This window comes from Giraffa tippelskirchi, chromosome 12, assembly GCF_054371585.1.
Source record: "Giraffa tippelskirchi isolate mGirTip1 chromosome 12, T2T-mGirTip1v1.2.pri, whole genome shotgun sequence".
Taxonomy (NCBI): Eukaryota; Metazoa; Chordata; class Mammalia; order Artiodactyla; family Giraffidae; genus Giraffa; species Giraffa tippelskirchi.
Window position 1 is genome coordinate 33,697,453 of NC_137286.1, and position 116,062 is coordinate 33,813,514.

Below are 116,062 nucleotides of genomic sequence, written 5' to 3' on the forward strand. Positions count from 1 at the left end.
GGATGGCATCACCGACCCAATGGACATGAATCTGAGCAAATTCCAGGAGACAGTGAAGGACAGGGAAGCCTGGCGGGCTGCAGCCCATGGGATTGCAAGGAGTCAGACACAACTTAGCGACTGAACAACAGAAACATTGTAGATGCTCAGAAAATGGTAGTTCCCTGGTCCCAGGGGGACAGAAGCTGGAGGCCATTGGCAGCTGCCCACCCCGCTCATGCCCAGGGCCTCCACCTGTGCACAAGGAATCAGAGCTACAAGAGATCATCAGGGGCAACCCTTTGGTACAGAAGAAGGGGAACCGAGGACAAGGGGAGAACTCGCCCAAAGTCAGGAGGCAGTCTATCCCTAGAACCTGGATCCCCCAGACCAGTGCCGCCTCTTCCGGATAAATTCAAGCCGGAAGAGGGAGGTTTGCAAAATGTGACGGCTCTAGGTCCAGGTGGGTAACGCTTTCCCCAAGGACAGCTTTGTGAGGGTGGGGGCTCAGGCCCTTTGAGGAGAGCATAGGGTTTATCTGGAAGGTCAAGGCTTTGCCTCTGCATGAGGTAGGTATAGCTTCTTGCTTGATAGTGCCCACAAAAGCCAGCTCTCCTGTGGGTCAGGAAGGGAAAGAGGTCACAGGGAGGCCCATCCTGGCCCCTGGCCCCCTGAGCCTTTAGCAGCCATGGCTATCAGCCGGGCCACCCTGCCAAATGGTCCTTGATGTTGAGACAGCCACTGTTGTCACTTGCTTTCTCCTGGTCCTGCCTTTCCCTAGGCCTCTCAGCCCCCAGGGTTGGTCCAGTCTCCCCAGCCACCTTCCCGGGAGACCCCTTTTCCATTGCATCCACCTCTTGATGCACTGTAGGCTCAGTGAGACCCTACAGCAAGGAAGTGGTATTCACACCAGGCCTGAATGATCCCAAAGCCCATGTCCTCTCCACCTGGTCTCCCTGCCTCCCAGGTGTCCTTAGGTGCCGCTTCCTGTTGGTGCCACCACTAGGCGTCTTTGCCAGTGACCACTCCGTCCACAGCCTCTTTCAGAGAATGCTCACTGCCCCAAGGGCCTGGCAGGAATTCCCAGCTCCCAGTGGGGTCGGTGATGATAAGACTGAAGATGGGCTCCTAAAGAAGGAGGGCCAGCCTCTGCTGAGACACCCAGAGGTGCTGCCAGCAAGGGAAGCTGCTGTCAGTGAGCTCAGCCTGAGCACCTGCTCTGCAGGAAGTCAAAGAGGACTTTGCTGGAAATCTGCCTTTAATCTTGGCTTCCTGTTTTCTGCCCTGGGGGACCGCCCAGACTTTTGAGTTTCAAACTATTTCACACCAGCTTCTCTAAACTGTCATCTCAAAGTAAAGAGGCTGGGGGAGGGGAGGAGGCAGGGTGGAAGGGGAAGAGGCCCTTCCTTTCCCAGGGGACGCTGGGAGCAGAGCTCATTCTACCCATAAATGTGCTTAAGCTCGGGACTTCTGGTGCCCAACCCAACTTTGCATTGAGCTAGTGTGGTGGCCTTGTGTCATCGAACGCAGCCAGAAATCCTGAGCCCCCTTCCTCACATCCAGGGGTCTCCAGCCTGCCCTCTTTCCTCCATTTTCCCAAGATAGGGACAAGTAGCCCAGCCTGGCAAAGCTGGCACTTGAGCCTACCTGGCAGGGAGGGGGCTCCTTCTAAATTTCCCCCCATCCTAAAACCCGCAGATTCTTCTCTCATGAGCTCCTTCCCTAGAGTCCGCTGAAAGGGAGGCTATCTGGTGCCCCAGGCTTTGGAGGTCCTCAGACTGGAACCCCAGTACTGGGGGTCAGACTCTGGGAAAGTTCTTCAGGGTCGAGCCTCAGTGGCCTTGTTTTTAAAACATGGCTCCAAAAGCCAACTTGACATCTCCCCGTCTCACGGATGTCCTATACTCAGCTTGTCCAAAATATAGCTCCTGAGTGCTACCACGAGTCTGCCCCTCTCCCAGGTCCTCCCTACCTCTCAGCAAAGAGCACCAGCATTTCCCCGTGTTCCAGCTGTACTTGATGATCAGGTCCATTTTCTCCTGGGGCCTCTGCTCCCCTCAGACAGCCCCAACACCAAAACTGCCACGTGGTTCTCCCTTGTCCACTAGGGCCCAGGCCCATCATCAATGGCCACACTATGCAAAGCCTCTGTACTGGTCTCTTAACTTTTGCTTAATCGTGTTACTCCCCTACTTAAAAATCTATCATTGGGTCCACATTGCTCATATAATAAAATCCAAACTCATGTAATAAAACTTCTTCCCCACAACACCCTACCAAATCAGGCCCCTTCCTCTCATACAGCCCTCCCTCACTGGTCTTGTCGTCTTGACCTTCTGGCTGTCCCTTAAGCTGTTGGGTCCTCTATGTCTCTCCATCATCCCTGTGTGTTTCCCCTACCCAAGCTCTCTCCTCCACCAAGCATTCATTGCCCTCAGGCCACAGTGTCAAATTATCCTGCTTATTTATTGATCCCACCAGGCAAGAACCAAGGTGCTCTTCCTCACCCCTTCAACTCCTACATCCAGAAGGGTGCCAAGCACTTAGTAGGTGCTCAGTAATTATTTGAGTGAGGGAATGAATGAACGAATGCTGGTGAACTTGGAAGGGAACTGGCTCTTCCGCCATAGGGATAGCTCTGTGGGGCCTGTGCATGTATTGATTTGCCTCCTGGGCCAGGGTTCAGGGAAGTTAACAAATCTATTTCATTTCTGCTCTGAAGAGGTGGAGCCAGGATGCAGATACAAGTTTATTTGACTCCAAAGTTCACACTCAGGCCACAGCAAACCCATGGGAAGAAGTCAAATGTGTTTCGGGGTAAAGGAAGAGGGACTGGTGACAAAACTGGAATGAGGGATCCTCACAGCCCTTTCCCATTTTGTCAGCTGATTCAGTCGGGTGAGGGGAGATGTCAGGTTGACCCTTCCGAAAGCTTTTGCAGAGCTGCCGAAGTGCTTTCCTTTAGGCTGAGAGGTGGCCCCATCTGGTCCCACTTTATCACTCCATCTTGACCTCAGAGGAAAGAAAGGGAAACCAGCCAAACTGAGTGCCCTCCCCACCTCCCCCACCCCAAGGCCTTTATCTTGCTGAATCTGCACCATCTCTTTTTTTTTTTTCCGCACCATCTCTTGCAAGAGAGGTGCATTTTGAACTTGATCTTACAGAGGAGGAAACTGATCTCAGAGACGTTAAGTAACTAGACCAAGGTCACACAAGTAGGAAGTGGTCCAGCTGAGATTTAACTTTACTGTAAGAACCCCAAATCCATGGATTTTTCCTATTACACCACAGCTGTCTCTAAGACTTACTGGACATCTCCTCAAAGGGCAGTGGTGTGACTACACTTACTTCCCTCCTTGCAGGGCTGGCTTCTTACTGGAAACTGGCCCAGGGGTGCATTGGGTCAGAGGGCCATCCTGTGGTTTGTCTGGGGAGGCACACCCAGCTCAGCTCTTTGTACAACCACACTGTCTTCTCAGCTGGCTTTCCCACAAGACCCTTGACTGTCCCTCTCGCTCCCAAGTCCCTCACTTCTCTTGAATTTCACCTCCTGTATACCTCCTTTCCCCATCATAGAACGACCCTCTCCTCTGCCCATCCAACCCTGAACCTTCCTTCAGGGCCCAGTCCCTAAGAAGTGCCCTGCCTCTCACCTACACTGGAGTCTCTGGTCTCTCCTCCATCCCAACTGCCCCCCCTCACCCCAACTCTACACTCCCCCCTCACACACACACGTGCACACACACACACACACACACACACACACACACACACACTCACTGTCTGCTCCTGAACTCAGAGCCCATCACACCCTGTCCTTCATTAACAATAATATATAGTCAGAAGTGATACCTAGCTAAGGGCTGACTAAGTGCCTGCCACTGCATAGTAAGCACTTTAAGCATATTAATTCATTTCCTCCCCCACGGAACCTCAAGAAGTTGGTGCTATTACTTTCCCCATTTGGTAAACTAGAGCACAGAGAGGTTAAGTAACTTTCCCAGGGTCACATAGTCACTGACAACTTCCTCATTGCCTCCAGGCTGAAAACCAAGTCCAAGAAAGTCCCATAAGGCCTTTTGGATCTCTCTGTTCTCTGTGGCTTGAGGGGACCCCATCTCCCACGACTTTGCAGGACCTACCCTGCAAACTTGCAGCCATACTGAGCCATTTATAGTTCCCAGAGCCATCTGGGGCTTCCCTGGTGGCTCAGACAGTAAAGAATCCGCCTGCAATGCAGGAGACCTGGGTTCCATCCCTGGGTTGGGAAGATGCCCTGGAGGAGGGCACGGCAACCCCTCTCCAGCATTCTTGCCTGGAGAATCCCCATGGACAGAGGAGTCTGGTGGGCTATAGCCCACGGGGTCGCAAAGAGTCGGATAAGACTGAGCACAGCACAGCACAGAGGTGTCAAGTGCTTTCATCTCTCCCGACCTCTGCCCATGCTTATTCCTTCTGCCTGAAGTCCCAGGTCTATCCAGTCTCCCCGTTAGCCCTCCCCTCTTTCCTGCTTCCTGTGGGCCTTGTACACCACTTCTTCACTTTTATCAATTATTTCCTAGCGCTTGTCTGTTGGCCTGTCGGTGCTGGGAACTCCTTGACAGCCACCAAGGGGCTCTGCGGGTAGACTCCAGAACAGGGCCTGTCACATTGGCAGCGCCAGGAAATGCTTGTGAACGGATGAATGCTCCTGCGGGTGAGGCCCCCTGTGCACAAACAGATCAGAGGAGAGGGGCCGAGGCCTGGCCTCCGTAGCTTCTACACCGGGGAAGGCTTGGAGGTTGCGCCAAGGCGGGCTGGCCGGCCCTCCCTGAGGGACCTTCGGGAGCCTCCAATGCGGGCGGGCAGGCGGGGGCAGGGCGCGCGCGCGGACACACCCCCCGCAGTGTCCCCGGCGCCCGGCAGGGGGCGCTGCTCCGTCGGCCCACGCCCCGCCGCGCGCCGGGCCGGCTCCCTCGCGCAGGCGCGGTGCCGCGGGCGGAGGATCCGGGCCGCGCTTCCTCTCGCCAGGCCTGCGAGCTTCCTCCCAGCGGAGCCCAGGGCGAGCCGAGCTTGGCCGCCGCCGCCGCCGCCGTTGCCGAGACCGCCGTCGCCCTCCCGCTCTCGCCCCACCCCGCACCGCGCGCGGAGGTCTTGCTGGGGTGGGGTCCGAGCGCGGCGGTCTCCCGGCCGCGCCGCCGTCGGGGCCAGCCCCCCGGCCAGCGGTCCCTCCCGCCCCAGCCAGCCTGTGGCCGCCGGAGCCTCCGGGGCGTGGAACGCGGGGACCCTCTGCGGCGCCCCGAACCAGCGTCCGGGGCCGCCCCGGGCAGCCGGCGCGACGTCCCCACATCGAACCTCGGTGGCGGCGTTCGGAAGCGGAACTCTGCCGGGGCCGCGCCGGCTACATTGTTTCCTCCCCCCGACTCCCTCCCGCCCCCTCTCCCCCGCCTTTCTTCCCTCCCCGACCCGGGCCGCGCGGCCATCCCCCTGCCTCTGTCTGGCCGTCCCTCCTCCCCCTCCTCTCGCCCCCAGACCTCTTTGTACCTCACCTCCTGGGGACCCCTGCGCCCCTCCCCTCCCCCCTGGCCACATGGACCGTCCGGCAGGCCGCTGATGCTGCCCGCAGCGAGGTGGCCCGGACCGCAGTGCCCCGAGAGAGGTGAGTGCCTGGCGGGCCGGGAGAGGAGGTGGGCGTCCGAGTGCTTCCCGGAGGGAGACGGGCGGAGGTCGCTCGTCCCGCTTCTCTCGCAGCTGCCGTGGCGTCCACACCCATCCCCCACCTCCCTTACCCCCCCCACCTCCTTCCCGGGTTCGAAATCTCCCGGGAGTCACTGTCAGCCGGACTGGGAGGGGAGCGCACGAGGGAGGTACTGCCTTTCCAGCCCCACAGACTTGTCTCAGGCCACCGCGAGTCTGTCTTTCCCCCACCCGCTTCGTGGGTGCTGGCTAGAGCCTGGAGGGAGGGGGTCAGCATGGACCAGGGCCCCCGGAGAATGGGCGGTTTGCCGTTCCCTGCCCCGGGCCTCCCTGCAGGTTCCTTGGCCTGCCTGGTTCTGACCCCTCCCTCATTCCCCCCGCGGAGGCCCTGCCGTCTCCAGGAAGCCCGGGGCCCAGCCACCTTCCTTGAGCCTGCCAGAGGTTGAGCCTGTCACCCTGAGCCTCCCAGAAGACCAGGCCTAAGCCAAGGGACCTCTGACCCTAGGGTGGGGAAACTGGGCAGGGCCTCTGTCCTGGGTGGAGGTGACACTGGGCATTATTAGGACCATGCCCCCACCTGCTGGCAGCCTTGTCTCCCAGCCCGTTCTCCCAGGCTCCTCAGGGCCCAGGCTAGGTGTCAGGAAGGGGCGTGTCCAGCCGTCAGATTCTTGAAGCTTAACTAGGGGTTCCTCTCCCCTCCCATTCTGTAGACCAGGGGACTGAGGCTTAAAGGGAGAAGTTGCTGCCCAGGCCTCTGGTAGAGTTAGGTTGTCTGTCCTTTCATTCCCCCCACTCTGCAGGGCTGGGCTGCTATGGGTAGAGGGAAACGATTCAGGTACCTTTATCCACAAGGGATATAAGCCCCCAGCCTGGCCCATAGGACCTTGTGGGGTGAGCACGTGCTCCCCTGCAGAGGGCTGGAGAGAAGGGAAAGGGCTTCCGGCCCCAGCTCTGCCTCTGTCTGGGCTCAGGCAGCATCAGCCCTACCTATGGGATTTCCCCCTGGTGTCTGAGGCCAGGTCCCACTCATGGGATATGGTGAGTGCGTGGGGGCACCTGTGGGGTGTACCCCTGCTTCTGAGCTCAAGCAGTCCAGTGGGCTCTTCTGACTCAGCCCTCCTGTACACCTCTGGCTCAGCTGGTGACTGGGATCTGGAGGGGGGAGGAGAAAGCCCTGTAGGGACCACGCTACCGCCTTGGCATCAGAGCATTGTCAGAGTGGGGACACCCAGATGGTCTCTTCCAAGCTCCCCACACCCTGATGGTCCCAATGTCTTTCTTGGTAGGAGCCCCAGCAGGAACAGGGCAAAGGTGGCAGGAGGGAGATTGGGAGTGTGGCAGGATCCTCTTGCTCCTAGAGGTGTGGGGTGTCCCCTGGAGGATACGGAGCCGTGTCTGGGGCCCTGGGACCACTGGCAGGTTTGTCCTTCTCAGGCCTCTGCCCTTGATCGTTGTTGTTTCCGGTTGCCCTGACAAGCACAGTGGAGGGTTCACAGATGTGGTGGGTCTGTGAGGCTCCCCTCACCCAGCCCTAACTTCCTTTCCAACTGGAGGGCCTAGGGCTGAAACCTGACCTGGTTGGACGCCTGTGAGCTGTCAGGTGCGGCCCAGGGTCCCAAGGCCCTCGTAGAAAGGGTCTGGCTTCAGGAATCGGGTGTGCAGGGATTCACTGTTTCTCTGGCGAGCTTGGTGTCTTCCTCCCTGCTCTTCTGTCTGCGTTGGACCTGGGACTGAGAAGGACCAGGAGAGGGTCTCCAGCATCGCTGCAGAGGGTACCAGGCCCCTAGGGGTTGAACCATGATGGAACAGACCAGAGTTTGGGCAGAGACAGAGGCCCAGGGCCCACAGTGTGATGTGGCTGCCCCCACAAGCCTGATCGGCCAAGACGGCCAGGGTCCACTTCTGGGCTCCATCTTTGAGGGGTTTGAAGTCTTGGCTTCAAAGAAATACCCCAAAGGTGCTTGATCTGCGAAAGAGAAGGTAGGGAAGGACCCTCGTGTATCTCAGGGGCTGTCTCAAATCAGAAAGGCCATCCCTTGATGTCCTAGACACAGGACCAGAGCTAGGGGACAGGCAGGTCCCCAGGACACAAAGCCCAAGTTCCTTACGAGAAAACTAAGTGTGTAGGTATGTAGTGTTAGGGTGCTTAATTTAGAAAGTAGCAAAACAGCGCTGCAGACCATTTAGAAAACGAAAAACTCACCCACTGTTTCTTCCCCAGTGCAGTGGCTGTTAGTATCTTGGAGCTCCCAGCCAGTCTTTCCCTGATCTTTTTTTCCTTTATCGCTGTTGTCATTTGGGTGTATGTGACTTCACACCTTTTTTCATTTAATACTGTATCTGGGCATTTTCTCATGTTGCTACACAATCTGTAACTTTGCCTCTAAAAAGCTACAGAATATTCCGGACAGCTCTTCCATAGCAGCGGTACTCCAACCCTCTCCCCAGGCTTGTGCACTGTTGTTGCCCGTCTGTCGCTGTTGTAACTGTTGTTACTACAGGCCCCCATAGCAGCCGAGGGTATTGGAGAGAGTAGGCAACTTGGCACCCAGCCAACAAGTGACTCTGGGCCCAGCTGTGCCATTGAGGCCAGGGTAGAGGGACCTTGGGCAGGTCATCCTTTGAGCCAGAGTTCCTTTATATACACAACAGCAATCCCTACTTCAGAGGGGAATGTGCAGACACTGAACAAACTAACCCAGGTACTGGAAAGTGCCTGGCACAGCCCCTGGCGTCCACTAGATGCTCTGTAAGAAGGGTAGGCGTTGTTGAGAGAGTGCCCACAGCCAGCTGCCTCGGCATGTGCAGAAGACACTGGGGCCAGGGTTGGTTGATGGCTCACCTAACTGAGGGTGGTCTCTGCCTGGGGAGCCCTTCTGAAACCCTGTGTTCAGAGACTGCTCTGGCCAGTGTCCTGTCGCCCCTCTCTGCCTTCCTGTTGCCCCTCTGCCTTCTGCCCGCCCCATTGCCATGTGGAAGATGGGCTATGGGTTGGTTTCTGGGGCCTGGCCCTACCCCTTCTCCTTCTGTTCTTCCAGCATCAGAGCTGAATGAATGAGGCCTCTTCTCCAAGAACCTGGCTGCCTCCTGTCCCCCAGCTTCAGCTACTTCCTAGGCCAGCCCCCACGTTTCCCCAGTAGAGACAGGGACCTACTCCCTGGGAAAACTGAGTACTGGGCAAGGAACCCAGGCATCCTGAGCCTCAAGCCAGGGACAGCCATGCCGGCCGCATCCTCCCACCGAGCAGCTGAAGGAGGGAAGGAAGCTGGGGCCAGGGGGCACAGACTCCAGAGCCTCCCAGCTGGGAGTTGAAGGGAACATAGATGGTCCACAGATCACTGGGAAATCTCGTGTGTCAGCAACCCTCTCTCTGACAGGTGCTGCCCAGGTCTAACCTGAGTGTGTACTGCTGTGACATCACCTGCTTCCTCTTGTTCTGCTTCTGTGGAGACCGGAGAACGGGGGTGGGGGTGTGCCTTCCTAGTGCCACCCCAGGGACACTAGGAGGAAACCAGTCTCAGATTGGCACTCCCGGGGCCTATGAGACCATAGCCCCAGATGACCCCAGTATGGCTCAGGACTAACCTAGGCAGAGGGTCCTTCCCGAGGTGGCTCGTTCAATGCAGAGGGCTCCCCGGCGCCTGACCTCGGACTCTAGCCGCCAGACTTTTGCCTTTGGAGTGTCTGCCTCCTGCCTGGTCTTGGTGCAGGGGAAGTGGGCATTACAGCTGCCCTTCTGTCCCACAGCCCGGGCTGGGATGAGGTCACAGGGTGCGGTCCTCTCCAAGATGCTGGCCTGGCTGGGGTGAGCACTTTGGGTGTTTCTCAGTGCCCCCCTTTCTTGGTTGGGGACAGGATGGGTGGAGGAGCAGGCCACCCCTCCATCCCAGGCAGGGAGCACTGCCTCCCCTCCTCCTCTCCTCTGGGTCCCTTCATCCAAGGGCTGGAAATAGAATCCGCTAAGTAATGATTAAAGTCAAATTCAGACCTAAAAATAAAGAGCTGGTGAGGAAGAGCTAGTGTGCTCCCTGCGTGGCTGAGGGGAGAAGCAAGCAGGGCAAGGCTGGCTGCAGAGGGCCAAGCCCTGCTTCCCAGGAGAGGCCAGAGCCCACTGCAGGACCAGGAGTACTCCACTAATTGGGGGAGGGTCCCTGGCTTCAGGCATACTGCAGCCCATACCAGTCAGGGCCAGAGTGGCAGAACCGGGGGTAGAAATCCCATTTTTCCCATGGGCAAACTGAGGCCCAGGAGGGCCAGGTGGTTTGTCCAGTGACTGTCCAGGAGCTCCCTTTGGCCGGCCCCGAGGAGCTGGGGGCCCGGTGCAGCCCAGCTCGCCCTTCTGCCTGCTCAGTTTCTCTTCCTGGTTTTGAGGTCCTGTGATGAACGTGGCTTCTCATCACACACCAGCTCTGAACGCCTCGGTGGGGCTGGGCCTCCAACCGCAGCTTCCCTCCGCCTCCCCCTCCCCTTCCGCGCCCTGGGCCTCCAGACGCAAAAGAGAGGCTGCCTGGCGCACCCCACCCCCCCACCCCCGCCGGTCTACTCTCCACATGATTGGAAGCCGTGCGGGTGGGTGAAGACCTGGGTGTCACCTGACACCTGCACCCCCTGGCTGCTGCTTCTCAGCCCAACCTCTGCTTCTCACCCAGGCCCGGACATCTGCCGGCCCGGCCTGTGCTGCAGGGAGACTAGAGGGGAGAGGGAACCCTCAGAGCCCCCTGCCGACCAGTAGAGGAGGCCAGACTCAGAGAGGAGTCAGCTGAGGGAGGCCTGTGGTTCCAACTTCCTGGCAGGGCTGGTGGGAGCTCAGAAGCTGGGGATCTGCGTAGGCTGGAGCAGCCAGGAGGACTTCCTGGAGAGGCAGGGCCATGAAAATCAAGAAGCATTTGAGAAAGAGGTGGGTGGGGGCAGAGGTCCTTGGCCGGAGCCCTTACTCTGTGGGGCTGCTGACTGCTGTAGCTGCTGTGTGGCCCTGAACAAACTCTTGACCTGTCTCTGCAAGGCAGGGTATGGCACAGATGTAACCCGTGCTTCCCAGAACAGGAGGGCCGGCCAGTCTCCCCTCAGCTGCCCTCCCTCACCTGTCTGTCCAGGACGTCATTGGTCCTGCCCAAGGAGAGGGTGGAGGGTTTGCTGACCAAGTTCAGACAAGCCTGAGCTCAAATCCTCACTCTTCCCCCTTGGAAGCTGGGTGATCATCCTCAGCTGGGCTCCTCCTCTGTCAAACAGATAACAGTAAAACCTCACGGGGGTTTTTTGAGGATGAAGTAACTAAGGCAGGATTGGGTCAGTAGACTCTCGCTCCCGTGCTTTCATTTTTACAGTCCATCCCTTGGGGGAGGGTGTTAGTAACCCTTCTTCTCCCTCCACTGGGTAGCACGGTTGTATGTTCTCTGAGACGGGCAGACCAGAGATGGGAATCTGGGGGTCAAAGTTCTAGACCACTCACTGGCCGCTGGGCCGCAGTCTCCCCACCTATAAGGTGACTTGGGGACTTTGGGTTGAGGGACAAGGACAGTCTGGTTTTCAAGGGTTCCTTGGAGACCAGTGCTGAGAGGCCATATGTAAATGTAGGCAGATGAAGATGCAAAGACCACAGGCTGTGCCGAGGGGTGTGGCGGAACTGAGGCCTGGGTTAGGGCCGTGGGGAGCCCTGGAGTCCCCCCTGCCCAGTGCATGTAGGTAATTAGGCTCCTGAGCGGTAATTAGAAACCTTTCTGGGCCAGGAGTGACAGCCTCCAGCCACAGCAGTGCCTGGGGGAGGAGGCTCCCCATTAGGCTCCTCTCCTCCAGCCCCCACCTCTCCCAAACCGCTAGACGGGATTTCCGGTCCCACTGAGCCACTGAGGTGCAGGAAAAAAGCCTGTGAGTTGCTGGCTGTAGTTTGGTCTTTAACATTTTTCAGCCATTCATCTCACCCCTCTCATTAGGACCGGGGTGCTGAAGGCTGAGGGAGCCCTGGGGTGGGGGGTGGACAGCACACACCAGAGGCAGAGTGAGTGGGACCCTCCTTCCAGTCCTCTCCTGCCCCCCAGGGAGGTTCAGGCCTCTCCAGGGGTCTTGTGCCCAGTTCTGCTGCTGCCCGGCCCTGAGACATTTTGTGTAGTGGGTATGCTGAGGGCTCTGGGACCACCCGTCCGGCTTAGTGGGAACCAGCCCCCACCCCCGCCCTGGTGTGTGGCCAGGGACATCACAGTGCCGCAGCCTGGGTGCCCCTTGCAAAACCAGAGGCGGGGCTGATGGTACAGCTACCAAGCCAGCCCGGCTGCGGGTGGTGCCCCCGCCCTCCTCAGGTGCACTGCCCTTGGGGGGGTGGTGAGCCCAATCAGAAGCAGTGTTGCCTGTGTCTGCCCGATACCTGTCAGCAGCTTCCAGACTGCCTGGGTTCAGAGCCCCTGTAGACCCCACCCTGAGCTTCTTCAGCCTCAGTTAACCCTCTGCGTACCACGGTTTGAAATCCGAATCCTGGCCTGATCTAGCACAGTCGCTTCCACCTGAGATCCTCCCAGTTCCCGCTTCCCCCCACTTCCCCAGTGGCCCCAACCTGTCTCACTGAGGCATCAAGCACACCTGGCCATCACTGACCAACCACCTGGCAGCTAGGAGAGCAGGAGCAGGGCTGGGCACCAGGGAGAGAAGCCAAGTAGCATTCTTGGGGTCCCCAGGGCAGGACCCTCCTGGGCTCTTCCCCCTCCTGTCCATAGTGACCCACCACACGTCGGGCTAGGCACACGGGGAGGCTCTTAAAACAGTGGCTCAAAGAACGAGAGGGCAAGGTGGACCGGCTTGTTGCCTCCAGGGGGCTGCCCCTGCCCTGCAGAGGCTCCAGCTGGTCCTATGGCAGGACCAGAGTCTCTGGGGACTGTGGCCCCCGAGTCCCCCCCCAGGTCTCCTGTGCACTTCCCTTTTCAGTGGGTATTTTTAGCTGGGTGTAAACAGTTACTGAAGGCTCCCACGCCCCACTAGGCAGTGGAGTTTTGGTGAGGGGGGCAGGGCAGGAGCCCTTTGACCTACTCTGGCCCTCAGCACGTGCTTGGCTCCGGGGTCTACAGCTGCCCCAAAGCAGGAAGAGGGCAGTTTCTGGGCTTCCCTCCTCCCTGCCAGCCTGGGCTCCCAAGAAAGCCTGCCTGAGACTATGGCCACTGACCTCAGCGCTTGGGCACAATGCCCGGCCTGTTCCCGGGACCCCAGCACAAGGACTCCTGGGAGCAGGGTTTGGGGCAGGAAGTCGGAGTGAAAGCCCCCTGGCCCCCAGCTCTGTGGGGGTGGGGTGGCAGCTGCTGTCCCTTTGGGGTTAAATATACTCCTGTCGGTTATGGGACCGCAGTGTGGTGCAGCCAGCCTAGCTTCCCCCTGTCATTGGTTGGTTCATTCATTCATTCAGTACTCACTCGCTGACCAGCCGCTCTGGGCCTGGCCCCTGCTAGGACGTGAGTCAGCCCAGCTTTACTCCTGCAGGGCTCCCAGGCCAGGGTCGGGGAGGTTCTCACTGGACCATGAGATGTGAGAGGCTCTGGAGGCCTGGAGCAGCCAGCCGCCACAGCCAAATGACCGTGGAAGACTCCTGGCAGGAGTCTGTTTCAAAAAGTTACTTATTTTCTTACTAATCTTAATTTTTGCTCTTTTTCTTGTTGTTTAATTCACTAAGTCATGTCTGACTCTTTTTCGACCCCATGGACTGTAGTCCGCCAGGCTCCTTTGTCCATGGGATTTAGATTTCCCAGGCAAGAATACTGGAGTGGGTTGCCATTTCCTCAACCAGGGGATCTTCCCGAACCAGGGATTGGACCATATCTCTTGTGTTTCCTGCACTGGCAGGTGGATTCTTTACCACTGAGCCACCTGGGAAACTCAGTCTTAATTTTTAGGGGGGAGGCAATAGATACATGGGCTTCCCTTGTGGCTCAGCTGGTAAAGAATTCGCCTGCAATGCAGGAGACCTGGGTTCGATCCCTGGGTTGGGAAGATCCCCTAGAGAAGGGAAAGGCCACCCACTCCGGTATTCTAGCCTGGGGAATTCTGTGGGCTATATAGTCCATGGGGTCGCAAAGAGTCAGACAGGACAGACTGAGCAACTTTCACTCACTCAATAGATACATGTTGTTAAAAAAACAAAGAACAGAACGGCAGATGTACAAAGAAAAGGAAATTTCCCTGAACTTGATCCCCACTCCTCCTTCCTCCTCCCAGAGATAGAGAACCTCCGTTATCAGCTGCTTTTGTCTTTTAGCGATATTCTGTGCATTTCTGAGGTCAGGGATGAATGGTATGTCCTTTGGAAAAACAAGGATTGTAATATACCATGGATGATGTCCTGCACCTTGCTTTTTTTTTTCCAGTCTTTGAGTTTTTCAGACCTACCAAAAAGCTGGGATAATAGTATAATAAATATATGGGCTTCCCTGGTGGCTCAGATGGAAAAAGAATCTGCCTGCAGTGCAGGAGACCTGGGTTCAGTCCCTGGGTAGGGAAGATCCCCTGGAGGGCATGGCAACCCACTCCAGTTTTCTTGCCTGGAGAATCCCATGGACAAAGCAGCCTGGCAGGCTACAGTCCATGGGGTCACAGAGAATCGGACACAACTGAAGTGACTTAGTATACATGCACAAATACCCATATATACTTGACCCAGACTCACCAGTTTTTAACATTTTGCCACATTTGCTTTACCTCTCTTCTTTTGTGTGCTAGACATATGTGTATACTTTTTTTTTTTTTTGCTGATTTGACTGTGAGTTTGCAGGCATCATACCTTCCTCTTCTAAGTACTTTAGCACAGATCTATTATATAATCACAGCACCATGATTACAGTTAAGCAAATTAACATTAATTCCATCATATTATCTAACGTTTTCATTTCTCGAGGTTGTCCCTAAGTGACCTTTGTAGCTATTTTTTCCCTCTGATCCAGAATCTGATTCAGAATCACTCATTGAGTCTTGCTGTTGTGTGTCTTTTCTTTCTTCTTCAGCTTTATTGAGATATCAGTGTGAAGATTTGGTACACATGTGTATTGTGATGCGATCACCACAATCAGGTTGTCGCCCATAATTACCATTTTGTTGTTGTGTCATGTTTCTTCAGTGTCCTGCTTAATCCAGAACATTCCCCAGCCTGTGCTTGTTTGTTTTGTCTTTTATGACCTTGACTCTGAAGTCAGGCCGGATATTTGGGCTCCCTAATTGGAGTCAGGTTAAGCCGCTCTGTGGGCCCGTCGCACAGAGGATGCTGTGCCCTCCTCAGGGTAGGAGGCAGTCTGTATGCTCCTCTCCTCATTGGTGCTGCTTAATTTGATCCCTTGGTGAACAAGGCATCGGCCACATCTCGCTGTGGTGGAAGTGCTTTTTCCTCTCTCTGGTCAATCTGGAACGTGGTCCTCAGATGCCATGTCACTGTCCTGTACCCCTAGCAACATGTCCTTCGTGACTTGAGCTGGTTATTTGCCATTTCTACTTACTCTGTCATGGGGAGATTTCTGTTTCAACACCTTGAGATCCGTCTTGGCCCCATCCCAGCTGGCCTTTTTCCTTTTGGGGGATATCTGGTCATTTATTTACTTGGTTCCTTATTAGTGGACATAAAATTTGTCTCCCAGCCTCTTGCTACACCAAACAGTGCTGCAGGGACTGTCCTGCTCCATTTTTTTTAGGCACCTGTGTAACCCCAAAGGTTGAGTGGAAGTTCCTTGGGTAGAGAATGGGGAGGGGTGGAGAGGGAATGCCAAGGCAGGGAGGTAGAGTCCTAGGAGCTGCAGGTGATAAAGGGATCTGGCTCACGTGCTGGAGAGCCAGTGAGTCCCAGAAAGCTCAAGGGACTTCCCTAAGGTCACACAGCAAGTTGGAGACAGAGCAGGAACCGGACTGAGAGCCCATGACTCCTAGGACACTGTTCCTGCACTTCTTCCACAAAGCAGCCTGAAACAAGGTTCAGATAACGCCAGCAGGGCCCCTCTGTGCCTGACCAAGGCCGGACTAGAGGCCACAGTTTGTAGCGGCCCCTCCCAGCCGCTGACTCTTGGCCTCTGACCTGGAGGGGGATAGCCCGTCTGGACCCTCAGGGCCCTAAGGACAGGGTCGTCCTGGCCTCGTGACTTCGCCAGGGAGGAGCCATCAGAGAGTATCTGCAGCTCCCGCCAGCAGGATTTCTGTGTAAAGAAAAGCAGGCTTCAGGGCAGCCCTAGAAGCTGCAAGGTTGTCACCAATCCATTGTACAGATGGGAAAACTGAGTCCTGAAGCCGTAGCCAGTAGCTCAAGGGGAAGGCTAGCTCATACCTCTCCTTTCCTGACCTGCCCTCTCCAAACCCAGGCCCTCGAGGAAGCCCCCCGACCTCCCTGGGCTCACCCCTCCCCCTGAGCACTGCTCGCCTCTCCCTCTTCCCTTGCACTCTCTAGGCCAGGGTGGTCCCAGCCTGCCGGCAGCCCTGTGGACACGTGCGGGCACATTAGGGGGATGGGATGGCTTGCTGGCTCAGGCCTGACACCTGTGTGAGGCAGCATGCTCTTGCAGGTGTAGCCTCAGGTAAGGCCACCTGCCTCTTGGCCTAGCTCGGCATCCTCACCTGTAAAATGGGAATAATAATAGCCTTTCTCTCAGTTGTTAGAGGATTTGATGAGCCATAATGTGCCAAAAGGACAGCCTGGCACAGAGTAAGTGCTCAGCCAACATGGCCTATTATTATTTTTATTATTATCCTCAAGTCAGTGGGGAGGTGGCGGCGGCAGCTGCAGGCCGGGGAGAGAGTGTTTGCAAACTGACAGCTGAGAGGGTGACTAACGGCACCTCAGCCTCCGCGCCCTCCGTGAGACGTGGGGATGCAGAGAGCTGGCAGAGCCCCTATGCAGAAGGGCTTGCAGGTTAAGGACCCAGCCAACCACAGAGCGACCCTGATTCAAGTTCCAGACCATCACCCCTAACTAGTGGTGTGACTTAGGACAAGTAGTCGCAACCTCCTGAGCCTTGGTTTCCATTTCTATGAAATGGGGGCAAGAGGAGCTCGTGGCTCCCACAGGTGGTTCTCGGGAGCCCAAAGTTGCTTCCTATACTCATGGTGGCTCCGTCGCGTCAGTGTGTGTGTGTCTAGGGGGATCCAGTCTCCCTGCCCAGATGGCAGAGGCTGCCATGCTGGCCTTGGGACTGGAAGCACTGTGTGTTCCGGGAGGAAGGGAAGCCCTTTAGCCCCAGGGGCAGGGGTTGATGCCAGACACTTGCAAGTCTGGGGGCTCGTTCCACTCCCTCCACAGCCTGCTTGCAGGGTGTCCCTGTCCTGCCTTCGGAGTGTGAGATCCGAGGATCAGAAGGATTGGGTTTCTTGCCCGCTGTGTACTCGTCAGAGCCTGGTCTGCCCGACCCGAGCCCCAGGACTGGGGCCTGGAAGCGGTGGTGGTGGTTCCCCCCAGCTCCTTCTGGTTGCCCAGACCACCCCCACCCCTGCTCAGGCCCCAGGTCCCATGGCCCTCAGAAGCCAAGCTTGTCTCCTCACCTGGCATTTGAAGCCCCACATCCCTGCGGGCCCAGTACTCACTGTCCCCTGCAGCAGACGACGGGGTGCTCAGACCATAGGATCTGTTTCCCACCCTCCCTCACCATGGGCTTCCAGCTGGGGTGCCCCTGCCTTTCCAAGCCCGGCAACCTTCCCAGCTCAGCTCCAGCACTCCCTCCTCCAGGAAGCCCACCTGAGCTCTGCAGTCCTCACTTCCTTCACACCCCTAGGCACTTGCATTTAAAGGTCTTCTTCCACTGCTCATGAATGTCAGCCTGGGAACAAGACAGATGGAGGAGTTTCTCTTCTGACATACCATAGGCATGGGAGAGTCACTGACCCTGTCTAAGCCTCAGATTCCTCATCTGTCAGCAAAGAACAGTAGTCCCATCCCTCTGCTTCCTGAGACAGGTACACGGCAGCTCTGGGCTGTGTGTGGGAAGATGATGGTTGTAGAGGGAGTGCTGAGCTGGGGCCTCAAAGAGTGTATGTGCAGGACGGGGCTGACTTGCTGCTCTGGGGGCATCACGTTGGCTGGGGTAGCTTTCTTGGGGGAGTCCACTGTATTGAAGTCAATGTGTACACCGGAAAGTACCCCAGTGACAGGGTACAGCTCGGTGAATTGCCAGAGGTGAACTTGCCCCCTTCCAGTCAGCTAGCTGCCACCTCCAAGGTCTCCATCCAGCACTGGGAATCCCCCGATTCTGAACCTGATACAAATGGGGTCACATGGCGTGTGTGCTTCCTGCCTGGCGTCTTGGTTAGCCTGATGCTTAGAGACGCATCAGTGTTGGTTCACAGTGGTGGTTTATTCACGTTTGCTGCTGTCCAGTGTTCTGTGAACATACGCTGCTTATCTGTCTCACTCCTGTGAGCATCTGGGCAGTCCCCAGGGTGCACTTTGTTCAGACCGGGCTACCGTGCACTCTCCCGGGCCTGGCTCAGCAACACCTGCCCTGTCATCTCTTGAGTGTGTGCCCGGAAGTGGGGTGGCCAGGCCGTGGAGCTGGCTTACATTTGATTTCAGAGATACTGCTTGGGTGAGTTTTTATAGGTGACAGAACTAAGAGGCCCACAGAGGACAAGTGACTTCCCCAGAATCCCAAGCACCTTTGCCAGGTTCGCAGCCGCCCTCAGTGACCACCCACGGTGGTCCCTCACAGACCACTTAGCTAATATCCCGCCATGGGGCCGGTAGGCGGGTGCTACTCACCCGCAATGATTTGTGGCCTCTGTCGGTCATTCTGTGGGCTCTAAGGCCACAGTGGGCTCAGGGTTGGGGGTCCTCAGCCCTCCTCCCCTGCCCAGTACCCGCAGCCTGCCCAGACTGGAAAGGGCAGCCCTTGCCCCAGACCCCAGCTCCAGAAGCCTCTGGCATCTGTTCACATTGCTGTGGGGAGGGAGCGGGGTCTCAGTGATGGCGGAGCCATCTCTTCTCACAGCTTCCCCTCAGCCCCCCCTTCTCCCCACAGCTCTCATGGTACCAAGTGACAGGTTGGCCTTCCTGTGACACGGGGACGCCATATCTTCTGAGAAGATGTCAGCAATTCAGGTACTACAAGGGTGGGGGGTCTGGTGCAGCAGGGGGTCCCCACGCTACCACGGGGTGCTGAGAGGAGAGAGAATGAGGATGTGGGTCGATTCGCTCCCCTTCTCCCCAGCCCTGGCTCTCAGCAAAGTAGAATTCAGATGCAGTCACTCAATATGGGAGGCCAGGGGGTGAAACTCAGCTGGCAGGCACCCAGCGCTCTCTGGAGGAGGGGCACCTCACCCAGGCTCATGGAGGCCAGGCGAGAGGCTGTGACCTTGCAGGCGTGCAGGCAGGTGGGTGGGGGTTGCCCTGAGCTGCACCCGCCCACCTGTCGCCTGCCCTGCAGGCCGCCTGGCCATCCGGTACAGAATGTATTGCCAAGTACAACTTTCACGGCACTGCTGAGCAAGACCTTCCCTTCTGCAAAGGAGACGTGCTCACCATTGTGGCTGTCACCAAGGTAACCAGGGACCTCACACCCCCACCCACCACCCACCTCTGGGTTTTTGCTCCCCTGCAGGGGTGGGTGAGCCTGAGAAAGTGTCTGGGTTCCCCTCTCCCCAGGACCCCAACTGGTACAAAGCCAAGAACAAGGTGGGCCGTGAGGGCATCATCCCAGCCAACTATGTCCAGAAGCGGGAGGGTGTGAAGGCAGGCACCAAGCTCAGCCTCATGCCGTGAGTACCTCCAAGGAGTGATCAGGAGCTCCACACTGGGAGGGAGGAGGACAGAAGCCCTGAGTCCCCTGGAAGAGAGTCAGGAAAGCAGGGAGGCAAGAGTAAGAGCTAGGATGTCCGTGAGGGCCTCTCCAGACAAAAGGAAGGGCGTGGGTGTGGACCTCAGAGGGGATGAAGGGCGGGAAGCAGAGGATGAGGGCCTCAGTGCCTGTCTGAGCCACGAACCCCGGGGAGGCATCAGCCAGAGGGAGGGCCTTCGGGAAGTGGAGCCCGGCACTGCCCTTGGGCTGCCACGACCCCAGGCCTGGCCTCCCTGCAGCTGGTTCCACGGCAAGATCACGCGGGAACAGGCAGAGCGGCTCCTGTGCCCACCAGAGACGGGCCTGTTCCTGGTGCGGGAGAGCACCAACTACCCCGGGGACTACACGCTATGCGTGAGCTGTGACGGCAAGGTGGAGCACTACCGCATCATGTACCACGCCAGCAAGCTCAGCATCGACGAAGAGGTCTACTTTGAGAACCTCATGCAGCTGGTGGAGGTGAGCAGGGCCTCCTGGGCTGGCTGGGTTCCAGCTGCAGCCCCACCACCACTGGCGGGGTGACCTTGGGCAGGTCCCATGGCCTCGGCGAGCCTGCCTTTCCCCACGCCTCCGTAGAGCCCCTGTCGTGTGCCAGGGTTGATCTCTGACCCCACAGTGCCTCCACACGGAGGTGGCAACCCAGTTCATAGATTAGGAAACAAAAGTTCAGAGCAGTTAAGGGATCTGCTGCTGGTCACACTGTTGTGAATTGGAGGTGCCAGGACTACATCTGAGTCTTCTGATCCCAGAGCTAGCTTTCTTCCAGCCACTCAGAACTGTCTGCCCAACCATGTGTGTATAAGCGTGTCCTCTCGAGCTCTACCTTGGTGGCCCCTGTTTCCAGCAGTTCCCCAGGCCAGTTGTGCCCCAGGCAGCCTTCACGTGCCTCCTGCAGCCACCCTCAGCGCTGTACCCTCGCTGGCCTGACTTGGGGCAGGGGTCCTCTGGCTAGAGGCTGGTATTACACAAAGTCAGGGCTGCTGGTGAGGTTAAGTGATAGCAGCAGCCGGTGTCCATCCAGCACCTGGGGTGTGGGGTGCCATGGGAGACGAACTGTGTGTCTGGGCCTCCCTAACCCTGCTAGAAATGGGGAGCCCTCCCTCCCCAAAGCAACTCTGGACTGGGTGGGACCGGCCTCTGCTGCCCCCTGGTGGTCAGACCAGAGCGGTGCACGGGAGCCACTGGTGGTGCCCAGGGGCGGGTCCTGATGGGCTGCCCTGCACCCTGTAGCACTACACCTCAGATGCAGATGGACTCTGTACTCGCCTCATCAAGCCGAAGGTCATGGAGGGCACCGTGGCTGCCCAGGATGAGTTCTTCCGCAGTGAGTGCCACCCCCACCCCCACCCCTCTCTTGCCCATCCGCCTCCTCCCCCAAGGCTTCCTGGCATGACCCCCATCCCGGAGGCTCTGGAGACCTCCAGGGAACCCCACATGTCATAGTCCAGTCTGCCTCTGATGCGACCCCTGCTCTGACTTAACCCCCGCTCCCTGACCACTGCCTCCTGCCCCTCTATCACCTCCTACCCAGGCGGCTGGGCGCTGAACATGAAGGACCTGAAGCTGCTGCAGACCATAGGGAAGGGGGAGTTTGGAGGTGAGCCAGAGAGGGTGGGAGCCCTGGGAGGGGCAGGTGACTGTGGGGAGTCCAGGGAACAAGCCCCAGCCATCTTCCCCCAGACGTGATGCTGGGTGACTACCGAGGGAACAAAGTTGCTGTCAAGTGCATTAAGAATGATGCCACTGCGCAGGCCTTCCTGGCTGAAGCCTCTGTCATGACGTGAGTTGGGGCAGGGGGTGGGTGGGGTGGTCGCCCCGGAGCCTGGAGGTGATGGGGAGGCTTGGCAGGCTCTGACCACCCCATCCCGCCCCAGGCAACTCCGGCATAGCAACCTGGTACAGCTTCTGGGCGTGATCCTAGAGGAGAAGGGCGGGCTGTACATCGTTACCGAGTACATGGCCAAGGTGTGTGCCTGCCCCAAGCCCCCCGCCATACCCTTGGGCCCCTGTTCCCTTGGTCCCTGCTCTCCAACTGAGCTTTGAAGGGACTGGGGCTTGGCTTTTGTCCTACCTCATCATTTATTCATTGGAGGTGACCAGTGGAATGACCATTCCAGATGACCTTGGAAAAATTGTGTCACCTCTCCAAACCTCAGGTCCTCATCTGTGAAGGGAGTTAGTAACAAAGTTTACCTCAGAGATTTATGAGAATTAAGAAACAATGCATGAAGATTGCTGAGTGCAGTGTCCAGCATGTAGGATCTGATATTCTTTCAGAACTGATGTCCTGACCTTTCCCCTGCCCTTCCCCTCTCCTCACACCTCCCTTGAGTGTTGCCGTTTACCCAGCCCCAAGCCCCCTGAGGTCTGGAGGGCAAGTCTAACCTATGGGGCCTGTCGGTCTGTCTGTCCTGCCCCAGGGGAGTCTAGTGGATTACCTGCGGTCTCGGGGTCGGTCGGTGCTGGGCGGAGACTGTCTCCTCAAGTTCTCACTGTGAGTGAAGCAACCCTGATTGGGGGGTGGGGAACTGCCCTGCTATGGGACCCCTGTCTGAGGGGACGTGTGGGTGGCTCACCCCCAGAGACGTCTGTGAGGCCATGGAATACCTGGAGGGCAACAACTTTGTGCACCGGGACCTGGCTGCCCGCAACGTGCTGGTGTCTGAGGACAACGTGGCCAAGGTCAGCGACTTCGGCCTCACCAAGGAGGCCTCCAGCACTCAGGACACGGGCAAGCTGCCAGTCAAGTGGACAGCCCCCGAGGCCCTAAGAGAGAAGGTGGGTGGGCTTCTCCTCTGGGCCTGAGCAGTGGTGGATGGGCTTCCTGGTCACCCCCACCCCCAGTTCCCAGGATCTGACACTGCCTCTCCCATCCACATGGCAGAAATTCTCCACCAAGTCTGATGTGTGGAGTTTCGGGATCCTTCTCTGGGAAATCTACTCTTTTGGGCGAGTGCCTTATCCAAGAATTGTGAGTGTGGGCGCTGGGCTGAGACTGGGGCTTGGAGAATGGGAGGGTGGCAGGGTGGGGGCTTCACTGGGCCCTGCCTCCCCCATCTGAGGCCTGGAAGCTGCAGACCTGCCCTGGGGTCCTCGCAGGCCGCACCCTGGACCTGGACCTGAAACAGAACTAGGGGTGTCATGGAGAGGAGTGCTAAGTAGGGGTCCCCTTGGGGTCAGGCCTTGCACCGACTCACACCACCCACCTACCCGCAGCCCCTGAAGGACGTCGTCCCGCGGGTGGAGAAGGGCTACAAGATGGATGCCCCCGACGGCTGCCCGCCTGCAGTCTACGAGGTCATGAAGAACTGCTGGCACCTGGATGCCGCCACGCGGCCCTCCTTCCTGCAGCTCCGTGAGCAGCTGGAGCACATCAAGACCCACGAGCTGCACCTGTGACTGCCAGCCTTGCCCAGGCCGAGGGCCTGTGGGGACTGAACCCGGAGAGACTGTGGACCTCGTGCCCCTGCTCGCCGGGCCCAAACCCGAACTGAGCCCAGCAGGAGGCCAGTGGGCCTCTTTCCTGTCCCAGCCCGCGCCCCATCTGGCCCCTGGAGACCCCGCCTAGGCCTGGCACCTTCTTCCATGGACCCACCTGTGGGGCTTTGGGAGCCCTGCCCACGGGCCTGGATGGGAGGAGGCTGAAGAGCCGGGGGCTAGACGCCCTACCATGGTCAGGCTCCCCCTGGCCTCCCATCTCTCGCCTTCTTAGAGTTTTATTCCTTTCCTTTTTTTGAGATTTTTTTTTTCCGTGTGTTTATTTTTTATTATTTTTCAAGATAAGGAGAAAGAAAGTACCCAGCAAATGGGCATTTTACAAGAAGTACGAATCTTATTTTCCTGTCCTGCCCACTAGGGTTGGGGAGACCAGGCCCCTCTCTAGGGACCCATCGCCCCGGCCCTGTTCCCCACCCCGTGTCCCGTGTCCATGTCGCCTCGGTCGCCCCGTGTCTGCGCTTGACCATGTTGCACTGTTTGCATGCGCCCGAGGCAGACGTCTGTCAGGGGCTTGGAGTCCGTGTGCCGCTGCCGCCCACCCACCTGCCTTGTGAGATGGAATCGTAATAAACCACTCCATGAGGACGCCGAGCCTGCCTGTCCCACCCGGCCACCCATCCCCGTGCCATCTTGTCTATCCCCCTGTCTCTCGTGAGTGAGGCTGTGCTTGCCCTGTGAGGGGGGTGGGGTGGGGAGCACTGCGGGGAGATGTAGCCACCGCCTTGTGTCAGCTGCACGAGCGAGTGTCCTGTGTCTGCCGCGAGGGAGTTCTCACCACCCGCCTCCCTCAGCATCCCGCTGCCGGGCAGGCCTGGCCCCGGGCCATCCTGGGCTTGGGTCCCGCCCGCCGGCATCCCAGCTGCCTCTCCTGCTGTGTTGTTCAGGCCCTCAGCACAGGGAGGGCTGGAGCACAGAAGGGGGAGAAAGCCAGGTCTGACCCGCCGGACATGGGCTCCCCTTGGTAGGAGGCAGGATAAACGTCTCGTGCTGATGAGACGTGACCAGGATGGGGAGGCTCTGAGCTGCTGGCCGTTTTCACAGCTCACCCGAGATGGGGCATCGCTGACCCCGCCCCCACGTGTGCCCAGCCCTGCGGGGCACAGATGGGGAAGGCATACTGGCCCTGGATTCCACGGGGCCAGTGGTCAGTGTAGAGCCTATGAGGTTTCACTTCGTTCACTGAGACAGGCAGCTGGTGGAGTGTCCCCTTGTCCTTGGGGCTCTGACCTGTCCTCTCCCAGCCTACAGGACCTGAAATCCAGGCAGTTCTGACTGTACAGGACGCCTCGGGTCTGCTCCTCAGCCCACTGTGATCCGGCCCCATCACCTCCTGCAGCTCAGTGCTGCTGCCTCTTCGCCTCCCCGAGTCTGTTCTCTCTGCACACAGCCAGATGCATTTTGTTAAAACCAGACCATTCATTCAACAACACATACTTGGATCCCTACTGTGTTGTGGGACTAGGGTTCAGCAGTGAGCAAAACAGACTCTGTGGAGTTCACAGTTGGGAAGACAATCACATAGACAAACTGATAAGTGCTATGAAGGAAACGTGTAGCATGGGAATCAGACCTTATGTGTAGATCAGGGAGGGCTTCCCAGAAGAAGCAGCACGTAAGCTGAGATCAGAAGGGTGAATGAGAGGGTAAGGGGGTGGGTAGCAGCATTCCAAGAGGGAGGAGCCAGCAGATTCCCTGCTTCTCAGAAGACACAGGAGAGGGAAACAGTCTGCTGTAGGGGTTAGCTGCAAGGAGGTCACTGGTGACTTTAGCAAGACTCAAAAGTTTGGTGGGGGTGGATTCTGGATAACGATCACAATGGCTAGAGGAGGTGCAAGGACTGCAGGAAGGTAAGACAGTCTGTGGAGGAATCCAGCCGTAATGAAGAAAGGATTTTTAAGGCAGTAGTGGCTTAAGCAAATCTGACTGCCAAAGGGAAGAACATTTACCTCGAGATTGTGTCCATATACTGAGAGGGAGGGGGACAGTAGAGAGGGCAGGGCATGGTAGTGATTCCAAGTGGAAGCTTGCCAAGGGCGAGGTTGGCAGCTGGAATCCAGAGCATGAGGGGCAGTGGGTCTGCGATGGGAGAGGGACCGTCCTGGTGAGAGTCCAAGGAGAGGGTACCATGCAGGGGCACACTGGTAGACGACTAACAGGTCTAGGGCAGGGGTCGGGGGTAGGGGGCTCTGATCTAGAGTGTGCTGGTATCCACTCTGTGCCCAATACCAGTGTGGACTTCATGCTCCCATCTTGACTTCACTGAAAGCAAGGATCTGGGTGCCTATTGATGATCAGCTCTCACTAACTGGTCCAGAAGCCAGCTCAGGTTCAGAAACCTCCAAAGAGGCCTGTGGCCATGGGGTCACAGGAGGGGCCAAGCAGGTGACATAATGGAGAACTGTGACAAGTGTGACAAGAGTGAAGGGGCAAGATCCAGCTGATGGAGCCCTGTGGGAATGCAGGCACAGGGGACAGATATTCTACCTGGTGTGAACCCTTTCCTGCCCCCAGCCCTTCATTACTTCTCCACCCCCTTCACAGTTTTTAATTTCCCCCTTCCTTCTCTCTCATCCTTCACTTGTGCTCTCCTGGCCACTAGCATATCATAGATGAGTGAGATAGGATTTCTCACCCAAGGAGCTCGTGGACCTGGGGAACCTGCTCAGAACTCAGTTTGTTACCCGGAAATCTGGTGGGTGTCGCCACTGCCACCCAGGCCAGGGAGGCAGAGGTCAGAGGGAGCTTCTCAGACAGTGGAGGACCATCCGAGACAGAGAGGGAGGGTGATCCTACTAAAGGAAGGGCACTGCCTGGACAAAGGCAGTGAGGTGAGAGGCAGTTGAGAGGCTTAAGTGTGGCCGGGGCTAAGGGGCCAAGGGATGAGGTTTGGGAGCAAGTGAGGCTAAAGAGAAAGCAGGGCCTAGACCCCACCTGGCTTTGCAGGCCCTGTGAGAAGTTTATGCAAAGATGACCAAGAACAACAGAAGGATTAGGGGCAGAGTTTGGCCAGGTCTGCATTTTAGAGAGATGATTCTGGCTGCAGTCTGGCTAGAGTGAATGGGGACGGGGAAATGGTGGGAAGGCTGACAGGCCAGGCAGGAGGTGACTGATGGAGGCCTGGGCTGAGGGACCTGGTAAGAGGTGGAGAGGAAGATGAACACAGCTGGTGTTTTACTGAGCTGAGTTCTGCCCGTCCTTGTTCTAATGGATGCATTATCTCATCTAACCCTCCAAACGACTCTTGGAGAGAGACACTATTATTATCTCCAGTTTACAGATAAGGTACTTGAGGCTTGGAGAGATTAAAGCATCAGGTAACAGTTTGAGGGTGGCAGGAGCAATTGAAGGGCTTGCTGATGGCTGAGGAGAGGAGGGGGCCGTGGAAGGGCTCTGGGGACACTCCAGTCTCCGACTTGGTAAGGTGGGTGGTGCCACCCATGACACCCCAGCCCTGGAGGAGGATGTGTTGGGGGTTGGAGAAGAGTTTGGTTTGGACTTATGGCCTGGGAGCCTTTGTGACATCTAAGCAGAAAGGTCCCCTCCAGCGTTAAATGTTTATTTGGGCCTGTGACTCCAGGAGAAGCTGGACTAAAAGCAGAGATTTGGGGATCGTGGGCACAGAGATGGTGCTTGAAGCCCTGGGTGTGGACGAGGTTGGCCAGGTAGTATGTGGAGACTTTGGAGAGATGGGAGAGGCCAGGAAGGGACAAGAGTGACCAAGAAGCAGTTCCTGGGGTGGCCGGGGGCAGCAGCGAGGCAGGTGAGCCCTGGGGTGGGGGTTCTCAGCCCAGGGGGAGGGGAGGGGTGTCCACAGCATTTCACGTTGCAGAGACTGTGTTGAGAAGTGTCCACTAGGCACAGAGAACAGGCATCGTCAGGCCTTGTTGGAACAGTTTTCATGGGGCGCGGGGGTGGGGAGGGCAGGAGCTGGAAGGACTTAGGGGGTGGCAAGGAGGCAGGGCTGGAGGGGAGCCCACATTTCCACAGCTCGGCTACGAAAAGGAAGGGGGAGAAGCAAGTGGAGGTGGTTGAGCGCTCAGTGTAGAGAAATGAAGTTCTTCTTTTAGCATGTCCTAAAATTTTCCATTTGCAGCCGTGGTTTTAATTAACTTGTAGAGCTTCAGTATCTTAATTCTACTGGGGGTTTACAAAGTACAGTAAAACTTAAGCTATCCAGAATTCTTGGAGCCACTCTGGAAAACCAAAATTTATTTGGATGAAAATATTTGAGATACAGGATTTTTTTAGCTTTTTTTTTTTTTTAATTCATTTGGCTGCTTCAGGTCTTAGTTGCACCATGTGGAATCTTTCGTTGCAAGATGCAGGCTTCTCCAGGTGTGGCACGTGGGCTTAGCTGCCCTGCAGCATGTGGGATCTTAGTTCTCCGACCAGAGATCGAACCCACGTTCCCTGCATTGCTAGGATTCTTAACCACTGGACCACAAAGGGGAGTCCCAGGATTGCTTATTTTTAAAAAACTTTTTTCATTATAGAAATTATCAAACATATAAAAGTAGAGATTAGAATACAAGGAACCCTCATGTCCCTACTACCCAACTTTAACAGTTATCAACTCAAGGCCAATTCTCTGCCATGCACACCCTGTTCCCCTCCTCCCACCCAAGTTCTAGGAGATTTGGAACAAATCCTAATGTTATATCAATTCATCCATAAAGCTTTAGTATATTTCTCCAAAAGACGTAAGACTTAGAGAAATTCTACCACAATACCATTATTATTCCTAAAAATTCTAACAAGAATCCCTTAATCAAATATCCATTGTTCAAATTTCCCCATCTCATTTTTCCCCTTACAAGGTCCATGCATTGCATTTATTTGCTCTGTCTCTTAAGACTCCCTTTCTATTTTCACATAATTTCTTTATTTTTTTTTTTATTTTCACATAATTTCTTTGTTGAGGAAACCAGGTTGCTCGGAGGCATGAGTGTTTGGGAATATGGGAGAGAGCTGAGAATCAAGGCAGCAAGAGCAGGACAGGAAAGGATGGGATGGATGAGTGATGGCCAGACAGCAGGGACAGCCATCCGTGGGAAGGACCCAGGACAAGGGGGCCCATCCCAGGCACGGAGGAAAGTCAGAGCCGCTGAGGGTGGCTCGTCCCAGTGACCCCCCTGAGGCCCTGCAGCCACTGGGACAGATGGAAGGAGGAAGGATAGCCTGAGCCGAGGAGCAGGGGCAGAGCTCAGGTTGGCAGGAGATCAGGCTGCCTCATCAGGCTGGAGGTAAAGGGTGGGGCTGGGCCTGAGATCAGGCCTGGAAGGAACAGGATGTCTGTGCTGGGGAGGGAGGGAGAGGACGGTGCCAAAAACCCAGGTTCTGGGCCATCCTGGCTCCTCCCCACCTGGCCCTGCCCCAGGAGCCCCTCCCTATCCTCCCAGCTGCAAATCCACCCTGGGGCCCGGATACTAGATCCCCTTCTAGATCCCTTCGCAATGAAGGTGGTCCGTGGCCTGGATCCCTTGCTCTGCCTTCTCCTCCTCATACTCCTGGACCCCCACAGCCCTGAGGGGGGCCACCTACCTCAGCGAAGATTTCAGTACAAGCTCAGCTTCAAAGGACCAAGGCTGGCATTGCCTGGGGCTGGAATACCCTTCTGGAGCCATCACGGAGGTAAAATGTCGGGTGAGGACCAGCCGTGCCCAGTGTTCTTCAGAACACTGGAGGGGCTGACCAGCTCTGGGTGGCCGTGACTTGGTGGGGAGTGGGCCTGCCAGTACAGCCAGTGCCCAAGACAGGGCCAGGCCTGGGACAGACAGTGCTAGGGGCCCCAGGACCCACCCCCCGACCTGTCTCCTGCTTCACCACCACCCCACCCCTACCCATCCACCTTAACTTCTCCTCTCTGCCTCTCCCCTTCTCTGCCCTGGGACTTCGCTCTCCTTCTCTTCTTACCTCTCCTTGGAGAACCCTTCACCACCCTTCCTCATGGACCTGTGCACACACACACACACATGCTAATAGGCTGAGTCTCAGACTCACAGACACAAGGCAGCTTAGATCAGCACAGACTGATTCTCTGGCTCTACACTGTCAGGTTGTGGCTGTCCAGGAGACCTGGGGGGCAGCCTGGAGGGAGGCATCCTCGTGGCCAGCTATTTTGCCAGAGAGGGCCCCAGCCCTGCCCTGCGTGTTTGTTGGGTGGAAGCAAGCACGAGAACATCTTAGCCCATATGTTGTATTCAGGGCCTTCCAAACCCAGACCTACAAAGAATCTGTCTTCTACTCGGTCTTGTTCTAAAAAGATTTTTGAGGACTTATATGGACCTATGCAACTGAGAGGGATTTAAATTAGGAGTGAGCCAGAAGAATGAGACATAGTGTTAGGACTGAGGCATGAAATGAGTCCAAGAACATGGCTTGCTGCCAAAATATATGCTGTGAAGCCTGCCCACTCTTCAGAGTTGAGCCATGAGCCTGGTCTAGAGCCTCCTAGCAGCCAAACCAAAGAGAGAAAGCAGATCCATTGTATATTTCTGTGTCTATGAGGTGTAATTTCTGAAAAACAGCATAATTCCTGAGACCAGAGCAAATATCCCTTTAAGAAGACAGGCCCTCTTAGCAGGGTTTTAGGCCCAGTTCTCCCTCACAAAGATCCAGGAGGTAAACAAAGGAGGAGGCTGTTCTCTATAGCACAGAGCAGGCCCTGCCTCGGGACCAGGATGGTAGGGCCCAGACCACACTCATTGTTCTGGGCCACACCAAGTCTGGGGTGTTCCAGGACATATGGGGGAGCAGAGGCACATTCTTCAAGGTCACTCAGAGATATGCTCACTGTCCATTCACTCATTCATCCTTTTATCCGACTCACCCTTATGTCCTCTGTGCCCCGCCCAGAGACACAGGGCTGAGTCAGTTTCGAGGAGCCAGCAGTCTGCAGTGAGGTCCCCTGAACAATCCAGCGGAGGCCTAGCGCAGAAGTGTGGCAGACATGGGCAACCTCTGCCTCCTGCATGCCCCTTCAGAGGCGGTGGTGGCTCCCAAGGGCTCCAGCCCTCCTGGCCTTGCAGCCTCTGAGCCTCCCTGCCCCCAGCTCTGGCCTCTGCCGAGCAAACAGGCTGGATTAGCAGTCTCCAGGACATGCTGGCAGGGTCTGGGCCCTGGGCCAGGTTCCAGGCTGGCAGGCCGCAGGGGAGTGGAGGCAGCTGGGGCAAGGCCTCTGGTCTCCCTTCTCCATTTCCTGCCAAACCTGCCTCAGTTTCTCACTCCTTCCTTCCCTCTCCCCCCATCCCACCCACATCAGTGGTAATTCTCACACTCACTCCATCCCTCACGGCCAGTTCCCACCTCTGCTTTCCCCACCTTGAGATGCCCCCTAGGTGCCCCCACCAGGAAGGCCCGCCTGTGTCTGGACATACCCATGTGTCCACAGCCTAGAGTCCTGGCCCTCCGCCTGGTTATTCTCTCAGGGTGCTCCCCTGTGTTCGTGGTCTCCAGCCTGTCCTTCCCCTCATAGGCCTCTCTTTCCTCCTCAGAGAAACACAATGCTCCCAGGCTCACTTGCTCAGTCGTGTCCCACTCTTTGCAACCCTGTGGACTGTAGCCCACCAGACTCTTCTCTTCATGGGATTCTCCAGGCAGGAATACTGGAGTGGGTTGCCATTCCCTTTGGACACAAATCTCTCTCATGGTGGAAATGGCCTGTACTTTGGAGTCAGAGGGAGCTGGGTTCCCATTCACTTAGTTCCTTAATTTTTCTGAGCCTCAGCTTCCTCATCTATAAAATGGGGTCTTGGGACTTCCCTGGTGGTCCAGTGGTTAAGTCTCTAAGCTTCCACTGCTGGGGTCATGGGTTCAATCCCTGGTTGGGGAACTAAGATCCCCCATGCCGTGTGGCCAAAAATAGTATAATAAATAATTGAAAGATAAAATGGGGCCTTATAGAAGCAAGCTGCACAGACTTGCAGTGAGTCTTATGTGAGAATGCAGGTAAAGAGCTCCATGTGTGTCTGGAGACTTCGTTGACCCTCCCCCGGCAAAGACTCAATCCTCACTTCTTCGGTGGATTCCACTGTCTGACCAGCTGGCTTATTACCTATTAGCTGTGATGTTCCCTCCTCCCTCCTTCTGGAGCCCAGCCTAGACCAGTGAGAGAGAGTGATGGGGAGCAGGGGCTGGTGGGGCCCAGGCCCTGAGCTGCCCTGGCCCGCAGACGCCATCCCGGGTCTGGAGGAAGTACGGCTGGCCCCATCCATGCGGAACCGGAGTGGCGCCGTGTGGAGTACAACCCCTGTCCTCTTCCCTGCCTGGGAGGTGGAGATACAGATGAGGGTGACCGGGCCGGGGCGCCGGGGAGCCCAGGGCATGGTGAGTGGTCCCCACGAAGGTCTGGCAGAGGGGGTGGGTCAGAGGAGCTGGTGGTGAGCCCAGGGTTCCAGCGTCCTGCAGGGACCCCTGACCTGAGCAGCTGCGGACCCGCAGGCCGTGTGGTACACCCGGGGCAGGGGCCAGGTAGGCCCTGTCCTGGGGGCACCGGACTCAGGGGACGGCATCGGGATCCTCTTCGACTCCTCAGCCCAGGATCCCCAGGTGAGTGGTGGTCTCCTGCCCATCGTCCTGCCCACACCCTTGCCCTCTGCCCTGTGCCCAGGTCTCAGGCTGCTTGTCACCTCCCACACAGAACAGCCCTGCCATCCATGTGCTGGCCAGAGACGGGCACACCCCCTACGAGCCACTTGGGTAAGGGCCCGCCTGGGTTGACCCCTGCCTCATTCCTGGGCTGCAAGGAGCTCGGTGGTTACCCACACAGCCCACTGACAGAGAGCCCCCCTCCTAGGGCGGTGGCCTCCTTGCTGTCCTCTCATCTGAGCTGATGACACTGCCCAGGGCCCCCCTCTCACTAGGCTCCAGCTATGCCTCCTCCAGGGCCTGAGACCAGAGTTTGCTTGCTCTTCTTGGGAATTACTCCACGGAGTCCTCGATTCACTGAATCCAACAGCCCCAGGGCAGCGAGGGTAGTGAAATGACGCAGGGTGAGGCCCTGCTCAGTGTTTGCACTGCCATCATCTCATCTTGACACTCTTGAGAAGTGGGGACTATTAGGCCCCAACTACAAGTGAAGACAGTGAGCCCAGAGAGGAGAAGTGATTTGCCCCAGGTCACACAGCTGTGCCCGAGTTGAGATTTGAGGCCAGACTTGCTGGTGGAAGGTCCACGCCCTTTCCCGCACCAGCTACCTGCCTGCCTGCCAGCACCATCCCTTTCTCTCCGATGACGTGGCTGCCCATCCCTGTGCAGCCAGGATGCCTCCTCAGTAGCTGGGCCAGTTCGTCAGTGTCTCTTAGCAAACATCCCTCTTAGCTCATAACAATTAGAATAATTGCTAACATTTACGACCTGAGCTTACTGTACACCAGGCACTGCGCCAAGCACTTCACGCTCATGGCTTGGTTAACCCTCATAACAATGTTATGAGGTAGTTTCAATTATTATCCTCATTTTAAAGATGGGGGAACTCGGTTTGGAAAGGTGAGGCAACTTGCCCAAGGTCACAGGGGCTCAGAGGGCAAACACACTGCTGGGGCCCTGGAGCCGGCTCCTCCCCTGCTCGGTGCTGCCCCCTCTCGGCTGAAGGCGGTGGTGACGGGCTTTCTGCCATGAGAGCTTCTGCGTCTCCATGAGCCCAGAGACACTCAGGATGTCTCAGCACTCCTAACCCCCTGGGCCAGCTGCTTCACCCCTGTGGGGAGGCCAGCTCGTTATATTGTCCTTGGCTGCGAGGATGGGTCTCGTGTTGTCTGTCCTGCTATGGGCCAAGCGTACCCAGAGGGAAGCCAGTGGGAGACCATGGAAGCAGTGGTGGGCCTGGGGGATTGTAGAAACCCCACTGTTGGTCCAGGCTGGGCCCTAGGGAAGCGTCCCAGGGCGGGCCTCAGCCTCTTCTGTGGATTCCAAGTCCCAGCATTCTGCCAGGCAAGGCTTGCTTTCCCGCTCCTCTCTCTTCTGCTGCAAGAGCAGAATACAGCAGCAGAGGCTGGAGCTAGACCAGTACCAGTAGGGGCGGGTGGCACTGCAGGCCTGGACAGCACGGCCTCTGGGACCACCCCTACTGGTTAGGCCTTGGGTCCTGTGTGGCCTGGCTGGATTCCAAGTGCCCACAGGGATGGAGGCAGCCTGGTGCTGGGCTCCTGCCGCCAGGACTTCCGGAACCGGCCGTACCCCTTCAGAGCACGGATCACCTACTGGGGGCAGTGGCTGCGTGTGAGTCATCCCTCCTGCCTTTGTGGGTGCACGGGGCAGGGAGTGCAGGTTACAGGGCTCAGAGCTTTGTGGATCCCCACGATCCCACAGACACACCTGTGACAGCACACGCGGTCCCTGGCACACACAGGCAACACCCATAGGGATCCCTGCTCTCTACACAGACTCCTAAGTCGCCCCGGCACATGCCTGGGAGAGCTGCCATGAGCCCAGGTGTGCGAGCCCCTCCACGTCACTCTGATTCCAAGCTGCCCGCCCGCCTTCCGGGTCAGGGAGCCAGTGAGTCAGGTGGGGACACTGCCCCTGCTGGGGCTGGGGGAGAGAGGTGGGCTCCCCCGGGGAGGGACTCATGCCCTTTGTGTCCCTCAGGTGTCCTTGAACAGCGGCCTCACTCCCAGCGACCCAGATGAGGTCTGTGTCGATGTGGGGCCCCTGCTTTTGGCCCCTGGAGGTTTCTTTGGGGTCTTGGCAGCCACGAGCATCCTGGCAGGTGAGGGCCTTCTGGGCAGAGGACCGGTGCCCACTGAACACCCCTTCTAAGAAGTGCTAGGGTGGGGCCAGCCAGTTCCTCACTGTGGGACCCAGGAAAGCCACAAACCCTCTCTGAACCTCTGTTACCATCTGGGGAAGGTCGTGTCTGCCTTGCAGAGTTGATGAAAGTCTCAAATGGGGTAAAACACAACTCACTTCCATTTCTGTGTTGGCTCCACAAGGGAGTCCCTCGCTGGGATCTGTGGGGCAAGAGGAAGAGGGTCAGCCACGAGGGACATCTAGGAAATGGAGCAAAAGGATGTGATGTTAACGGAGAGCCTGTGGAGGAACTCAGCTGGAGAGCAGGGTGCAAGCAGAGGTGGCTTCCTGGAATGCCAGGACTTCGGTCTTTAGACCCTAGGCACTGGGGAGCCACGTCAGGTTACTAAGGAGGAGACTGACGTGGTCAGAGTCAGGAGGAGGAGGCAGCCCCTGTGTGGTTCTTCTGCCAGTAGCAGCCAGGCTCCAGGCCTGAGGGTATTGCTTGGCCTGTGGCCCTGGCTCTAGGTCAGGACCGTCCAGTTTTCCCATTCACTGGGGGTCCCCCTCTACCTCCCTGTTGGAGTCAATCCTCACAGCCCACCCGTCTGCTTATCTGATCCTCACAACTTTCCTATGAAGAGAGGCAAGATGAGGGTCAGAGCTGCTCAAAGTCACCCAGATCTCTTGCCTGCCTGGAACATGGTGGAGGCCGGGGGCGAGGGCTGAGGGAGTGAGTTCCCTTCCCTTCCTACCCTGCTTTCTAGATGACCATGACATCCTGTCCTTCCTGACCTTCAGTCTGCATGAGCCGGGTCCAGAGGTAATGCCGAACCTGGGCCTTCCCTGGGGGGAGGGCTGGGGGAGAAGCAGCTCAGGGATCCCTCCCCTCCCCAGATACTCTGCTCATGTCCAGCTGTCAGACCTGTCATTCCAACCCTTATCTCTACCTGCTTGTGGAGCTCTACTCAGGCCAAGCCTTGTGCTGGGAAGTGCTGGGAAGTGCTGGGGGCCAGAGATGATCCAGAGCCAGGCTCTGTCCTCAAGGAGCTGTGGGAGCACTGAGGGGTCCTAACCAGCCAGGGGAGCAGGACGATGGCATGACAAAGATGAGCTTGAAGGAACAGAGGGAGTGGCACAGACAAAGGCCTGAGGGAGCTGCTGGGGTCTGGGCCACGGTGGGAGAGACGAGTGTAAAGATCGGCAGTACAGCAGGGCTGGGAGGACTGGGCCTGCTGGCTGAGCTGAGGGAGAACTAGGTGTGTGTGTGAGTGTGTGTGAGTGTGGTGGAGGTACAGTAGGGCTGGGAGGACTGGGCCTATGCCAGGGTGACTGTTTGGTCAGAGAGGGGGACAGGGCTTGAAGGATGCCCTGTGGGAAGATTACTCTGGCCCTCCTCTGGGTTTGGGGCCTAAGTTTGTGTCTTCTTTCTCCAGCCTCCCTCACAGCCTTTTCTGGAGATGGAGCAGCTCCGCCTGGCGAAGCAGCTGGAAGGGCTGCGGGCAAGGCTGGGCCTGGGCACCAAGGAAGACATGACTCCAAAGCTGAACTATGGAGTCCAGGAAGAGGGTAGGGACCCAGGGAACAGGCAGGTGGGCCAGGGACTCAATTGAGGGTCACAGTATCCTCTTCCCTTCGAACCAAGAGCCCTTTAACCAGCGGGAAGGGGGGCTTCTGAGGGGGCTGTATCTAAGCAGGCTCTGCCCCACCACCTAGACACATCTTTCCAGGGTAGTCTTAGAGGCAGAAGCCACACGTTTCTGCCCCTCCAAGAAGGCTTCAAAAGACAGCCAACAGAATCTGTTGCCCACCCCAGCGGCCCGCATGTCCCCGCTCTGCCCTGATCCGCAGGGGAACAAAGCTTCATCCTGGAGGAGACACTGCACAGACACAGCCAGATCCTGCAGGCCCTCCAGGGTCTCTCCAAGCACTTGGCACAGGCTGAGCGGCAATGGAAGCAGCAACTGGGATCCCCAGGCCAGGTTGGGCCTGAGGGAGGCTGGGTGAGTGGCCCTTTGAATACCCAAGGGTCTGCCTACAGGCCCGGAGAAGCCGAGCTCCATAGGCACCGGATCTGATGGCATCAGTGAGCTCTCTGTCCAGAAAGAGGGGCAAGCATCCTACCCAGGAACTCGTCTCCCCCAAGGTCTGGAGAGATAGGAGTGCGTGTGTGCGTGCCTAGTCGCTTCAGTCGTGTCCGACTCTTTGAGGCCCCATGGACTGTATCCCACCAGGCTCCTCTGTCCATGGGGCAAGAATACTGGAGTGGGTTGCCATGCCCTTTTCTAGATCTTCCCAATCCAGGGATCGAACTCTCCTCTCTTATGTCTTCTGCATTGGCAGGCATGTTGTTTACCACTAGCACCACCTGGGAAGCTCTGGAGGGAAAGGAGGGCAGGGGTGAAATGCTGCAGGTGTCAGGGTGGCGTGGATCTGCCAGCTGGGGGAGTGAGGTGGGGGGCTGGGGGGCTTGGCACAAGCAAAAGCCCACAGAGCCCATGGCTGGGGCTGGGGAAAGGAGTTGCCAGGTATTTAGACGCGGATCTCTAGACAAGTGACAGAAATAGACCGGGTGCTTATTTGCATGTAGCTTCACATGTGATCTGATTCACATACGCTTGCTTAATGCTCAGATGCACCAGAATCCTCGTTTCCCCTCCACTGCCATCCTGGCTTCTCCCCCGGGGAGTCACATCCCATGGCAGACCCAGCCTGGGGCCTGAGAGCTGAGCTCAGTCAAGATGTTAGATGCCGGGCAGAAGGGGCCAGCGGCTCCTGTGAGTTTTGCTGGGCTCTGGCAGCTCGAGGTTTGACTCGTGTCCTCGGGACAGAGCAGCCGAGCCTGGGCTGCTGGAATAGGGCAGAGGGGAGGGACCAGGTCCTCCAAGGCCATGTCTTCCTGATCCTACTGCCAGGCCCAGGACTCCCCCTGCCAGGCTCCACCCACCCCTGAGAGAGGTGGGTGACCTCTCCAGGTCACTGGGCAAGACTGCAGCCCAAGCACTGGGAGTTGACTGGCTGGGACCTGGATGGGGGGGGATGGTGGGGGATGGGGAGGGAGGGGACAAGAGGACTTCTCAGGGAGAAGGGTTTGGGAGGAAGGGAAAATCAGAAGCCCAGATGCAAAGGGTCAGATAAACCTAGTGTATCCAAAATGAGGGCCCAGGTAATGGAGTGAGGCTTCTAGAAGGAAGAGGGCTGCAAATCCCCAGGGAAGGTGAACTCTGAGGAGAGGGGCTGTGCCCTGGGCCCTAGAGAAGAGGCTGGTACTCCTGCAGGACTCAGCCAAGGTCAGTGCCCTACTCCGTGGACAGCAGACTCTGCTCCAAGACCTGCAAGAGATGAGGTAAGGACACCAGGAGAGGAGGATCCTGGGGGGAGAGGAAAGAGGAGTCCCCACCCACCAACTTGCTTCTCTGCCTGAAGAGTCCCCATCAGTCCTTTAATACTTTCCTCATCTCCTGAGCAGCAAGCACAAAGCCTGGAAAACAGGGAGGGACTAGGGGCAGAGTTAGGTTTGTTGAACTGAGCTGAATTTAACTGAATCAAGTTTAAAGTTTTGAAACTACTTGTTTAAACACAACTCCCTTAGACATTCTCACCCCAGGGAGGGTTAGTAAAATCCTTCCTTCAGTGATAGCTTCTGGAAGGAGGGGACATTTTGAGGGGGTTCTTGGAGGGAACACAACCAAAAGCAGGCCCAGTTGGGGGATGGGCAGCCCCTGACTTCATTTTACCCGCCTCTGGCCCCTCAGCATCCCACTCTAGGCCCAGGCCTCTGGAGTTACCCATGGAGCCCTGGGGGCAGGGGGTCACCTTGATGCCATGGGAAGAGGAGAGCTTCAGGCTGTATGTTGTGGCTGCAGCCCAACCCCAGCCCTCCTCCCTTCATCTAGATTCCCCGGGGTTGGGAACACGAGGAGGAAGAGGGTCTAAATCCCTGAGGGCAAGGGACTGAAGACAGAGCTTAAGGACCCTGGGGTTGGGATGGACAGTTTAAGGGAGATGCTTCTCTGAGCTAAAGTGTCTCAAGGAGAAGTTCTCGGTGGCGGGGAAGACCGCAGTCCCCAAAAGGGGCTTTATGGGTGGTGCCTGTTCCTCACCCAGGTGCTGCCTTTGAGGATTATGGGAAATCCATAATTAGGTACTTTGGGTGCAATCAGAAGGGATAATGGGTTCTCTCCCTTGGTTTCCACTCTGTACCAGGGATGCAGCTGCTCACATGGCCTCAAGAGCCCAGGTCTTCTACCTGCCTGTGGGCACCAAGCATCATTTCTCAGAGCTGGCCCAGATCCTGAGCCTCCTGCAGAAGGACCTGAGGGGCCCAGTGGTGAGAGGGACAGGAGCGAGGACCATGGGGTTCAGCCCCTTTCTTCCAGCACTTTCACAGCCCCAGGCCCCTCCTGCCTTTGCCCTTCCCCCCGGGACTCCTGTCAGGCACACCTGTGTCCGTGTCTGTGTGTGCATGTGCACAGGCATGAAGGCACACAGATTGCATCTTCTCTATGCATTTTCTGCTCTCTGGAGAGTCCCACAGACTGTCAGTACCAGCAGGGCCCTGGAGACCACTTGGTCCAACTCCCACAATGACCAGAAGATAAATGGGAATGGGCCGTGCCCAAGATCATTCAAAGCTTAGTGGTGAAGTCCACTCTTTCCTGTGCCCTACCCCATCTTGCTCTTTTCCTTGCCCTCTCCATCACCCTGTCTTTTACTCTCTATTTCTCTCTCTCACTTATCTCTAGAACTTTCGGCCCCCTGAAGATCCCAGGCCCCAGGCCCTCCTGGCTGTTCCCACAAATAGGGACATAGGAGCTGGGGCGGGGAGGCAGCTTTGTACCCTGCCCCCTCTCCAAGTTCCCTGGATGAAAGACAGGGTACCCCACCACTGAGAGAGGGAAACAAAGCCCCACAGTGGTCCAGATTCTAGGTCCCCTCCCTCCTGAGTAAGAAGCTGACCTAAGATCTTAGAACATCTCTTTTCAGAGAGCAGCAGCCAAGGACCCTCGCTCACCTGGCAGGTCCCCAAGGGTTTCCTCGTGCCTGCAGCCTGGCATCTTCCTGTTCTTCCTCCTCATCCAGACTGTAGGCTTCTTCTGCTATGTACACTTCAGGTGGGCGTTCCCATGCACAGGACTTCCCACACCTACCTGGCATCTCTTGGGTCTGGGCCATAGAGATTCAGTTTGAGAGAGGGGATACTAAGGTTCCAGTGGGGAGATCCACATGGTCCACCAGCTGGCAAGGAGCAGTGCCCAAGTTAGGGCTCATTTTTTCCATAGAGATGCTCTACTACCTGCTCAGCTGGCTAGTCCCATCTGAGTCTTCTCCTTACAGAATTCACTCTCTAATGTGAGAAACTGACAAGTAACTAACAGTCACATCCTTTGTGATCAGTGCCATGACAGCAGGAAGCTCAGGGGCTTAAAAAGTGTTGGAAAAAGCACTAGAGCCAGCTTGGGGAGATCAGGGAATCACCTGGAAGGGATATTTGATATGGATCATCAAGGCAACTAGGAGTGTTTCAAGCCCAACAAGATAAGTAAAAGCACTGATGTAGAGGAAACATCATGTGAAAAGATGTGGAAGCATAAAAAATATATATACATATATATATATTGGAGAAAAAGTGGCCAGTTCAGTACTGCTAGAGCAAAATGTTTGTGAAAGTGGGCAAAGAGAATTTAAAAGTTTGGGGACATGTCACAGTTTCTTCTTGATGAATGTTTGTAAACGAGTAAGACATTTAGAGATGTAAGATGTGCTAAGGAGCTCAGAAATGGGGCAGTCCTTGTAGGTGGTATTTCAAGACAAAAGGAATCAGTGTGGGCTGTGATGGTCCTGGAGGAGGAGTGGAGTATGCTGAGTTTTAAAAGCAGAATGGGAGAGGAGACGGTCTGCAGGTGCAGAGAACAGCAAAGGTATGAGGGTGGAAATGATGACAGGCTTATGTTACATAGGAATGCAATGGTAGTCATAAGGCTGGAGCCACCTGGACAGAATTTGAATGCCAGGAAGAAAGTGCGGTACTGATGGAACAGACCAAGGGTGTCATAGAAGTTCTCAGAGCAGGGGGTGCTGTGGTCCAGTGAGTGTAGGGCGGTGAGTGCAGTAAATATAAAGAGCCTGGTCTCAAGAACCCAGAAGGGAGAAGCCCAAGTGACCTTCTTCTCTCCCTGGCAGCAAGCAGAAGCTGGACAAGGGCCTTCAGGACTATTTGTCCACATGCAGCCTTCCTCTGAGTTCTACACCACAAATCCCCAGGGCCCTGGGGGCTTTGCGGAGGCAGCCCTTCTCCCCCAGCATACAGGCGTGACCTACTTTGAAGCCCTGATGAAATGTCCACTTCTCATCACTAGGAAGTCAACATGTATCTGGGGGTGGGGGGCTTGGCCGGTGTCTTCTGCCTCTGGGTACCCAGCTCCTACCCACATCTTAGCTTTTGGGGACATCCACCCTTATTAAAGGCAATTTTCCTCTCCCCATGCTTTGATATGCTCATTTACCGTCTAGCATCACCTTAATCTCTGAAGGCTTCGACTTCTTCCAGATGGTCACTGGGAGTGGGCTCCAAGCAGGCAAGGAGGCCCAGGGCTGGCTTGACTGCCAAAAATCCAGATACCCCATAGGCCTGAACTCGGGACTATGATGGGAGATGGCGTCACAGCTGTGTATAATTCTGTCCCCAAATTCACCCAGAACAAGGAAGGGTGCCTCCAAGTGCCCTTTCTGGTCCAGCCCAGCCAGCATCACCATGAACAACTCCCTCCCTGCTTCCTGTAGCTCCAGGGATCAGCAGGGCAGGCACGTGACCGAGAACTCTGAGAGGCAACCCATGGAGCCATAATTGGGATTCCCCACTCTCTGGTCTCCCTCCCTTTCTCAGCGTCAAGCTCTTTGGGCAGCTGCTGGGGCGGCGGGTTGGAAAGAAGGTTGGGGTAGAGCCCAGGGCTACTCGCACTTCCCATCTGAAATCCTGGTTATCAGCCATCCGGGAGAGAAGCAAGTAGGGGGAGCAGGGTTCTGGGGCGCATAACAGCACAGCTCATTCCCCTGGAGAGCGACCACCCCCCCCCTCCTTAACGGCAGCCCCAATCCGTTGTCAGCAGTGCCCAGCAGAGCTTGGCATGGAAGGAGGCACGTTGGGGAGGCGGGAGTGAGGAGCGGCACGTGGTTCAGTCTGCTCAGCCCCGTGCATGCCCCCCGCCCCCTGTGAGGAGGGGTTTGGGGCTATGGAGGCGGGCCCGGGCAGGGGCGGGCGGTGGGCGGTGCAGAGCGTGGGGCGCCTGCCTGAGGCGGGAGCTGTCCCTGAGACCTAGTGCTGAAGTAGGAGCGGACGTGCCTCGGTGCCCGCCGCGTGGTAACCGGCGTCCGGTGCCCGGGTCAGCGAAGACCATGGCGTTCATGGTGAAGACCATGGTGGGCGGCCAGCTGAAGAATCTCACTGGGAGCCTGGGGGGCGGCGAGGACAAGGGGGACGGGGACAAGTCGGCCGCCGAAGCGCAGGGCATGAGCCGAGAGGAGTATGAGGAGTATCAGAAGCAACTGGTGGAAGAGAAGTGAGTGGCATCCCTTCCTGGCTCCAACGGCCCTCCCCACCCCCCAAGAGCCGCCTGGCCCACCCTTAGGGCAGTCGCAGACCCCGAGCCCCTCCCCTACTTTTCCAGACGAGGTAAGGGCCGGGCGGCGCCCTCTAGGCTGCTCCCAGAGCCACCCCACCTCCAACCTAGAACCCCGCTCCACTTTTACATTCGGGCCCAGAGGGAGTGGGGGCAGGGGCGATAGGGGCCTGAGACGAGGTGGGGGCACGTGCATTTCTGACGAAACAAGTAATCCCTTAATCCGATCTGGTCTCAGCCGTCTGTGTCTTCCAACTGGAGCTCCTCTGAGCCTGAGGCTCCGAGAAAAGCGCTGCAGCTAAGGAAGAATCAGTTATGGAGACAGATCCTGAGATGAGGGCACTCTTGGATATTGAGGCTACGTGTGTGGGATAGAGAGGTACCTGGAGTGGAGTTAGGGGCTCAACTCCACACTAGGCTGCTTGGGTCAGATCCTGGCTTCGCTTCTTTTTGCTGGGTGACCCTAGGCAAGTTACTTAACCTTTCTGTGCCTCAGTTTCTTCTTCTGTAAAATGTGGGTGGTGATAAAACATGCCATATATGTTTGAGGGTTAATACTTACTGCACATAAACCGCTTAGCAAGGCACCTGGCACATGGCAAACCATTAAATGTTAGCTATTATTTCATTTAATCATGATAACAGTTTTGTGAGCTGCAAAATCTTACCCTCATTTTACAAAACAGGAAAGTAAATGACTTACTCAAAGACAAAAAGTGGTAGTGGAGCCAGGATGTGAACCCGTATCTGTCCCAAATACTTTTCCCCACACTGACACAACCTGTCAGAGAAAGAAAAGGCAGACTGAGTCGGATGCCACCTATGTTAGGGTCCAGAGAGCAGACAGAGGTGCCCCATAGCTGCATTGGGCGACGTGTGCGGAGGCAACAAAGGGCATTGTGATACCCGGGAGAGGCAGTGAAGATTAATCTTGGCTGGTCAGAGCACCCAACATACCGGCTCGCGGCCGGCGGGGTGGGAGCCAAGTAAACTTCAGCTAGGACACAGAGACCCTTCCTGCCCCTTCCTCGCAGGCCCCGCCCATTTTCTCAGCCCCGGTGGTGATTCCTCCCCCGGTGCCCCCACAGGATGGAGCGGGAGGCGCAGTTCACGCAGAGGAAGGCAGAGCGGGCCACGCTGCGGAGCCACTTTCGGGACAAGTACCGGCTGCCCAAGGTAAGCCTTAGGACCCTGGGCTGCAAGACACATCTGAGCTGTGGGCTCTGGACTCCTTTGCCCTACTCCTGGCACTGCAACTCTCAGGGAGTGTTTGATTAAATTATTGATTCTCTCACTCCTTCATTCATTCATGGTTAATTAGCGCCTGCCAAAGGCCAGGGCTTGATGCTGAGAGGTAGCCCAGTGCAGATGGGTTTGTGTTTCTGGAGTCAATCCAGGCCCCTTCTCTCCTCCAACCCCCACTCACGAAACCCAGAGTCAGGCCTAGGCAGATAAGAGTTGGAAGGCAGTAGATTCTACCTCAGGGGTAAAATCTCTTGGTGCTTCTGAACACCCAGGGAGGGAGGTGGACAGAGAGAAGGCAGCACTTTCTGTGTGCTTGATCTTCATGCCCTTACCTAACCCTTCAGTAACTCTGCCAGGTAGCTACTACCCACATCTACAGATAAGGAAACTAAGGCTCAGAGGATTAAGGGACTTGGCTATGGCCATACACAGCCAGAGAGTGACAGGAGTGGGAAAAGAGATGAAGCCTGTACCTGCTGAGCCTACACTTGCTCCCAGACCCCTGGTTGCCTTCCAAAGTATGAAGTCTGTCTGCAGAGAGTCAAGTAACCCCTTGATTGCCCAAGCAGCTAGGAGGATGTCTCCTCTAGGCTCTGCAGCATCAGATGACCATGTAAGAGTTCTGCTCCTGTTGCCTAAGGAGGGAACTGAGACACAAGCCACTCCCCCTGCCCAGAAGTAAGCTAGACTCTGAGGAGAAAGGGAAGCACAGGCTACAGTACACCTGAACTTGATCTTCCACTTGGAGGATCAGATATGTGAATGTCATATTCACTCATTCAGTACATGTTAACTGAGGCCCTGGCTGCCTCTGATTTCCCACAGGGTAATAGTCTTTTGAAAATCTCTAAAAGGGAGAGTCAAACTCAGCTAGGAATGGATCATTCCTCAAATGCTTGCACTAAGCATATAAGAGACACAACTCGGCCATCAGAGAACTCTGAGTTCACTAGGAGAGAGAAGACTTGGCTGTAACTGAGTAGGACATAAAGTGGAAAGTCAAAGGGCCCCCAGAGGCACAGGGAAGTGCAATGACAATCAGTAGGTAGGTGCTGTGCAAAGAGGACACAGATGTTGGAATGAGGGACATAGGTTTACATTTAGCTCCCCCATTTCCTAGTGGTGTGACTTTTGGCAAGTTACTAACGTTATCTGAGCCTCAATTTCCTTATTTGTAAAATGGAGAAAATAATACCTACCTCACAGTGTTGTTGTGAGCATTAAAAGCACTCAGCTCAGTGTCAGCCATGTGATAGCTGTTGGATGAATGGAATCCATCACTATGATGGGTAACATTCTTCAGTGTAGTTAATGACAGTCAACACACAACTTAGCTGACTCAGTCTGACTCTGAAGTATTTTTATGTTGTCATTACTCACTGCGCTAGTATCTCTCCTTCAGTATCACAGGGTGAAGTAAGGTGGTGTGAAAGGGCAAGGTCTCCATATCCAAGCATCAAAAGCTTGATCCTGGCGTGGAGAAGGGGGGCTGAGTTCACTGGGACCTGGAGTTGCAGAATCTTGGGGCTGGAACGCAATCCAGGCTCCTCCTTGCCCCTCAACTCTGAGTCCCCACAGACCTCCAACCCCACCACACCCCTTTCCCTCTTCCCTTCAGAATGAGACAGATGAGAGCCAGATCCAGATGGCAGGTGGAGACGTGGAGCTGCCCCGGGAGCTGGCCAAGATGATTGAGGAGGACACAGAGGAGGAGGAGGAGAGGGCCTCGGTCCTTGGGCAGCTGGCCAGCCTCCCTGGCTTGGACCTCGGCTCACTCAAGGACAAGGCCCAGAGCACATTGGGGGACCTCAAGCAATCAGCTGAGAAGTGCCACATCATGTGACTACTTCCCCTGGGGTTACCCATGGGGGTGACCAGAGGGCTGGGCCCACACAAGCACTGAGAGCGTGTCTCAGCTTCCAGGGACCCATATCCCATCTTGGATTTGTCTCCCTGCCCCAGGCCAGCCCCAGGACCCTTCTCATCCAGGGCTCCAGTCTGCCTTCCACTATCGCCCTCTCCACTGGGAGCAAAGTTCCCATTCCTCACACTAGCTCTCAGGACCCACCATCCCTACTCAGCCTGGGAAGGCCTCCCAGGATTGTAGGAATAGACCTGACCCTCTCTGACCACCCCCCCGCCAAGTTCCTGCACACAGGAGAACCCACAGAGGGGCACACAGAGGGACACAGAGGTCCTGGTGTGTGCAGAGGGGTATGTCACAGATGCATCCTGGCACATACAGACACAAACACGGGCCAGCTCCCCTGGGTGCCTAGCTCCTCTAGACACCAACACTCAGACATGCTCAGGGTAGCTTTAAGCAGACACTCACAACAGACAGGAGGCCTGAGTTCAAGTCTCCACATTTATTCTCCTTAAAACCCACCACCCTTTCTGGGCCTCAATTCATCATCTATAAAATTGGAATGGACTGGGTGACTTCTAAGTCTTCCTAGCTTGGCCTCCCTGACCCTTGAGAGTCAGCCCCACACCCCTCCTTGGGTAGAGCAGCAGCTGCAGCCATAGTCTCAAGCGGCTGCCACTGTGGGCTCTGGCTCTTGGAAGCTGAGTGATGCTATGTGAGGGGCTTAGTGCCAAGGATGAAGCTGGCACTGAACAGTAGCCCAGGAGGCTCCAGGCCTTCTCTGGGCCCAGGGCCCAGCCAATTTCTCTTCTGTTCCTGTAGAACTCTCTCTGGATTCCAAAGCTGGATTTCCTTTCAGTTCAGTGAAAAATAAAAATTTCAAATGACTTGCCTATTCTCCTACTTCTTACTGATCTCCAAGAGTCTCGGGCTTCACAGCCCCTAACCTTGCTCTTGGAGGGGTATTCTCTACCTCCCCATCCACAGCTTCATAGGAGTGCCAACTCCTATGAGATACTCAAGCAGTCATCTGGATGGGCTGCACCAGGTAAGGCAGGGCCTCTGGGGCATTACCTGAGCCTACAGGAGGGGCAGAGACTCAACCACAGCTGTCTCTGGCACCTGTGCCTATCCCCTTCTACACCTTGGCCATCAAAGGTGTAACAGAACAAAAGCAGGGCAACTGCCTTCCAGCCCAAGCACTGCTGTGTGACTTTGAGCAGGTCCCTTTCCCTCTCTGAGCCTGTTTCCTACCCCTTGTGATATTAAGAGCCCCCACCCAATAATAACAACACCTGGTTCAAAGGGTGGCCATATTTGTAAAGCCCTTGGCACATGATGGACCATATCAATAAATGGCAACTCATTCTTAAAAAAAAAAAGTGTAGAGTCCAAATCTCATCCTGCTCACCTACGTGTGTGCTCCGGGGGTGGGGGGTATCCAGGAGACCAACCAGGAGGCTCCGCAAGCAGGCCATCTCAGAGGCCTGAGAGGAACAAGTTGCTACAGGCAGATCCTGGTGCCCCCATTTGAACACCAGACTGTAGAGAAGCCAGCCAAGATTTACAGGCAGAAGAGCCATCTTGGGGTTTGGTTTCAAGGGCAAAGCTTCCATTAGGCTGCTTTGTAAAACTAGAACAAGAAACGAAAAGCCTGTGCAGTAGGTAACATAGGGAGGGAGAGGTGGGAGAGAACGAGAGGACGATGAGTTAGGATGGTGGAGGCAGGGAGGAATGCAGGCCCAGGATCTGGGCAGTGATGCTCAGCTGTCATGCTGGGTCTTCCCTCTTGAACACCCCAGAGGAAGGGGCCTGGGCTGCCCCCAAGGGTGTTCATGGGACAAAACCCCCTCCTGACCTTCCTGGAGCTGGAGGAGACCAAGTTCTAGCCCCAGGTTGTGGAGGGTGGGGCAAGGGCCACCTCGGCAGCATCAGCAACAAGGCCCACGTCAGCACTCTGCCCTCCAGGGGCCTTCTGCCTAATGGGACTGGACAGACCCTTTCCCCTCAGTGGTTTGAGGGACCAAAAGTGAAAGAGCAGGGATACGGGCCGTGGGGAGGCTGAGGGGTGAGCACTCACTGAACCCTCACAAAATGGGCTGGCTGGGGCCTGGGGTTAGGGAGTGGGAGGGGGCCGAGCCCCCACTCTCGTTCCTTGCTCACAGCCTGAGAACCTTGAGGGGCCCTGACCTGTCTGCCTGTCCCTGGAATCGAGGTGGAGGGGGCAGTGAAGGCTCTGGGGCTCAGGCAGAGATGGGCAAGGAGGGCGGACTGAGGGGTGCACAGGCTCTGCTCGCCTCCCCTGCCTCATTCTTCCTTCCTCTGCTCTCTGGGCTTCCCTGTCAGCCCATGGCCCTCTCATCTGTATCTCCAACCCTAGGTCTCATTCCTGGCTCACACCCACCCAACACCTACGCCCTCAAGACCTGGCTGAGCTGGAGTCCCCCCTGCATCTGCCCCACTCTCAGCCCTCAGCCCTGCAGTCCACCACTAGACTGCCACTCTCCTCCATCCTGCCTCTACTCCCATTTAGACCACCACTTTCTTGATGATTAGTCCATCCTCCTGGTGTGATGTGAGAGCCACGAAGCCACTTACCACCAAAACTTTCCAGACCCCAGTCCCACTATTAGGGCACCATAGTTCAGAGAAGGCATTTTCTTCTCCTGGCTCCTCCCTCCTGTTCTCTCCTTTCTTCCTTCTCACCCCACAGGCAGTCTGAGGATACAGGACATGTTGACAGGTGATGAGACAGCCCCTCCAACCCCTCTCTTTCAGGAGGAGACAACAGAGATGGCCAGCCTGCCCCCTCTCACTCCCACCGTCAGGTTCTCTGGCCCCAGAAACGGGGACTTCAGGGAGATAAGTGGGCTCAAGTCCCCTTCTGCCTTCACCCCTCCAGACAGCCCAGGCCTGGTTCCCAGAGGGAGGAGGGGTACAGAGAGAAGTGACTTTTCGGAGGCCAGTGAATCTACAGGGAGGAGCTGGAGAGGGTGGTGATGGGTTTGGAGTTGAGAGACTCTTCCCTTCCCCCAATGGCCATATGGTCCCTCCTCCAACACTGGAGGCCCCGGCAGGGGCAGGCAGTGGGACATCTAGGGGATGTCCGTTTGCTGAGCCCGAGCTGCTAGCAGTGCCTACTGACCCAGCTGACTCCTGAGGCTGGGTAGGGGATGGGGAGCCACACGAGGGGAAAGCGAGGGAACCATGGAACCTGCTGCCCTGCCTCCCACCAGGTGCCTGCCAGACATCACTGTTCCCAGAATCCGTGTGAGGCTCTGAGCAAGGAAGCCAGGCTGGGCTGGGTCTGGGGAAGCAGCAACGCTGAGGCTGCCTTGTCTCTAATCAACAAGAACCGTGTCTGTGTCTGTCCGATCATGACTGCAAGTCTGTGTGGGGTCTGCATGGGTATGTGAGCTTGTACATGGATTTCAGTGTTTTTGTGGGTGTCTGTGGCCCATGACCTGTTAGTATGTGTGTGTGGGGGTGGGGGTTTCAAATGGGTGTGAGTTACTCTGGGCAAAGTGCCCCCTTCTTTCACACCCCAGCCTCAGGGTTGGACCATCTCCCTCTCAGGGAGGGCCAAGATGGCAGCTGACCTCTGAGGACAACAGCCCTTCTAGATGACCTCCCTGAGGAACCAAGGTTCTGTGTCCTTCCTCATCCCCAGTTAGTCAGGCAGGCTGGCCACAGAGACACCTGGGTCCCTCAATCTGCTCCAGAGGCCCATCTGCTTCTCCCAGGGCTGGTCCCTTGGGAGACAGAGGGCCCAATGCTGGCTGGGCTTGGGGGACTTAGTGGAGGTGAGAGGACGGCAGGGTGAGCATCCAGATGCTGGGAGGGAGAGGTGGCCTGCCCTGTCTTGGGCACTTTCAAAGTGTTAAAGGTGAGAGATGGAAACTCTCGTTCCTAGGGAAAAAAACTTATTAAAAAAGATTAGCATATTTCCCACAGGCCTCTGTCATTTAAAGAAAGCCCTAGGGAGCCCCACCTCCTCTGGCTGGGCTGCCTCCCTCCTTGGCAGGTGGCTTAGACACATCTAAACGTCTTACCCAGGGAGGGCCCTTCCCCAGGGCCTTCTCCACCAGCCTCAGGCTCCCAGGTCTTTCCTATACCCATTGCCCCCACGGGGGCCCACTCCCCTCCACAATCACATGTAGAATGGTATCAGGCCCCTGTTCTCAGATCGCCAATGCAGACATCACAAATAGAAACTGGGGCCTCCAGGGCCAAACTTTTACCCCATTATCCTTCTATTCGATTAGTCTTTCACAAACCCCATCCTTCCTCATTCCCACTCTCCCTCCCATCCATTCGTCTCAATTTATCCACCCAACTGGATCCATTCATTCTCCTCCTTCCTTCTCATTTTAATCAGTGTCTTTTCTGTCCAGCCCACTCCCAGAAATAATCTGAATGCATTCCTCTCTCTGAAAATAACATTTTTTGAATTCTGTGTGCCAGGTCCCTGTAGTGCCAGGCTCATTTAGTCCTCATAGATTCCCACGGGGCATTTACCTTCATCCTCATTTTACTGAGAAGCTGGGTAATCAATGGGTCCCAAGCTTCAGGGCCACAGAGCAAGGCCAGGATTTTAGCTCTGCTTCCCACCTTCCAGGTCACTGTTCCACACTGCCACCCAATGGTCAGGCTTCTGAACAAGTTAGCCCTTTTAAGGTCTGCATGGAAGGCTGAGCAACGAGGGAACTCTGTCCTTGGTGGCTGCCCAAGGGGGTGAGCTCCCTCTCCCTAAGTCCCCAAAGATGCTCCTGAGTGCTATTTAGACCAAGGTCCACCAGAGGGTGGGGGGAGGGCTGCTGGAAACCACCCCAACTTGGGGGCCCTGGGGAGCATGAGTACAAGACACCCTAGAGGATGCCCTTTCCCTAATCCGGCTCACTGGCCCAGGGTGAGAGGGGGTGGAGGCATCGGGTCCTGCCTGGGAAGAGGAGTGTGCAGCACAGAGGTTGAACAGAATCACTCGTGCCACTGGACCCTCCTCTCCATGCAGACAGGAAGGGCCTTCCCTGGACTCCGAGGCCTGCGCTTGTGGCTCCCCACTGCTCTCCTGGGCGGTGGCAGGACTGGCAGCTCTCCCGAACCCCCCCAGGGCTGAAGGCTGGGGAAAGATGTGGCTTTCACTCCCCACTCCCTGTGACCTCCCCCAGCCTCCTGCAGGGCCACCCAGCTTTTCCTGGGGCCCCTCTAGCCCCAGCCTGTGAACTGGGGCTCTCTCTCCTGTTTTTCCCAGGGAAAGAAAAGAAAAACAAATTCAGAAAATAATTTAATAGAAAAACAATGAATTATATTCTTTACATCCAGTCCCCTATAGGGAAGGCAGACAACTCTTGCCCAAGGAGGCATTTAAGGACAGAAGGATTAGAAATCACTAACACTCTCTTTGATTGTTTAGAAAAGAAAAGCCTAAATAATTCCAGGTAGACATATCTTTCCAGATTAAAGACACTTTGTTCTCCTGGAAGCCCACGTAGGGGCTTGAGGAGAGAGTAACAGTCCCACTGGAGAGATGGGGAGAACCCAGGCTGGGAAAGGGGAAGGAGCTTGCCTGGGGTCACACACTGGAGGAGCAGCCATGTCAGACCCAGGACCAGGTCTCCTGGATCACTGGTTCCCCTGGAGCCTGACAGGCCAGACAGCCCGCATGCTTTCCCGTCCCAGGCCTGGACCAGCTCTGCGGTCAGTACAGGCATTCCTCAGAGGGATGAAGGTGGGAGGCATGAGGATTGAGGACCCCTCCCCCCTTGTGCCCCAAGACCAGGGCAAGAACAAGGCATGAGTTTCTCAAATTTGCCCCATCTCTACCAAAGATACTATTTTCATGCATGAAGGATAATCTTAAAATACCGAGGGTAGGCCAGGGTCAGCTCCCAGGAAGACTGGCTGAGTTCTGCAGGGCTGAGGGCATATGGTGGGATGGGTGGTCCCTGAGGGGTCTTGGAGTACCCTGTTCCAGTGCACAGAGGGAGGTGAGGCTCCTGGGAAAGACAGGGGAGGGCACAGCTTTCTGCTGGCAGGGAGTGAAAAGAGCAGGGGTGCCCTGCAGAGGGCCCTGGCCCTCGTCTCAGAGCAAAACCAGAAATCAGCAGGCGCGGCGCCCAGCAACCACCACCACCAAGTCACGTGACAGAAACCCACCCCAGGCCAAGGCCCCGTGCTCCCAGCACACACTGTGGGCTCTCAGACACTCTAGGGAGTTAAGAGTCTCCCAAGGGGTGCTGGGGATCCTGTGGTGTGAGGGGGTCCAGAATTGCCCATCCAGGAAGCCTGCTCCATAGTGTTGCTGAGGGCCACAGAATTCTGGGGGCCAGCTGGGGTGAGTGTGTCCCCAGTTCCCAGTGATCTGTCTGATCATCCTTCAGGGTCACTGCAGAGTACAAGCTGTGGAGGGGAAGTAGGGAGTGTCAGTCTCGGGTCTCCGGCAAAAGAGGCAGAATCCAGGGCTGCCCCAGTCTTCATCCCTCCTCGGGTGAAGAGTCAGACCCCAGGGCAGGACTCACAGCTACGAACAGACTCCAACAGCCCCTCTTTGTCCAGGGTCTCGGCTTCCCAGTGAGACTCTTTCATCTGCAGAACACAAAGGACAGACTGCGATGGAGAGGCCTTCAGACAGGAACGAGAAGGAGACACAGTGCAGGGAGGGGGGGACAGACAGCCACAGGCAGAGAGGAACAGAACACACATAGCTTTGCCCCAGTGTGGGTCCCCCCGAGCCCACCTTGACCTGCTCCTTCAGGTATTCAGCTCGAGCCATGAGATTCTGAACCTGCCAAGGGAAGACATGCCCAGGGACATGGGGTGAGGATAGGCCTTCAAGTTGAGCTCCTTCTCACTCCTAATGCTCCCCAGGACCCTCTGCCTCATCAGAACAACTTGCCTGAGTCCTTCTCTGCCCCTTCCTCCAGGAAGCCTCCTGACTGCTGTTCAGTTCCCAGACCCTGCCTGTCCCTCTGCCCTGACCCATGCACCTGAGCCCTGATGACGCGCACGGGGGTCACCAACTTAGCAAGTCTGTGAGGTTTGACTCCCAGACCTGGGACACCCTGAGGGAACCCAAGGAGGTCCCCACACATGGAAGCAGGGCAAACGGGGAAGAGGAACCCCACCTCCCCACCCCCGCCAACCCTCCCAACCCCAGTGGGCACCTCAGTGTGAAGCAGCTCCCGCCTCCGGCCTGGGGGCTCCGCTGCAGAGAGAGAGCAGGTGCGTGGTGAGGGCGGGGTGGCCGGGGGCCGGTGGGGAGGGTGGGGCTGGGGCCTCACCTGCCAGCAGCAGCAGCAGCTCCCCCAGACTGTGCTGGTACAGGTCCAGTGCGTCCTGCTCCCCGCCAGCCTCTTCCTCCTGCAGCCACATGGACACTAGGTCGTCTAGGGTCATGACCTGGATTCCTCCTGCCCCGCCCAGACCCGTCCCAGCAGCTCCAAACCTTGGCCATGGCAGCGGAAGCCACTTCCAGGGCAGCCAGGAGGCGCGGCTTGCTCCAGGCCATCTCTGGGATGAGGGGCAAAGGCGCACTGTGAGAGGAGCAGTCTGCTTTCTCATCTCAGGACGCCTACCTCCACCTCCCTCCCCCTTGGGCTGGAGCGAAGTGGCCAGGGAACTGGTGGTCAGCTGAGGTCAGGGCCTACCTCTGAGCAGGTCTCGGGTAGAGGTTCCCTGCTTCAGCAGGGCCCGATTGGTGGAGGAGACGATGGCCTTGAGCTCCTCAGCCCGGGACATATACTGCACTACCTGCTGGAGGGCAAGGGGCTGAGGAAGGGCTGTCCCCCTCTGCCTCCCTCGCCAGCACCCGGCTCCAGGTTCTCCCTCTGGGTCCTTAGTGAATGCCCCAAACTGCAACGTCATGGGCCAACTGAGGCTGGCCTGAACCCCTTCCCGGGGAGGGAGGTTCCTCTAGGACAGCCAGCCCCCAGAGGCCCTGGGACCCCTCCCCATGTCCTCAGGGGACTCTGATCACCTTTGCTTTAATTGCCTCCTTCCGCTGGGCGTCCACTTCGTCTGCAGAAAGTGGGGGTTTAAATGAGGCCTCTGAAGCGAGGAGACCCCTGCCCCACACCAACCCCTCTGGAATCCCCCAAAGCACTGAGTTCCAGATTTCCCCACTGTCTTGTCTCCCACAAAATTCTGGAAAGGGAGCTGCTTCTGGAACCCAGCCACTGCGGCTGTGGCTGGTCCCGCCCTGCCGTACCCGCCTGGCACTCACAGTGCAGGGCGGGCACGAAGAAGTCCAGGGCCTTGCAGTAGAGAGACAAGGCGGCCGCAGCGTCCCCCTCCTGGTCCTTCTTCACAGCCTCCATCACCAGGGCGGTCTGCAGGAGGGCAGATTGGGAGTCATGCCCAGCCCCCACACTCACCGTGAGGGGTCATCCATACTCTGAGCTCACTCTCTGCCTCTTGCTGGGCAGGTCACCTGGTCACCACTGAAAGGGGTCAATGAAACCCCCCACCTGCCCTCAGCCCACCCGTCTCCACTGGCTGCTCACTGCTCGTGCCAGGCTCTCCCCACTGGGCATGTGCTCCAGGTCCACCCAAGGGTGTGCAAAGAAGTCCTGGAAGGAGATGCGGCGGCTGGGGTCCCGCTCCAGGAGCCGCTGCAGCAGATCTCGGCAGTCCTGGGAGACTTGGGGCCGCAGGGGGAGCTGTGGGGTTGGAACAGATCACACTGGGCTCTGGCACCCTGGCCCCCAGTCCCCAGGGCCTGTCAGGACCACCCTGTCCTGGGGGGCCCCCAAGACACACATCTGACAGATGGAGAATATGAGACGAGGAGGAAGAGTGGCAGGTCAGAGTGTGACAGCCAGTGAGAGCCAAGCCTCCTCCCCAGGCTCCTGACTTTGTGGTCCTATGGACTGTAGCCTGCTAGGCTCCTCTGTCCATGGGATTCTCCAGGCAAGAATACTGGAGTGGGTTGCCATGTCCTCCTCCAGGGGATCTTCCCAACACAGGGATGAACACGCATCTCCTGCATCTCCACGCATCTCCTATATCTCCTGCATTGGCAGGCAGATTCTTTATCACTGAGCCACCTGGGAAGCCCTTCTCCCCATGGGGAACCTGTAACAGGCTGTAGGGCAGGCCTTTTGCTCCCCATTATGGTTGTTCTGCGTTTCCGGGACTGAATAGAGCCAACTTTCAGGCTAGAGCGTGCCCAGCTCCACAGTGGTGGCCTGGAGCCCACACCCCAGTCTGTGCAGGTGGCAGTGAGGTCTGCCACCTCAGGGCCCTGACTCCCTCTCCCCTCACAGTTTCGAAGGCCCTGCTAGACCTACCTCAATAACTCGGTTGCTCCGGATCTTCTCTTCCAGCTCTGAGAACGACCTGGAGGCAAAGGGGGGCTGCCCGAAGAGGGCTTCTGTGGAAGGGAGGCAGAGGGCAGGCTGGGAGGGGATAGGGTCAAGCTGGGCCTGGCCCGCTCCTGGAGAAGGATCCCAGACCAGGAGAGTCAGTGTTCTCATTAAAACCCTTCAGGAGTGGCCCAGTGATGCTCTGCCACTGAGGAGAGACAGTGCAGGCCTCCGCGTGGAGGCAGGGGACAGAGCTCTCACCATACAGGATGACCCCCACAGACCAGAGGTCTACACGAGCATCGTATTGCCGCTGACACACCATCTCGGGAGCCATGTAGAGGGGGGAGCCACGAAGCACGTGCTTCTCATCCCAGGGGGACATGTGCTGTGCAAAGCCAAAGTCTGCAGGCAAGAGGCCAGGCAGCAGGCTCAGTTTCTGCTCCTGCTTTACAGACTCCCCCCCACCGGGCTCCAGGGCAGGGCTCCTCCCACCCTCTAGACTCACCAGGATTAACCCCACTTCTCTACTTTGCTCGTGTCGTTTCTCTCACTACAAACCTGGAACACCCTCCTACCTCTTTGAGGGCATATATCCTACCCACCCTGCATAGCCCCCCGCGCACCTTTTCCCAGGAAGCCTACCCTGATCACACCAGCAATGAGGATAAGGGCTCACTAGGGGTTGACCTCTCCCTCACTGTCCCACCCAGCTCAGTGGGCCTCTCTGGCCTCCAGCTTCAAGCCAGTTCTCCTCCAAATTTTATCAGGGGCCACGACCACCCCTTTTCCCACTCCACACTTTCCAACACTGCCCCAGACTGAGTCTATAGTTTGGTGATGGATAAAGAACTAAGTCTGGTCACACTTTGAACCCTGACCCCACCCATGATATCACATCGCTGGAGTCGAGCATGGGTAGCCTGAGAAAGGCCCTACCTTTTGGGGACGGGGCCCGTCCCTGGACGTTCCAGCCTGTCGCTGTCTGATGACTCAACAGAGGGCTCCATGAGAACCAGGGCTGCTGAGCGAACCCAGGCAGAAGGAGGCCTCTGCACACCCACCCTCCAAACCTCTACACTTTCCGTTCCAGACTCACACCTGCCAGTTTAAGGTGGGGCTTCTCCAGGGAGCTCAGCAGAATGTTCTGTGGCTTCAGGTCCAGGTGAGAGATGTTCCGTTCATGTAAGAACTGCAGGGCACTGGCTAGGCAGTAGGAACCGTGCAGAGAGACAGGTCAGAGAAGCCTATCACTCCCATCCCCTCTCTTAATTGCCTGCCTGCCCAACCCCAGTTCTGGCCTGGTCTACCAAATGCTTTTTTTTTGGCCTGTGCTGCATCTCAGTTGTGGCACATAGGATCTAGTTCCAGTGGGATTATTCTCTGACCAGGGATTGAATCTGGGCCCCCTGCGTTGGGAACCAGAGTCTGATCTAACCACTGAACCAGCAGCAAAGTCCCTACCAAATGCTTTACATACAAGCACCAGGCTCCCCCCTCTACTAAGACTTTGCCCCACCCCCACCTCGAGTGACCTCCTTCCTCCCTTGTACCCCTTCACAAGTCTCCCCTCCTCCTAGAAGCCTCCCTAGATGCCCCAGTCCTTTAGGCCCTTGCTCTTCTTGGCAAAACACTCGGGTCTTTGGAATGTTCCACAAGGTCTTTATGTTACTGAATATGTTTCACGTGTGGAAGCTTGTAGTCCCCACAGACGGGACTCCTCTCCATCTCTTTCACAGCATCCTTAAGCCAGGGATGGGCAAAACAAAGGGTGGGCCCTACAAATCCAAGCTGGGATGGCAGGCAACTGCTAAGAATGTCACAGCTTTAAGCCTGGGGCAGGGGTGGGGTGGGAGAGCAGAGATCATGGGAAGGGGCATCAGGGTGGGGTCAGAGGCTTTTACCCAACTGCTGCATGAAGACCCGAGCCACCTTCTCAGGCAGAATCCTGCGGGTGTGGATGAAGCGAGACAGGTCACCTCCTGCACAGAACTCCATGATGAGGTAGATGTTGTCATTGTCCCACTGGGGTTAGAGGCAGAGAGGAGGCTTGAAGAGAGTGGCCCTTCTCAGCCCCCTTTGGTGGTCACCCCATCCCAGGCCCACACCTGGAAGTCTTTCAGCTGCACAATGTGGGGGTGTCGAATGCCCTTGAGGATCTCAATCTCTGTCAGGAGGTTTTCCACGGATGCCTTGTTCAGACTCTTCTTGGCCACACACTTTATGGCTACCACCTCCCGAGTATCCTTCTGTGGGGACAGGAGATTCAAGGGCTCTGCCTTGAGAGGACCAGGAACCATGCATAGCCAGAAGGGCTCTGGTCCCCTCTGCCCTGCTCCTCCTCTCTGGGCCTACTCACTCACACCAGCATCCAGGTTGCCCAGCTGCCCTTTCTCAGGCCAATAAGGCAGCCAGATTCTGGAATCCTGGCTTCCTCACTAGCCTCTCTGCTTCACAATCCCTTTCATTGTATTCTAGAGTGCCCCTGCTAACGCATGTTATTCACTGTTCTAAACTGCCCACTCTGCTTCCTAAGTGGCCTTCTAGAACCCTGCCCCAGACTCCTCCCAGCCCACAGGTATCCTCCCTGTTTGGAGCCTATTCTTCAGCCACTGACACCGAGGCTCCATCGAGGTCTTCACTCGTTTCTCCGCACAACAGCGGTGTATGTTTGTTTTGAAGACCTATCTGTGGCGGCCACCGAACACCTCCTCCACAGAAAGTAGACCTGGCACAGGCCAGGCCGTGGACCCTTAGCTCACGCCGTCTCAACCTCTCCCCGTTTCTCGGCTCGGGCTTGCTCAGTGTCTGGCGGGCACTGGGGCCAGAACCTCAGAAGTTCTCGAACCCCCGATTGCTGCCTCGCACAGAAGCCCCGAGGCGCCCCGCACCCACCTTGGCGTAGGCCTTGTACACCGTAGCATACGTGCCACTGCCCAGGCGCTCGGTGATAATGAAGCCGTCCAGCCGCGGGGGGCCCCAGCTGGACCCCGCCATCCCGACAGCCCGCGCCCGCAGCCGGGCGCTTCCTGGTTCCCGGAGCCGGGTTCCGGCCAGGAGCCGCGAAGGTGAACGCGCGCGCGCGCGCGCGGCGGTAGGCCCGGACTCCCACTGCCCCCAGCGGCACCCGCCGGAAGTACAGCGAGGCAGGCGGGGCGGGGCGCCGGCGCCCACCCTCAAGATCTATTTGGAGATAACTCAGGTCCTCGCGGGCCTAACAGGAGTTAGCAGAGGCCAGCGGACGAGGTCACCCGGGAAATCCCATGCGGGCTGGACAGCATCTTATTAGAGATCGCCCACGTGAATGGGGTAGGAGAGAGAAGCCTCATCTAAGACGGGGATAAGGTGTGTTCAAAGAGGCCCCTCTTCTCCAAGACCAGCAACTGTGAATGTGGAAGTACTGGAACCAGAAAGTACCATGGAAGTGGACAATCTCAGTAAAGGGCTCACCTCCAGGGGTGAGGGACTGAGCCTGCCCAGACCAGTCAGGGAATAGAGTGACTGACCAGACACAGCATCTTCACTGTCTCTTCTCGCCTATGGCTGGCCTGCCTCTGCCCCTACCCTGTGGGCCACTCCCAACTTTGCAAATACAGCAGACTTCAGGACCAGTATTGTCTGAAAATGTCTTTTGTTTTTATTTAAGGACAAAATTGAGACATAACATATACATTTGTACATGGAGAAAAAAATACCAGAAAGGAGTTGACAAAACCTTGGTCACTGCCATCATCATTCAGTGGCTCTGGGACTGTGTCAGCTGGCAGCCTCAGGGCTGCCTCTGGGTAGGCCCCAGGTGCCCGGGGTTGGCCAGCTTTTTGAGAAGTCCCCTCAGTCTACCCACCCACTTCTACCATCTCTGGAGGACAGGATACAGATTTTAACCTTGAACTCCTAAGCACCCATCAGAGTGACACAACTCCTGGGGAAAGAATCTCCAGGACTAGTGGAAGGTGACCTAGACTCTACTTGGGGAGTATGGGAGAACCCTGGGGGATTAGTCTGGAACCCTCAAAAAGGTGGCCTGAAGAATGAAGTTCTGAACGCATTCCCCTTGCCCTCCCTAAGAGTCATACAAGCTAGATACTGCTGATGGTGGGGGGCAGGGATGGGCAAGAGTATGAGGCCAAGCTAAAGGGCAGCTGTCCCTCAGAAAGAGAGGAAATCAAAACAAATAGGGCCAAACAAACCACACCAGGACAATCAGACCCACCCTAATACAAGACTGCCAAAGGCTGGGCAAGACAACTTGGGTCAGTGTCCTCTATCCCTCTCCATCCCCAAATCCCAACCAACCCCATTGCACATTCAGTAAGTCTAAAGAGAGAAGGGCTTAAGAAGGGCCCCAGAAGGCACCGCGTACTGCCCACACCGGGAGGGTGCAGGGGGCCTAAAGGGCTAGGAAACTGTTCGTTAGAAACATGAGGCAGGACAGAGGCTGGAAGCCCCGAGTTCACCCTTAGAGTGATCTGAGGAACAGAGCCCAAACTGCAACTCATCTAAAGGGGAGTCCTTAGGAGGCTCCCAGAGACTGAGCAGGAGGGAAGGGCAGGACTGTGGAAGCCACAGGCTGGGTCCATGAAGCCAGATTCCGGTCAGGCCTGCTGGGGAGGAGTGGAATCTCAGGACTCCAGCAGAAATAAAACTCCAGGTGGTTGGGCCCAGGACCCCAAGTGTGTATGTGTGTGAGTGCATGTGTGTTTCTGTATATGGGAAGAAGAGAACTTCAGTCCCACTGCTTCCAGAGAAACAAAAAATCCTATCAAACCACCACCAGAGAAGAAAAGGCAGCTTTTTTTTTTTTCTCTTGTGTAAAAAAAAGTCCCTGTCCCTCCCTCCCCTTTCCTCAGGTGGAAGGGAGAGCTGGTGCTGAGGGAGGAAGAAGAGCCACCGGCAAGACCCTCCCCAGGTCTGTGCTGGGCATAACCAATGCTTAAGGCACCCATGGAAAGTGCAGCTCAGAAGGCAGGTGAAAGAGAAGGCCAGGGCAGAAGGAGAGTCAGGAGGACTAATTCCCCTGGAATGCTCCTTGGGCAGCAGATGAGGCGGCACTGCGGAAGGTCCTGCTACTGAAGATGCCCTGGGAAAACTCCTCCTGGGCCTGCTGGAAGCTGGCCCCTGTCCTGCGGTACAGGGAGTGAACCTGCAGAAAGAGGCTGTGGTGAGAAAAGTCCACCTGCCTGGGGGCCACCAGCTCGTGGGCCCAAGGCAGCCACAACGAACCCCAGCCTGTCTGACCTCCCACCCAGAGCCTTGGAGGAAGCTGCTGGAGCTCTGAGGACCCAGGAGACGCAACTGCTGTAGTGGTGAACACCCCCCACGGAGAAGGTAGGAGAGAGGTGCCTACCCCAGGGGCTGGGGCTTCCTTGGGTTTGCAGTTGGCCCAGCACCCAGCACTCACCCGCTTCAGGAGGAAGAGCGAGAGCACAGCACAGAGGGTGAAGAAGCCAGCCACCACCATCATGATGATCGACACAGCCAAGTTGTGCTTCATCGTAGACAGGGCTGCAATCCAACCACTGCAAAGGGGGAAGAGGCCGGGGAGAGCACAGTGGGACTGGGCCCCAGAGCTCCCTGTGAGGGGCTCTTCTCCAAGTGGCCACTGTGTGCTCAACACCACCTGGGCATCCCTGGGCAGCACAGAGCCCTGTGGGCCAAAAACCCTGGCCTGTAAGGCCAGGCCTCTGTAAAGGCCATCAGGCCCCATAATGCCCATAGGGAATCTATGGGCCATGTGAGGCCTGGAAGGGAGGATGTGGCTGCTGCTTTCACAGTTAGGAGTAATGCTGGGTAGAGCTCTTTAGGGGGACATGGAAAGCCTAGGGCTGCTCACTGCAGAGGGCCCTCCCTCTGAGAAGGAGGATCACTGGCCAACCCACTTCATTCATCCTCTCACCTCAGCTCCTCCCCCTGCGGCCCAGGGACAGCCTCGCTGCCTCCAGCCAGTCACATCCCCTTCCTGAGCCCCAGTGTTCTCATCTACAAAGGGGACATCCTCACATTTTCTGATATTAAAACTTAATACAAAGCTATAGCTATCAAAAGCTATAGGTACTGGCATCAGGATAGACATATATTATAGATCAATGGAATAGAATTGAGCATCCACAAACAAATCTATATATTTATCATCAACTGATTTTAGACAAGTGTGCCAAAACCACTGAATGTTGAAGAATGGCCTCTTCAACAAATGGTGCAGGACAGCTAGATATTCACATACAAAACAATGAAGGTGACTAACACAATATTGTAAAGCAATTATCCTCCAATTACAAATACATTAAAAAATTAAAAGAAAAAAAAAAAACAATGAAGGTGCACCCTACTTCCACCATATAGAAAAGCTAACTCAAACCCAACAATAAGAACTAAAACTATTAGATCTCATTACAATTAAGAACCTTTGTTCATCAAATGATATTATCAAGAGTGAAAAATAACACACAGAAAGGAGAAAAAATTATATACCTGACAAGCAGCTATGCAGTATCCTGAATATATGAAGAATTCAACAACAGATAATCCAAATACTAAATTAGAAAACAATTTGAATAGACATTTCTCCAAAGAAAATATGCAAGCTCATAAAAGATGGCCAACATCACAATTATTCAGGAAAGAGCAATCAAAATCACGAGTTACCACACTTCTAGATTGGCTATAAAAGAAAAAAGGGGAAAAAAAGAAAGGAAAATAGTAAGTGTTAGGGAGGATGTGGAGGAACTGGAACCCTCATACACTGCTATTGAGAATGTAAAATAGTTTGGCCTGGACTTCCCTGGTGGTCCAGTGGTTAAGAATCCACCTGCCAACCCAGAGGACACAGGTTCAATCCCTGGTCCAGGAAGATTTCACATGCTGCGGAGTAACGAAACCTATGCACCACAACTACTGAAGCCCGAGCGTCCTAGAGCCCATGCTCCACAACAAATAGCCACTGCAATGAGAAGTCCATGCACTGTAACTAGAGAGTAGCCCCAGCTGGCCCAACTAGAGAATGCCCGCAGCAATGAAGACCCAGCACAGCCAAAAATAAATAAATAAAATGGTTCAGCTACTGTGGGACAGTTTGGCAGTTCCTTAATAAATTATATATAGAATTACCATATGACCCAGCAATTCCACCCTCGGATACATACCCTAAAGAACTGAAAGCAGGTACTCAAAAACCTATATGCAAATGTTCATAGCAGCACTATCCACAACAGCAAAAAGGTGGAAACCCAAATGTCTATCAGCTGATGAGTGGATAAACAACATGCAGTATCTCCAAGAACTATGGAATATTATTTAGTCATAAAATATAATGAAGTACTAACATGAACCTTGAAAATATGATGCTACGTGAAAGAAGCCAGGCACCAAAAGCCAAATGTTACGTTCAGTGGTAAACAATCTGCCTGCCAATGCAGGGGACGCAGGTTCAATCCCTGCTCCAGGAAGATTCCACACGCTAAGGAGCAACTAAGCCCGTGTGCGCCACAACGACTGAGACCGTGTTCTAGAGTCTACGTGCCACATCTACTGAAGCCCGTGTGTCCCAGAGCCCATGCTCTGCAATGAGAAGCCACTGCAATAAGCCCACACATGCTGCAACTAGAGAAAAGCCCACGCAGCAATGAAGACCCAGCACAGTCAAAAATAAATAAATAAATAAATAATTTTTTAAAAAAAGCCACATATGATTCCATTAAAATGAAATGTCCAGAATAGGCAAATCCAGAGAAGCAGAAACAGTTTAATGGTTGCTAGGGGCTCAGTGAATGAGGCAATGAAGAGTGACTGCTTAATGGGCATGGAGTTTCCTTACAGTGTGCTACAAATGTCACAGTGTGATACAGAATTAGACAGTGCTTATGTCTGCAGACACTGTGAATGAACTAAATGCCACTGAATTATACAAAGTGGTTTAAGTGGTAAACAAAATGACAGATTTTACGTTATGTGTATTTTATAGTCAGTAACAAAAAAAGGAGGCAGGAGGACATCCACCCCATCGTGGGTGTTCTGAGGTGAGATGAGAAAGACACCGGGAGGCTGGAGGCCTCGGAGCTCAACCAGGCAGACCCAGGCAGGGCACTGAGGGGCGGAGCAGGACCCAGTCCAGGGTGTAAACAGCAGTTATTAATCACAGTCTTTTACCAGGATCTCACTGAGGGTAATGAGTAATGAAACTGGGTCACCAGTTAAAGAGAAAAGGGGCCAGATTAGAAATAGCAAGGCAAGAAGGCAGAGGGGAGGAGGAAGGCAGCATGCAGTGGCTGTGAGGGTGAGGTGAGTCACCCCTCCCTGCCACTCTGGACCTGCCAGCTCCACTGGAGGGCGGGGACCAAAATAGTGCAGCCCTTCCAGGCTCAGGCTTTCAGCCAAGTGCCAGCCTGACCTTTCTGTAATGTTCCCTGTGCACTGGAGCAGAAAGGAAAACATCAGCCATCAGCTTTTCTTTTTGAACCTAATTCTGAGCTGAGAACTGCAGCAGCCAGGGCTCTCAAGGCAGCTGGATACTCAAGGAGAGCAACCCGAAGGAGCCGATCCACGAGGGGCAAGGGCTCCACCTCCTGAGGTGACAGGGCCTCCAGAAAAAGTCACAGTTCACAGTTTGTAAAGGCTAGGACATCCATGGGCAGCCGCCCAAGCCTCGGGGCTTGTCCGGGGCCTGTGGGAGCAGCTGCAGCCTCTAGGAAGGCATGGCAGAAGAAAAGGACGAGGGGGCCCTGCAGTGCAGGACACAGCCCTGGGAGCCTAAGGATTCAGGCCAACTCCATCCACAACACTCCGGAGAGGGGTGCGCAAGGCAGAACAGTGAGTAGCTACCGGGGAAGAAGTGGAAGAAGGCAGACCCCAGCTGACCCACCACCCCTCTCCCAGCCATGGTGGAAGATGGGTCATCGGTGGGGCCTTTCTGGGAGCAGGGGAACAGGGCCTAATCCCCTCTGTGCTGCCCCACGTCTCACCTGTCCCCCAGGCTAGGGATGCCGATCAACTGGATGATGTAGATCCCTATTTGACAGAAAAATACAAAGAAGAACACGAAGAAGCTGAAAGAGTTGTCAGACCTGTGGAGAGAGGGGGAAATGAGAAGTCACACAAGAGCTTCGGGCTCAGTCCTCAGCAGTCTCACTTGCCAGGACACCTTCCTCACTAGGAGCCAGGAGGGAGGGTGCCAGAGGAGACAGGGCTCCAGGGGTCAGCCACACTGTCCATGAGGACAGGGACACACAGACACCCTCATAATCAAAAAGGGCTTGCCTTCCGCTGCCTTCCAATTTAAGGGGTCAATGCTTGATTGCTTAAAGAGCTTATAAATAAAGTTGCTCACCCCAAGGACAATGTAAAAAACCTAACAGTCCATTTCCTGAAGTTATCTCCATTTCATAACAGGCAAGAAAATCTAAGCCTGTTATAAAGATAATAAAACTTTAAGAATCAATCTGTAGGCCTGGGCAGAAGACAAGACATCTAGGGAGTAGGGAACATCAGATAAAACGGGTGTTTTGAGAACTTCCATCCTAGAATACAGTGAGGGTGCAGGTTTTGCCTGCTGAGTACATGGGAGGGTTTGGCCACTGCTCCACCCCCTCTTTCCCAGGACCTGCTGGGCTCCCTGTCTCTCCTCCTTTCTCTCCTCACTCCATGCTGGGCTCAACTAGGAGTTCCTAGTCTCAATTCCAAAAGCCCTAGGGGTCTGTGAAGTGGATTCATTCATGTCCACAGTACTGACTCTAGGGCAACCAGTCAAATACTGGCGCTCATCGAGGCTCAAGGGTTACTGGGGAGGTGGGGGGAGGGGCAGACATGAGCATGGAGGGATAGAGCCATTGAGAGCTTATCTGACTCTTATCAGACTCTGCCTGGCTATCACAGAAGCACAGCCTCTCCCCAGGGGCTAAAATCCCACTGAACCAGACAGACTGGGAGCAGGGGGAAGGCAAGAAAGGCTCTTGATTTCCTCTCTGGGTCTCCTGAGCCTGGTCCAAGGACAGGGCCCAGAGCAGACCTCTGGTACAACAGAAGAGAAAGCAGCTGCTGATCCCTGCCCGCTCTCACTAAGGGTGGGTATGGGAAAGTGAATTTCCCCAACATTCCATTCTGCTCTAAGACTGGGAGGGGGCCCCAGGGCTGATGGGCTTCGGCCTGCTACCCGATGCCAGCCATATACCCACCCCTGCCCAGCCCCACTCACCTGAAAGCCTTATAGATGGGTCGATACCAACAAAGGAAGGCACAGGGGGTGAAGATCACAAGCCACAGGATGGAGAGGCCGAAGTCTACTCCCCTGGAAGTGTCGACTAAGAACCAGGCCAGGCAGGCAAGCAGGTTCAGAAACAGAGTCACTGAATGCACTGGGGAAGGACAGGGGGGAAGAGAGAGAGGCTTGTGCCAAGGCGACCAAAGGCTTCCCCACCGAGACAAACCATCCCCTGAAGAGGAAATGAGGTCTACACTGTGAGAGCAGTTGCAGAAATACTACAGGACCTTGGTCTGTACACAGGCAGGGTGTTCTGAGACCTTAAAACCAGGGAACAAACCAAGTTCCTACGAGAAGATGGGACAGCCTAGGTATCTGAGGCGTGGCAGTGGAGGGGCGGATACAGATACAAGGGCTGAGCTTTGGGGAATGAAGTCTTTCAGCAGGCTCTCCCCTGGTTGTGGACAGCCCCCAGCGGAGCTACAAGAAGTCTTCTCTCCTCACTCCTCATTCCTAGGAACCGAGGGGACCGTGGGGAGGAGAGGCCTTCCCCTAAGGATGGTCATTCAATGCAGGGAGCTCTATAGGAACTCTGAAGCCTCCAGCTAGTCCCACCCTACCTGATATGGGGTCTGGACTGGGCCTTGTGGGGAGGTTCCCAGGATAGGGAGCAGACTGTGGAGGGCCAGTTATGTGGGCAGAAGGCATCCCTCAGCCCAGCCCAGCCCAGCCCAGCCCAGAGAGAGGCTGGAGCCCGCCAGGAGGAGCAACCAGAACATAGCCAGCATGCTCAAGTCACAGCCCACTTCACCCTGAGCTCGAAGGGGCAAAAGCAAGACTCACACATCCAGAGATAGTAGAGCATCTTGCATATCCGCTGGTAGTCGGCAGGGATCTCTGTGGAGAAGTCCTGATAGAAGCAGGGCTTGACAGGGCACCACATAGGCAGGGGCGGCCAGTTGTTCTCTCTCACTGTGTGGGAAGAGGTGAGGAAGTGAGCCCGGCCTTAGTAGCAGTGTGGCGGGGTACAAGTGCTGGCCCAGTCCATGGGCCAAAGCAGGGCTCCCGGGGGGCGCCAGCAGACGGGGCTAGGGGTGTATGGATACGGAGTGGGATGTGGAAAGGGTGACGGGACACAAACACCCCTGAGCTCACTCCAATACAATGAACCCCAGATGCACTGGGAAACAGAGCTCGATGGCCTAAGGGATTCCTTTTATTAACAACCGAGCATAAGCACAAGGGGGCATCATCATGGGTAAGGAATCCTAGGACCAAGGCCCCCACTCTAAGTAAACTCCAGAGCGGGGAAGGAGTGCAGAAATAATCTACATCCATTAGGACCACACGGCAAGTCTCCTGACCTCCACCTTACTTGGCGTTCCCCAGGACAATGCCGTGACAAAGCTCAGCAAAGCTCTGAGGCTGCCCTGGAACAAGCGGGCTCAGGGAAGTCCTAAGTCAGGCAGCACGGCCTCCCCTACCATGTAAGTTGGCCACCGTGTTCTGAAGCTCCCGCTCCTTCCGTTCCAGCTCTGCCGCTTTCCTGTCCAGTTCTTCCTGCTGCCGGAGCAGGCTTGCCTGGGCTGCAGAGGCCACAGCCTGGAGGGTGCAGAGGAGGTGGAGGGCAGCCGGACACAAAAGACAGTGAGACAGTGTCAGTCTGAGCTGAAGCCAGAGAGGCCTTGCCCCACGCAGGGAGGGCCCAGAGGCAGTCCCAGGCCCAGTATGTCATGGGTACCCAAGACCACCATAGAGAGGCCAAGGTGACCTGCCCCCTACCACCTCCACACCACCTCTGGCCCCTTAGCCATCACCAGGCCTCTCCTCTCCCTTGCATCCCTCAGCTTGAGAGAGACGGGAACTATCCCCATATTGGAGTCAGGCAAAGTTCAAAGTGACTTTTGAGGTACAGCAAAGGGAAAAAGACCTCAGAAGAGACCAACCTACAGCCGGAAAGCCAGAGACTCAAGCCTCATTTGAAGAACATGGAGTGTGCGTGCGTGTGTGTGTGTGAAGGGGCAACAGTGCAGACCTGCCAGCAGTGAGAGAGGAAGGGAGATACTTGAGGGCAGCCTTGTGCACCCAGAGCCTCGGGGATCTATATTTAAGCACTCCCCTCCCACCCAGGAGCTGCCCAGAGGTACAAATGAACTGTGACCCAGTACAACCCAGCAGCCCTTTAGGCTTGGCTGTGCTTGGCCTTGCTTTCATGATGTGCAGAGTCCAAGCTTTATCCCACTCCAGGCCGAGCAGGGAAGGTGCTAAGAGACTATACATGAGGCTGAACAGAGCTGGGCTTGGGCGCGGTGTTCCAGCCTAGGGCCCTACTCCCCTTGTTGGGACCCGGTTCCTCCTCTTTAGGGAACAGGTATCAAACTGGTCATCTCATAGAATAACAAGGCAGGCATACCTGTGCATGCACGTGTCAGCACATGCAACACACACACCTTCTCCCTCTCTCTCTAAAAGGAGTTCTCCAAAGAGTTAAGGCTGCCTTCAGAAGGTAAATTTTTTTTTTTGGCGGGGGGTGGGGGTGGGGGGAGTGGGGCGGGGTCGGTGAGGGGTGAGTCTTGGTTCCCAGGCCAGGGATTGAACCCATGCCTCCTACAGTGGAAGTGTGGAGTCTTAACCATTGGACGGCCAGGCAAGTTCCAGGAGGTAAATTTCAGGCAGTGGGGGCAGAAGCAGGACCAGAATTGATCACACTAGACCACACTGGGGTCTCAGCCTCCTCTTCCCAAGTCTGCAACTTCAGTTGAGTAGGCCCAGGTCCCTACAGCCCACCACCCAGCTGGACAGAAGTCACTCTTGCCTCTAAGTCTTGCCTCACCTCCACAGGGTTCTAGGGCCAAGGGTGGGGCCCAGGGGCCCGGGCAGGGGCCACACACTCAGAGGAAGTCCAGTCAGACGACAGGAGCAGCCTGGGGCCCACTGGAGCCCACAGCCCAGCTTGGGTGGGCTCCGGGTACCTTGCCCTCCCTCGTGCTCATCTACTCTTCGCGTACCTTCGGCAGGTTTCGCAGGTAGCTGTCTCTGAGAATACTATCTCCTCCTAGCAGCATCTGCCTCTCTGAGAGCTCGCTCACTGCCAGGAATCTGGTAGGCAGGAACCTGCTGGCCTGTCTAAGCAGGAGCTGCAACACACAACTCCACTGTGGGCCACGCTCACCAGGGGGCCACAAGGAGCGTGGGGTGGGGCTGGGAGGCCTGGAGGGGAGTGCCGGGCACAAAGCACACAGAGCTCAGAGTACTGGTGGAGGGACAGAGGAAAACAGGAAGGCAGGCAGGAATAAATGAGGTTAAAAAAAAAGGGAGAGTGAGCGGGAGAGAGATTCTGGGCCCTGGGGAAGAGAGAACAAACCAAAGGCCCGAGGAGGATCTGGAAGGACACAATAGGGGTAAATGCTCTTCCTGCCACCAAGGAGCCTGGCCTGGTGATTAGAGCTTACTTTGGGTGGTGATCACGGGGTTGGGGGAGAGGATACAGGTTGGTAGAGCAGACCCTCCACCTGCAAGCGACCAGCTCCCAGGAGATGACCCAGAGGGCCCTGGAAGGGGAGCCCGGGATGAAAGCCCTCTGCCCCCTCCTCAATCTCAGGGCTCAGCTACCAGTCTGGCTGTGTCCCTTTCTGGAAAGGAGAGGCCAAAGGGATCTTGTCAACGGTACCTGGGGGGTTGGCTGGGTGGGCTCCACTGAGGGTTGGAGAACCGCCGGCTGCGAGGGCCCAGGCGTGTGTGTGACAGGAACCGTCGTCGCTGCATTTGTCTGCGTAGGGCAGAGCAGGGTGGGGAGGTGAGTGGGCCTCCCCCAGTCGGCCATGTGGGGACAGACCCAGAGCCAGGTGAGTGACGCGCCCTTGCCTGTGAGGGGCGCTCCCTCCGGGCCTGCCTCTGCAGCTTCGTGGCCAACAAGCCTCAGGTTCTGGGCAATGTGAGGCCTAACCCAGGACCCTGGATCCAGACCTTCCCAACACTGCCTGGCCCTCCTCTTCCGGGAGGGGCCCAGATCATGGATCCCGAGGGGAGAATGGATGGGTTCCTCTTCCGTACCCCACCACCCTGAGTTCACATTAGGACTGTCCCTTTGAGGAACAGAACTTCTCTGTCTCTGCCAAGTCTCCTTACCCAGAGACGCCAGCATCACCCAGAGGACCCAGGGACTCAGAAAGAGGGCATGCCCACCAACCTCTGAGAAAGGGTTGAATTCAGCCAGGCCTCCTTGTGGGGCATTGGTCAGCTGGGTCACAGAGGGATCCTGAGAAGGTGAAAAAAGAGTCATCAGGTGCTGGGGAAAAAGGAGAGTCTTGGTAATGGGGAGGGAGATCACCGTCTCTAGGCCCCTCCCGGGGATACTTGGCTGAAGTAAGGCTGTTGACGGCCCTTCCTAGAGTCCTAGAGAGCCTCTCCTGAAGGCTCCTGTGCCAAGCCCCTGCCATACCACAGCTGCAGGCATTTCCCCCTTGCTGGAAAAGGAGGGCTTCAGCCCAGATGACTTGCCAGAAGAGATCCAGAGCAAGGTTTACATTCTGAGGCCCAGGAAAAGACACCACAGGTATTCCCTTTGGTGCCCTTGAGAAATTCAAAATGGTTAGGGAATTTCCTGGTGGACCAATGGCTGGGACTTGGCACTTTCATTGCTGGGGCTATGTTCAATCCCTGGTTGAGGAACTAAGATTCCCTAAGCCATGCAGCGTGGCCCTTCAAACAAGAAAGGAGATTTAAAATGGTTTAGCCTGAAAACTGGTCCAAGCAGTATACAGTTCAGTTCAGTTGCTCAGTCGAGTCCGACTCTTTACGACCCCATGAATCGCAGCACGCCAGGCCTCCCTGTCCAACACCAACTCCCGGAGTTTACCCAAACCCATGTCCACCGAGTCGGTGATGCCATCCAGCCATCTCATCCTCTGTCGTCCCCTTCTCCTCCTGCCCCCAATCCTTCCCAGCATTAGGGTCTTTTCCAGTGAGTCAACTCTTCGCATGAGGTGGCCAAAGTATTGGAGTTTCAGCTTCAACATCAGACCTTCCAATGAACACCCAGGATTGATCTCTTTTAGGATGGATTGATTGGATCTCCTTGCAGTCCAAGGGACTCTCAAGAGTCTTCTCCAACACCACAGTTCAAAAGCATCAATTCTTTGGCGCTCAGCTTTCTTCACCGTCCAACTCTCACATCCATACATGACCACCGGAAAAACCATAGCCTTAACTAGACGGACCTTTGTTGGCAAAGTAATGTCTCTGCTTTTAAATATGCTATCTAGGTTGGTCATAACCTTCCAAGGGGTAAGCATCTTTTAATTTCATGGCTGCAGTATACAGCCTGAAGTAAAACAAAGTGAAAGGATGTGTTAGCAAGTGGGAAAGTCTACCTGCTAGGTTACAGTCTGCTTCTGACTGGACCTGATTGCTATGTGGGACCCAAGTGAACCAGCAGGGTTTTTTTTTGTTTTTTGGGTTTTTTTGCTTAAAAAAAAAACTGTAACACACAGCTTGTGGAATCTTAGATCCTTGACCAGGGATTGAACTCTGGCCCTTGGCAGTGAGAGCACTGAGTCCTAATCACTGAACCATCAGAGAATTCTGGAACCTGTAGGTTTGACTAGAGTGGGGTTGAATATAAATGTCCCCAGCACTTTATCATTTTATGGCTGCTCTTTACTGGTGCTGGCCCCTTGCCAGATTCAGCTCCCTCAGATCACTGTCTCCTAGAAAGGGGAGTCATCTGGGACCCACCAGCCTGCACTGAATGGATCTGGTGTGCCTTGGACACGGACACACACACACACACACACACACACATTGATTGACTGCTTAGAATGAGTTCCTCTAGGATTGCCTTGATTGCCTTTTTTCCTCTAAATTACTTTTTTCTTTAAATTTAACTTTCAGTTTTGAGTCACTTGGTTGACTGTTGAATCAAATGATTCCATGGTTTTACAGGTGGTCTCCCAGAGATGCCAGATGGGATCAGCACAGCCCAGGTGCCAACTGCTAACACCTATAAAATAACCCCCACCTCCTAGAGGAGACTCACTTAAGAGTTCTTTGGACTTCACTCTCAAAAGTAGCCAAAGAATTCAAGTGACAGGTTATCTCAGAAAATCTTCTGCAGTTAGTGAAATTTAGGGTATAACTAAGAACATTCAGAATACCACACACACAGTTTACGTGGGGTGGGCCAGCAGTGATTATAAAATGACAGTAATTAACGTGTACATGCTCTGTTAGGGAAGACTAAGGGGAAACAGGTATTCAGCCTAGAAAAACATTTCTCAGTGGATTTCCTGTGAAGTCAACGTGTCTTGAGTTTAACTCTGTAACAAAATTAAAAATGTTTTTAAAAAATAAAGTAAAATAAACTGGTTTAAAGTATTTACTTTCAGGGAGGGTTTGTTTTTTTGGTGGAGGAAGTGGGTGGGGGAGGGTGGGTAAATAAGGTGGTATGCTGCTGCTGCTGCTGCTAAGTTGCTTCAGTCATGTCCGACTCTGTGCGACCCCACAGATGGCAGCCCACCAGGCTCCCCGGACACTGGGATTCTCCAGGCAAGAACACTGGAGTGGGTTGCCATTGCCTTCTCCAATGCATGAAAGTGAAAAGTGAAAGCGAAGTCGCTCAGTTGTGTCCAACTCCTAGCAACCCCATGAACTGCAGCCTACCAGGCTCCTCCATCCATGGGATTTTCCAGGCAAGAGTACTGGAGTAGGGTGCCATTGTCTTCTCCGAAGGTGGTATGAATGGATACTTTTCACTTTATAACCTTTCTATAGTGTTTTGTTATTTTTATTATTTTACAGAAAGCATTTATTCCTCTCATTTTCTAAAGGACAATTTAAGGTTCTGGAACAAAAACGTGCTGCTGGCTGCCAGTGCTGATTTTATTAAATCATGCACACTTGTGAGGAATACAGATACGAAGAACTCAGCTGAAACGCCAAGAAAATGTTTTGGGATTTTTTTTTTCCTCAAATTCTTTTCAAAAAATGCAAAAATGTCCTCAGAACACAGCCTTTCCCCAAGTTTTCAACCTTCCCTTTCCCAGAGGCCAACCTTTCAGGCTGAGGGCCTCACACAGGGCTCCCTGCCATCCTTTCCATCGGTGCTGGCCTGGGGCCGCGCTGGGCGCCTAACACAGCTCCTGCACACTCTTACTCCCTTCCCCTCCCCATACAGAACAGGTACAGGGCTCAGGTCCAGCCCAACAGAGATGCCTCTGGGAGAAACAGCTGCCCCCAGACTCTGCCAAGGCCCTGTTACAAGGCCTCACTGAGGCTCCTGTCAGCATACCTCACCCCTAGTCCCTCACGGCTCATCCACATGCTCCTGGCCTTCTTTCCCAGCTTCCCCTCCAGCAGCAAGCCTCCACAGATTGGATTCTTAAACACAGTATTCACGGTAGACACTCTCAGAGAGCCAGCCCTCAATTTTCAGACGTAGAAATGGATATTTGCCACCCTGCAGGACTGGCTCCCTTATCTGAACATTTATAGAGCCAAGGGTCAGCGCTAAACATGCCTCTTTCTCTCTTTTCTTTTTTTAAATATTTATTTATTTATTTGGCTGCGCCGGATCTCAGTTGTGGCACGTGGGATCTTTAGTTGCGGCATGTGGGATCTAGTTCCCTGACCAGGGATCGAATCCAGGCTCTCTGCACTGGGAGTGCAGAGTCTTAGCCACTGGACCACCAGGGAAGTCCCTGAATGTGTCTCTTTCACACATTCTGTCATCTTCCCACTGAGGCCATCAGCCCCTTGAGGGCAAGCCTCTGTTTGCAGGGCCCCAGGGCCTGGCCCAGAGCTCGACACACTGCCTCAACCCACTTCCTGTCTCCTCCACACCCCACCCAGTCTCCTCAGGCAATGTGGCCGTGTCCTTTCTGCTGGACACCATCCTTGCCAGGTGGCTCCTGCAATTTGGACAAAATGACAAGGTGAGGCTCGAAAGGCCAGTTGGAGGAACTGGCCTTGAGGTTTTTTGTTGGCTGAACGACTAGCAGATTTCTCCCAGAATTACTGGGCTGGCTTCCTGCAAGAAAGATCTAGGGTTCAGTATCTGTTCCCCTTTCAGACTCCGCAGACATCAAGTCACAGCACAGTAAGTGAGCTGAAGTCACTGAAATCAGATCCACCATCCAAGGGACGGGTTACTCAAGTCTATCACTACGGGACAAAGGCAGAGGGACGGCCCTGGTAGCAGTGTCAGGAGCCAGCATACCCGCCTGGCTGAGGTGTACACCTTTAATAGGCAGCCTCCATACCTGTGAAGAGATGTCATTTTCTTACCAAGAGGATTCTGGGGGGTGGGGGGACTGATCACCCTGTCCAAACTGACCCCTCTTCTTTTCTCAACAGTCTTAAGGACTTGGCCCTGGGCCCCTAATCAGGCTCCCCACAAACAAATCCTGTTTCCTCTAGCGGGCTGTAAACTGCAGTCAGGTGCCTCTGTATCTAGTTCATACTTCTGGCTCCTAGTGCTTGGTGGAGGGCGTGATGCAGGCAGAAAAGCTCAAGGTAATGTCTGGAATAAGGACTGCAGGCTGACGGCCCTTCCCTGCTTTCTCTATGAGGTGCTGTCCAAGTGCCAAGGCACAGAGAACGGGAGGGCCACCTGCATCAGAGCGGCAGCCCCAGGGCCTAGAAGGACTCTGCCTGGGGAAAGGAGCCTGGAACACTCTGGGAGACAGGGGTGCTTTCCACCTGAGGAGACCTAGGCACTTTCTGACAGATGTGTGTGGTTTCAAGAGAAGCTGAGGCCCAGTGAGAGAGCGAGGGAGGAGGGACAGACAAGGGAGCTGATGCGTACAGAGTGTCTACCATGTGCAGGCTCATCACACAGTGATGCTACTGCTAGTCATCCCAGAACTGGCCACTGTGTCACACCACCAGAAAAAAAGGTTCTACCAGCCTTTCTTAACCTGGTTCCTCGAGAGAGTCAAGCCCCACTGCCCCAAGCCATCCACTGTCTGCAATGACCTGCCTTCTTTCCTGTGCATTAGAACAGTCCTAGTGATGTTCCATCCTTGGGAAAATGGAGAAAACAGTAGTTCCAGTCAGTGTCTGTGTTCTGTGGCTCAGCTGAAAAGCCCTGGCTTAGAAAAGCTACAACCCACTTCGTCATTCAACCTTACAACCACCCTGTGAAGGAGGAGTATGAGGATGAAGAAAGGCCCAGCTCAGAGAGTAGAAGTAATTCATCCAAGACCTCAGGGACTGTAGTGGTTGAGCCCAATTTTGAATCCAAGTCTATCTTTCTCCAAAAACACAAGTGGTAAACCTGCGTGGGCAGAGTCTCCCCAAAGCCTGGCTCAGGGGATGACCAACGGAAGGTGCTCAGTCAACATGGGGTTGAGGGGCCAACCAGGACGACTGGGTCTGCTCGGCTGTTTGTTCCTGAACTTCAGAGCAGTCCTTCTGGGAGAACACCCTTGGAAGGACACTGGCAGAGAATCTTGTGAGTAAGGACCACACTGACTGGCCTGAATGAGGACCCTCAGCTTTCCCCTCAAGTCACAAATAAGTCAATGGCAGCAATCTTCCTTCCCACTCACCAAGCATCAGCCAGCTCGTAAGTGGGTCAAGCATTTAAAAGCATGGTGAGAGCTAAGTCTCACCTACCAAGAAGTAAGCTGATACCCTCTCAGTGCCCAAAGGACTCAACCGGCTCATGCCCTTGACTGAGTTTACAACAAGGAGAACGCTCCTGATCTCAGTTCCTTTCATGCAGCGAGCAGTCACACATAGGGTGAGGGACACACCAAGAGGAACAGGGTACAGCTCCTACCCTTCAGGAGACCACAGTCTGGGAGCTGAGACAAGTGCACACAGCACGAGTGACAACAGCAGGGGAGAGGAGGCCGGGCGGGCTCGGAGGATGGCTCGGCTCCAAAGGGAGGGGAGGAAGGCGAGCGCAGGCCCAGCCAAGTAAGCTCAGGCCATACCGCTCTGGGGCAGGGGGCACTTGGTGGAGTTGGGCTGTGAGGGACTGAGAAAACGAGGCAGTACAGCTGGGCTGGAGTTCTGCTGGAAGGGAAGGGCCTTGAAAAACATACTTGTTTTCACCGGTTTGGCAACCCCTTTCCATGCATCTCCCAGGTCTCGGCTGTGCTCGAGTTTACTGCGAATTTTCCTTGCTTTCCCACCCTCCATTCCACCCAGGCTCCCAATGTGAGGTTTATTTCAGGCTTTGAATAAACATGTTAAATAAATACCTCATAGACTAAAAAACAAAAACAAAACTTGGCCACTCTCTCTGAGAGGCAAAGAGTCACCACCTCTTTGGATCATCTGTGAGGTCCTGTTTGCTTTAGTGACAAGGATGTGTGTCACAGAACAAGAAGGAGCGGTCATCCCCAGGTTGGCTGGTTGGGTCCCAGGCGAACAAGGCGCCATGGTTAACCTTGGTTTCTCTGAGCTACAGCCTGAGAAGCCATGCAAAGGAAACATGACAAAAACATGTGAAAATCTGTATCTGCAAAAGTATTCACTACACTGGTATTTACAACAGGGGGGAAAAAAGCAGGGAACAACTTAAATATCCAGCGACAGTGAGCTCAAGTACATTTCGGTGCACATCCCCTCAATGGCCTAGTCAGTAAAAATCACAGTTATGAACACAGGGCAGCAATACAGAAAGCTCGGTTATACGAGTATCAAATGACGATTCTGTCAGAAGTACTCATAACAGAAAACACATCAAACCAACAATGGCTGAAAAACACTGGTAGAAACAGGGATGGTTTATTTTGTTTTCCCAATTTTCTATAATGTGATTATGTTATGTTTATGTTAAACAAATACATACACAGTTCTTTTTTAACAAGAGAGCCTGAGAACCCATCAAATGAGCAAGGTTCACCTTGGGGCCTCCCTCCCTGCCACAGCAGTGATATACAGAGGCTCCCAGAAAACAGAGTCCCAGTCCTTGGCCTGGCGTCGAGGCGCTCCATGACCTGGCACCGGCTTTACTCTAGGCGCAGTCTGTCCTCCATCAAATGGAGCCCCCTGCCCTCTCCTTCCACCTTGGTCTGTCTACTCCCTACACAAACCATTTCACACCAGCGCAGGGTGAGGGCACCAAGAAAAGGCGTTGGTTCCTGCCCTCAAGAAGCAAATAGCACAGAGAACACAACAGAAGCCAGGGCAAGAAGTGACAGCATGTGACCAGTGCTGAACAAGGGCAAGTGCAATGGGCTCGCAGAGGAGGGAGTGAAGAGGCTGCCCGGAGACTCAGGGAAGGCTTCTCTGAGGTGGCAACTGAGCTGGAACTCGAGAGAGGAAAGAAATTAAGCAAGCACTCAAGAGGGAGAGGAGAACAGCATTTGCAAAGACATGGGATCTTTAAAAAGATCTTGCATACATTCAGCGAGAAGGATCAGGAGACTGTAGAGCAAAGCGTATATACAAAGCGAGGAGCACCAGGGACCCAGACTGAAGATGGCTGGGCCAGACTGCAGGCTGTGGCAATGGGGGCAACAAGAGATTGTGCAAAGCTTGTGTGCTTAGTCATATCCAACTCCTTGCGACCCCATGGGCTGGAGCCCACCAGGCTCCTCTGTCCATGTGGGTTGCTATTTCCTTCTCCGAGGGATCTACCCAACCCTGGGATTGAACCTGTATCTCTTGCGTTTCCTAAACTGGCAGGTGGATTTTTACCACTGCGCCACCTGGGAAGCCCTCAGAGATTGTGAACAGTGATCATCTCTGCCAGCAGTGAGGAGAGCGCAATGGTCAGGGAAGGAGGATGGCAGGAAGACTGCCTGGGACACAGAGTCCACATGGGTGATAGTGAGGCCTGAGCTAAGGGATGACACGGGATGGAGAAGAGGGAACGGGCTCCAGAGACCCTCCTAAGGTAGATGCTACAGGCTTGGCCACTCCAAGGGATGGTCAGGGTATCGAGTTACTGCAGGACAAGAACACAGAGGAGGGGAAGAGAAGGGAAGGAGTGGAGTGACTGAGGCTGCCAGCTCGGGGGCCAGCAAACAGTGCCACCACTGAGCAAGACAGGCGGTCATGGGAGAAGAGAAAAAGGATTTTCAGGAGTGGGTGTGTGGGAGCAGGGAGAAGATCTGGGAAGGTACTGATTCACATCAGAGAGATTGATAAAATGCATCTGGGTGGAATGGGTGGAAATGTCCAGGTAAGAGCTGGAAATACTGGTTTGGAGCTCAGGAGAAGGTGAGGGCTAGAGCTCTAGATCTGAGACCACTGGAATGTGGATGCTACTCTGAAGCCATGAAAGTGGGAGGACTTACTCGGAGAGGTACACACTGAGAACAAAGTCAAGGACAGAACTCTAGGACACCCCAAAATGCAGGAGACAGGAAGAGAAAACAGGCAGAAGGAGGTGAGAGTTACCAGTGTAAAGAGGCCAAGGACAGAGAGAACTTCCAGAGAGACTGGTCAGACAAGCTGGTGCACCACAAGCAGCAGACCCATCATGGGCCCACAGATCCCAGAGAGTCCACAAGAGTGAGGCAGTGCCTGGGGGCATGGAGCTGAGAGTGTGCGAAAGTGACTTAAGTTGATGCTCCTTCACCTGGAGTACCCTCTCATACCACTGGCTTTCCGCTCTCAGGACCTCCTACCATAGGACTCTGCTCCATTCTCCCTCAGATCCCTCACAGGCCCTTCTGGCAAGTTTTGACTGCCCTTATCATGCCAGGGCATGTTGTCATGATCAGTGAGCATTTCTTAGCTCTCCTGTCAGATTAGAGGCTCTAGCAGGCCACGTGCCCATGTATCCTGGTCTCCTGCACAGGCCCTTGGAGCAGCAGTGGCTCAGTGATGTGCATGAACGTGTCAGCATCTCATAGGAGCACTGCTGGAAGGGTCACACTTTGTGAATTAATGTGCATGGCACTCTTCTCTGGATCAGCAGCAAGTACCCCTTGTTTGTCCTGGTTAAATATTACCGTTTCTCTGAACCCAGGATTGTCCTACTCCAAGTGGCTCCAAAGAAAACTTAATAGACATGTAGGGTCAAAGTTCAGCTGTATCGTTGGTCAAGGGCTTTCTAACACCCAGAGTACCTCCAGGTACCCAAGACCTGGCAAAAATCCCTCCCCCACCTGGGCAGCTGCCTGGAGTCAGTTAAACTGTATGAACCTTGCCATTTTCAAATTTCTTGAGACAATGCTCCTGTTCCTCAGGAAACTTCTACCAGGTCCAACTAGGGGTTCTGAGAATTCCCAAAGCTACAGTCAAACTGAAGTCCATCCTCTCGGGGAAGTGACAAAGCCCTCAGTGTCTATGCAGGGAACTTCATGTGACTGTTCACGCCCAAATCACGTTTCTGCCACCACTTTCTCCTCCCACAGGAGAGAAATGTCTTAAATCCTTGGGAAGCAGCCATACCACCAAGATTATCTTTTAACTGCAAGGAGACAACGTGTGAAAGTGATATGGTGTGATTTGGCGACTCAGGAACGCTGAAAGGTTTTCTCTGTTTGGAACCACCAACTAGTCCACTCCCAGATCAATGTCGATTGCCTGGGTAACCTAACAGAAACACCAAGCAGCAAAGCAGCCCAGGCATTTGCTGGGGTCCACTGTTTTTCAGTGGATTACTGAAAGAGAAAATGGGGAGGACAATGCCTATCTGGAGCCCTCAACCTCTTCATCACCTGACAGACTGAGAAACTTTGGGGAACAGACATGCTGGAATCAGTAGAAAGCAGGACCTGCATACCCAGATGGTACACAGCAGATGCACCATAATGCACAGAGGGATTAGGGAGTGCCAGGGGAGGTTGGGAAACCAGCCACTCTCGGCTTGCACTTTCCTGCTTCCTCCTAGGAGTTTGGTAAAAAACCTCTGCTGCACTCTTGTGACAACTTTCCACTTAACAGTCTGACTCGGCAGGAAGTTTTCTAATAATCCCACTATAACCGTACACAAGGAGGAGGTCATAAAAGCCCACAGCCACAGTTCAGGTGGGGATGGAATAGAGCGCAGATAAAAAACATGCATAAGGAAGTCAACCTAAAAGCACACCAGGAGCTTCAGGGGATACTGCAAGAGTTAGAAGAAGGATTCCATGGCAGCAAAACTCTGAGAAAGGCTGGATCAAACAAAGTTGAGCAAATATCTTTACTGCAGGATTTCTTGGAGCCTTTAACAAATGAACAAGCCTGGTCAATCTTCAAGAAAATGATTCCTGACTCTATTTGACTACAGAACCCTGAGCACCTTTCAGGACTGGCATTACTCAGAAAACATGCTATATTAAAATATCATCTAGCACAATACAAGAGGTTCCCTGGTGGCTCAGTGGGGAAGAGCCCACCTGCCCGTGCATAGGACAAGGATTCAACCCCTGGATCTGGAAGATACCACATGCCACAAGGCAACCAGGCCCACGTGTCGAGCAACTATTGAGTCTGTGCTCTAGAATCCGTGCTCCTCAACAAGAGAAGCCACCACAATGAAAAGCCCACACACAGCTACAAAGAGTAGCCGACGCACAGCAGTAAAGACCCAGCACAACCAAAAATAAACAAATCTTAAAAAAAAAAAAAAGCACAATACAATCCATATTATTCCAGCCCCACACACTGAAAAACAACAAATAAAGCTCACATAATTTGTTACTTTCACCCTTACCAGTACTCTCATTTTAAGAATGGTAACAGTGGTGATGATGTTACATTCTTTCCTTAGCAGGCCTAAGTAACTGCCAAGGCAGTTTAAAATCTTTAGAACAGCACTATCCAGAGAAGAAGGCCCAGATCTGAGTCCCTTCCTGCTTCAATTAGCTAGTGACTCTGGCATGTCCCATCCTCACTGTGTTCTTGGTTTCTCATCTCTAAACCGAAAGGGTTAGAAGAAATTTCTGAGGATGTTCCCAGCTCTAAAAATCCAACGTGGAACTCTGAACACCAAGTATATTTTCGTAAACCACCATGGAAAGAAGGGGGAAAAAAAAAAAGACTTCTGCAGGCCAGTTAGGTGCGACAGTTTCTGAGTCTATAGCCTCTCCACCTTCTCTCTTCTGAGCTCTGTGCCAACACCCTAAGTAAATGAAGCTGGGCTCACACCCAGCCCCTCAAGGGCTGTGCCTTCCCAGTGTCCTAGCCCTGGCAGTTAGAGAAGCAGAAACCACCATCACAAGGAGAGGGAGGGCAGCTCTCCAGGAAAAGAAGTTTGGGGGCCTCACACCCAAAGCTCCTTCTCCCCACACAGCTGTGCGCCAAGAGGAAAAACCCAGCCCAGAGTCAGCAGGAGCAGAATCGCAGCCAACTGGCTCTCGCCTTCCCCCACAGGCTTCCCCACCAGATGTTACTCTTTACAGGACCACAGCTGGTTCCTGTCCTGCCATATCCTGGGGCTGCCCGATGGACAGACTATCTTGCTTCAATGCAGAAGTTACTTCTACCACAGTTTGCACAATCATTTCTGGAGTTGGAGATGTGGTTTAAGACTTTCAAGCTGCTATTAATACAGGGCAAAATTTAGGCCAATTATCTAGCCCACTGCTAGCACTGAGGACAAGCTCTCTGCATCTTTGGACATCTGACTGCCTCTGTCAGATAGTGGCAGACATTTGATTTGATTCTGACAGTACAAAAAAAGAAAGAAAAAGGCACATCATTACACAGCACACATACCAAAAGGCTTCTAGAGCCTCACGAAAACTCAAATTCCAGTATCATACAGCACTTTTATAACTAAAGCAAAACAGTTCTCTGAAGACAATGGCACAGAAAAAAAAAATGCAAATGTTCTTTCTTTACTCAAATAGAGATTACTGCATTACATAAAAGATAAGGTCCTCCAAACAGTTCTGTCAAGAAGCAGGAAGCTACTAGAGGAATGTTAGGAATTCCCTGATGTTACCAAGCTATCAAAATTTGCCTCCAGGGCTCCCACTGGCTAAGTCACCTTAAAACCAAGACAGAGAGGTAAAATATTCACTCCCCGACATTCATTCTAGTCTCCTTTGTGTTTATTCTGACCCTACAAAGAAAGGATTCAAGGTGGAAAAGCTCATGCTGTGTCCTGCAGGAAGAACCCCCTCCAAGGACTTCCCCTACACCTGCAGGAAACTTTAAAGTTGCCAATGACCAAAATAAAGAACAAGCAGGAAGAGTTCACAGGCCTGGTGACATCCTGACAAAGCAGAAAGCTCGGGGCTCATAAATCACTAGTCAGCACAAGCAAGCTTCCCTAGAGGCTTACACAAAACAAGAGGCACTGGAGCTTTGGAGTTTAAAGGAGTCCCAAACCTCCATCACGGAGAAGAATACCCCTATGCTCTTAGCTCAAAGGAGGGAAGGTCTTGGCTTTTAATAGGAATCTCTTCTTCCTTGGGCAGTTGTTAAAAGGTCAGGCCAGCTCATAGATCAGTGCATCTCATCTACCCTGCCACCACACAAAGGTCCATCGGACCAACATTCCTTGCACTTCAAGTCCCTCAGAGGCTCCTCACTTCTCCTCCCTCTCTACCCTGGGCTCTCTCATCTAGCCAGAGCCCAGTCCAAACTAGATCCATGGCCAAGGTGTAAAATTGTTATCAAGGCCATATTTCAACTTGGGTTACCAGCCTTCCCTTTCTGACAAATCTCAAGGGCTCTCCTATACCTTATAGACTAGTTGGCTGTGTGTGTGTTGCGGGGGATGGTCTTGGGATTTTCTCACATTTCTCCATTCCTCTAGAGTCTTCCACCTCCTGATTATGTTGCTGTCACCCTCTCTCCTCAAGTGACTCAAGGCTAGCGTCTCCCCAAGACTGCGGGATGTGGTAGTCACACTTTCCCCTCAGGTGAAGTCGCTTCTCTCCCTGAAGCTGGGGTCTTCCCGATCCTGTCTGCGCCAGTCCCCTTCCCCAGCGGTATCCAGTTAGAAGTGCTACGTTCCTGGGAGCTAGATAGTCCCACCTTTTCCAGGAGTACACCGCCCCGCCCCCTCCGCTGTTCCACCTGCTGCTAGTCCCGCCCCCCAGGCGCAACGATAGGACACCCTCCGAAGCCCGCTCTCCCATTGGGCAGAGAGCCCGTCCCTCCTACGCCACGTCTCCCGGCTCTGGCGAAAGAGGCCCGGGCGGCGGCCTTTGGGCACTGGACAGAGCTGTAAGATGAGGGCTCTACCTGGAAGGGGTTTACGTCCACTGGGTCCGCGAAGGGGTTGGTGTCGAAGGACGACATGGCGGTCGGGGGCCGACGAGCGAGCTCCGAGAGCGCTTCTGCCTCCGGGTACCCAGACCCAGCAGCGCTTTCCGTGCAGACCCTCCACTTCCGGGAGCGAGGCAGCCGCTCTGGCGCAGGCGCAACGTCCTCCAGAGGGGCGTGGTCGTGTGACATCACAGAAGTCCGCTCCGCCCTCCTGCCCAACCCACTGTGGAGCGGCTGGTGGGTATTTGCTTCCGTCTGCTTATATCCCAGGGACGGCGGAACCTGGTGGGCTGCCGTCTATGGGGTCTCACAGAGTCGGACACGACTGAAGCGACTTAGCAGCAGCAGCAGCTTATTCCCTGTGCCTGTGCTCCAGTGATCGGGGAGGCACCGGGGAACTTGGGAGACGGAGGAGAGGCTGGAGCCTTTCCCAACTGCCTCTCGGTCAGATAGGTTCCAACATTGTGTTAGAAACTCCTCAAAGTAAACTCCCAAAAGCCCGGCTGGAAACTTAACCCCTTCAGCTTTCTTGGATGGCAAGTTTGGGAATACGCCCTGGTTCAGGCAGGGGACAGGAGTTCCAGCCAACGGAGGGGAGTGGGGAGTGGAGTTCCTGACTCAGAGGACTTCGCCAAGCTAGGAAAGGGTTCTGTTGGTAGGGGCCGAGCAGAGAGGATCTTTTCGGAAGAATGGACTGTGCCGCTGTCCCTCGTACTAGCTGAGCCCTGCCTCTCTTAGGCCTTGACCCCCGATGTCAAGTTTTATCGTCTTAGGTGTGAGGATCCCTGAGCTCAGACAGGTTTAGGGCCTGAGCTGGGATTAACCTGGGCATCCAGCATTTATTAAATGAATGAGGGAGTTCAGCAATAGAGCCATCAGTATATGGGAGATGACTGACTCATTCCCCACAAACTCAGGTTATTCATTCATGTCTTTGTACATTTGTGCTGTAACTGAGTCCAGCCACTCCTCCATACCTTACGCTGGAGGAATACAGGACTGCTAACTGGTCTTTCGTTGTTCATATTGTAACCAGAGATCCATTCAAATGGGGCAGAATTACTGCGGAACTTTCTGTTTAAAATCTTTCAGTTATTTTCCATAAAGGTCCATATTCTTAGTTTGACCTCTAAGACTTGTAATATCTGCCCTTCACCTATCCTTCCCATTCCTTCTTGGGCCTTCCCCTCCACTACACCCCACCCTTGAGCATCCCAGCCCTCCTAGTGGCTTTTCAGGTCCTCAAACTTATTTGTTCCTTTGCCTACCTCAGGACCTTTGCGCTGGACTCTCCCTCTTCTTGGTATGCTCTTAGCCCATGCCCTCATCATCGCCTAGTTAACTCCTACTTATTCTTCAAATCCAGCCTTATGGATCTCTTCCTCAGGAGTAGCCACTCTTCATTATAGCTATATCAGCCCCTCCCCCACAACATAAACTCTTCAATTACCCTGTGCCTTTCCTTCATAATACCTATCGCAGATTGTAATTACATAAATGTAAAGATGGTTATTTATGTCTGTTTCTCCCACTAGACTGTTATCTCCACAAGGGCAGGAATAGCATCTGTTTTGCTCACTGTTGTATTTCTGGCACTAAAATAGTACCAAGCAGATACTGCTTGGTATATAATTATTAAAAATTTACTATTTGCCTCATCCACTTTTCTGAGGGTCCAGCTCAACTTTTTTTTTTTCAGGAAACATCCTCAAGTGGAAGAACAGGAGGGATTTATGTTTGTGTCCCCTTAGAAACTTCTTACCCCTAACCCCCCATGCCTACCTCTCTGATCACAGTATAAGCACACTTGTGTTTCATCTTTACTAGTGACACAAAACATTTCTGTGATCAGACATACAGGTTCCCCCCCCCAACACTAATCAATTTTCTGACACCAGTTAGGTGTCATTCAATTCAGTTCTGACACTATCTGGATTTAACATCAGATCCCACAGCTTAAGTAAGCACTCAGTCCCACAAGACTGCCCCCACTTCAGAGACCAATTTCAAATCCCAGGGTGTAATCACTTGTACTTCTGTAAATCAAGGTCCCCATCACCCCCCTCCTTAGTTTCAATAATTTGCTAGAATGGCTTCTAGAACTCAGAGAAACACATTTACTGGCTTATCATAGGTTGGTGCAAAAGTAATTGCCGTTTTGCATTGAACTTTACTGTTTGATATTGGAATACATTCTTAAATAAATGTGCTTATGTTACATCATTTTAGTGTGCTTTTCTCGCTTAATGTTTGTGTGTGTGTGTGTTTTGCTAATGACATTACTTGCTAGGTATTATTATTTTAGACTAGGGAAATGATGTTAGTCAAAAAGCAAATTCAAGCAATTTTCTGATTTGAGTTCAAAATGGGTTGTAAAGCAGCAGTTAAAACTGCAACATCAACAATGCATCTGGCCCAGAAACTGCTAATGAATGTACAGTGCAGTGGTGGTTCAAGAAGTTTTGCAAAGGAGACAAGAGCCTTGAAGATGAGGAGCATAGTGAGCAGTCATTGGAAGTTGACAACAATCAATTGAAAGCAATTGTCAAAGCTCATCTAACTACATGAGAAGTTGCTGAAGAACTCAATGTTGACCATTCTTCAGTCATTTGGCATTTGAAGCAAATTGGAATGGTGAAAAAGCTCGATAAGTAGGTGCCTTGTGAGCTGACCACAAATCAAAAAAATCATCATTTTGAAGTGTTGTCTTCTCCTATTCTATGCAACAAAAACAAACCATTTCTCGACTGTATTGTGACATGACAAAAAGTGGATTTTATGGGACAATTGGCAATGACCAACTCAGTGGTTGGGCCGAGAAGAAGCTCCAAAGCATTTCCCAAAGTCAAATTTGCACCAAAAACAGGTTATGGTCACTAATTAGTGGTCTGCTGCCGATCTGATCCACTACAACTTTCTGAATCCTGGCAAAAACATTACATCTGAGAAGCATGCTCAGCAAATCAATGAGATGCACCAAAAGCTGCAATGCCTGCAGCTGGCATTGGTCAACAGAAAGGGGCCAATTCTTCTCCAGGACAATACCCAACTGCGTGTCGCACAACCAATGTGTCAAAAGTTGAACAAATTGGGCTACGAAGTTTTGCGTCATCTGGTATATTCACCTGACCTCTTGCCAACCGACTACCACTTCAAGCATCTTGACAACTTTTTGCAGGAGAAAATGCTTCCACAAACAGCAGGAGGCAGAAAATGCTTTCCAAGAGTTTGTCGAATCCCAAGGCATGGATTTTTATGCTGCAGTAAACAAACTGGTTCCAAATTGGGAAAGGAGTACATCAAGGCTGTATATTGTCACCCTGCTTAGTTAACTTACATGCAGAGTACATCAAGCAAAATGCCAGGCTGGGTGAAGCACAAGCTGGAATCAAGATTACTGAGAGAAATATCAATAATCTCAGGTATGCAGATGACACCACCCTTACGGCAGAGTGTGAAGAGGAACTAAAGAACCTCTTGCTGAAAGTGAAAGAGGAGAGTGAAAAAGCTGGCTTAAAACTCAGCATTCAAAAAACGAAGATCATGGCATCTGGTCCCGTTACCCCATGGCAAACAGATGGAGAAGCAATGAAAACAGTAACAGACTTTATTTCCTTGGGCTCCAAAATCACAGCAGATGGTGATTGCAGCCATGAAATTAAAAGATGCTTGCTCCTTGGAAGAAAGCTATGGCCAACCTAGACAGCATATTAAAAAGCAGAGACATTACTTTGCCAACAAAGGTCCATCTAGTCAAAGGTATGGTTTTTCCAGTAGTCATGTATGGATGTGAGAGTTGGACTATAAAGAAAGCTGAGCACCAAAGAATTGATGCTTTTGAACTGCAGTGTTGGAAAAGACTGTTGAGAGTCCCTTGGACTGCAAGGAGATCAAACCAGTTGATCCTAAAGGAAATCAGTCCTGAATATTCATTGGAAGGACTGATGCTAAAGCTGAAACTCTAATACTTTGGCCACCTGATGCAAACAACTGACTCATTGGAAAAGACCCTGATCCTGGGAAAGTTTGAAGGCGGGAGGAGAAGGGGACGACAGAGGATGAGATGGTTGGATGGCATCACCAACTTGATGGACGTGAGTTTGAGCAAACTCCGGGAGTTGGTGATGGACAGGGAAGACTGGCATGCTGCCGTCCATGGGATTGCAAAGAGTCAGACACGACTTAGCGACTGAACAACAATGTGATTTAAAGTTCACAGTCTGAAATCAAAATTATATTTACATCAGCCTAATATATAGTAAAGAAAGTGATAAAGAATACAGATGAATGCCTAGTTGAAGAGATACATAAGACAAGGTCTGGGTTCTGCGTACAGGAGCTTCTGTTCTTGTAAAGCTGGGGTTTGTCACCCTTCTGATAAGGCGATGTATTCACCAACACTGAAACTCTCTAAACTAGCAGTTCAGGATTTTTTAAAAAATAATATGACTTAAAATTTTTATTTACTAATTTATTTTGGCTGCACTGAGTCTTTGTTGCTGCACTTGGGCTTTCTCTAGTTGTGGCGAGTGGGGGCTACTCTTCTTTGTGGTGCACAGGCTTCTCTGGCTTCTCTTGTTGTGGAGCATGGGCTTAGCTGTGCTGCAGCGTGTGGAATCCTTCCGGATCAGGGATTGAACCTTTGTCCCCTGCATTGGCAGGCAGATTCTTTACCCTGGATCACTAGGTAAGTTCAGTTCAGGGACTTTCAGTTCAGGGAGGTGTCATCTAGCAGGCATGATCAACTCTTAATTCAATCTCTCCCCTCACTATAAGATGGGAGATGTGGCTGAAGATTCAGAGCTTCTAATTGTGGCTTCATCTTTCTGGAGACCAGCCCCCATCCCAATGCTATCCAGAAGCCCCCCAACAGTTGCCTCATTAGGACAAAAGATGCTCCCATCACCCAGGAAATTTCAAGGGATTTAGGGGTTCTGTGTCAGGAACCAGGGTGAAAGACCAAGTATTAGAACAAAAGATGTTCCAAGTAGTCTCACTGCTTAGGATATTACAAGATTTTAGGAGCTCTGGCCAGGAGGCAATGCTTCTATCACAGTGTGACAGGCAGCATGCAGAGATCTTTGCCATCTGCAGCCTGAGAGGAGAGCAGTGCACACAACATGGGGCTGTCCTGCCACTACCCTGCCTGCCCAGCCTAGGACATTGCTGGACTGCTGAAGAACGGATGAAATTCTATTAAATGTATCACCAATGTGAACCTTGTCCACCCATTTATCTCTGAAGACCGCTGGGTTGTGTATGCTTCCCTGTGGAAGAGACATCAAGCATTTATTCACCCGTTAACTTATTCGACAAGAGAGGAGGTATGCTGCTGCTGCTGCTGCTGCTGCTAAGTCGCTCCAGTCGTGTCCGACTCTGTGCGACCCCATAGACGGCAGCCCACCAGGCTCCACCGTCCCTGGGATTCTCCAGGCAAGAACAGCGGAGTGGGTTGCCATTTCCTTCTCCAATGCACAAAAGTGAAAAGTGAAAGTCAAGTGGCTCAGTCGTGTCTGACTCTTTGTGACCCCATGGACTGCAGCCTACCAGGCTCCTCTGTCCATGGGATTTTCCAGGCAAGAGTACTGGAGTGGGTTGCCATTGCCTTCTCCGGAGAGGAGGTATAGGAGATTGGAACTCTATGCTCTTGAACCCGTTATCTATTGGACACCCATTATTCTTATCTCAAAAAATAGGGCTAATGACAGTACCTATCCCATAGTGTTGCTTCCCTTGCGGCTCAGCTGGTAAAGAATCTGCCTGCAATGTGGGAGACCTGGGTTCGATCCCTGGGTTGGGAAGATCCTGTGGAGAAGGGAAAGGCTACCCACTTCAGTATTCTGGCCTGGAGAATTCCATAGACTGTATAGTCCTCCATGGGGTCGCAAAGAGTCAGACACGACTGAGTGACTTTCACTATCTCATAGGGTTATCTTGAGAATTCTTGAAATGTGTTAGCTTAGTATTTGTGGTTGTGTGCTAAGTCGCTTCAGTTATGTCTGACTCTTTGTGACCCTACAGACTATAACCTGCCAGGCTCCTCTGTCCATGGGACTTTCCAGACAAGAATACTGGAGTGGGTTGTCATGCCCTCCTCCAGGGGATCTTCTCAACCCAGGGATCTTCTCAACCCACATCTCTTATGTCTCCTGCATTGGCAGGCAGGTTCTTCACCACTAGTACCACCTGGGAAGCCCTTTGTATTTAGTACATAACAAACAAATGTTATCTGCTATTACTGCTTGAATGTCAGCTGAGCACTGGCAGAAATGTGAAGCTGAATTAGACATATAGTCTAGCAGGAGAGAGAAGAAAGCAGATTATCACTAGATAATAAAATGTGATCAGTTCTATTAGATCTAGACAAGCAAGAGTTAAGGGTGAAAGGATCTAGGTTCTCCAGACACCCTAGTTTCCCTTCTAGATATATTTTTCTATATATGGGGAGGGTGGGGTGAGGTGTGTGCTCTGTCCCAACAATCTAAGTTCTCCCTTCCCTGTGAAAAATACTGTGAGGAAGAAACTCTAACTTTACTTCAGTGATGGTGGTAGTGGGAGGTGCTCCAAGAAGCCCCTGTGCCCAGACTAATCCCTCATTCTTCCCCGAGAAGGTTCATTTGGCTGGGCGAGTGGGAATGAGAGGAAGAGAGGTATTCAAAGTTAGGAGGTAGGTGAGATGTGCTGCTTGTATGGTTCGTTTTATTATTCCTTAGTGTATCATGAAGCTTTCTTTGAAATGCAGGCAGATTTATCTGAGCCAGGGGACTCTTAGGGAGGTTATTATCAATAGTGAGGCAGAACATTGCAGAGAAAACAGTAGCCTCTCTTTCCCCTGGACCTGTATGGTAGAGGCCAGGGGAATCAGTGGGGTTGGGTGGCAGGGCGAAGAGAAGGCAGAGTCAGGATTACAGGCTCTCACTCCAGGTTCCCTGGTGCTTTAGCTGCTATGTTCCTGGGATGCCCTCTTCCTGGGATGCCCTCTTCCTGGGCTGTTGACTGAGGAGGTCTGCATGTCAGAGCCTTTCTCTGCAGGATACAGCAAGATTACTCCACAGCCAAGGTGCAGCCCAGCCTTTGTCATGTAGGGCTCCTGGTGACTTCCCTTGACTTCTGTGTATGTGGCTTGTGAGCAACTTAGCCTAGAGGAGGAGCTAGGGTTCTGAATTCTGCAGTACTTAGGGTGGAGGGAATCAGAGGAGCACCAAGCACTGACTGCCTTCCGGAATCACATCATCCTATCCAACCCTCCAACAAGGCTTTCAGTCCAGCATTATTATTCCCATTTTACACATGAAGAAACTGAAGCTCAGACAGATTAAGGGCCTTGCATGTGACATTTACCATTATCACCAAGCATCAGTGAGTTCCTGCTTAGATCATAGCAATGCTTTGCTCAAATCTGCTAATGAAAACCTGACATCCTCACAATAGCCTACACAGTACTGCCCACTGCCTTTCCTCTCTTACCACCACACTTCCACCTTTCCTGCTCACTCTGCTCCAGCCAGTCTGGCCTCTTTGCTATTTACTCCGAAAATGGCAGGCACATTTCCACGTTCCCACCTTAGGGCCGCTATATCTTCTGCTCAGAGCATTCTCTCCTCCTCACTTTCAAGTCCACAGTCAATTCTCACCACAGTGAGGCTTATCTAGGCAACCTTTTAAATTCTACTGGCTGCCTTCCGCCTCCACCCACACCCCTTACTTTTTGTAGCACTGACTTTTCAACTTGCTATGTGATTTACTTGTTTATCATACTTGTTTGCTGTCTTCCCTTCACCAGAATGTAAGCTCTACAAAGGCAAAATAGTTCTTATCTTGCTCTTTCATGTGTCTCTAGCCCTCAGAACAGTCAGTGGCATTTATCAGGCTCTCAATAAATATGCTATTGTCCAGGCCTGGCAAGCCTGACTGCCCCAAGCGGGGCACCCAGTACTTTGCAGCCTCCTGCCCCCCAGGCTAGGAACCTAGGGCGCAGGTTACTACTTTGTTCCTGCCTTTGTCTCCACCATGATTTCTGCGAAGCCGCTCCACGTGTCCATCATTTCATGGCAAATAGATGGGGGAAAAGTGGAAACAGTGGCAGATTTTATCTTCTTGGGCTCCAAAATCACTGCAGATGGTGACTGCAGCCATGAAGCTAAAAGACACTTGCTCCTTGGAAGGAAAGCAGTGACGAACCTAGACAGCATTTTAAAAAGCAGAGCATCACTTTGCCTACAAAGGTCCCTATGGTCAAAGCTATGCTTTTTCCAGTAGTCATGTACACATATGAGAGTTGGACTATAAAGAAGGCTGAGCACCGAAGAATTGATGCTTTTGAACTGTGGTTTTGTAGAAGACTCTTGAGAGTCTGTGGGACAGCAATGAGATCAAATCAGTTAATCCTAAAGGAAATCAACCCTGAATATTCATTGAAAGGACTGATGCTGAAGGTGAAATTCCAGTACTTTGGCCACCTGATGCCAAGAGCTGACTCACTGGAAAAGACCCTGATGCTGGGAAAGATTGAGGGCAGAAGAAGAGGGTGACAGAGGATGAGATGGTTGGATGGCATCACTGACTCAAACCAGGAGTTGGTGATGGACAAGGAGGCCTGGAGTTCTGCAGTTCACGCGGTCCCAAAGAGTCTGATAGAACTTAAGAGACTGAAAAAGGACAACAATAAATATGTGTCCGGTGAAGGAACCAGCAAAAAAAATGCTGAGACCTCGGATTGCTGGCTGGAAGGCTCTGTACTGGTGGGGGTTCCTTCTGAGAGTGGGAGTGTGGGAGAGGGATTCAGCCTACCAGCAGCGGCCACATCTGGCACTCAGGCGGCCGAGAAGGCGAGGGAAGAACTACATTTCCCATGAAGCTCTGGGCGCAGAGTGGCCGAGGGTGCTGCCGGGAAAGACATTCGTGCCAGAAGACCGGTCCGAGGCCTCGAGGATGGCCGCTCAGCGAGGTGGGCTGTTGACTGGGGTGCCAGCGAGAGTGGGGAGGGATTGCGTCCGACCCTTCCTGACCTAATACGACAGGTCGAACTCCGCCCCACCCCCTTGGGGCTCTGTGGAAAGATGAATGGGCGCCGGGCAGAGGAGGGGGCACCTGCGACGGGGATTGAGCCCTTATTGCAGCCCTCGAAAGGGGGTTTTGAGGGGAGACGGTTGCGCGTGGGTTACTTCTAGACTGGGTGCAGTGGAATAGGTTCCTCCCACGCCCTCCGCGTCACCGTAACGCAGTTATCTGCCTCAGGTCAGCAGGAGATACTTTCCGTCGTCTTACAGACGGGAACATCGAGGCATGCAGAAGAGAAGGGTCTCAACTCACAACCTACAAGCCCCTTATTTGACTGTATCCCCCAGATAGAACCCTCAGCTCAGGTCTGGTTCCCCCGGGACAGGAGGGTCAGGCCTCAGAAGTGGAGTGGAGGCTAACGCTCTGTCCGTACCCCTCAGTATTCCCACTTTCCTGTGTGGTGCAGCAATATGCCTGGGGAAAGATGGGTTCCAACAGTGAAGTGGCCCGGCTGCTGGCCAGCAGTGACCCACTGGCCCAGATCTCAGAGGACAAACCATATGCAGAGGTGAGACCCCGGCTGTATTTCAGCCTACTTGACCAGCAGGTGGGAGGAAGGGACTCCTCTATCAAAGGGGCTGAGGCAAGTCATGTAAATGTGAGGAGAAGGGGAGACAGCAAAGGGAGAGGAGGCCTTCTTAGGGCTTCAGATCTGTGCAGGTTGATGAACCCAGATGGCAGCACCAAAAGAAGTGAGGTTTTGTCATAATAGACTGGAATTTCCAGTACCCTCCTTCCTTCCCCAAGGAACTCTCAGCACTTACTGAATTTTATTTTATTGAAGTATAGTTGATTTACAATGTTGTGTTAATTTCTTCTGTACAGCAGAGTGACTCAGTTGTGTGTGTGTGTGTGTGTGTGTGAAGTCACTTCAGTTGTGTCTGACTCTGCAACCTTATGAACTGTAGCCTGCTAGGCTCCTCTGTCTGTGGGATTCTCCAGGCAAGAATACTGGAGTGGGTTGCCATTTCCTTCTCTAGGGGATCTTCCTGACCCATATTCTTTTCCATTATGATTTGTCATAGAATACTGAATATAGTTTTCTGTGCTATATAGAGGGGCTTCCTAGATGGTGCCAGTAGTAAATAGCCTGCCTGCCAATGCAGGAGACATAAGAGATGTGGGTTCAATCCCTGGGTCAGTAAGATCCCCTGGAGGAGGGCATGGCAACCCACTCCAGTGTTCTTGCCTGGAAAATCCCGTGGACAGGGAAGCCTGGTGGGCTATAGTCCATAGGGTCACAAAGAGTCTGACACAACTGAAGTGATTTAGCACACACACACGCGCTATACAGTATGACCCTGCTGCTGCTTATTTTATTTTCTATTTTTAGCACTTACTGGATTTTAATTCAGCCCTCCTTGACAATTAAAATTTTTACTTTAACTGACTTTTTAATAACCTAAAATACATAGTTATCCTGCCCATTTAGTAAAGGAAAAGCCAAAACACAGGAAAGCATTAGCTTCTACTTCTGAGATTGGAATAAATGAATGTTAACCCCTCACAGAGCCATTTGAGAGTTAGAGCTTTTCAGTGATCTTGACAGTGTAGGTTTCGTTCTCCTCATTGGACAGATGACAAAACTGAGACCCAGAGACAAGAAATTAAAACTACCCCAAGCTTCCGCAACTGGTTGGAGGCAGAGCCTCAGCTAGAGCTTGGATCTCCTGACTCCTGGTATTCTGTGGTCTGCTGCCCCTGGTATGTCTGTGATGGTATGAACATTTATATCCAGTCCTGAGAGGCCTGTCTCAGGACTTGGCTGCCCTATGGGGAGCACATGGTAATGGAGCAGGGCAGGCCAATGGGTGGTGCCAGGTTCTGCCTTTGTCCTTCCCAAGTTTCCTGTTTTTACAGCTGTGGATGGGGACCCACCCCCGGGGAGATGCCAAGATCCTTGACAACCGCATCTCGCAGAAGACCCTAGGCCAGTGGATTGCTGATAATCAGGACAGCTTGGGTTCGAAAGTCAAGGACACCTTTAATGGCAAGCTGCCCTTCCTCTTCAAAGTGCTTTCAGTTGAAACGGCCCTGTCCATCCAGGCACACCCTAACAAGGTATAGCATTAGAGTAGGGCATGGAGGTCAGGGTAGAGAAGAGCTTAAGAGTCAAGACTCTTTTACTTCTGCTTTTACGCTGCCCATGCCAGGCTTCAGCCCAGAATTAAATCCGAGCCTGACAACTCCCAGTTTAGCTCTGCAAGGCCTATTGCCAGTGACACATGTGGCAACTAAGCCTAAGTGGACAGCTGACCAGCCTGTGCCATGGCAGCTTCTCCAAGCTTGTTCCTGGCTCCCCTCAGCCAACCCCAACCCAGCCAATTCATATCTGCCCTTTTTCCACCTGACTCAGAGTTCACCTTCCAGGGCACAGCAGTTACCCTAGTTATAGCCTTAATTCCACCCCCATGGTCTTTCTGCACAAGCCTTGTGAGTCATAGCTTAAGCATTTGTCTGTCCAAACTTCATGAGCAAAGAAGACCCAGAGAAAAGAGAGAGTTACCCAAAGTTACACAGCTTGTTAGTGTCAGAGCTTGGCTTGGTATTTGGGTCTCCTGGTTTGTAGTCCTCTTAAAAGTCTGCCCCAGCTCTCCCCCAGAGTTGATCCATGTGCCTGCCTTGGGTTGGCTGAACCCTGAGTTTCTGAATTATGCCTTGAGTGGGGCTCAGTGTCAGAGGCAGGAAGCTGACTGGGGAGGGTCAAGAACAAGGGCTGGTAGGGACTGGTGTCCTGCTGGGTGATGGCTGCACCTAACCATCCTCCTCTCCCTTGCCCATTCCACAGGAGCTGGCAGAGAAGCTGCACCTCCAGGCTCCACAGCACTACCCCGATGCCAATCATAAGCCAGAGATGGCCATTGCCCTCACCCCCTTCCAGGGCTTATGCGGCTTCCGGCCAGTTGAGGAAATTGTGACCTTTCTAACAAGTAAGGTTGGGCAAAATGCTAAGAGCCTGCATACTGGGCAACCCAGGGCAGAGTTGGACGCTGAAAACAGAGGCTGAATGTCCCAAGAACTGAAGGGCTAGTTGGCCTCATGAATTTTTAAAAAATGATTTATATATGTATTTGGCTACATCAGGTCTTTATTGTGGCATGCGGGATCGTCACTGCATCAAGCGGGACCTTTCATTACGTGCATGGACTCTCTAGTTTGTGGCATACAGGCTCCAGGGTGCTCAGGCTCAGTAGTTGCAGTGCTCAGGCTTAATTGCTCTGCGGTATGTGGGATCTTGGTTCCCCAACCAGGGATTGAACCCACATCCCCTGCATTGCAAGGCAGATTCTTAACCACTGGACAACCAGGGAAGTCCCATGGCCTCATGAATTCTTGATGTTCCTGAGGGAGGCTCGTGAGACCAGGCTCAGTGTGGTTGCTGAGGGCTGGTCATCAGCAGTAAGTTTTCACTGCAAAACTTACATAGCATTACCTGGTTCCTTGGTTAGGGATGAGATGGAGGGGCCTCCTCTAGCTTTCCAGGTTTGCGGGTTCCATCTTAACCATTCCTGATACGGGTCCTGGCCTGACCTTCCTGCAGAGGTGCCAGAATTCCAGTTTCTAATTGGAGACAATGCAGCAGCACAGCTGAAGCAGAGCCTGAGCCGGGACTCCGAGGCTGTGACTTCTGCTCTTCGGAGCTGTTTCTCCCACCTGATGAAGAGTGAGAAGAAGGTGGTGGTGGAGCAGCTGAACCTGTTGGTGAAGAGGATCTCACAGCAAGGCAGGTGTCTTAGGCCTGAACGCAGTTACCCCTTCCTGGCCCCCTGGCACAGTCGCTAGGCTGTAGGAATAGGGTTCTTAACCCCTTTGCTCAAGTAGAACACCAAAACGGGTCTGACTTAGATGGCCTCTTAGCGACTTAGCATTTCTTTCCCAGTCTTTATGGAACAGGGTCCTGCTGCTTCCTAACTGGTTATCTCCTTTAGATGGGTGGAGACAGGCTGGCCTGGAAAAGTACTAGGATGTCTCTCACCTAGGCATTCTGAGATTTCTCAGCCCTAGAGCTGCTGTCCAAAGGGTTTTTATACTTTGGGGCTGGAGAGCAGGAAGGAGATAAAAGGATCCAAAAGCCTGAAGTCCTGAGCTCTCAATCAGTAGATCTTTCCTTAAATACCTGCTCTGGGCCCAACCTTGTGCTAATAAGGAGAGTTCAGGAAATGACTTTGATGGGTGCGGTTGTGTCAACTTTGGGTTTGAGAGTTAATACAAGCAGTAAAGAGCAAGGCAGAATGGACTCTGCCAGGAGCTTATATGGCACACATGAGGAGGTACAGCTCCTTCTCGCCTCTGCTTTTAGAGACACCCCCCTCTACACACACAGTTAAGGAAACCCAGCTCACCGCCCTCCCCTCCTCCCCGCAATTCCCACCAAGCCTTCCTTCACCACTCTAGCCCAGGCTGAGCTCATTCTCCCCTGGTCAGCCTGGGACACATTTCTGCCCTTGGTTACATCCTGCCTCATGCTATCTGGGGTGACCAGCCACCACTGTTTGCCTGGGACTGATTGTCAGTGTTAAAGGGAAAGGCCTGGACTAACTGGGGCAGTTGGTCACCCCATGGGGAACCCTTGGGTTCTCTCCTGACTAGATTTTAAGCTCCTAGAGCAGTCGTCTCAACCAGGGGGCACTGGCAATGTGGAGGCATCTTTGGTTGTCAAACCTGGGTTTGGGGTGCTAGTGGTGTTTTGTAGGTGGGGGCCAGGGATGCTATTAGACATATTATAGTACATAGGACAGCCCCCGCAACAGAGTTACCTAGCCTCAAATGTCAGTAATGCTGAGGCTGAGCAGCGCTGTCTAAAATGACTATACTCTAGCCCTTTTAGTGCCCGGTAGAGTGGTAGGCATATCAATAGTCAAAATGGGGAAAATGGCATCTGTGTAGGGTGGAAAAGCAAGGAAGGCTGGCCCCCATAGGGTGGGGGATGTGACTAGGAGAACATGCCCACCCGTTCCTGGATTCCTGAACTAAGGTCTTCTCCAGGTCTCTCTCTGGCCAAGGGGTGGGGTGGGGAGCTGTGAATACCCTCAAGGGTTACTAAGTAGGCTTGGGGTGCTCTGTGACCCTCAGTGGCTGCTGGAAACAACATGGAGGACATCTGTGGGGAGCTCCTGCTGCAGTTGCACCAGCAGTACCCAGGTGACATCGGATGCTTTGCCATCTACTTCCTGAACCTGCTCACCCTGAAGCCAGGGGAGGCCATGTTTCTGGAGGCCAACATGCCCCATGCCTACCTGAGAGGAGGTGAGCCGCATTTCAGCAGTGAGCCCCAGGCCCATCCCTTCAGGCCTTGTTTCCCCATCTGGACAGAACAGGAAGTGGTGGTCGAGGAGATTGCCTTTAAAGTCCCATCCATCTCTGAGCTCCCAGGGCTCCTGGGATCAGCAGGGAAGTGACCAGTCGGTGATGAATGCCAGCTTGGTGCTGGACACTGGATCCTCAACACCACTCCTGTGAGCTCAGGACACTCATGTTAAGCCCTGTCAATATGTGTGCCAACCACAATTTGAATCCAAGCCTATATTGGATCAAGGCCATTGTTCTCTCCCCTGCATCACAGTGCCTTTACATGTCTGTTGCATCTACGCAGAGATTTTGTTAAAAAACACATTGCCGCAGAAGGGTGTCACACTTTGACAACTGGCTGTTTATTCACTTGTGGACAGGATTCTTTAGTAGAAGGGGAGAATAAAATGTCTCCAGAGAGTTGGAGCTCCCCCAGGGGTTAACATGACTCTCCTTGAGAGTGGTGGGTGACATCACCTGTTTTTGGTATCTGTTATCTTAGCCCATTCTCACAGAAGATGCTATTCATACAGTTTCATCTAATGCTGTTGGGAGCTCATGGCACTCAGGTTAGAAAGCCCATCCCTAGAGAGCCAAACTCCAAGGCACCCTTAGCACATGCCAACTGTCTGTCCCCAGACTGCGTGGAGTGCATGGCATGCTCAGACAACACGGTGCGTGCTGGCCTGACACCCAAGTTCATCGATGTGCCAACTCTGTGTGAAATGCTCAGCTACACCCCCAGCCCTAGCCAGGACAGGCTCTTCCCTCCAGCACGGAGCCCGGAAGACCCCTACCTCTCTATCTACGATCCCCCTGTGCCAGACTTCACCGTTATGAAAATGGAGGTGAGTGAGGGCTGTGGTGTTTCTTGTGTGGCATGTAGAACCCTGGCAAGGCCACAGCGTGGAGTATAACTGGGGCTGGGTTTCCTTTCTGCCAAGCTCACGTGGTGAGGCAACTGCCACAGGGCCTGCCTGTGCCTCTCTACAGGGACCAAACAGGGAGCTCCGTGCTGATGAAAGCCTGAGCAGCGAGAGAGGAGGCAGCAGAGCTCTCCTTCTCACTGCCCTTGGGGTGGTCCCAGGACCCCTGTGAGCTAACAGCAGCTCAGACCCCGCTCCATCGTGTTGTTTCTTCCTGCCCAGGTACCTGGCTCTGTCACTGAATACAAGGTCTTGGCCCTGGACTCTGCCAGCATCCTCCTGGTGGTGCGGGGGACAGTGACAGCCAGCACCCCCACAGCCCAGGCAACAATCCCCCTGAAACGTGGCGGGGTGCTCTTCATTGGGGCCAATGAGAGTGTCTCACTGAAGCTCACTGTGCCTAAGGACCTGCTGATGTTCCGTGCCTGCTGCCTGCTGTAGAGGCCACAGCCTTCCTGGCTCTCCTCTGCTAGTCATCCTACATCCTGGCCAGCCTCACCTCTGCAGACACAGCCCAGATCCCTTCCCTGCTCTGGGCTCTTTGGGTACACCCTGAAAGACCATGGGAGAAAAGCTTGAAGGTGGTGACTCCTGAGCAGGCCGAGGCTGAACTGTCTTCCTGGTAGGAGGGGCCCATGTGAGGACTAAGAGCTGATACTCCCCTTGGATCTCGCCACACTGGAGCCAGGCTCTCCTCAGTGCTCAAGAAGAGCAGCAGCCCTGTCCCAGCCTATGGCATTAGGCAGGCTGGTGAGATCTAGGATTAGCCCAGCAGCAGTCACGGCAAGATAGGTAATTAATCTGTAAGAATATAGGGTTCGCAGTGCAGAGGGAAGAGGGTAGCCCTGTGGCCTGATGCTGCTCTGTTAAAGCAATTAAAGATCACTTGTGTTGAGGTCTGTGGGCTAAAGAGCACTCAGCCTTTGCCATTCTAGTCCCTGAAGTGGGCTGAAGAAGCCCTCCCTGGATGTTGTCCAGTTTTTGCTTTATTCCAGTTTCAGACAGCTCCCTGAGGTAGGCAGAGGCGTCTATGGGACATGTAGCCCGCTGTAGCCTCAGCAGCAGAGCCTGCAGGCAGGCCTCAGCCCCTCTAGTCCTGCAGACAGTGGAAAGTGTGTCTAAAGAAAGGAACTGTCAGTGCAGGATTGTTCTCTCCTATGTTTTAGTTGGCTTTAGGGCAGGGGTCGGGCTCTGGGAGTTGGTGATGGACAGGGAACCCTGGTGTGCAGCAGTCCATGGGGTCGCAGAGTCAGACACAACTGAGTGACTGAACTGAACTGAGGGCAGGGGCTGGGCTTCTCTGGTAGCTCAGCTGGTAAAGAATCTACCTATAATGCAGGAGACCCTGGTTTGATTCCTGGATTGGGAAGATCCCCTGAAGAAGGGATAGGCTACCCACTCCGGTATTCTTGGGCTTCCCTGGTGGCTCAGACAGTGAAGACTCCACCTGCGATGTGGGAGACCTGGGTTCAATCCCTGGGTTGGCCACAGCTCTTGGAGGAGGGCATGACAACCCACTCCAGTATTGCCTGGAGAATCCCCATGGATAGAGGTATCTGGCACGCTGCAGTCCATGGGGTCGCAAAGAGTCAGACATGAGTGAGCGACTAAGCACAGCATAGGGCAGGGGTCATCCACTAAGATCAGCAGGCTGGATCTGGCCACGCCCTTTCTTTGCATACTATTCAGCTGCTTTCAGGCTACAATGGCAAAGCTGAGTCGGTGCACCAGACTGTATGGCCTGCAAAGCCAAAAGTACTCCCTGGCCCTTCACAGAGAAAGATTGTCAACCACTTCTTTAGAGCACATTCAGTCACTGTGGAAGTGGGGACTGAAGGACAGGACAATCCAGCTTGTGTTGTGAAGAGAAACCTAGTTCCTTTTTTCCTTTGATGGCAGGAAGAACCTACACGGGCATCTATTCTCCCTGTGCTTACCCTCTAGAGGTGGGACACCCTCTGCAGGAGGTTGTATATCTCTGTGTTTTGGCACTGTGGTTTCTGACTGGCAGTCTTAGCTCCTGTCACCCCAGACTAAGAAGACACCCAGGCTAGTGGCTCCTTCCTGTGGTAAGGGATTAGTCTCACACAAAAGGATCTTTCTGGGCCACTGCCCACATTAGACCTGTACAATGGAATTCCAGGAAACTACCTACAAAAAATTTTAGCCAATCTGTTTTGGGGTTTTTTTGCCTCCAGTAAATTTTCTTTAGCTGAAAAAAATCAAACAAAAATACCTCCCATAAACTGAAAACAAAAAAAACCTGAGAAGGGTCTGCCAAAGGGAACTCATTCTAAAGAGAAGTGATATGCAAAGGCCTGTTCTGTCCATGCTTCTCTGGTGGCTCAGTGATAAAGAATGCACCTGCCAATGCAGGAGACATGGGTTTGATCCCTGGGTTGGGAAGATCCACTGGAGAAGGAAATGGCAAACCACTCCAGTGTTCTTGCCTGGGATATTCCATGGACAGAGCAGCCTGGTGGGCTACAGTCCATGGGGGTCACAAAACAGACATGACTTAGCGACTAAACGATTCCATCCATGGTCTCCAATGAGGACTGAAAATGGCACCCATTGAGAACAGGAGAAAGGAGGGGTGGCCCTTGGCAGAATGGTCACAGTTAGGGCTGTTAGGCTACTTCTTCATTTCAGAATTCAGAAGGGGCAATGACCATGGTCTAGGCTTTTCTTAAAAATCCTGTTGCAACACAGAGACAGCTCAATAGCATGACTGTATTTATTTCTACAAACTTACAAAGCTGTAGAAGCCTAAGCCAAGAGTTTGTAAACACCATACAGTACCACTCCCATCCATGAGGTAAGCCGTCTCCCCAGAGTGCTGTCACCTGCACAACACATCAGCACTCTTTTATTATTAAGGCAGTTTGGTTCTAGACACCTTGGTGCTTTTATTGGTGACTTTCTAGCCCATGGCTTCCTTAGCCCCAAGCAATTGACTGTTTCTACCCTCCCTTGCTATATGATGTTCCTGCAACTTTTTCTACAAAGGTAATGCCTCCCACACAGGGTCAACCAGCCCTGAAACATTCCAGGGGGAGATGTAGCCAAATACACCAGTGTGGCTTTATAACAACAGCCACTGGAGGGCCTTGGTATTGGGGGCCAACTGCCATCCTCACCCCCAGCAGCTGTCAAACACTTTGTCCCAACGAAATGAAGCAAGACGCTGGACAAGTTCCCAAGTTGGGACCACACCTCAATCCTGACTACCCAACCCCTGTCCACTCCCATTCAGTTCCATCTGGTTTTAGGTAAGGCAAAAAAAAAAAAAAAGGAACCACTGAAAAATTCCACAGAGAGGCTTGGTACAGCAAGAGATGCAATCTAGTAGGGGTCACAGGGGAGATTATGCCTGTCCTTGCTATGTTCAAACTGGGGGCCGACTGTAAAGCCCAATCCTGAGTATCCACTGTGGTCAGAGGAATCTGGATGCAACAGAAGGGCTCTCACTAGGGTGGAGGGAGGCCCTCTGCAATGGCAAGATTATCTCCTTAGGTTGGGGTGGGGGGGATAGCTGGGGAGCTTTCACAGGTCCCTCCTCCTCATCCTGTCAGCCTATGTCAGGGCCCACACAGCTGTGCAATATACACCTCACCCATTGCTGCTCCTCAAGTGTAAAATGTTAAACAAATGAGGGAATTCCCTAGTAGTCCAGTGGTTAGGATTCTGAACTTCCACTTCAAGGGCCTGAGTTCCACCCCTCCCTGGTTGGGGCACTAAGATCTCACAAACCAAAAAAAAATAATCCAAATGGGAAGGCACCTAACTGCTCCTGCAGCTCCCTCTGCTGGTAACCAAAAACTGCAGGCTTCTGTGGCAAGCTCCAGAACTTTCACTCAACCTCACTCAACCTTAGATCAAAGACTAGATGAAGATACTAGCTAAGACGAAGGTGAAGAACGGCAACCAAGGGAAGAAATTTTGTCTACCCGGTAGAGCAGTTTTTCTCTAACTAGGGGTGGACCGACCAAGTTACTAAGCTCACGCAGACATGTGGACCAGTTGGGAATGCTCAGCTTCCAAGGATTCTGGAAGCTTTGATCAGGCTGTGCCATCAAGCCACCTGTCGTACTCTCTGCCACAGTCATACAAGAACAATCGGCAAACATGTAACCCATCTTGGAGCTTGGAAGAGAAGAGAATATGGAATTTCCTGAACTGAACTGGCCCCAAATAGTTAAATTCTTTTTCACAGACTCCCAGCTGCAAGCCATAAAGTGCTATTTTCTGTCTCCATGCAACACCAGCCAGCACAGCCTGGGCACAAAAGCTCCCTTTTTCCCTCCACAGAGCATCATGACAAATACCAATCAAGACATCTGCAAGTTTCTCTCTTGGCCAATTTTGTCACTCAGCATAAGAAACAGAATTCCTATGTTCCTGCCCTTATTAAAGCAGTTTCTCCAAATGCTACTCCAACAGCAGAGGAGAACTGCAGAACTCCACCTGTCACCCTATGAGCCAGATGGGGGCCTCTGGCCTAAGAAGCACCAGGTTTAGGGTAACTGCAGTCACTGCCTTTCCTAGAGGGTCAGTGTCTCCAGTGATCCTGGGGTTGACAGCAGTGGGTTCCCACTGCACTCTGTGACTGACGCAGGGTCAATAGGACTCTGCAGGCATGGTGAGCAGGACCTGTCCTAGAGGGTTATGTCTACTGGAGGCTACAGGACGAAGAGGCCCCAAGACAGCACCAGCAGCAGGAGCACGTTGAGGTCATAGGCTTGGGGGGAATTAGGTCCAAGTCCTCATCATCTGGAATCTCATCCAAGTGATACCCATCCTGGAGCAGCTGCCGGCTCACATCCTGGTTCACCTGCTAAGAGGAGGAGAGGAGAGAACTATAAGCCAGGCCACAAGGCAGAAATAACTGCTGCCACAAAAGCAGACCCACATTTCCTCACTGGAGCTTCCTGTCCATTTCCCTCCTGTCTGTGCGCCACCCTCAGGCCAGGCCTGCACATCCCTGGACTACAGGAAGAAGTGCTACCTTTTCCTACCTGTGTCTCACCCAGCAGGGGGTGGGGGACATCCAGGGACCTGAGCCAGGACTGTCTGGGCTGTACTGTCACATGCCCCCAGGGAAGCTGCCCTCACTAAAGGATCCCGAGGCAGGTGATACAAATATGAGATTCGAGATTATGTCTGAAAGTCAAGCCCTAACCATTACCACTGTGAACCCAGACTGGTTCCTATGAAGGCTGAAGACTATGGAACAATGGTACCAGAACAATGGGGTAGAAGGGTGGAGGAAAATGGGTTAGAGTAGAATAGGGTGGGGAACAGCTTCTTCTGCACTGCCAGTGTTACTCTTTGATGCCAAAAGAGCTTATTCCTTGCAGAGTAGAACCTGTCAGCCTGGCTTCACCAGTTCCACTGAGCAGAAGGCAAATGAGACTGGGGAGTGTAGGACTTCTCTGGCTCTTGGCTTATTTTTCTTTTCTTTGTTCTAACAAAGATATTCAAGGAGGATACAGTTTGCAAACTGTATTCTCTGGCAGAAACTTAGGGGGTGGCCAAGGGTTTCCAGGAGCGTGAGAAAGAAATACCAGTGGTATACAGTCAGGTCCCCAGCACTTCACCTCTGTCAAAAGCAGTAAGCCACAGATGCCAGAACCTTCGGTCTCTATTTTAGTCTGGGACAGTCACTTTGGAAACATGTCCAAAAGGCCAGCCCAGGAGTATCTATCTCAGTCACAGTTCCCACAGATGGAACAAAGGAGGAACAGAATTTGTCTGGCCTGGAAGTAAGCAAGCTTGAAGGATGGAAACGGGAGGGACAGGAATGCTGATCTCAGGTAAAAGATGATCAAAAGAAGGCAGAGTAGAATTACTCTGTCACTGGAGACAGGACTAAGACCACTAAGTCCAAGCTGCAGGAGACTTTTCCAATTAACAAGGAAGACTTCTCTATGAACTACCTGAATTGTGTGTGTTACAGGAGAAGACAGGCAGCAAGGTTTCTTGGAGGTAGTGAGTACTCAATTACAAGAAGCATTCAAATAAGCATTTAACTGGGATTTATCGAGAGGATTCCTTTTCTAAGTGGTGGCCTGGAGTAGAAGACTTGTGAGGTCATTTCCAGCCCTAAGAGTCTCTGGGGATTTCCCTGGTGGTCAGTCCAGTGGTTAAGACTCTGCACTTCCAATGCAAGGGGTGTGAGTTTGATCCCTGGTTGGGGAATGAAAATCCTATATGCCAAAAAAAAAGGTCTGTTGTCTCCTGGGGGTTTCCTCAGTGACACTAGTGGTAAAGAACCCGCCTGCCAATGCAGGAGACATAAGAGACTCTGGTTCAATCCCTGGGTCAGGAAGATCCCCTGGAGGAGGGCATGGCAACCCACTGCAGTATTCTTGCCTGGAGAATCCCATGGACAGAGGAGCCCGGTGGGCTAAAATCCATAGGGTCGCAAAGAGTCAAACACAATTGAAGCGACTTAGCATGCAGCACACACATAGTCTCCTGGACTTTCAACAGTCCTCTTCAGACACCTAAACTTCTGCTAGGGGAATAGGGTAGAGGAGAAGACTGGAGAACACATGGGAAGTCTGGTACAGTGCCATGCATATAGCAGGAACCAGACAAGCATTTGGCAGTGGCTATGACACTGCCTGCAGCCTGGCCCCGCCACAGAAAGGTGCTCTGGACTTGCCTCTGCAGAGGAATACCCGGAGGAGTATCTGGATTCCAGCTCTCCATCACTAGGACAAGAGGAAGACGGTCAGTTCAGGGAGATGCCTGCGGAGCACAGCTACAAGTGGCAAGGTGCACAACATGCAAGGGGATCTGGAGGACTTGTGAAGCAAAGACCACACACCACAGAACTCAAACCCATAATCTGCCATGAGTATCAATGGCTCCTTGGCTCCAGCAGGGACAGAGTCACTGTCACTAATAATGCAGACATAATAGGGCAGGATGACTCCCCCAGACAAGGTTGGTGCTTCACATCCAAGAGCAGCAAGGTCACCTATGAGTCCTCTAAGCAAGCCATCCCGGAAGAGACAGTGCTCTGAAACAGCAGCCCTGGAACATGCACAAAAGGTCTTGGAAGAGACAGGGAAAAAGCAAAGCAAGTTGTCTGCAATTTTATCCAAGGCACTCCCCAAGGGGTATTTCCAAGGACAGCACTTACCTGTCAGAGTCGAGGGACACCAGGTTTTCATCTGGACTCTGACTAAGAGCAGTGTAGCCCTTGTTAAACTTCACTGACCTGAGGGGAGATGGGGGAGAGACCAAGCATAGATGAAACGCCAGCATTTCACAGGGAAAGCCAGCGTCCTCACCCTTATGGGGAAAACAAAAAAACTGCACTACTCCTGACTTATCTTCTACCTGGACAGCCACCACTGCCTGCCCTGTATCCGGCTACAGCTCCTTAGTATATGCGCTTCCCCACACCGCTCCCCCTGCTGCTTCTGAGGATAAGCACACCTCCTCTTCTAAGAATCAGGAAAAGCCCCATCTCCCCACCTTATTTAACCAGAAAACGTAAAAATCAAAGTCCTTAGACAAATTCCTTCACCTGCTTTAGCTCAAGCCCTGGTGAAGGTCCGATCCAGCCCTCAGCGCTTACCGTTCTGTTAAGGAAAAACCAGTCCTAGCTGTTCCCACACTGCTCTCCATCCTCACTCCTGGGGACCCCAGCCACTATGCTCCTCCCTAATTTAGACAGTGATTGACCCTACGAACTGACAAAACTCATAGCAAAGCTCTTTCCTTGACACTATCACATCCTGCAAAGGAAAGAAAAGGTCGTTCCTCTTTCCATTTTTAAACAGTGAACCCGACAGGCCGGCGTCAGGGGAATGACTAGCTCGGCTTTAAACGTGGGTAATCGGTCTCCCAGCCTGAGCACTAGGGCCTACTCTGAAAACGCTTGCACAGAGGAGGTGGCGCCTGCTGAGACCTTTTCCCTGAAGAGTCGGGGCGGTTCGGCGCGGCCCCCAGCATGCCTTTTCTCCGCAGAACCGCCTTGGCCAGGTCCCGGTGCTTCTCTGGAAGTCAAAGGGCCCAGATGAGCGGGGTCATCCCTACTCCGCCGTGTCTCCCAAACGCCAGGAGCCCGCTCTCCGAACAGATTTTCGGGTGCGGGAGCGGGCTGCAGTTGCCCCTCCGGAATCGCCCCAGCGGAGCTCCGGAGCCAGCCCGGGAACGCGGAGGCCCGCCCAATCAGAGACCCCTCATCGGGCCGCACTCACGCAGCTTGGTCTGAATGGAAGGCGCGCGCGCCACCATGTACGGGCCCCGCTTCTCCACAGCCGCCGGGATCCGCTCCCCCAACCGGGGGGCTCCAATGCCGCTTCGCCCGGAGGGCAGCCCCGCAGCTCCCATCCCGCTGGGCCGGGGTCCCGGGATAGAACGCGCAGCATGCCGGTCTGGATCCGCAGTCGCCATCTCCCGGCCACGCCCCGCCGAGTCGCGAAGCCCCGCCTTCCGGCTAACCAGCCGCCAGACGGGAGGGAGGCGGTCCCTCCTGGAGCAAGATGGCGGCGCGCAGGCGCGAGTCGTACTCGCCGGAGCTTTCTGGCCCCGCCTGCTGTGGGATTGGCTCAACTGTTCCGCCTTTCCGGGGGTTGAGTTGTTTCAGTTCCTCCGTTCTGGCACTCGTTCGCCTCTCGCAGTCGGCCTGAACCTGGTGATGTCAAGCAAAGTTCTGTCTCTGGTCGAAAGTAAATATCAGTATTTCCGGGGAGCTGCGGGTGTGCGTCCGCAGACTCAAAGCCCTGATGCCTGCGCTCTCTCCGCAGTGTCTCCGCACTGGTCCTCTCGCCCCAGCCGTAGCACCGCAAGAGCGGGCCGGAGAAAGGCTGGATTGAATCGGAAAGTGAGTAGTAGGAGAAAGGGAGGTGATAGCGCCCTTCTCCAGAAGATGAAACAGGTCAGAGAGAAAGGTTCAAGGACCTTGTGGAGGTCACACAACTAGAGGCATTTCCTTGGCTGATAGATCTAACACCAAACCCTCGTTATTGCCAGCACTGCGCAATGCCCGAGACCTTGGATGAGGCCTGACCCTCTCTAAGCCTCAGTTCCCACGTTTCAAAATGCAACCAACATCAGTACCTGTCCTATAGCGAAAAACAAGGACAAAATAGGACTTGGGAAGAAAAGCGAAAGTGCGCTGAGTTTGTGTCGGGGCACAGGACTGTCATGGCTCTTGACTTCTCTGGTCCCCAAGGGATGTGCTTTTGGCTGGCTGAAAAGTAGCCCTAGATCCTTGAAGTAATTGCCAAATCTCATGAGGCTGTCCCAAGGCTAATTTACTAGCTTTCACAGGGTAGGTCAACAGTGTGCAACTTACGAATCCCCAGGGCCACCCAAAGAGTGGAGAGGGAGAGTGCCCTAGATGGGCTAGGAGAAGCACAAAGGAAAGCTAACTATTTTGGTAGATTCCACCGCTATTTTTAACCTCCAGAAACAACCATTTCATATGGCTTGACTTAATATTTAATCCTCCTTACCTCCCAGTGAAGCACTGTTACTCCCATTAAACAAATGACAATTAGATTTGGTCAAGTTCACCAGTAAAGTGGTAAACCTAGAATCTGAACCCAGTTCTCTGTGGACTCTGAAGAGATGGTTTTTCTCGTAGTTGTCTGTTAAGTTGATGGAGACCTCACCAAGGGGCCAAAGAAAATGTGATTAAAACCTTCTTGATGTCACAAAATCTCTAGGAACTTGTAGGGAAAGAGTCTGAGTGCCCTCATCCATGACATTCCTGGGTCTCCTATGGTGGCAATCCAGCTAATTGCCATGTGGTTGAATATGGGCCCTGAAAACAGATAACTTGCTCTGCCATTTACTGGTAAGTTATTTAACTCTTTATGTCTCAATTTCTTTAACTGAGGAATGGGGATAATAATGCTGCTGCTGCTGCAAAGTCGCTTCAGTCGTGCCCGACTCTGTGTGACCCCATAGACGGCAGCCCACCAGGCTCCCCCGTCCCTGGGATTCTCCAGGCAAGAACCCTGGAGTGGGTTGCCATTTCCTTCCCCAATGCATGAAAGTGAAAAGTGAAAGTGAAGTCGCTCAGTCGTGTCCGACTCTTTGCGACCCCATGGACTACAGCCTACCAGGCTCCTCCGTCCATGGGAGTTTCCAGGCAGAAGTACTGTACCTATCTAATAGAATTATGAGGTTAAATTGTAAAGTGCTTGGAATGGTATTGGCATATAGTAAGTGCTCAAGAAATGTTACCTCATGAAGCTTACACAGTGTTTTAAGGATTTAGTGTTTATTTTCTCAGTTGGCTTTACACGCTTCCAGGACAGACCACCTTAATGATATTTTTATCCCTTGTTTTCAGCACAAAGTTATAGTAGTACATATTTGTTGAATGAATGTCCTATTTCCCTTCTTAACTTTTAGTCAATTTAATCATAGAACTTTGGAGCTGGCAGGAATCTTAGAGATTTTATAGTCTAAATTCATTTTATTATGAAGAAATTGTGATTACCCAACTGCCTTGATCTGGGTGTGGCAGTCCATTTTTTCCACTTAAGATACTGTATTCACTAGGAACCTAAGAAAAATGAATAACTTCTCATTGCCCAAAGTGAATAGCAAAGATTAAAACCTAGGTTGTAAGGGCATGAGTCTCCAGGGCAAGAACTGCTGCAGCACACAGGGCACGAAGCCTGTCTTCCTCACCCCAGCTGCTCAGACTCTGACCCAGAATGTCTATGCTGGCTCGCCTGCTGGGCTGGAGATCTGTAATTCTTCTGTCAACAAAGCTTTATTCATCTATATGTCAGGTGCTATGCTGAACCCTGAAGATCTAATGATGAACAGGACAAAAAAGGTACCTCCTAGTCTCTGATTCTCACTCTTCTTTCTTTTATTCTTTGTTGTGGGTTGGGGGAGATTCTTGGCTAGGAGTTAGATTCTTGGCTTGGATTAGGAGTTAAGACTCCTACCTTGGCTTTCAGACACTCATGCCCCCATGGAGCAGTCACATTTATGTTTTTTTTAATGTTCATAGAAGTTTTATTTGTAAAGCAAAGAGGTGGGCTTAGCTGGAGTCCACAGGGGACTCTGGAGTATCAACAGTACCACCGAGTTAAGCCCAAGTCACATTCTTTATTTTTGACTCCAAATCATGGGAATCCTACCCATCCCCTAAGTTTTCTGGTCCTGGGACAGATGTATCTTTATGATCAGTTGAGAATTCTAGTTCTGCTGTCCATTAAATTTGAATTCCTCATCTAGACAAGTATCTGGGATTAGGTCTAGAAAAGAATGGGAGACAGTGGTGAATTTATTTTTTATTGAGGTATAATTGACCTCTAACATTATGTTGATTTCAGGTGTACAACATAATGACTTGTTATTTGTATACATTGTGGATATATACAATATGTATACATTGTGATAACCACAATTAGTCTAGCTATATTTTGTCTCTTTTTTCTTATGATTAAGACTTCTAAGGCCTATTATTTTAGTATCTTAGCAGCTTTCAAATATGCAATACAGTATTAACTGTAGTCACCATGCAGTACATTACCTCATCATGACATTTTATAACTGTAATTCTGTACCTTTTGATCCCTTTCACCCATTCTGCCCACCCTCAACTACCCACCCTGGCAACCACTGATCTATTCTTTGTACTATCTGTGAGCTTGATTTTTTTTTGTTTCTTAGATTCCAAATATAAATGGAAGAAGAAATGGCAACCCACTCCAGTATACTTGCCTGGAGAATTCCATGGACAGAGGAGCCTGGCAGGCTACAGTCCATGGGGTCACAAAGAGTCAGACATTTCTGAGTGACTATCACTCACTTGCTAATACAGTGTTTGTTTTTCTGTCTCTTATTTCACTTGGTAAAATTCCCTTAAGGTCCATGTTGTTGCACATGGCAGGATTTCCATTTTTGTGACTGAATAATATTCCGTTGTGTGTATATACCACACTTTTCTTGATCCATTCATCCACCAATGGACACTTAGGTTGTTTCTATGTCTTGGCTTTTGTAAATAGTGCTGCTACTAACATTGGGGTGTATTTATCTTTTCAAATTAGTGTTTTTGTTGTCTTCAGTTAAATTCCCAGAACTGGAATTATTGAATAATATGGTAGTCCTATTTTTCATTTTTTGAGGAACCTCCATACTATTTTCCATAGCAGCTGTACCAGTTTACATTCCCACGGAGTGCACAAGGGCTCCCTTGTCTCTACATCCTTGCCAATATTATCTGGTCATTTTGACAGTAACCATTCTGACAGGTAAGGTGATTATCTTATTGTGGTTTTAATTTGCATTGCCTTGATGATTAGTGATTTTGATCATTTTTTCTTGTGCTTGTCGGTCATCTCTAAGTATGCTTTTTTTGAAAAAATATCCATTGAGATCCTCTGCCCATGTTTAAATTGGAATTTATCTTGGATATTAACTCCTTACCAGATAAATGATTTGCAAATATTTTCTCCCATTCAGTAGGTTGCCTTTTAATTTTGTTGGTTTCTGTTGCTATGCAGAAGCTTTTAGTTTGATGTAATCCCATTTGTTTATATTGGTTTTTGTTGCCTTTGTTTTTGGTATTAAATCACAAAATCATCACCAAGGTGAATGTCAAGGAGCTTACCACCTATGATTTCTCCTAGGAGTTTTATGGTTTCAGGTCTTACATTTAACTCTTTGATCAATTTTTAGTTAATTTTTGTGTATAATGGAAGATAGTCAAGTTTTATTTTTCTGGGTATGGTTGTTCAGTATTCTCAAAACTTTTTAGTGAAGAGATTTCCCTTTCTCCATTGCATATTCTTGCCTTCTTTGTTGTAAATTAATTGACCATACATGTGTGGGTTTGTTTCTGGGCTCTGTATTCTGTCCCATTGATCTGTGTCTGGTTTTGTTTACCAATACCATTCCATTTTGATTATTATAGCCTTGTAATATAGTTGAAATCAAGGCATATGATGTCTCCAGCTTTGTTCTTTCTCAAGATTGCTTTAGCTGTTTGGGGTCTTTTGTGGTTCCACACAAATTTTAGGACTCTGTTCTATTTCTGTGAAAAATGCCATTGTAATTTTGATATGGATAGAATTGAATCTGTAGATTGTTTGGGTATTATGACATTTTACAATATTCTTTCAATCCATGAACATGGAATATCTTTCCATTTATTTTTGTCTTATTCAAATTCTTTCATCATCTTTGTTTTCAGTGTACAGGTCTTTTACCTCCTTGATTGAATTTATTTCTAGGATTTTATTCTCTTTGATGCAGTTATAAATGAATTGTTTTCTTAATTTCTCTGATAGTTGGTTGGGTTTTTTTTTGGTATACAAAAGTTTTTTTCTTGTGCAGATGATATCACCCTTATGGCAGAAAGTGAAGAGGAACTAAAGAGCCTCTTGATGAAAATGAAAGAGGAGAGTGAAAAAGCTGGCTTAAAACTCAACATTCAAAAAACAAAGATCATGGCATCCAGTCCCATCACTACATGGCAAATAGATGGGGAAACAATGGAAACAGTGACAGACTTTATTTTCTTGGGCTGCAAAATCACTGCAGATGGTGACTGCAAGCCATGAAATTAAAAGACACTTGCTCCTTGGAAGAAAAGCTATGACCAACCTAGACAGCACATTAAGAAGCAGAGACATTACTTTGCTGACAAAGGTCTAGTCAAAGCTGTTTTTTCCAGTAGTCATGTATGGATGTGAGAGTTGGACCATAAAGAAGGCTGAATGCCGAAGAACTGATGCTTTTGAACTGTGGTGTTGGAGAAGACTCTTGAGAGTCCCTTGGACTTCAAGGAGATCAAACCGGTCAATCCTAAAGGAAATCAATCCTGAATATTCTTTGAGGGACTGATTCGGGATCTGAAGTTCCAGTATTGGCCACCTGATGTGAAGAACTGACTCATTGGAAAAGACCCTGATGCTGGGAAAGACTGAAGGCAGGAGGAGAAGGGGATGACAGAGGATGAGATGGTTGGATGGCATCACTGACTTGATGGACATGAGTTTGAACAAACTTGGGGAGATAGTGAAGGACAGGGGAGCAGGGCATCCATGGGGTCACAGAGTCAGACATGACTGAGCAACTGAACTGAAACAAAATTTTGTATATTGATTTTGTATCCTGCTACTTTACAGAATTTGTTCATTAGTTCTATTACTTTCTTTGATGGAGTCTTTCAGGTTTTCTATATATATGTCATTTGCGAATAGTGACAGTTTCACTTCTTCCTTCTGGGTGCCTTTTATTTTTCTTGCCTAATTGGTCTGACTAGGACTTCCAATACTCTGTTGAATAAAAGTGATGAGAGTAGGCATCCTTGTCTTGTTCCTGGTATTAGAAGAAAGCTTTTACCTTTCATTATTGGGTATGATATTAACTATGAACTTACCATACATGGCCTTTATTATGTTGAGGTACATTTCCTCTATACCCAGTTAGTTATTTTTGTTTTTTAATCATAAGTGGATGTTGAAATTTTCAGGGGGGATGTTGAATTTTGCCCTATGATTTTTCTGCATCTATAGATGATCATGCAGTTTTCGTCCTTTATTATGTTACTGTGATATACAGTAAGTCCCCTACATATGAACAAATTCTGTTCTGAGAATGCTTTTGTAAGTCCAATCTGTTCATAAGTCCAACAAAGTTAGCCTAGGTCCCCAACTAGCACAATTAGCTATATAATACTGTACTGTAATACAGGGGTCCTCAATCTCCAGGATCTAATGCCTGATGATCTGAGGTGGAGCTGATGTAATAACAGAAATAAAGTGCACAATAAATGTAATGCACCTGAATCATTCCAAAACCACCCCTCCACTCCCAGTTCATGAAAAAATTATCTTCCATAAAACTGGTCCCTGGTGCCAAAAAGGTTGCGGACTGCTACATAGCTTTATAATAATTTTCACACAAATAATACATAAAAACACACAAAAAGCATTTTAAATCTTACAGTACAGTACCTTGAAAAGTTTGCCAGACATGTGAAGTAATTCACTGATTGGACATGCGACTGCATGTTCTCATCTTTGAAAGTGTGCAACTTCAAGGTTCATATGTAGGGAATTTACTGTATCATGTTGATTGATTTGTGGATATTTAACCATCTTTGTATTCCTGAAATAAATCCCACTTGATAATGTTGTATGATCTTTTCAATATATTGTTGAATTGTTTCCTACTATTTTGTTGAGTTTTACATCTGTATTCATCAGGGGTGACTTTTTTATCCTGCTACTTCTTTCTGAAGCTCTTTTTTCCTATCTCAGCAGGTTTCAGACTTTAACCTTTGATCTTTTCTACTATTGATAGAGCACAGGTAACTGACAGATGGAGCCTATGAATCTGCAGGTCTTTCTGGGTTTTCAGGTCACCAGCTTCGCCTTAATCCCCACATTAATGCATGTCATTTCCCTCTAGGGAAGATATTTGCCAATCCTCATAGCATCCTCACATGGTACTGCCATACCTACTTCACGTATGTATAAGGAAAGTGAGAGCTGCAGGGACCGACTGACTTGCTGAACAGGCTACAAAGTTTTTAGGTACGAATTGAATCCTTATCTGCCTCAAAAGCCTGACCTCTTTTTATATCGGTCAGACATATGTCTTTAATGTTATGGACTGAATTGTGCCCCCACCCACCCAAATTATATGTTGAAGCCCTAAACCCTAGGGTGCCTTTATTTTGGAGCTAAAGCTTAAAAGGGGGGTGATTAAGGTTAAATGAGGTCATATGGGTTGAGCAGTAATCCCGATGTAATTATAAGAAAAGAGACACCAGGGGATTCCCTGGCAGTCTAGTGGTTAGGACTCTGTGTTTCCACTGAAGGTGGTATGGGTTCAATCCCTAGTTGGAGAACTAAGATCTTGCATGCTGTGCAGCATGGTTAAAAAAAGAGAGACACCAATGTATACACACAAAGAAAAAGGGCTTTTGAGGACCCAGAGAGAAGGCAGCTATCTGCAAGCCAGGCAGACGGAACTCATCAGAAACCAACACTGTTGGCACCTTGATCTTGGAATTCCAGCCTCCAGAACTGTGAGAAAATAAATTTTGTTTTTGTTTTTCAGCTACGCAGCTTATGGGATCTGTTTCCCAACCAGGGACCGAACCTGGGTCACAGCAGTGAAAGTGCTGAATCTCAACCACTAGACTACCAGGGAACTCCCAAACTTCTGTTAAGCCTGTGGTATTATGATTTGACAGCCCTAGCACAGTGATACAAATGACATTCTCCAAATTTTCAGAATCTACTTCCAGAGCTTAATACTTGCTCTAACATATTTACACTTTTTTAAAAAATCTTTTTTCTTTTGGCTGCACTGGGTCTTTGTTGCTGTGTGCAGGTTTTCTCTGTTTGCAGAGAACAGGGGCTACTCTTTAACTGTGGTGCGTGGGCTTACTGTGGTGGCTTCTCTTCTAGTAGAGCACAGGCTCTAGGGCACGTGGTCTGCAGTAGTTGCAGCACAAGGGCTCAGCCTGTGGGCTCCAGAGCACGGGCTCAATAGCTGTGGCACACAGGCCCAGCTGCCCCACAGCATGTGGGGTCCTTCTGGACCAGAGATTGAACTTGTGTCCCCTGCGTTGCAAGGCAGATTCTTAAAACTAGCAGACCACCAGGGTCACTGCTTTGTTTTCTTAAAAAATTTATTATTTATTTGCCTGCACTAGTTCTTAGTTGCAGCACACAGGATCTTTAATATTCGTTGTGGCATGTTGCACCTTTAGTTGTGGCATGCAAACTGTTAGTTGCATATGGGGTCTAGTTCCCTGATCAGGGATCAAACCTGGACCCCCTGAATTGGGAGCTCAGAAGCTTAGCCACTGGACCACCAGGGAAGTCCCACTAACATGATACTTTTAGAATTAAAATGCTGGGCAGAAAGCTAGTCATAAATAAAAGCATGACCAACACTGTGGAGAGCGAAGGCTGGCACAGAATCGTCATCACTTTTGTTTTGAACAAACTTTCCAAACATAGGAAAATGATGTGAAATTGGGCCAAATGAACTTGCCTTTTCAAAACACAAAGATGGACTCAACTTGCTGCTAAGGACAAGCGCCCTGGCATCTGAACAAACAGGAGAAACTGCACTGGTAGCTAGCAAAACTTAGGAAAGAATGGCTAGGCTTAAACCATTTCCCCAAGTACTACGATTATAAAAATGACTGTAATAAGACCTAATCTTACTAAACTCTCTTTATAAGCCTGCAAAGTTGCTTCCATTTTCAGATCTTAAAACAGAAGCACAGAAGCTTATCCATAACTTATCCATAGTCATATAACTGCTATATAGTAGAATCAGATTTGAACATAGGTCTGAATACAGAAGCTGAAAATATTAAGAAGAGGTGGCAAGAATACACAGAAGAACTGTACAAAAAAGATCTTCACGACCCAGTTAATCACGATGGTGTGATCACTCACCTAGAGCCAGACATCCTGGAATGTGAAGTCCAATGGGCCTTAGGAAGCATCACTACAAAGCTAGTGGAGGCGATGGAATTCCAGTTGAGCTATTTCAAATCCTAAAAGATGATACTGTGAAACTGCTGCACTCAATATGCCAGCAAATTTGGAAAACTCAGCAGTGGCCACAAGACTGGAAAAGGTCAGTTTTCATTCCAATCCCAAAGAAAGGCAATGCCAAAGAATGCTCAATCTACCACACAATTGCACTCATCTCCCATGCTAGTAAAGAAATGCTCAAAATTCTCCAAGCCAGGCTTCAGCAATACGTGAACTGTGAACTTTCAGATGTTCAAGCTGGTTTTAGAAAAGACAGAGGAACCGGAAATCAAATTGTCAACATCCGCTGGATCATTGAAAAAGCAAGAGAGTTCCAGAAAACATCTATTACTGCTTTATTGACTATGCCAAAGCCTTTCACTGTGTGGATCACAAAAAACTGGAAAATTCTGAAAGAGATGGGCATACCAGACCACCTGACCTGCCTCTTGAAAAACCTGTATGCAGGTCAGGAAGCAACAGTTAGAACTGGACATGGAACAGACTGGTTCCAAATAGGAAAAGGAGTATGTCAAGGCTGTATATTGTCACCCTGCTTAATTAACTTATATGCAGAGTACATCATGAGAAACGCTGGGCTGGATGAAGCACAAGCTGGAATCAAGATTGCTGGGAGAAATATCAATAACCTCAGATATGCAGATGACACCACCCTTATGGCAGACAGTAAAGAGGAACTAAAGAATCTCTTGATGAAAGTGAAAGGAAAGTGAAAGAGTTGGCTTAAAGTTCAACATTCAGAAAACTAAGATCATGGCATCCAGTCCTATCACTTCATGGCAAATAGATGGGGAAACAGTGGAAACAGTTACTTTATTTTTGGGGGCTCCAAAATCACTGCAGATGGTGATTGCAGCCATGAAATTAAAAGACGCTTATTCCTTGGAAAGAAAGTTATGACCAACCTAGACAGCATATTAAAAAGCAGAGACATTATTTTGCCAACAAAGGTTTGTCTAGTCAAGGCTGTTTTTTCCAGTAGTCATGTATGGATGTGCGAGTTGGACTATAAAGAAAGCTGAGCACCAAAGACTTGATGCTTTTGAACTGTGGTGTTGGAGAAGACTCTTGAGAGTCCCTTGGACTGCAAGGATATCCAACCAGTCCATCCTAAAGGAGATCAGTCCTGGGTGTTCATTAGAAGGTCTGATGTTGAAGCTGAAACTCCAATACTTTGGCCACCTGATGTGAAGAGCTGACTCATTTGAAAAGACCCTGATGCTGGGTAAGATTGAGGGCAGGAGGAGAAGGGGTTGACAGAGGATGAGATGATTGGATGGCATCACCGAGTCAATGGACAGGAGTTTGGGTGGGCTCCGGGAGTTGGTGTTGGACAGGGAGGCCTGGCATGCTGCAATTCATGCAGTCACAAAGAGTCAGACACTACTGAGCGACTGAACTGAACTGAATACAAACCTACCCTATTGCTACATTGTATTACCTTCCATCAGCTGATGGGTAAATGTAATAAAAAAAAATGCTAGGACATCTAAAGTAAGACAAAGCTTCCCTGGTGGCTCAGTGGTAAATAATCTGCCTGCCAATGCAGGACACTCAGGTTTGATCCATGGGTCAGGAAGATACCCTGGAGAAGGAAATGGCAACCCACTCCAGTATTCTGGCCTAGGAAATTCCATGGACAGAGGAGCCTGGTGAACTACAGTCCGTGGTGTCGCAAGAGTCAGACACAACTGAGTGACTAAACAACAACAACAAAGTAAGACAAGACTGTGTATTTTATCAAGAAGTAAACCCATTTACTCAGTTCTTTAAGCAGAAAGCCTCCAAATCTACCATAGCAAATTCTTTGATGTCCAAGGCTAATATTGTACTGATAGGGAAGAACAAGTAGGGAAGACAAGAAGCAGTAAGGGGCTGGCTTCTACAGAGCACATCCTAAAGATTATCTCAATGACTACTTTAAAAACTTTATTTCACCCATTTTTGGGAAGGTACACAATTTGATCTGTACCCACAGACAACCAACCCTCTAAGCCCAGAGTACTTGCTGGCCCTGTCAACATGAAACTTCTACACTGGACTTCCCTGGTGGTTCAGTGGTTAAGAATCTACTTGCCAGGGCAGGGGACACAGGTTTGATCCCCAGTCTGGGACGACCCCACATGCTGTGGAGCAATTAAGCCCATGCACCACAACTACTGAGCCAGCATGCTGCAACTACTAAAGCCTGAGCACCTAAAGCCTGTGCTCCACAAGAGAAAAGCCTCTGCTTGCTGCAACTAGAGAAATCCCACATGCAGCAACAAAGACC

At 52.7% G+C, this 116,062-nt stretch overlaps 7 protein-coding genes and 2 long non-coding RNA genes across 40 annotated transcripts; 6 read left to right on the plus strand and 3 right to left on the minus strand.

Moving 5' to 3' along the window:
* The first annotated feature begins 4,995 nt into the window (after positions 1-4,995).
* Positions 4,996-23,507, plus strand: CSK (C-terminal Src kinase). Of its 4 annotated transcripts, none has more exons than XM_081549467.1 (14): positions 4,996-5,617; positions 17,367-17,547; positions 18,609-18,688; positions 19,014-19,127; positions 19,232-19,344; positions 19,664-19,883; positions 20,655-20,748; positions 20,956-21,021; positions 21,105-21,204; positions 21,299-21,389; positions 21,845-21,918; positions 22,007-22,202; positions 22,309-22,395; positions 22,641-23,507. In XM_081549467.1, the coding sequence occupies exons 3-14, from the start codon at positions 18,674-18,676 to the stop codon at positions 22,821-22,823; spliced, it is 1,353 nt and encodes a 450-aa protein (XP_081405593.1). In that variant the 5' UTR covers positions 4,996-5,617; positions 17,367-17,547; positions 18,609-18,673; the 3' UTR covers positions 22,824-23,507. The 4 variants fall into 4 exon arrangements, with proteins under 4 accessions (XP_081405593.1, XP_081405594.1, XP_081405596.1 ...); XM_081549468.1 differs by having other exon boundaries at positions 17,383-17,547; XM_081549470.1 differs by having other exon boundaries at positions 17,411-17,547.
* A 4,660-nt stretch (positions 23,508-28,167) lies between these two features.
* On the plus strand, positions 28,168-40,135 carry LMAN1L (lectin, mannose binding 1 like). 4 transcript variants are annotated; one of them, XM_081548516.1, is made up of 14 exons: positions 28,350-28,553; positions 31,093-31,247; positions 31,362-31,469; positions 31,561-31,619; positions 33,041-33,140; positions 33,510-33,630; positions 34,418-34,473; positions 35,087-35,219; positions 35,502-35,653; positions 36,566-36,612; positions 36,913-36,996; positions 37,857-37,980; positions 38,637-38,768; positions 39,841-40,135. In XM_081548516.1, exons 1-14 carry the CDS (start codon positions 28,376-28,378, stop codon positions 39,964-39,966), a joined length of 1,575 nt encoding a protein of 524 aa, XP_081404642.1. In that variant the 5' UTR covers positions 28,350-28,375; the 3' UTR covers positions 39,967-40,135. The 4 variants fall into 4 exon arrangements, with proteins under 4 accessions (XP_081404641.1, XP_081404639.1, XP_081404642.1 ...); XM_081548515.1 differs by lacking the exon at positions 36,566-36,612 and having other exon boundaries at positions 28,168-28,553; positions 36,929-36,996; positions 38,637-38,764; positions 39,834-40,135; XM_081548512.1 differs by lacking the exon at positions 36,566-36,612 and having other exon boundaries at positions 36,929-36,996; positions 38,672-38,764; positions 39,834-40,135.
* Positions 40,136-40,347: 212 nt separating this feature from the next.
* Positions 40,348-45,268, plus strand: CPLX3 (complexin 3). 2 transcript variants are annotated; one of them, XM_081548518.1, is made up of 4 exons: positions 40,348-40,454; positions 40,981-41,209; positions 42,358-42,445; positions 44,133-45,268. In XM_081548518.1, the coding sequence occupies exons 2-4, from the start codon at positions 41,046-41,048 to the stop codon at positions 44,355-44,357; spliced, it is 477 nt and encodes a 158-aa protein (XP_081404644.1). In that variant the 5' UTR covers positions 40,348-40,454; positions 40,981-41,045; the 3' UTR covers positions 44,358-45,268. The 2 variants fall into 2 exon arrangements, with proteins under 2 accessions (XP_081404644.1, XP_081404643.1); XM_081548517.1 differs by having other exon boundaries at positions 40,356-41,209.
* A 4,384-nt stretch (positions 45,269-49,652) lies between these two features.
* Positions 49,653-56,727, minus strand: ULK3 (unc-51 like kinase 3). 12 transcript variants are annotated; one of them, XR_014071108.1, is made up of 16 exons: positions 56,579-56,727; positions 55,792-55,932; positions 55,588-55,708; positions 54,785-54,889; positions 53,945-54,088; positions 53,669-53,751; positions 52,883-53,038; positions 52,603-52,708; positions 52,357-52,397; positions 52,028-52,130; positions 51,826-51,913; positions 51,662-51,740; positions 51,545-51,585; positions 51,118-51,165; positions 50,900-50,966; positions 49,653-50,780 (listed from the first exon to the last, which is right to left on the minus strand). XR_014071108.1 is itself a non-coding variant. In XM_081549481.1 (16 exons), the coding sequence occupies exons 3-16, from the start codon at positions 55,598-55,600 to the stop codon at positions 50,764-50,766; spliced, it is 1,068 nt and encodes a 355-aa protein (XP_081405607.1). In that variant the 5' UTR covers positions 55,601-55,631; positions 55,792-55,932; positions 56,579-56,727; the 3' UTR covers positions 49,653-50,763. The 12 variants fall into 12 exon arrangements, 11 of the variants coding, with proteins under 11 accessions (XP_081405607.1, XP_081405601.1, XP_081405600.1 ...); XM_081549481.1 differs by having other exon boundaries at positions 51,826-51,890; positions 55,588-55,631; XM_081549475.1 differs by having other exon boundaries at positions 51,826-51,890; positions 52,028-52,133; positions 55,593-55,708.
* LOC145529317 (uncharacterized) lies at positions 54,694-57,294 on the plus strand. Its single transcript, XR_014071109.1, has 2 exons — positions 54,694-54,848; positions 56,220-57,294. It is a non-coding gene; the product is annotated as an uncharacterized LOC145529317 (long non-coding RNA).
* A 3-nt stretch (positions 57,295-57,297) lies between these two features.
* Positions 57,298-81,118, minus strand: SCAMP2 (secretory carrier membrane protein 2). 4 transcript variants are annotated; one of them, XM_081549483.1, is made up of 10 exons: positions 80,964-81,118; positions 68,065-68,133; positions 67,546-67,644; positions 66,884-67,012; positions 65,360-65,477; positions 64,719-64,847; positions 63,870-64,029; positions 62,641-62,742; positions 59,085-59,202; positions 57,298-58,826 (listed from the first exon to the last, which is right to left on the minus strand). In XM_081549483.1, the coding sequence occupies exons 1-10, from the start codon at positions 81,018-81,020 to the stop codon at positions 58,692-58,694; spliced, it is 1,116 nt and encodes a 371-aa protein (XP_081405609.1). In that variant the 5' UTR covers positions 81,021-81,118; the 3' UTR covers positions 57,298-58,691. The 4 variants fall into 4 exon arrangements, with proteins under 4 accessions (XP_081405609.1, XP_081405610.1, XP_081405612.1 ...); XM_081549484.1 differs by lacking the exon at positions 66,884-67,012; XM_081549486.1 differs by lacking the exon at positions 66,884-67,012 and having other exon boundaries at positions 64,719-64,841; positions 65,348-65,477.
* An 8,772-nt stretch (positions 81,119-89,890) lies between these two features.
* MPI (mannose phosphate isomerase) lies at positions 89,891-97,157 on the plus strand. Of its 5 annotated transcripts, none has more exons than XM_081549489.1 (8): positions 89,891-90,007; positions 90,428-90,555; positions 91,908-92,108; positions 92,836-92,977; positions 93,589-93,771; positions 95,121-95,294; positions 95,976-96,184; positions 96,485-97,157. In XM_081549489.1, exons 2-8 carry the CDS (start codon positions 90,472-90,474, stop codon positions 96,701-96,703), a joined length of 1,212 nt encoding a protein of 403 aa, XP_081405615.1. In that variant the 5' UTR covers positions 89,891-90,007; positions 90,428-90,471; the 3' UTR covers positions 96,704-97,157. The 5 variants fall into 5 exon arrangements, with proteins under 5 accessions (XP_081405615.1, XP_081405614.1, XP_081405618.1 ...); XM_081549488.1 differs by having other exon boundaries at positions 89,891-89,934; XM_081549492.1 differs by having other exon boundaries at positions 89,891-89,934; positions 90,454-90,555; positions 91,625-92,108.
* A 1,824-nt stretch (positions 97,158-98,981) lies between these two features.
* Positions 98,982-104,688, minus strand: FAM219B (family with sequence similarity 219 member B). 6 transcript variants are annotated; one of them, XM_081549496.1, is made up of 6 exons: positions 104,482-104,688; positions 104,190-104,277; positions 103,416-103,493; positions 103,098-103,306; positions 102,933-102,981; positions 98,982-101,096 (listed from the first exon to the last, which is right to left on the minus strand). In XM_081549496.1, exons 1-6 carry the CDS (start codon positions 104,675-104,677, stop codon positions 101,093-101,095), a joined length of 624 nt encoding a protein of 207 aa, XP_081405622.1. In that variant the 5' UTR covers positions 104,678-104,688; the 3' UTR covers positions 98,982-101,092. The 6 variants fall into 6 exon arrangements, with proteins under 6 accessions (XP_081405622.1, XP_081405621.1, XP_081405620.1 ...); XM_081549495.1 differs by having other exon boundaries at positions 98,982-101,099; XM_081549494.1 differs by having other exon boundaries at positions 102,929-102,981.
* A 170-nt stretch (positions 104,689-104,858) lies between these two features.
* On the plus strand, positions 104,859-111,437 carry LOC145529321 (uncharacterized). 2 transcript variants are annotated; one of them, XR_014071110.1, is made up of 5 exons: positions 104,859-104,952; positions 105,031-105,107; positions 107,035-107,081; positions 108,409-108,510; positions 109,595-111,437. It is a non-coding gene; the product is annotated as an uncharacterized LOC145529321 (long non-coding RNA). The 2 variants fall into 2 exon arrangements; XR_014071111.1 differs by lacking the exon at positions 104,859-104,952 and having other exon boundaries at positions 104,985-105,107; positions 108,385-108,510.
* Positions 111,438-116,062: the final 4,625 nt, after the last annotated feature.

Excerpts from the sequence above, each read along its gene's own strand:
- SCAMP2 (XM_081549483.1), bottom strand. The coding sequence starts at position 81,020 with ATGTCGTCCTTCGACACCAACCCCTTCGCGGACCCAGTGGACGTAAAC. Across the intron at positions 67,013-67,545 it reads CCACCCAGCCAACCCCCCAG|CTCCTGCTTAGACAGGCCAG; the intron begins GTACCGTTGACA and ends TGTGTGTTGCAG. Across the intron at positions 58,827-59,084 it reads CGCTCTTCCTCCTGAAGCGG|GTTCACTCCCTGTACCGCAG; the intron begins GTGAGTGCTGGG and ends CTCTTTCTGCAG.
- CSK (XM_081549467.1), top strand. Across the intron at positions 19,345-19,663 it reads ACCAAGCTCAGCCTCATGCC|CTGGTTCCACGGCAAGATCA; the intron begins GTGAGTACCTCC and ends GCCTCCCTGCAG. Across the intron at positions 22,203-22,308 it reads CCGAGGCCCTAAGAGAGAAG|AAATTCTCCACCAAGTCTGA; the intron begins GTGGGTGGGCTT and ends TCCACATGGCAG.
- MPI (XM_081549488.1), top strand. Across the intron at positions 90,556-91,907 it reads AGGACAAACCATATGCAGAG|CTGTGGATGGGGACCCACCC; the intron begins GTGAGACCCCGG and ends CTGTTTTTACAG. Across the intron at positions 96,185-96,484 it reads TCACCGTTATGAAAATGGAG|GTACCTGGCTCTGTCACTGA; the intron begins GTGAGTGAGGGC and ends CTTCCTGCCCAG.
- ULK3 (XM_081549471.1), bottom strand. The coding sequence starts at position 56,680 with ATGGCGGGGTCCAGCTGGGGCCCCCCGCGGCTGGACGGCTTCATTATC. Across the intron at positions 54,089-54,784 it reads GCCCCACCTTAAACTGGCAG|ACTTTGGCTTTGCACAGCAC; the intron begins GTGTGAGTCTGG and ends TCTTGCCTGCAG. Across the intron at positions 51,586-51,661 it reads GCTGCTGCTGCTGCTGGCAG|CGGAGCCCCCAGGCCGGAGG; the intron begins GTGAGGCCCCAG and ends CTCTCTCTGCAG.
- LMAN1L (XM_081548515.1), top strand. The coding sequence starts at position 28,211 with ATGTCTGTGCTGGGGAGGGAGGGAGAGGACGGTGCCAAAAACCCAGGT. Across the intron at positions 35,654-36,928 it reads TTGGGCCTGAGGGAGGCTGG|GACTCAGCCAAGGTCAGTGC; the intron begins GTGAGTGGCCCT and ends GTACTCCTGCAG. Across the intron at positions 38,765-39,833 it reads TTCTGCTATGTACACTTCAG|CAAGCAGAAGCTGGACAAGG; the intron begins GTGGGCGTTCCC and ends TCTCCCTGGCAG.
- FAM219B (XM_081549494.1), bottom strand. The coding sequence starts at position 104,677 with ATGGCGACTGCGGATCCAGACCGGCATGCTGCGCGTTCTATCCCGGGA. Across the intron at positions 103,494-104,189 it reads CCCGACTCTTCAGGGAAAAG|GTCAGTGAAGTTTAACAAGG; the intron begins GTCTCAGCAGGC and ends ATCTCCCCTCAG. Across the intron at positions 103,307-103,415 it reads GTGTCCCTCGACTCTGACAG|GGCTGCTGTTTCAGAGCACT; the intron begins GTAAGTGCTGTC and ends TGCATGTTCCAG.
- CPLX3 (XM_081548518.1), top strand. The coding sequence starts at position 41,046 with ATGGCGTTCATGGTGAAGACCATGGTGGGCGGCCAGCTGAAGAATCTC. Across the intron at positions 41,210-42,357 it reads AAGCAACTGGTGGAAGAGAA|GATGGAGCGGGAGGCGCAGT; the intron begins GTGAGTGGCATC and ends GTGCCCCCACAG. Across the intron at positions 42,446-44,132 it reads ACAAGTACCGGCTGCCCAAG|AATGAGACAGATGAGAGCCA; the intron begins GTAAGCCTTAGG and ends TCTTCCCTTCAG.